Here is a 125,815-nt window from a genome sequence, read left to right as displayed (position 1 = left end):
TCCTCCTCCTCCTCCTTCTTCTTCTCTTCCCTCCTCCTCCTCCTTCTTCTTCCTCTTCTTCCTCTTCTTCTTCTTCCTCTTCCTCTCTCACTTTGAAGAACCAGAAGCATCTTCACTCCCATGGTGAGATTCATTGTGTAACATGCAACAGTGAAAGCAGGTGGCTACTGTATATGTGCAGATATACCTGGCCACTTGGTGTAGCTGTGGAGAAAGGAGCTCCAAGACCCCTCCAAGTAAAGATCCTTTGCAGGCATTTGCAGCAGCAAGAGCAGGGTCTATTCCCTCCTCTCCCAGCAGGCTGTTGCTGTGATGAAGTATCCTTTTATCCAGGTCAGGGCAAAATCCAATCCCCACTGATTTCTTCGTGACAGGTTTGTGGGGAAGGCAGTGGCTGCTGCTTCTGCTACCAGAGGACACAACACTCCATCTCTATCATTTGGAATTATACCTGGAGCTATCAATCTGTGAGTGAACACCTGGCAAATCTCTCAGCAGCACAAATCTTGTATCACTTTGTAAGTTTTAATCTATTTTCCAGGAAATCTTCATTAAAGTACCTCAGTAATTTCATTATAAGAAATGAAAAAAAATTAAACTATGCTGTATGGGAAAAAATAACCCTCTATACCCACCAGGCAATGAAAAGAAAGTCATTACTCACGTTTTCATTTTCTGGTGGCACTTTACCTTATTGTTTTATTCTTGTTTGGGGTCAGAAAAACTGTTCTTAATTAAAACTTAAGGTGGCTTCTGTATCTATTCAGAAGTATAAGGATGTATTGAAAACAAGTATAATTTTCCAGTGGTTTTCTTATGGTTTATTTGATTCAGCCATCAAACAAGCAAAGGGATTATAATTTTTAGTTAAGGGCTCATACATTCCTTGTATTAAAATTTAAGTTTGGTCACATTAACTTAATAATTATAAGTACGGTAAAGTATTTCCTTGATTGCTTATTAATTACATCACAAATGGCCGGGCATAGTGGCTTATGCCTGTAATTTCAGCATTTTGGGAGGCTGAGGCAGGAGAACCACTTGAGGCCAAGAGTTCACGTTTCAGATATCTCAAATGGTTATTTTTATAAAAAGAAATATAACACTATTTGAACAAATTCATATCCATAAGTTATAAATTCTAATTGAACTCAGAAGTTCGTGTCCGATGATATCATTTGGGAGAAGTAACAAAAATATTAATATGTAATATTTAATGAGTATATAGTTCTGCACAGTGCAATATACTCTGCATTTATTTGTTTTCCATTTATTCCTTATAACAACCCTAATGGATGGTACTGCATGTACCATTATTACAGATAAGATAAGCGAGGCCTAAAGAGTTTAAGAAACTTACCAAAATTCACAGGTTATAAAATAGAAAATTGAAGTATATTGAGTGCCTGTGTAATGTGTTAGTCATCATGTTGGACATTTAAACTTCTTCCTGCCTCCCTTCATCCCTCTCTTTCACACTCCTTTGTCCTTCCCTCCCTTTCTCCCTCCCACCAAACCTCTCTTCTTCCTTTTATTCCTTCCTTCCTTCCTTCCTTCTTTCCTTCATACAAATATTGATCAAGGGACTACTATGTGTCAGGCATGTTTTCAGGCACTGGATGCTAGAATAATGAACAAGACAAACAAGGTCCTGTTCTCACAGCATTTGTTCTCTTACAGAGGGAGTAAGATATATATTTAATTAAATGAATATGATCAAAGCAGACATGAACAAGTGCTATGAATCAAGGGATATAACAGTCATTAGATGGCTATGTTAGCTAATTAGTCAGGGTTATCCTTTCTAAAAAAGTGAGCAACATTCGAAGGACAAGAAGACATCAGTGTGGATGGTCAGGAGAAAAAGGATTTCAGGCAGGTGGAGCCATATTTAACCGTCTTAGTAACTTGGTGAGATAGGAATTATTCTTCCTGTTGTAAAAATAAATGAAGGTCCAAATATGTTAAAATATCCAAAGTTACAATGATAAAGTAAGTATGCTGTAGTGTGGGTGTCAGTCACAGGTATGTCAAATTCTAAAGTGATATATTTGCCATAATACAAATCTACTGCCCATTTAGTTGATAAGAGTATCACACACGAACATAATAAAACCTATTTAAAACAAACTGTTAGGGTCATTTCGCTTACACATTTCTTGTCTATGTGTTCTACTCAGATCCTCCCAAACTTCAGAAGTGTCAAAAAATACTAAATGCAGACTATTAAATCTTGACCTTAATTAGGTTCCATTGCAAATTTTTTAAATAAAAAGATTGTTTTAGTATTAAAAACATGCCTGCATGCACACACACATAGGTATACACATACATACCCCCTACATGTATGAGGTGTGCATAGAAAAGGGAGGCATAGGGATATATTTATGATCGTGGTTGTGTGTGCATACATGAGTGTGTGTTTATTTGTAACTACAGCAGTTACCAATTTATTTGCAGATGCTCAGGTATGTGATACCATTATTTGTAAATTTAAAAAAAACTCCTTGCAGAAAATTATATCCAAATGCTTGACTGGCCTCTAAAATCTGCCTCTTAGAGAAAATATCATGTATAGATAAACTAAAAATGTCAGTATGGCGAGAGCTATTAATACAAGACAATAAGATGTGTAAAGGAACAGCACATTATTAACAAAATAATTTGTTTATAAATATCTAGTTTTTCTTTGTAAGTAATAGGCCTTTTACATTAGAAGCAAAAAATAGTGTCATGCTAAATCACTTGCTTAAATATTATTTGTTTCCTGAGAGGAAAATGCTGAAATCATTAGTAAGAGAAGGAGTTCACTTTTCTTTGAGTAAAACAAAGCAAAAGCCCTTTTGTAAGCTCTTCAGACATTCAGGAAAGTATGGGAGGCTGGTCTTAAAGCATAGGACATAAAATTAGGCAATCTCTGGCTCGCCATTCTAGCATAAATCATCACAAAAGTATTGACAAACATAATGTATGATGAACCATTTATTTTTGTTACATTTGTGAATTTTTCCATTAGAGGATACTGGCTGCCTGCACCAATCAGGCATTTTACATGGAACTCTGCCTATTGTTCTGTTTTGTCTGGCAAAATCTTTCCCATACTTTTATTTTCCTTTCAGCTTACGCTAAAAATCTGTAAGAAGGGACAAAAGCCAAGATGTGCTTGTTATCCCTTGTGAAGAATTTTTTTAATACTAAAACAATCTTTTTATTTAAAAAATTTGCAATGGAACCTAACTAAGGTCAAGATTTAATAATCTGCATTTAGTATTTTTTGACACTTCTGAAGTTTGGGAGGATCTGAGTAGAACACGTAGAGAAGAAATGTATAAGCAAAACGACCCTAACAGTTTGTTTTAAATAGGTTTTATTATTATTCCAGTATGGTGAGGCCAACAAATCAGAAGATGACTGTCATTAACAAGACAGTTGTTATTCACAGGTCCCAAGAGGAGCGGCTACAAATGGAAGGACCAGAGTTTATAAGGAAGCACAGTGGGGAAATAGGGAAAGCAGAGGCAGACATCTTTATTGTGGTTTTCATGGGGAAGAACAGGTGAGGCAGGGTAAACAGACTAGGTAGGTGTACAATCTGCTAGAACAAGAATTTTGGTAGGCTCCAGAGTATAGGGGCTGTCTCTAGCTGTCTGGTACCTGGTCCTGAGATGATCAGAGCAGAGGAACATTGCCTCCTGGAGTGTAAGAGCCAGAGAGAGGAGGTGGTTCAAAGTGAGGCCTCTGGATTGGTTAGTTTTCATATGAAAAGCATGCTCCAGGGCAAGTCCTTTACAATCTTTGGGATAGTAAAGCCTTGGGAAGGGCGGTTTCCTCCCGTCAACAAGGCCCTAGATGCCAGAGCATCAAGAACAAAGCAAATAAGAAAATACAGTGAATATCCAATTTAGCAACAAAATAAAATGAAGGTGTATTGATTTTCTATTGCCAGATAACAAGTTACGTATAGACCTAGTGACTTAAAACAACCTAAGTTATTGAGCCAGGGCTGGAAGGTCATCTGAGGCTTAGGGTCCTCTTCCAGCTCTCTGGTTGCTGGCAGAATTCAGTTCCTTGTGATTGTAGCACTGAGGTCCCCATTTTCTTGCTGGCTCCTGGGCTGAGGCTGCTTTCAGCTCTCAGACCACTCTTTGGTTCTAGCTACTGTGGCTGCTTTCTTCTTCCAGGCCAGCAGGAACATGCCTCTCTCTGACTTCTGTCTCAGACTTTAAGACCATAAGAATTCACCTGATTAGATAAGGCCCAACCAGGGCAGTCTCCGTTTACCTTAACTCATCTGTTAAGAGACCTTAATTGCATCTGCTGAAGTCCCTTTTGCCATACATTATAACACAAAGTGAGATCCCATCATATCCACAGCTCTTGCCCCTACTCAAGAGGAAGGGATTATTCAAGGCGCAAGTCATCTTAGAATTCTGCCTACCATCGAAGAAAATTATGTCTCCAGAAACAAAATTGAAAAATAGCTGTCTGAAAAGGTTTTTCCTTTCCATCTGGGATGTCTTCTGTATTTAAAGTGGGTTTGTATTGAAAATTTGCATCAAATAACACACAATCTCCCAGCAGAGGGAATGGACACTCCCTTTGAAAGATTGACTGACTCCTGTGACTCATCCTTGAGGTGACCTCAGGACCACCAATAGTGCAAATATCCAAGAGGGCTGGTGAGGGTCCCCTGGATAGTGTGCTCAATGGCTTTAGTACATTATGAGCAGCAATACCCTGAGCAACAGCTGAAAGCTTCTCCCGTTAAAGGAGTTGGGTACCAAGAGTACACTCAATGGAGTAGACATTAGAGAGTACATGAAAGACAAAGAGGAGACTGAGGGTCTGATTGGGACTGCCCTTTCCCCCCCTCTCCATGGCTCCCAGACACGCATTTTTCAAGTTCCATAAATTATCCACACTCTGGGGCTTTAATGCGTCAGTCCATCTGAGGCTGAGAATAGTTTAAAGATGGTAGAAAAGGAAATATGGAAGAAATGAGGAGTGTCCAGTTCATGTTTGCATTTACTGTGTAGAAGATTTAGAATTTTAATTTTTCCCAGCTTTGCTTCCAGTACTCTAAGGCCTCACTGAGAACTAGTATATGCATTCAATGTGTGGAATGTTATTTTAGGCTGTTTCTGAAATCTGTAAGGAATATTGAGTAAGGTAGAGAAAAGCAATGTTCACTTATTAGACATGTCTGAATGGCTCTTCCCAAATGGCATGGTCCCCCTCACTCCACCCTTGAAACAATCTGAAAGGCCATGTTATAATTAATCTTAAATAATTTGGGATAATTAGGTCAATCCTGGGCCCAAAAATTCTTAACAAGAATTCTGTACAGAAATATAGTTATAATTAAGCATTAATCAGGCTGCACTTTTGCCCACTTCCTTGTAACAGAAAGTCAGGTAGACCTAGACACTGACTATCTGTATCCCTGTTGTTCTTATAGAGAGCATCTCTGAGGTTAGAATCACAAGGCTTTTGCTTAAAAATTGCTTAAGATGCGGCCGGGCGCAGTGGCTCACGCCTGTAATCCCAACACTTTGGGAGGCCGAGGCGGGCTGATCACGAGGTCAGGAGATCGAGACCATCCTGGCTAACATGGTGAAACCCTGTCTCTACTAAAAATACAAAAAATTAGCCGGGCGTGGTGGCATGCGCCTGTAGTCCCAGCTACTCGGGAGGCTGAGGCAGAAGAATGGCATCAACCCGGGAGGTGGAGCTTGCAGTGAGCCGAGATCGCACCACTGCACTCTAGCCTGGATGACAGAGCGAGACTCTGTCTCAAAAAAAAAAAAAAAAATTGCTTAAGATGCTTTTCAGATCCTGAATTCCAGTGGAACAGCTGACACCAACCAGTTAGAAGACCCTCACAGAGGAACCGAATCAGTATGAGAATACAGCGTCTTCATCTTCTTGTCCAATGCCTTCACCCTGCACTCTTCGATCAACCACTGATCTCCACACTTTGGTCCACTCTAAAACCCTAACCCTAAAACTCCTCAGGGAGACAAATTTGAGGTTTCCTCCCATCTTATTCAGCGGCCCTGCAATAAACCCTCTTTCTCTGCTACAACTGGCTGTCTCAGTGTACTGACTTGCTGGCTGCCCATCAGGCAGCGAACCTATTACGGTTACAGCCATTACTGGCATCTAGTGGTGGAGGGTCAGCGATGCTGCTAACATTTCACAGTGCATCCAGTAGCCCCCACGACAAAACGTCAATAGTCCTGAGGTTGAAAAACTGTGGACTAAACCAAACCTCAGAACCTGCTCAGGGTGTGTGACTTTCATTCAGGCCAAACTCATCCCTGTGATGGCAGGTCAAGAATAGACTGAGTCCCTAGGAGCTTAGGACACTGCTGCCCCTCCTCATGCCTCTTGCCCAAGGAGTGCAAATGCTCCCTGCTCTCCATAGATGCCGGCCCCGAAGCAAACTCAAGACACTGGGTCTAGAAACACAACTTCCCATAGGGGCAGGACAAAGCTGCCTTCGCCCCTGGCCTGCTGACCTCCAGGGGCTGGTGGGAAGGAAGCAGCATTCCAGAAGCATTAGCTAATTACCGCCCTCTCCAGGACTGCATTCCTTGTCACAGACGCAAAACCTAATAAATCACAGTATATGTTCCTGCTTTTCACTTTCAGGAGAAAAAAAGCAAAAATCCATCAAAAGAACTAATAGAAGGGACTCTGTACACTTCTAGGTTGGTTATGCAGAAGCAATTTAAAGTGGATAAGCTTGAATTGAATATGCCTTTCTCATGAACATTATTTTGTAGATTTATGTAGATTATGTTATGTTAGGTAAGTTCCAGAAAAAAAGAAAATAGTTTATCTTTTGGGGAAGGTGGGGGAGGAGGTTGTGAGTTGTAAAACTAAACATCCTAAGTGTTTCTGGTTATTCACATCTCTGAGTAAGGGAAATACTGCTTGGACTCCTTGCTCTGTGACCTTGGGCATGGTGCAGTGGCTTCCGAGCCTGACCAAACGGGTGTGAAGCCTTATCAGCTGTGTGTCCTTGAGCATGTTTCTTAACTTTTTCATGCCTCAGTTTCCTTATCTGTCAAGTGGAGATAATGCTAGTGCTTATATATAGGGCTGCTGTGAGAATTAAGTGAATAAATATTTATAAGGTGGTTAGAATAGTTCTTGACCTTTAGTTAACGTTGCCTCAATGTTTGTTGATTAATTCTGAAGTCCTTTATCAGCTCAGCTGTAACACCCTGTGAGTCAATGGTTCTTTTCTGTTGCCTTCAACAATATTATGTAATCAAAATTCTGACCCCAAATGCTGACCTGGGAGAAAATGCCTGATTCGGAATGAGCCAATAGCAGCCCCATTATATTTTCTTTTACTTGGCTTTCTGAGCAGCAGTCACATTTAAGGCCTTGCCATCAATAAGGGTGAAACACAGAGGTGTTTGATTTAGCTGACTTTTGTCAGAAACTTGATTCACTGGACACTGGTTGAGTAGCCTCATTTTGGCTGAGGTTTTCATCTGAGGCTTTCTCTGTTTCCACTAGATGGCATATCAGTTTCTTCCATTGTGTTTCTGCTGATTCCTGCTCCTCTTGGGTATACATCAATGCTCTTGTTCTGGTTTGGGGGAAGGCTGGTGCTGGAGAAGCTTCTAGAAGGAGCATGGAAACAGCCCCATTTAGCCCCAGGGATACAGAGATGTGGGGAGGTGAGATACAAGGCTCAGCCAACCTGGAATGGTGCAACAGTCCCCTTTACTCCCCGGCCAGTTAAACCCTGGATTGCACCAAAATGACAGGCTGAGGGTCATCAGCTGTGGTCCTGCTCCGTTCCTGATGAAAAGAAAAGTGGCCCCAAGGCAATCCTGAGGACACTAAGGCAGTGGGAAGAAAGACAACCTGCCCCCGCTACATCATGCTTGGCTCGAGGGGACTGCCAGATGCCAGCCTCCCAACCACACAAAACCAGGATCCAACCCAGCTCCCTTAGAAACAATCAGTGCCTGCCACTTCTTTCCAAGTCTTCTGGTCTCACAGCCTCCTCTGCTGGTGAGAGGCGACAGGAGTTTGTCAAACAGGGTGAATGACATATGTCCAGCATCCACCTGTTGTCTCAGTTATTAATAATGCCTCTTTTACTCTCAAAAGTGGCCCAGTTTGGAGAAGGAAGTGTGTGGTTCATCCTGCACTTAGCATCTTCTGAAATGCTGCAGTTGGGAGGTAGATTCAGTTGCCTGGAGTGTGGATGTCCCTATGCATGGGAGTGGAAGTGGGCAGAGCAGGGCTGCAGCCTGGGGACTTCTACCAGGTCAGTTGGCAGAATTAGAATCTCTGCTCAGAAAGCCCTCCATGAGCCTGGCTGTGGAAGGGCACTATGCCTGATGCCCTTCCCTGCCCTTCCCCGCCTAGTGCAAGCCTGTGGGTGCAGCCAGAGGTGGGATGTGCAAGGTAGGCATAGTGGGTGACCTGAGCACTGGTGCTCCAGTGAGTGAGGGGTGGCAGAGCTGAGCATTGTGGGGTGAACAGGAGGTGATGACTTAAATACTATGTGGAATAGAGAAAATGAAGACCTGGGGAAAGACTGAGAGTTTGCAGCCAACTCACTGACTGGCCTTGGGCAAGTTATTTTTTAGAGTCTTTCTTTCATCATCTGTTAAATGATGGTGTTGATAGATCGTGGCAGTGTTTTGGAGGAAAAGGAAGGATAAGGTGTATATCATGTCTTGTGGATTCTATTTCCCAGAACCTTAGTAGGTGTACTGCATAACAGCCTGCATTAATATTATCATATCATTACTATCATAATACCATTAATTTCATTGCATTGCAGGTACTGTGGCTGAACCTGAGCTCCAGACCTTTGAGATCCTGATGGAATTACAGAGGGTACTTACATAGGGAGCAGTACAAACCAGCTCATATAAGGTGTAATGAGTTAATCATGTAATATGGAGGATGTTACTAATGTAATATGTAATGTGAATTATTGTGATATGTAGTGTGTATCAGTATAATTTGTAGTGTGTTAGTAATGTAATATGGTTTCTGCTGCAGTAGTTTGCTGTCTACTAAGATGGAGGACTTACATGGATATCTGGGGCAATCTCCATCCAAATGAGCCATCCAGCTATGAGCATGCAAAGCAAACATTTCCTCCCAAATGTCCACTTATATTTATTGCTTTCATGAGACAGATGAGGCTTCATGGAGTGAAAAGCTTTAAGCACCTTTTATGGATTCACACAGAGCTCTCTGAAGGATGGGAAATGCACCTAGAAACCACACAGCAGGGGGAACAAATGAAAGAGAGGCCTCAAGACAGAACTCACCTGGAGGGAAAGAGGAATTGGACAAGCTTCCCCAAGCCCAGCACTCAGGTCTAAGAATTGAAACCAAATGATCTTTTTCCTCACAGCTAGATATAATAGCACATCACCCTTAATTCCAAGTTATCAATGGGTCTTACCTCTACTCCGCTCTCCTGCTAGATCCAAGCTCCAGGAGGGCGGTGACCCTGTCTTGACCTGCACCTGCATCATCTCCTTCACCCAGCCAGAGCCTGTTACTTGTGGGTGCTGATGAGCATTGAGGAATGGCTTGCTGGGCTATGTGAGTTGTCAAGCACTGACATTGCTTCACCTGTCTCCCTGGTCAGCCATGTGGGCTGTAGTAGAGCAGCTGTGGGGGTGACCCCAAAGGACCAGGACCCCACTGGGTAAGCACAGCACAAAGGGGATGTCTGTGGGCCGTGAAGCAAGCTGGGGTGAAGAACATGGAGAACTTCCCAGGCAGCCAAGGGGCCTGTGCTGGCCTGGGAGGGAGCTGCCTTTGGGGGAACTGTCAGCTCTTTGAGAAACCAGCATTGTCTAGATCAGCTGCAGGTGACAACTAGGACTGGAGGTGACCAGGAATATTAGAGTTGGGGACTCCAGAAAGAATGAGCTTCCTTCAACCAGGCATCAGGATGTACATATTAATATAATGTGCAATGTGCATTAATGTAATGTGTAATGTGTTAATCATATATTCCATATAATTACATTATATGGAATGTGTTATTAATGCAACATGTAACATAATATATAATATTTAATATGTGTGCAGTATGTATTATGCACATATAATATGTAATATGGATGTAATGTGTTATGTAACGTTGAGTGCATTATGAATGTAATATATAATGTGTATAAATATAAGATGTAATGTGTTAATCATGTAATATGGAAGGTGAGAGGCAGTGTGCATCACTGTGATATGTAGTATGTGTTAGTGTAATTTGCAATGTGTTATTAATGTAATTTGTAATGTGCTGTCAATGTAGCATGTAATGTGTATTGATGTAATATTCAATGTGTGTTAATATAAGGTGTATTAATGTCATGTGCTAACAACAGAATAGGTAACGTCTATTAATATATTACATAATGTATATTGCTGTAACATGATGGAGTGTGATATTAACATAATGTGTAATGTAAGCTGGATGTAATTAGAATTAGAATGACTATGAGAACTTGGCCTTGGCCAGATGACCTGTCCTGGCCCAGCTTTTTTCTCAAAGGCCAAGTGGAGACAAAATCACAGGTACAAGGTCTTAGGGAATGACCTGGACTTTCCACAGCCAAAGGGAAAGTCCACAGGAACTAAAGTGGGAACCACCCCCACTACACACACACACACCACTATATTTTCAAGGAACAATAACTTGTAAATCACTTTGCTCTATAACTCTTATATGAAAATTACTACTAAAAGCTTTCAAAATAGTGAATACTTTAAAGGCCCTTTCAAAAGAGTAAACCTTTTAGCTGTCTTCTGGGAGCAAGAGGAAGACATAGGTAGCTAGCTAGATAGGTGGATCAATAGAGATAGATTGATTGATTGATTTACTATTTATACATCTGTGTACATTTCTGTGTATGTGTCCGGTGTTTTCTTTTCATCAGGGTTTTTTTCAATGTCAGCATTATTGATATTTGAGGGAGGAGAGTTCTATGCTGAGGGGAGCTGCCCTGTACATTAGAGGATGTTTAGCAGCATCTCCAGCCTGGCCTCCACTCACGAGATTCCAGGAGTGCTTCTCCACCTGTGACAACCAACAATGTCTCCAGACAGTGCTAAAGTAGAGGGCCCCTGCCAAATGTAAAATCACCCCCAGCTGAGAACTCTTGCTCTACATTCTAAGGGGGACCACAGTAACATGTTTAGGAGCACAAATCCTGGAGCTCCACAGCCTTGGTTCAAACCCACACATACCAGCCTGTGACCTTGGGCAAGTTAACCTATCTGTGCCTTGATGTCCTCATATGTAAAATGGGGATGATAATAGTATATCCCTCTCCATGCCTTTGCTCTGAGGACTCAACGTGTTAAGATGTGTGAAGCCTTTGTTACGGACCCTGACACAAAGAAAGGATTTAGCTCTTGTTCTTCTAAATCCCTAAAGCCACAGAATGGAGAAGGAAGGAAAGAGAATTTTGCATCTATAAGCAACAAGAAGAAAAGTGAGGAGGAAATCTGGACATGTGCTTTGATTCTTAGCCAGTGACTCCTTGTGCCTGGAGAGCTGTAATCTGACGGAGTTCGCATGAAATGGCATCTTCTTGAATTAGAACTGGATTTATGAAAACAAAATTATTTCAATAATAAGAGGGTGGTTATCAGTTGATAGATATGCAGTGTTTGGCAAATAGCTAATTTGGGTGATACTGATCCTTCCAATCGTTCTTTATAATTAGTAGCATGAGGTTAATCCCAGCTTTGTCTTTCCCCAGACCCTCTTCCTCCTGCAGGTGCAGGGTCTGCTATTTCCCCCTGTTGTTAAGATCCATGGAAAGGAACCAGGCTCTGGGGCAGAAAGTCTTCACTATTCCACTCTCACTGGAAAATGGAAAAATCCTGATAATGTAGGAGTGTGGTTCAGTTTTAGAATCACGGCTTCTTTTTTTTTCTCTCATTGTTGCACTCTTGTGACCTTACAAGGGTCTATCACAGCATTTGGTGAACTCGGAGTAGCAAGGAAAGTATCCAAAAGCCAATGAGGGTGCCCGGAGGGGCACAGAACATGGGCCTCTGTGAGGTCCAGTCAGTGCCGATGCAATTTAACGGGCTCCAACCCGGTGTGTGTCTGAAGAGGAGAAAGCGGCACTACAGCCGTCTGGCTTCAGGGAGGGTGAGGGGGCAGGGGTGGAACAGATTGCTTTCTAACTTGGAGCTTTTGCTTTCCAGCCAGCCCAAAATTATAACACTCTGATGGTAAGAGCAAGCAGCATGTTCCAGGCTTGGGGTGTGTGTGTGTGTGTGTGTGTGTGTGTGTGTGTATGCATTTAAAATAATCCAAGTTCCCCAACCACCCTCTTAATGGTACCACTAAAGTGGTAAGAGGCTTGACTTTTCCTCGAATATACATTTCCTGGGAAGAATGAGGAACTCTGCAAAGGTCAGTGTCACCATCTGGACTCCAACTGACTTGGCAAGTAAAACATACAAAGAATGCGGGTCTTTACTACAATCGATTGCTTTTGGCATGCAGATGAATAAGAAAGAGCCAAATTTTATAATTGCTGGTAAATCTGTAGATGATCAACACTGAAACCTTTGTGACTCCTTTCTTTCATTTATCACCATTTGTCATATTCTGCTTCCCATGTTTTTGGAATGATGACCAGATGGAAAGCAGACTGCAGCCATCAGGCAGGTGAAAAACAGATGGCCCAGGAGGGAAATAAACCAGAAAGCAGGCAGGCAAGGTGGCCCAGCCTAAGGCCCAGCCAGGCCATTTCAGGCACCAGGGCCCAGGTGGAGTCCAGAGACTGTCCCAACACTGTCAGAGCTTGACTTTGTCCCCAGCATCACTATCAATGCTAGGGCACAGGTCGCCTTTATTTATCCAGGGAGAAGTGCGAGACAACATGATGAGAAAGGCAGGCTTAGAAGTCGACTGTGCTTCTGAATTCCAGTCTTCTTGGTTGTGGCTGAGTAAAGGTGGATGTGCCTGTTCTAAAACTTCTGAACCATAAGAACGGTAAGTGCTTTATACTCCTGTTCATCTGCATTTACTGATTCTCTATGGTTTTTTGTACATTACAAAGAAAGGGAGTCTTCTGTGTCTCCTCAGCCACTCACGAATCCCTTAACAATAAATGTGAAAGTGCACACACAAGCACAACAAGGCTAAAGTTGAATTTGAACTTCACGCTTCTCAGAAGTTGATCCCAGAGCTCCTTGGAAGGAGGGGCTACAGCCCAGATGTTCCCACAGTAAACTTCAGGTACTTGAGGAAGTCTTCTGGATAAGATGCCATTATTTATTATCTCCCATCAGGAAGAATTGACTCTGATAAAACCACATTAGGACACTGTCTCTGGGAGGAAATGTTTCTTATTTTTTTCTAAATATTAGTTCTGGGGGTACATGTGCAGATTTGTTATATGGATATGATGCTAAGGTTTTGGCTTCAATTGGACACGTCACCCAGGAAGTAAACATAGTACTCAACTGGTAGTTTATCAGTCCTTACTCTCCTCCCTCCCTCCCCGTGTTTGGAGTCCCCAGTGTCTGTTCTTCCTGTCATTATATCAATGGGTACCCAATGTTTAGCTCTCATTTATAAGTAAGAACACGTGGTATTTGATTTTCTGTTTCTGCACTAATTCACTTAGGAGAATGGCCTCCAGCTGCACCCATGTTGGTGCAAAGGACATAATTTTCTTTTTTTATGGCTGCATAGTATTCCATGGTGTATTGTACCACATTTTCTTTATCCAATCCACCATTGATGGGCATCTGGGTTTATTCTATGTCTTTCCTATTGTGAATAGTGCTGCAATAAACACGTATACGCATGCAAAGCTGAAGCCCAGTTTCTTCTTTTATGCCAGGTTTTCTCTTCTCTTTATTGAACAGCCTCACTGATGTTGAACAGAGCAGCTCAAAAATAATCCCATTTCACCCAATCAATAAAATGTTTTTCTTTATGTCATTTCCTTCTGTCCTGGGTAGGGCAAGAAATGTTCTCAGGTTGTCAACAATCGAGGGATCATAGGTTGTTCATCTTGGAGAGCACGATTGACATGGATCAGATAAAAGACAAGACGAAAAGGGAGAGGAGAAATAGAAGCAGATCAAAGACAAAAAGGAATAGGAGGAAGAATCAGAAAGTGGGGGCCCAGAGGCTGCTGTGGGGTCACAGAGACAAACGGGGTTGTTCCTCATACCTTCTCTTTGCAGGGAATACCTGGGAGTCTAAAAACCTTTGTTCAAATAGTAACTCTGTCATATATCTTTTTTACATGATTTTTGATAGTTATTCAGTCTCTCTGAACCTCACAGCATTATTATTATTATTATTTTTTACCACACAGCATTATTGGGAAAAGGGGTATGCCATGAAAGTCCCAAGAAGGAGACAGGTATCCTATACTTGTTGAATTTGCAGGTAACAGCTATTGAAATGGCCACCGGTACCATCAGATACTGTCCACGATTACCATGTTCTAAAATGGCCCCTAACCCCAGGAAAGGTACAAACATAAACTTCAAAATTGAATTTGAATAATATGGCCGTTTGCACTTAAAGATGACTCTATTTTTAAAAATTCTTAGAGCAATATTTTAAATTTTAAGGTTTATATTTCATTGAAAATTTGTAAACTATGGCAAACTATGACAATAAAATTGTTGTAAAAGAAGAAATCATCACATAGTTGAGTTTAAAAAAAAAGAAGCAGGAGGAAGAAGAGAAGAAAAAGACAGAGATGAAGAAGAAGGAGAAGAAGGAGAAGCAGGAGTAGAAGGAGAAGTTGGAAGACATGGAGGAGGAGAAGAGAAAGAGGAAGGAGGAGGAAAAGGAGGAGGACGAGGAGGAGGAGAACAATAATAATAACTGTAGCAATCAGTCTTGGGTTAATTATTTTGCCCTCAATGCATTAAATCTAGAGAGAACTGTGCAAAAATGCCCCAAAGAGGAAGGTTATTTGAGAGGTAAAGAGCCAGCTAAGAAACAGATAATCTACTTTCTCCCATCTCCTCATTGCTACTCTTCAGGAAAGCAGTGTCTGAATGACAAGGGAGAGAGGCTGAAGAGGATGGGTGAGCAGGGCACCATGTCTACCAAATGAACGCATGTAGGCCCAGTCCACATGATAGCCCAGTGTTTTCCAGTGGGTGCCCCAGTAAAACACGAATCCTTTAAGGAGTTCTCTGAGAAAAGATTCTGGACAAATGTATTTGGGAAATGCCACAAACCATGTTCCTCTTTTCCAGAGTTCCGGTGCTCATTAGCACATCAAAGGCTCTGATAAGTCCTGAGGATAAAAAGGATACTGGGTTTGTTTGTTATCCCTGAGGAGCTAGGATTCCCTGGTCACCTTTTGGGAATCACTGGACTGACAACAACAGTATATAAAGTTAACACATCCCATTTGTACACCACTGTAGCGTTTACAAAAAGTGTTCACCTATTATAAGTTTATTTAATCTTCCTTCCAATACAGTGAAAGAGATTTTATGATGACTTCACTTTCCATTTCACAAATAATGAATCTGAAGTCCAAATGTTTAGGATGGCCAGGCACAGTAGCTCATGCCTATAGTCCCATCACTTCGGGAGGCCAAGGTGGATGGATCACTTAAGCCCAGGAGTTTGAGACCAGTGTGGGCAATATGGCAAAGACCCATCTCCAAAAAAAAGAAAATTAGCTCGGCATGGTAGGGTGTCCCTGTAGTCCCAGCTACTTGGGAGGCTGATGTGGGAGGATCATCTGAGCTCAGGGAGGTCGAGGCTGCAGTGATCTGTGATCCTGCCACTGCACTCCAGCCTGGGTGACAGAGTGAGATCCTGTCTCAAAAATAAATACATAAATAAAAGTTTAGGTAACTTGTCAAGATCACTCAGTGAGTAGGAAAGCTAATGTTAAGGCCCCAGCGTCCTAACACTTTTTCTTGTTAGAAGAATATTGAGAGGTTAATTCAGGGTGTTGAAAACGCTCTTTTCCTGAGGGGTCCATTTACTCTTTCATTCATCTGCTCAGGACACATTTGTTCTTGGATGTGTAAGAACCTGGGATAGGCTCTGAGTCTCCAGAGGCTATAAAAGATAATCCGGTTTCTCAATGAGAAATGCCTCATAAGTGTTAGGTGCCTAGACTTGGGTTCTTCTCTTAAAGTCTTATTTAACTGACTTTCCCATATTTATGATTTAGCCATGATAATGCATTGTAAATATGAACTTTTGCATAGTACATGTAAGAGCAACTCAAGAAATACATATTTTGTTGTATTAAATTGCAGGTACCATATATTTCAAGAACAACATGCAATTTACTTAAATTGAGTACAAATTATTTGCATTTCATGACTTCATGCCAGGGTCAAGGCTAGCTGTATAAGCCAGGTGAACTCACTCACTCTTAACAACAATCCCACCAGAAAGGTTTAGCAATTCTGTTTTGTAGATGAGAGAACTCAGGCTGGGAGGGAGGATGCTATCACTTGTCTAAGATGACAGTTACTAAGTAGAAGAGCGGGATCTGATTCAAGACTGCCAATTTTAAATCCAGAGCTCTCCAAATCCTGCCATGCAGTCCTACCAGGACAAGCTGTGTAATTTGTGGAGCCCAGGACAAAATGAAAATGCAGGACCCTTGTTTACACAGTATTAAGAATTTAGGATGGCCAGCTGGGCGCGGTGGCTCACACCTGTAATCCCAGCATTTTGGGAGGCCGAGGCAGGCAGATCACTTGAGGTCAGGAGTTTGAGACCAGCCTGAGCAACATGGCAAAACCCCGTCTCCACTGAAAATACTAAAACTAGCCGGGCGTGATGATGCAGGCCTGTAGTCCCAGCAACTCGAGAGGCTGAGGCAGGAGAATTGCTTGAACCCAGGAGGCGGAGGTTGCAGTGAGCCAAGATGGCACCACTGCACTCCAGCCTGGGTGACAGAATGAGACTCTATCTCAAAAAACCAAAAAAGAAAAAAGAATTTCAGGATGGTGCCATCAGGGCATTAAACCAAGCGCAAAGCTCTTCTGAGCATGGGCCCCTGTGCAGTGGCACAAGTCGCAAACTGATGAAGCCTGCCCTGCATCCCACCAGTCCACACATCAAACATGAGTTCCTTTCCTTGAGAGGGTAGGTGAATCTTTCTAAAAGATTCACCTCACAGGTACGTTCCAGAAGACAGGTTCTTTAGTGTTCACTCACAGTTTTGTCAAATCTATGATTTCTTCTCAATGAGAAGTAACTTTGAGCATTCGGTAGATGAAATGAAAGACATTTTCTCACAGTACAGCCCTAGGAGAAGGCATCCAATGGGCCACTTCCCCAAGCTGCTGAGTGTTTCGGAGGAGGATTTGCTTTTCTGTTTCTGCTGATAGGTGAGGGTCTTGTCCAGCGAAATACAACCTTGTTGGTTTTATTGCTTGAAAATCAGAGAATGTAGAGCAAAGGGAAGATGAACTGAGTCCAAGGTTCATCTAGAAGTGGTTTCCAGAAACAGAAATGGACACAGGATGTCTGAAAACAGATTTCCAATGTAGCTCTCCATTTCCACTTCCTGATAAACTCATTGGAATTATCTTGTTTAAATCTGGCAAAACTCACCTTGTGTTTCAGTGGGGATTTCCTGGGGAGGTCATTCAATGTAGAAACAGTGCCAGCAGCACAAAGTGCCATGTCCTTTGTGCCCTTGTGTCTTTGTTCCTTCAATGCCAGAGAAAGGCTCCATGACACCGTCTTGCAAACAGATCCCCCCACCCCACCACTGCCAACCTGCACCCTCTTGGCTCCATGGAACTGTTGATTCTTGACATTGAGATACCATGTAGCAACTGCATTGCCTGCAGCTCTAGGCCCTGTTGGCACACAAACTGGGAGGTCACCGATCACAGGAATCCACTCCAGCAGGTGTCCCAGACACCATGTGCAATTCTGGGACATGAAGAGTTTCGGGATGAACAGTTCTGATCATCTGGGGCTTTATTGTTGGACTGGATTTTTTTATAGCAATAATTCCTTTCACTGATTCTAGAAAATGTCAACTTGCTGTGATGAAGGACATGCAGAGCCATCCTTACATGTATTTCCAGTGTCAGTGGAGGTAGAATTATTATCTTCTAGAGCAACTGTTCTTAAATTTTAGGAAATGTAAAACCACCTCAAAGTAGTTGCATATTTCTGAGATGTACATCAAGATAGTCTAATTCCAGAGCTCTGAGCTAGGGCTCAAAACCTGGGGGTTTGACAAACATCTCTAGTAATTCTCAAGCAGGTGATGCCTGGCATATTACTTTAATCAATGCCCAAGAAAGCCTACAGGTTCTTGGATGCACCCTCATTGGCCAGTGTACATTTTTCCCCTCTGGGGAACAGCTTTTATACCTTGGCTGTATTCTGTGTTCCACGAAAAGCAGTTCAATTCATCACACCTCACCCTGTATTCCAGTTCTTTCTCACCTGCTATGGGTTCTGGGAAGCCCGTGGTATCTCATGCTTCCTAGGATCTAGTTACTTTCAAAACAATAAGGGTTAATTCTGATAACAAATTCTCCATGGTTTCCTAGATATCTCAGGGACATTGCACTCTCTCTTTCCTCTCATGAGCCAGGTTTAAAAGGCTATGAAAAGGTATGACTCTAGATGGAAAAATCTGATCCAGACGTGGTTGGCTCAAAAAGTCAGAAACATTTTACAGTAAGGACGCTTCTTTCTTCTACATAACTCTTCTTCCTCTTCCACACAACTAAGGATATTGTCTATTTTTCCAGGAATTGGAGAATACAGAAGAAAGAGGACTGAAAGTAAATGGGGCTGAATAGAAAAAAATATTTTAAAGTATGAGTTCATAATAGCTGGAGCTGGTGAGTCACAGGGAGGAGCTAAGAAAAGTTTCTTCGTTTGATATGTAAGTGTAACCACCTTCCCAAGCAGAAATAGCACCATCTGCATCAACCATTCCCAAACTTTGCTCCAAGAAAATTAAATGAGTTACAGGATTTACATTGCAGGGCAGTGGAGCGAGTCCCCGAAATTCAATGCTTGTTTTCCATGTAGTTAGTGCCCCCTAGTGGCCAAGAGGACCTTCCCTCGTCTTGGAGGCCCCTGCAATCAGATCTGTCCCTTGAATTAATGTTGAGTCCTTAGTTGCTTGTGAGATGACCAGGGACTGAAGACCGAGGTTGGGAATGGAAGCAACTTCACTGACTTGGGGGCATACTGTGTGCTAAGCATTTCCCATGGATTGTCTCATTAAATCCTTCAAAATCCGTGACAGGGTTACAATTAGGACCCCATTCTACTGTTCAGTAGTTGAAGTGCAGTTAAGTTCCTTGTCTAAGCAACCTGAGGGGAAGGATCGCAGAAAGATCCTGGGGTCATGGGCTCTCAGCACATGCCAAGAAGGAAAGGGAGAGAAGCTGCACCTCGCATTCCTCTGGGGGTGCCTCTTTACCAAGTCAGCCCTGCTGCACAGTGTTTCCCCTTTGCTGAAGGCTCCTGATGCATCTCCAACCCTTTCTTGGGATGAGCTGCAGGTGGCACCAGGAAACCTATGGCGTGGAGAGCCCTCAGGACTGAGTTTTTCCAGGGATAATTACTCTGGCAGCATTTGTTTTTTGTGCCTGATGATTTGATTCAACAAGAGTTGTTTTTCTCTTTCTATAAAACTAAAAACACTGCACCCATAGGGAGATTTCTGTTTTTTTCTCCCCACTTTTCTAGTCACACACAATGACCTATTGTTCAGACCCTTACAGGAGCCCCCTTTATGGTCTATGTCTATATGGAAATTGCTTTTCACACTAAAACTAGACTTGCACCAAGTCTATCCTGTAGGTAGTGGAGGTCACTTGTTTAATTTGAATTGTTGATTGACAATTAGAGCGCACTGGGAATTTTAGATAAGACCCTTCACCCAATCCATCCTGATGGAAGGGTGAGGGCCACAGTGTCTCATTCAATAATGTAGAAACCGGAGGTACTTAAATGGTGACAATTACGTCCAAATGATAAATGATTTGTGTAAAACCCTAGGGTTTTGCCTAGAGTAATATTAAACCTACTGCCAGAAAAACATTTAATGTCAGAAAGAAAATGCTGGAAATGAGCCGGCTTCACTCTATTTGCATGAGGCAGGCATGCTTGAGGATGAGGACATCTTGGTCCTTGCTGCATTAAGCTCGGCCTGGATGGTGCCAAGGAAAAATGGCTGAGACCAGGATGGTGGAGGTCACTACAAAGCTGATCTGCAGGCATCTCCTGCCCAAGAGTCCCCCTGAGCAACCATAGGATACAGGGCCCTGCCTTGGGCAGCTACAGAGAAATCACACTCACCCGCAGAGCTCCTGCTGCTTTCAGCAGCACAAGGTGTAGCAGTAGTGAGAACCGTCTTCAGAAAGGTGCTGACCTCTCATGTCACAGGGCAACTGGCTTGAAAAAGCCATACCTTGGCTTCAAAGGAGGCCAAGCATATAATTTTAAGGAGGTAATGAGAGGTGTTTTTAACTCTGTGTTTTAGACAGGCAAATCTGCACATGAAAGATTTGTCTTTCATTCACTTACATTTGTTGAAAGCCCAGTGGCTGTTGGAACGTTTAAGGACCAAACTCATACTGTAACTAAACAGCATGTACAGAATGAGGTCAGAAGGGGTCAGACATTGGGTCTTAGATTACTAAGAATCCCAAACTGCAGATGATCTGGCTGATGGACCAAACATCAGACCCAAATCCTTACAAGTACATATCACTAAACCGCAAATAGCACCAGTCTTAAAGAGAAGACAAATCATCAGGAAGAAATCAACGAAACCCACCACAACCACTAATAGATTCATTAGAAGGAACCCAAACTCAAAACTCTGTGTTTTCTAAATCACCGGACATGGAATAAAATCGCATCACCAGAGCAGTCCTAGAACTGAGCTGGGCAGCAGTGTGACCTCACTTGGAGAAAGTTCCCAGGGTACAGAAGATCAGCATATTTTGCCTGACAGATCCTCAAGCTCAGTAAGACATTATTAGAGCACAGTAGCTGAGTATGCACAAGAACTGCATTCATTACAGAAGACTACCCTTTCTCTTTAAGTTAACAGAATTACCCTCCCAAAGCTCTATGCACTGGGGATTTAAGAACTCCAGTTTGCTGTAATGTTTTTTAACAAGATTGTGTGAGTCTCAGTGTGTGTGTGCATGTATGTGTGTGCCTTTTCTTTATAAGACTATTCTACCTCCTCCTTAGCACCTTTCACCTTTTCCCCTGAGCTTGCATCCATATTTCTCTGGATTGCTTAGACCCCAACCACCCCTAAAAATTTCAGTTTCTAGAAAATCCCATCCTCCAAGAAGCTTAAAGAATTTTGATTGCTTGCAAACAAACAAACAAACATAAAAGCACGTGGTGGAAGACTCATATTCCCCTACTTTACAGAAAATAAGAAAAGATGAAGCACCAATTACCTTCTCATTGACTCCTTCACCACGCTGTACAGCTATCCTTCCTCTGAAGACGCTGCTTGGTCATTACCTCACTGGGTTGGGAATCCAGCAATCCCACAGGGAGGCATGCTTCAACGTACCATGAAATGGGCTGATGCACCAGGAGCACAAGCCTAGGGGTTTCCCAGAGTGGTAGAAATTGAAATCAAAGGATTCTATACCATTGGTGAGGATTCACAAGAGAACATGGTCATTCTAATGACATTATGATGTCTTGATGGGATACTTCAGCCATTCCTTTAAGCTTACCTCCAGTCTCAACTTCAATCCTCTTAATCCTAGAAGCATTTCCCAACTACTATCCTCCCACCAATATCCCAGTTTTCTTAAAATCAGATAGAGCAGAACACTTTCTGGAAACCCAGAAGAGATAGATTGTTACCCTATAGCTGCAAAAATTACTGTAATTTCTTACAGCCTGTTTTGGTAGATAGTATGGCCAATACTGTCTTGGTTTAAATAAGATGATGCAAATCAGATACAGAATGATTCCGCTTTTGAAAATGCCTAGCACACACGAAAGATGTTTGTGCAGTGAGATACTATAAGAATTTTTATTAATGACAGCTTTGCAATTAAATGTACGTTCACTAAATATGGAAACAAATGAGAACTAACAATAAAAAGGAGTTCCAAGAAAATTGTCACAGCATGAACTGAATGGACTCATACTGGGCCAGCACTTTCGGTCTTGGCATGAACAGCTTCATCATTCCAGAACTTTCTTGATTTCCAAGGTTTGTCTGAAAAACAAAACAAGATGACTTTGTAGAAAATGATTCATGGATCCACTAATATGGGCAAATGTGTCACTGTATCAGCCCATTCCAGAACCCCATGGTTATTCCACATTAGGTGGATCCTGACTGCCCACTGAGTGAAAGCCAAGACCCTCACTCAGGTCTCCCAACTCTAACCCTCTGCTCCAGCTTCCCCTAAGTTTTCTGACATTTTCAACAGGTTTTGCTGATCCCTTGTTCTGCATTGTTATTAAACCTTGCTTCTGCCTCCCTTAAGAATATTCACCCTCACTTCTCCACAAATTTATGTTCTCAACTTTCTTTAAGATCTAATGGAAAATAGGTTTCAAAAAGCACTCCTCTACCTTCCCTGTCACAATTTTACAATTCATTCTTTACTTACTGCCACTAACACTTACAGAAATAACATAAAATAACTATTATTCTTGCTTACATTTTATGGGAAACTGCTCCTCAATTTTTGCATATGTGTGAATATTTTGACTGTCCAGTAATTTCTTTGAATGCAAAGTCAGTGCATAATTTTATTAAAAATCACAGTGCCAAGGATAGCCTGGAAGCAGGATAGAGATTCCTCTCATGTTGATCATGACCTGCCAACCAATTTGTGTCTTGACTGCTCCATTCTCAAGCTGACTTCCAAGATCACACATCGTTCTCAGTCCACAAACAAGCCTTGATATCACCTTTCTTTAAAAGGTCTCTCCCCAGATTCTACATCATTTCCAACTGCTGCTCTTTTTTTCTGCTCTCTTTATATTACATCACAATGAGTCCAAAGAATTGTGTAAATTCTCTCTTTATTTGCTCACTGCACATTCTCTATACCCACCTCCATCCACTTCATTCAAGATTTTGAAGACTACTCTGCTTAAGGTGTCCTACAGCTTCCATCTGGCCAAATACAGTGTTGAACTCTCATACTCCATCTTCTTAAAACTCTCATCACTGAGCATTAGAGACATGCAAATCAAAACCACAATGAGATACCATCTCACGCCAGTCAGAATGGCGATTATTAAAAAGTCAAGAAACAACAGATGCTGGCAAGGCTGTGGAGAAATAGGAATGCTTTTACACTGCTGATGGGAAGGTAAATTAGTTCAACCATTGTGGAAGACATGGTGGCAATTCCTCCAAGGCCTAGAACCAGAAATACCATTTGACCCAGCAATCCCATTACTGAGTATATACCCAAAGGAATAGAAATTAATCTATTATAAAGATACATGCATGCATATGTTCACTGCAGCACTATTCACAATAGCAAAGACATGGAATCAACCCAAATGCCCATCAGTGATAGACTGGATAAAGAAAGTGTGTACATATACACCATGGAATATTATGAAGCCATATAAAGGAATGAGATCATGTCCCTTGTAGGGACATGGATGGAGCTGGACGCCATCATCCTCAGCAAACTAATACAGGAACAGGAAACCAAACACCATATGTTCTCACTTACAAGTGGCAGCTAAACAATGAGAGTACATGGACGCAAGGAGGGGAAAAACACACACTGGGGTCTGTCAGCAAGGGGCTGAAATGAGGGAGAGCATCAGGATAAATAGCTAATGCATGCTGGGCTTAATACCTAGGTGATGGGTTGATAGGTGTAGCAAACCACCATGGCACACGTTTACCTATGTAACAAATCTGCACATCCTGCACATGTATCCCAGAATGTAAAATTTAATTTAATTTAATTTAAAAAACAAAAACAAAAACTCTCATCAGGCCAGGCATGGTGGAACACACCTGTAATCCCAGCTGCTCGGGAGGCTGAGGCATGAGAATTTCTTGAACCGGGAGGTGGAGGCTGCAGTGATCCGTGATTGAACCACTGCACTCCAGCCTAGGTGACAGAAAGAGACTGTCTCAAAACAAAAACAAAAGCAAAAACAAAAACAACACAAACAACTCTCATTAGTATTTGACATTTGACTTTCAGGGGACCATACTCTGTAGATTATTCTCCCACCTTGTCAGTTGCATTGACTGGCATCTCCTCTTCTTCCTGACCTCTAAGCCCTCTTGTAGTCTTGACTGCAATATGTAAGCCATTTGTCTGAGCTTCTTTCAGGTCCCAGTCCCAACTTCAGTCCTTTTTGTTCTTTTTTTTTCAGATGGAGTTTTGTTCTTTTTGCCCAGGCTGGAGTGCAATGGCACGATCTCGGCTCACTGCAACCTCCGCCTCCCGGGTTCAAGTCATTCTCCTGCCTCAGCCTCCCAAGCAACAGGGATTATAGGTATATGCCACCATGACTGGCTAATTTTGTATTTTTAGTAGAGACAGGGTTTCACCATGTTGGTCAGGCTGATCTTGAACTCCTGATCTCCAGTAATCCACCCGCCTCAGCCTCCCAAAGTGCTGGGATTACAGGTGTGAGCCACCATGCATGGCCTTCAGTCTTTTTAACCCTAGAAGTGCTTCCTAATTTCCCCAATGTCCAAGTTTTTCCAGAAGCATATGGAGCTCAGTTCTAAGACCTTTCTCTATCTACACTTATTCCTTAGGTAATACTCTCTACTTGCATGCCTTTAATTACCATTTATGTTCTAATGGCTCCCCAGTTTATATTTCCATCCTTGACCTTTCCCATGATTCCTAGACTTGTGTATTCTACTTTCTACTTGACACCTCTGCTTGAGTGTCCAATAGACACACAGATTTATGACATAACAATACAAATGTTTTATTATCTCCCCCTTAGCCTACAAGATTCTATTGCTCTCCTCTGTCCTGTGTTATATGCCTTCTTTTGCAATGTCAGCTGAAAGGCTGGAAACTTTATCTGTCAGACTCTTCTGCCTTTCAGTTTCTGGTTGCAGCTGTATTCTGCTAACGAGGTGCACTAGTGAGAGATTTCAAAGATGAAAGAGCACAGAACATATTCTTCTTCCCCATGCATCAATGTAGGACATGAAAGCTTTGGCAGACAAGAGTTTTTGCGGTAGCTTCTGGGTGATCCATTCCAGTTACTCTTCTCAGTGCTGTAGGGCAGCACTAGTTTCCTTTACTTTCCTAATCTGAGTGGTAGCAACAACTTCTGAATTCACTGGCCCAAGCAGTGACAGCAGAACTAAATACTACTGGGCACCTTCTCTAAGCTGTGTTTCCTCAGCTAATCCAATGCTTTTGAAAGCACTTGATTCCCTTTATTAAACCACTTCATACTTAATACACCTGGAGTGGTTCCTTTTTTCCTGCATGAGTCCTCACTGATACAGCACCTCATCTCCTCAGTTAACACCACCACCATTTACCCAGTCGCTAAAAACAGAAACCTAGCAGTTATCCTTGACTCCTTCTTTCCCTTTACATCCCACATAAACACAGCGAAAAGTCAGGCTGGATTTTTCTCCAAAATATGTACTGAATCCCATTATTCTATGCTACCCCTGCTGTAACTACTCTAGTGAAATGCACGGTCTTCTCTCTCCTAAACAGTTTCAGTCATCTACTAACCAGCTTCCACTCTGGTCCCATGACAGTCTGTTATCAATATATTAGTCAGAGTAATCTTGTTAATATGCAAATAAGTTGCATCATTCTCCAACTCAAAACCATTCAATAGATTACCATCTCAATTCTGATAAGATCCAAACCCCTTACTTTAGCCGACAAGGTCTTGAAACTCCAACCTTTGCCTACCTGAATGGGCTCCGTCCTTCAACCATTACCCTGTTCCAGCTGCATTGGCCAAGTTAATTGTTAGTTTCCACCCACTGTGTATTTAATATTTTCTGTGCCTCCATTGCTTTTTCTCTATCCCTCCCCATGGCTTGTTCTCCCACTTCATTCAGATCTCAAAAATCACCTCCTCAGATCGACCTTTCCAGACCACCCCATCACTTTCAGTGCCCCTTCCCCTGCTTTTATTTTTCTTCATAATACATCCCATTATCAAAAATTTTATTTCTTCTTTATTAATTTTTTGAGGGGTTATCTACATTCTCCACTAAAATGTTAGCTTCAAGAGGACTTGGTCAGCTAGTTGGCTGCTGCATCCCATTACCTAGGAACTATGTGCACCTGGCACATAGCGGGAATTCTATAAAAAGTGCTTAAATACATATCAATTGGATTTCTTGCCCCTCTAATCAGAGAGCTTGAATTTTCCAGGAGGAACTGTTAGCTGATTTTCTCAGGATGTCCCCTCCCTTGACCAGCCACAATGATAATATCCTGGGGAAATCAAAAGGAAAGCTGGAGAACCCCGCAGGAGCACCTGTCAAGGGCTGAAACAGGATGGCACAAAGGCTCCTGAAAATGTGGCACAGTTAGCTCACAACTCCTCATGCCAATAATGGTGCACAAGGCACAGAGAAACCAAAGTGATGGAGTGGCACTGATTTTTGGTAAAGTGGTTTATTTTTGGTTTTTGAAAGCCCAAGATAATTTGTGACGCAGACATGCCTCCAAAATGTGGTTGGGCTTAGGCTGATGAAAACTTGAGTTACATGCCTCCTAGTCAGAAAATAGGTGAACAAGAAGGTAGCAGAGTATTAGAAAACCTGGCTGAGTTCACTCATCTTCTGTGAATAACTCACAAAATTGATTATTCCAAGGTAGACAAATGAGAGTTGTATGCACAAATGTGCTTTGGCTGAATGTAAAAGTTTTGGAAGGATTAATTACTTAGTTAATCACACATTTTCTAAGTCATTTTCTCTCCCTCCTCTTCCTCCATCTCCTTTCTTCCTTATTCACTCCCATGATTCTTTATTCCGGGAAGCATGCTTTATGCATTATCTCATTTAATCCTTATAACAAACCTCTGAGCTATGGTCTCTATTTTACAGAAGAGAAACCGACCCTTCAAGAGTCATCTAGAGTGAACATGGCACCCCTCAACTTCACTCCCTGGTTTCTCCAACTCTAACTCTGCTGCTTCCCCACTTTATGTATCTCTTGGGTTAACTTTTCTTTTCACCACTTATGGATGGTCACTTGTCCCTACTCTTTAAATCCTTTTGTCAACAACAACAACAAAAGATTCTTAAAGATTTTGAAAGTACAAAGGAACCTAGAAACAGGATCCAGTGTCATTCTTTCATTTTACAATCTAGGAGACTGAGGCTTTGAGAGGAAAAATTGTTTGTTGAAAGTCACAGATTGAGTATGTACTCAGCTACATCTCCTGACTCCTAATATAGCATTCCTTTTTCCTATCAATAGTCAAGTACTTTTCCTCTGCATAATTGATTTCATACTATTCAAATTTCATATGAAGATGTACTAATGAGAAATGCTTTAAAATTAAAACTTGGGTTGCATTAAATATCATATTTACAAATAATAAACGCCATCCTCCTCCCACTATCACATGATTATCCCACACAACTTTCAACCAATGCTGAATATTCAGTATTCATAAGATGCACATTCTTACACTGGGTAGCTTGTATGCATCAAGAGTTGGGTGCCTAGACGTTCTTTAAGGCTCCTCACTGAGTTTTCTGACTTTCTTCACATTTATAAATGGCAATGATGAAAGCGATTATCTCTATGCTCTAGGAATCTCACAGGTATAGCACATGGGATTATCTATTTATAAAAAGTTCCCCAAGATCCATCTTATGAATCCAATAGATAACACTTGCCATGAATCCAATAGACCGCCCTTAAATGCTTAGCATGAATCTTATTCAGTACAAAAATTCCAAATTTTAAGGTTATCAAGGGCACAGATCACTTACCCATAATATACCTAGACTCTTATTGGGGATTCAGCTAAAAACAAGGAAAATCCATTTAAAGTGTCCCTGAAGTGCATTATCTGTGTGCATAGGTTTTTAAAACTTATTTATAATACCCATTATGTGTCCATATACAGCATTCTTAAATTGACAGACACAGTCCACATATTCCCAGAAGCGGTCCACATAATGGATCAACTCTTGCTAAGTGAGTGTAGATCATGTATCAAAATCGAGGTTGCCACTACACATGTAATATAATGGACAAATGAAAAGTCAGTGGAGAACAGAAAGCAACAGAAAATTACAAGTTAAGAAAGAAAATGATCTAAAGGCCAATGAAACTTCTTCGACTGCCAATTTTCTGCCTTGGTGGAATTATTTCCGAGGGGCCTAAATTAGCAAGGGTGATTTCAGAGGCATTGAGCAAAAAGTTCAGAATGAAATGCGCGAGACGTGAGCTCCAAAAACTAGTAAATACTGATACATTTGCATTTTAACTATTTCCCCCACCCCCAACCACCGAAGGTGTAATTGCTTCTATAAAGAAGCTCCTTGATAACAGCCCAAGATACTAAATGCTATCTGCTTGGGCACTGGAGGACCCAGCTCAGGGCTTTAACTACTGGAGGAGGGGAGCCATGTTTTCTCTGTTAAACAGGACAGAGAAGATGCTTTTTGATAGAAGCATCAATCCAATATTCAAAGAAATTATTTTCCCTGAGCAAGAAAACAAGGTGAAGCTAGCCACATAATACGTATTAATAATAGTAACTGGGGAAATTATTCATTCTATTTGCCAAGGATTTCATTTCTCCCTCCTTCAGGCACATAGCACAATTTTTTTTTACTTGCTTCTTTTAAGGCTCCACTCAACTACTTAAGCATTTCTAGCCAAGTTCTGAGCAGACTGATGTTTCATCACTGCAGACAAACCAGGTCTATTCTAAGTGGGACAAGCACTTACTGAGTGCCAGATAATTTGTTAAGCGCTTTACTTGCATTAAGTCATTACTTTTCACAATAATCGTATGTGGTGAGTATTCTTATTTTGCCATTTTACAGATGAGAGAATTGAGGCCTACAGTAGGTAAGTGGTTTACCCAAGGTCACAAAGCTACCAAGTGACAGAGCTCGGATTTGAACCTAGGGAGTCTGGATCCAGCACCTAGGCTCTCGACTACTCCGAAGATGAGAAGCCATTTTGCCTGTACAAGAAAGAAGGGTGAAGCTGTCTGTTTGGGGTTAAAGCACGTGTGCATATGATGGTCAAGGACTCAACCCAGGGGCCATTAGTACCTTTTTTTATTTTAAAATGAACAGGAACTTTATTATAAGTTAACAGAGACTTTTACTCTATTCATAGAATTAAACTTGTCAGGATTCTCCAGAGAAATCAAACATGCTTGTGTGTGTGTATGTGTGTGTGTGCGTGTGTGCGTGTATTTAAATAAATTTATTATAAAGAATTGGCTCATGTGATTATGGAGGCTGGCAAGTCCAAGTCTCAGTGTGGACCGGCAGGTGGAGACCCAGGAGAGCCAATGGTGCAGATGAACTCTGAAGGCAATTGCTGAAGAATTTCCTCTTGCTCGGGGAAGCTGGTCTTTTTGTTGTACTCAGGCCTTCAGCTGATTAGATGAAGCCCACCCACATTATGAAGAGCAATGCACTTTACTTAGTGTATCAATTTAAATGTTAATTTCATCCCAAAACGTCTCCAAGTTGATACATAAAATCAACCATCCTGGAATAGGGGTTGATTCGACGGTTCAGAGTACATGGCAAAGCCAACACCTGAGCTCAGACAGATCATCTGGCTCCCCAGTCAGCATGACCAAACACCATGCCAGCCCCCCACAGAGCCCTGAAAAACATCCACCACCCCCAAGGTAAAGAGCAGGGAAAGGATTAAGACTTTATGTTCTTCTAGCTCTGCTCTGCAGCCTGGCAAGGACTTAAAAGAACTTCCACTCCTTTTTGTCAATTCTTTTGTAAGTTGACACTACAACTAAAAGATTTTTTTATAGACAGCAATGTTCTCTTATTTACTGTTTAGAAGGTTGGTAACACAGGAAGCACAAAACAGCACCTAAAATTAGCTAAGGAATATGATTTTCCTTAAGCGATATCACTTTTGTTGATAAGAACTTTAGCTTGACCCCTTCAATTAAGAAAGACTGGATCTGGCCCGTGGTAAGGAAGAGGAGGCAGACTGCATTTGAGCCCATCCAAGGGTTGCATTTTAATTGCTTCTTTTATCCTGGGAGCTCCTGGCTTCTTCCTGAATGACTCCTCTGTCTCCCCACCATCTGCCACACTTCCTGACATTACCAAAGCAGGAATCAAACATTGTGCTTGGTAATACTGACAATAAACTCACTCAAATACATCATTTTGCTCAAGGCATTGTTTAAAGGCATTGTTTAAAGGCATTTGCTTAAAGGCATTGTTTCATCATCTGCACATATAAGATACTTGTACAAACAGGAACTGTATAGAAAAAAACTCAGGATGCAGATTCCATATGTGCAGAAATTATATAACCAGGATACCGTGAGAATTTAAAAGTTCAATAAGTTTATCCAAAGTCGATCATTCTTTTCCTTAGGATTCTCCATCTCCACATGACTTGTGTGCCAATAGCTGCTATGTGGAGCACTTCCTAGGAGAATGGCACTGGCACAATGCCTCCCCACTAGTGAGTGCTGGAGCCAGAAACTGAACCTCACACTACCTAGACCAGGAGTTAGCAATTTTGTTTGTTTGTTTTTTGGGTTTTTTTTTTTTGGTAAAGAGTCAGAGAGTAAATATTTTAGATTTTGCAGGAAATACAGTCTCTGTCGCAACTACTCAACTCTGCTGTCATAGAACAAAACTGGTCTTTGAAAATAGGGACAAGGAAGAAGCATGGCTATATTCCAATAACATTTTTGTGGACACTCACAGCTCGTACAAAACAAGCAGCTCACTGAGTTTGACCCATGAGCTGTAGTTTGCCAATCCCTGATCAAGGTGATCACAGGTCACGGCTTGAGAAAGAATTGTAGAATGACACTAAGAATTAGGAGTGAAACTCAATTGCACTAACAGATTACTTCTGCTACCTTTCAGAAGATTTAACCATTAATTAAAGGTTGGAAAAAAAGGCCAGATCTCCTGTTAAGTGAACTTAAATATCAAGAGAACAAGTAGCAAATGTTGGGATATGTATGGGGAACAAAGTGACTTTGACTTCGGCTCTAAAAGTCTGTTTAAGGATATTTGTGCTAAGAGTAGAAAGGAAAGGAGTGATGGAAAGCATAGCATCATTCAGAATCTAAGTGTAGGAAGATGCCCTGGGAAAGAGTCAATGTTCTTTCTTTTTTTTTTTTTTCCTTTCTCTGTTCTAGACAGGTGGACACTGGAATGTCATCTTGCCTTTTCTTAAGAGAGTAGACCCCAGTGTCTATCGTTCCCTTCTTTGTGTCCATGTGTACTTACTGTTTCACTCCCACTTATAAGTGAGAGCATGAAGTATTTATTTAGTTTCTATTCCTGCATTAATTCACTTAGCATTATGACCTCCAGCTCTAACTATGTTGCTGCAAAGGACATGATCTCATTTTGTAAAAACTGTACAGTATTCCATGGTGTATATGTACCACACTTTCTTTATCCAGTCCACCATTGAGAGTGGGAGGATGGTGAGGATTGAAAAACTACCTATCAGGTATTAGGCCGATTACCTGGGTGACAAAATTATCTGTACACAAAGCCCCCATGACACACAATTTACCCATGTAACATCTGTTACATGTGCCCTTTCAACCTAAAATAAGTTGAAAAGAAAATAAATAAATGAATAAATAAAAAGAAAGTAATGCAATCCATCCTATATATGAAGAAGAAAAATAGCATGACCCTATCAATAGACAGGAAAGCACTTGAGAAAATCGAATACCCTTTCATGGTAAAAACCAGCTCAATAAGGAATAGAGGAGAACTTCCTTAACTTGATAATGAATATTATTAAAAAATGTAGAGCTACCATCATAACCAACATGGTGAGAAACTAGAAATTACCCTGCTAACATCAAGACCAAGGCAAGGATGTTCTCTATCAGCACCCCTTCTCAACACTTTACTGGGAGTCTTAACGCAGTAATATGAGAAAAGGGGGTATATTTCTTGGGAAGAATGAAATAGGCTGCTCTTTTTCAAATGACAGTGTTGTCTATGTAGAAAATCCAAAATAACCAAAAACAATTTCTGAAACTAGTGATTATAATAAGGTGCAGGATATAAGGTTAACAAAATTAAACTGTTTTCCTATAAATTAAATTATAATTAGAAATGAATTTTAATTAAAAATAAACTGTTTTCCATTAAAATTAGCACTTTCTGAAATGAAATACTTATAAATCTAACAAAATAAGTACAAGATGAAAACAACAAAATTCTGATGAAAGAAATCAAACAGCTAAATAAATGGAGAAATATTTTATTTTTATTTCTATAAAGACTCAATATTGTCAAGATGCCATTTCTGTCCAAGTTGACCTATAGACTCAACACAATCCCAATCTAAACCCCAGGAAATTATTTTGCGGATTTTGAGAAGCTGCTTCTAAAGTTTATATGAGGAGAAAAAGACTGAAAATAATCAATACAATATTAAAGAATAATAGAGTAAAAGGACTGATATTATTCACCTTCCATACTTATTACAATGCCATAATCATCAGGAGAGTGTTGTATTGGCGAAACAATAGGCAAATAGATCAAAGGAACAAAATACAGACCTCAGATATAGATCCACACAAATATAGTTAACTGATGATTTTTTACAAAGAATCAAAGGCAGTACAATGGAGAAAAGATAATCTGCTCAAGAAACGGTGCTGTAACAACTAAACATCCACATGCAGAAAAAAAAAAATGACTACAGGCCTAGTCCTTCCTTACACCCCTTTCAAAAATTAACTCATAATGGGTCACAGACCTAAATGTAAAGATAAAACTATAAAACCCCTAGAAGAAGATAGGAGAAAATCTAATTCACCATGAATACAGTGATAATATGCTGACCTTCATTGAAATTTAAAAACGAACAAAAAAGACCCAAAATTCTGTGAGAGACCTTATTAAGAGAATGAGAAGACAAGCCATGGACTGGGAGAAAAATATTTTCATAGTATATATCTGGAAAGAAATATTATTCAAGATATTCAAAGAATACTTGCAACTCAACAACAAAAAATGAACAACCTATTAAAGAATGGGCAAAAGGCCTGAACAGACACTCTGTTAAAGAAGATATAAAGATGGCAAATAAGCATATGAAAAAACTCTCAACATCATATGTCATTAGGAAACTGCAAGTCAAAGCAACAATGAGATGGCACTACACTTTTATTAGAACAGACAAGATATAAAACCCTGACAACACCAAATGCTGGTGAGGATGTGGGGCAGCAGGAACTCTCATTCATTGCTGGTGATTATGAAAAATGTTACTAGCGCTTCAGAAGACAATTTGGCTGTTACTTACAAAACTAAACAGATTCCTACCATACAATTCATCAAGGATACTTCTTGGTATTTTCACAAGCGAGTTGAAAACTTATATCCAATCAAAACCTTCTCAGGGACATGTATAGCACATTTTTACATAATTTCCAAAACTCAGAAAGATGCCAATCTAAAAAGACTCCATACAGTGTTATTACAATGGTCTGGCATTCTGTAAAAGGGCACAACTATGGAGACAGTGAAAAGAGGTTGGTGGGAGGGAGTGATTAATGGGAGGATCCCAGAGGATTTTCAGTGCGGTGAAACTGTTCTGTATGACATTCTGTCATACAGGTATCTCTGTGGATACCTGTCATTACACATAGTCAAATCACATAAAATATATAGCACTGAGAATGACCCTAACTTAGACTATGGGCTTTGGGTGATTATAAGTTGTCAATGCAGATACATCATTTGTAACAAATGTACCACTCTGGTGTGGACTGCTGACTAGGGTGATGCTATCATGTATGGAGTCAGGGGGTGTATGGAAACTTTCTGTACTTTCTTCTCAATTTTGCTGTGAACATAAACTGCTCTAAAAATAAAATATATTGAAAAATGAAAAAGAAAGAGAATCAAGCAATTTCAAGATACTGAAGGAGCTTGCATTCAGGTGTAGCTGCCTAAGGGTGAGCACGTAGCAGCTTTACTTTCAGGGGAATGTCTAAGAAGACTGTCTGGCTCCCTGCTAGTAGCAAGGAGTCCACTCTTAGAAGGAGGGGGTAGGGAGAGATCTTTCGTTCTAGTGGCTGAGCTCTAAAGGCAGAGGCCCTCAGATCATGGCATCCTATTAGCTGAGTTTAGCTCCAAGTGAGTATCATTGGCCACTCTTAAAAAAACACAATGTCTTGGGAAAGAGCTTGGGTCAGCAGCTGCCTGGCAGCATCTTTCATGTGGAAAGGACCAGCACTCAGCTCAAGCCATGTGTCAGCGAGCACCAACTGAAGCTCAGCTTTCACTAGGGTGACAGTTTGACTAAACCTGGGTCCTTTTGGAGCACATCAGCCCTACAGGTTTGTGGACAATTTGAGGAGGAGAGAACATCAAAGGGGGGAGTACTGGACCTCCAAATAAGAGTGCCCTTGAAGGATAAACCCATTTTCAGTGGGGAGAAAAATGAAAGAGATGGGATGTGTTAGCCCCTAAGGTTTTGGAAGACTTTTTCAGGTTGTGTAAGGACTAAATGAGATTCTGGGTCTGGAGGCTCCATCACATGGCCTAACACTTCCAAAGGGTGAAAAACTGCTAATCTCCATGACCTCTTTACCCCACTTCCCCCAGGTATTCTCCTGCCCCTTGAGAGAGAGGAAGCCTCAGGGGCTGATGGAGACTCATTCACTGAGAACCTCTGGGTGTACAAAACCCAGCCACCCCATCTTTTTGTTCACAATACTCATCCCTCTCCTCTCTTCCATTTCTACTTCTCAATGCTAGAGCTTAGTGCCCCTGCTTAGAACTCTAGAATCCTCCCCTCCAAGCCCAGATATCTTGGTGCCTTATGTCTTCAACCACCAAGACTCCCAGATTCCAAACAGAAATAAAAGAGCACTTGGAAGTCTGCTCCAGAACTCAGCCAAGAGAAGGTGGGCTGGGGTCTGGGTACTGGTTGAAAGAGACCCCTAATGTGGAGCCCGAGGAACCCAGGCTTGTCCTGTGTGCTGCAGGTGAGAGGCAACACCCAGTTCTCCAGGCAGCCTCCTCTGTGTTTTTGTTTATTTGCTGGGCCAGGGAGAAAGGACTGATGTTAGGTGTCATTGGCATGAATTCTACTTATTGACATTAGGAGACTAACAAAGAGAGGAGAGAAAATCAAAAGCAATAGGCATCTGAAACTTTTAAAAAATTACTTATCATCTCTGCCTAATTGCCAAGAAGTGTCATCTTGATTACTTAAAATCACTAAGTGTCACATTTGCTTTCTGCTTCAAGTACCATTTACCCACAAGTCTACATCTTTGAGACATGTGGCTACAGCTCTGAAAAATGTGGCTGTCTCCCCAAGACACTTTGGCATCATCTTTTTATGATCATTCTTCAAGGACTCTGTATTCTTTTAACAAAGGGGAGGACACTGGTCCTAATAGGTGACTCTTTAGACCAGGCAGCAGTCCCTGTCCCTCTTGTCAGCCCAGGTCTTCCAGGTCAATGCGTTAAACATATCTTCTAATTCTGAAGCTTTGACATCTGGGGCATTGCTGACCCTGGAGAGACTGCCCCTCCCAGGGATAACCAATTCCTAAAGATAGTAAATTATTTGCCTACAAGGGTGTCTTCCAGATGCAAACCAACTAACCCAGAGCCCATGCCCCAAACACCTTCTTTATCAGACTCCCACAAGCCTCCCCCACCATTCATCTGCCCAAATCATCCCATGGCCAGGTACTAGGCAATAAGAGACAGCCCCTGCAGCCCAGAGCCCTTTGGAATTATTAAACCAGACAATCCTAAGTCTGTTTATCCTGCCTCACCTGTTCCTTCTCACAGAAACTGTAATAATGGCTCTTGTCCATGTTTTCCTCCCAGCCCCTCTGCTTCCTGACCAATCCTGGCACTTCCCCAAAGGGCCCTGTATGGTGTGGCTGCCTCCTCCTCTTGGGAACTGTGAGTAATAAACCATCCTTTCAATGGCAGTCATCTCCTGATCTGCTGAACTCACTATGCCTGAATAATAATAAAACCTACAATTTAAAACAATCATATCCCCATAAATTCCGATCTTCATGCTCATGTGAAAGTTTGAAATCATGCAAACTTTCATGCATTTTCCAGCACAAGTGTGCAGAGAAATGAAACTGAGAGGGTAAAGCACTTGCTTTAGAGTCAGATTCTGGGGAATTAAATTTGACTTCTGCCTCCTGCTGCCTGGAGACGTGGGTGAGTTACTGAATCCTTCTTGCTTCATTTTTCTCATCTGCAAAATGGAGGATCAACAAGGACCTATCTCACAGGACTGGAAAAATACGCCAAAAGTATCTGTCGTGCTATGAGTACTCAAAACTGTTGTTGTTGCTACATTATTATTTCTCAATATTTGGTTATTTGGAATTTTTTTTAACCACTAGGCTAAATCTTATTTGAATGAAGATAGCCATTTTCCATCAATTCTTTCAAAGATTTGATTTGCATATGGCATTTAGACTTACATATGGTCATTAGAAGGGGCACAGAACTTATTAATCATTAAGACCTCAAAACCTTTGGATTAGAACCTGACTTAGACCTAAAGCAGCATTTTCCTAACCTGAGCACTGGGGCACCCCAAGAACACCTCTGCAGAACCTGGTTAGATAAATCCTACATTAAAAATTAAATATTGTCCGTTGAAATGATTGCTTCATGCTGACAGAATTACAAACCCTAATACAAATGGGACCCCTATAATATCATAGTATACATGGAGCTGTTACCCAAATAATCAATCACCTCAATATAAATGCACCTATGTAAAGGTAGATAGGCTCTAAGTGAAGCCACAAGAGAAAAATCTTCTCAAAGAGACATTCACATGGATCCCTAGAGAATGCATTCATCAAGCAATTTGGATCAACTTACAGATTCCAAGAAATCTAAGGTGAAGCCATGTATTAGTCCATTCTCACATTGCTATAAAGAACTAACTGGGACTGGATAATTTATAAAGAAAAGAGGTTTAGTTGATTCACAGTTCCACAGGCTGTATAAGAAGCATGGCTGGGGAGGCCTCAGGAAACTTACAATCATGGTGGAAGGTGAAGGAGAAGCAGATATGTCTTGCATGGCCGGAGAAGGAGAAAGAGAGAGTAGGGGAGGTGCCACACACTTTTAAACAACCAGATCTCGTGAGAACTCATTACTGAGAGAAAAGCAAGGGGAAGTCCCTCCCTGTGATCCAATCACCTCTCACCAGGCCCCTCCTCCAACATTAGGGATGACAATTTGACATGATATTTGGGTAGGGACACAAATTCAAAACATATCAAGCCACCTCTACAAATAAACAGCTTTCTTCTAGATGCACTACTTTTATTAAAGTCAGCTTTCTGAGCTACAAAGTGTATCTGATTCCCAAGTTGTAAGCCTTCAGTCTCTGGCAAGACAGTTTATGTAATTGCTAGTGGGAAAGGATTTGCTTATCCCATCACTGAGACCCCCAGGGACAACTTCATGGGTGTGTGGCCTGAGGCCTGGACCCAGAAGCCCCTGTTGTTCTGATGAAAGTCTTAATTTATTTTTTACAAGGTACCTTGCATTTTCATTTTGCATGGGGCCCCTCAAATTATGTATTCAGTCCTAGAGATCCTCATTTACTGCCCAGTGGCTAAAGGGCATGAGCCAGGCTGACAGCAGCCCTGGAAAGCTGCCTTGAGGATTTGCGCAATACCATCATGGCACCCTGACAGCCAGCAGCAGACTCATTCTTCAGAGAACCACCCTGCAATAGAAATATAATGAGCAAATTTAAATCATAAAAAATTCAGCTCATATCAGGTTAGAAAAGATGAGCCATCATAATTCAATTGGAAATACAAGAACAAAAAGAAAATGAATGGCTTGCATTTTTTTTTCAAACCCTACCAGCTGGCTGCTCTCTCTTGTTTATCTTGGCCTCTCATTCTTTATTTGGTAGCAAATTAATCTGGGTAGTGATCCCTATCGTAAGTCTTCTGAGTAGCTTAAAGGGCTGATTTCATTATGAGAGTCTAATCCTTTGATGCCTGCAGAATCCAGAGTTGGCAGACAACAAATGCTGCCTGTTCTCTACGAGGTCAATGGCCCAGGGTACCTAATGTCTTGTATATAAACAAACAACATAGGTCAGTCTCAGCCCCAAATCTTTCCTCTGTCTTCAGCACTAGAAATTGTGGACTGGATCATTTTGGTAATCACAGATCAGCCTGAGAGTAGACACAAAGATGAGTTTTGTCCTTAGCACCTTCCTGTCTCTTTTTGGGATCACTGCTTTCTTGTGGGCTGCCTCTAACCTCCAGGACCTCATGTCCTGGGATAATGCTATTGTGTCTCTGTTACTTTTTTTCTCACAGGATACCTTCCTGCCCTCAAATCTCTTGCTGGTCAAACCCTACATCCTGTAGCCTCAGGGCTCTGACCTAAGCCACTTATCCTTGGGAAACATTTAGGTAAATATCACAGCTGATGTTGCAATTGTGCAAGAATGTTTGCATTTCATAAAAGAGGAGACTCCTAGACACTAACACCCTAATCCACAAGGAATGCTCCCACATGTAGACATTTGGATACCTGCAAATAACAAGGACATGATTTGGGAGTAAGACAGGCTGGGAGGAAGGCTGTAGATATTTACTTGAGGAAAAAACATGTTGTCTTTTGTTTAAATATTGCTTTGAAAACTTACGTTGTCAGAAAAAAAGCAAGATGGTTTCTGTAGCTTAGGCTGTCTCCACATTCTCCTTGCAAGAATTTTGCTAGCAATTGAGGTAAGCCAGCTGGGGCCCAACAAGAGTGTGGTCTGACTTTCCATAGACATATCTAACTGACATTGGCATATGGCTCCACCGATTTTGAGTTTTAAAGAGAAATAAGAAAACAAAAACTGTTTATTAAGCCAATCATCAGCAACATCAGAGAATAAAGAAAATTATTTCCTAATCAAGTATTTAAAAGAGATCAACATCAAAATATAATTTAAACCGTTAACAGAAATTGTGAAAGATGTTAAAATGGGCAAGCGGATGGTGGGGTGGTACCTTCTGCATGGGCTCTGCCTTTTGTTGTCTTTGAGCTACTTCACACCGCCACAAAAACTGTCATCCAACAGGTTCCTGCCGATAAAAACTCAAACAAATTGTACCCAGTGGAGATGTAGTTCACAATTGCCCTGGAAATATTGACTAATTTTGCATTTATTTATAAATTTATTTCAGCATTTCTTATTTCCTAGGTGTGTGCCTATGTGTTTTGAATTCTTCTTTGAATTGACTGTAAGATCTTGGTTCCCTCATTAATGAATGGGTTAAATCTTTAATATGTGTTTATTTAAACATTATATGAGTTGTTATTTTATCTTTTTAAAAAAATTATCTTGTATAGGATTCCTGCTCAGTAATCCAAGATGGTTGTGATGAAGGCTCAGTTTTTGTTTTTTTTTCCCAAGCTGGTGCCTATTTGTTCAGTCAAACTTACCTGGAACTTTTGTACTTAAAGTTCTAAGTTCTATAAAAGGACAAGGGCTCCTCCAGATCTATTAGCTGCCAAAGACCCTGCACTTACTCATCTGTAGCCACAGACGGAGAAATTCACAGTAGATTTATAGGTGTTTACTTGTTTTATGTTTGTTTTTATTTTTGTTTTTGGTGGATATCCTTTATCAGACGAAAAAGTCTCCATCTGTTTTTAGTTTACTTCCGGTTGTTACAAGCCATAACTATTGAATTTTATTGCCTTTTTGGCACTTTTTGAGGTGATCATATGGTGTCTCTACATTTCTCTATTAATGTAGTGAATTGCATTAGTAGATTCTTCTGTGTCAAGGCAAGCCTCGTTCCTGAGTCATGATGTATTTGGGGTTTTAAAATATTCAATTTATGAATGCTTTATTTAGAATTTTTCATAAAATTCATATAATTCAAAAAAAGAGATTTAAACTTTGGTATCTAGGTTATATTAACCATATAGAATAAGTTGAGGACTTCTCCCAGTTTTTTTTCTAGGCTTAGAATGAGTTTATATATAATATTTTGACAACTAGTAGTTTATTCACATTTTTATTTCTTCTTGAGTTAGTTTTGTAAAATTATAATTGTTAGAAAGTTATCTAAACTAAGATTTAAATTTATCGAAATTATGTTCTCTTGTGATATTAAAAATCTTTACTAATCCTGTATTAGATAACTTTTTCATTGTTAATATTATTTCTTTATGTCCTTTTTTTTTCTGGGATAATCAAACCAAGGGCTTGTGCATTTTGTTAATCTTTAAAAAAACATCTTTTTCTTGATCTTTCATCTTTTTATTTTTGTTTCTTGGATTAATCTGAGTTTATCTTTTGTGTCTTGTCTGTAACATAGAATATGAAAAAATATCTCTGTGCAACTTAAAGTATGTTCTACTTAAATCTCATTATGCAAACATGATATAAGCTCAAGGTCAACAAATATTTAGAAGAGGATTCTTTTCATTTTGATTAATATTAAAGTACAGTTTGATGAAAATTACACATTCAGCAAATGATGGTTTCAGTAGGGCAAGGCTTGCATTGGAAATGTCATATCTCACAAGATAAATAATAAAAGCAAGTGGGTATTAACTGAAATTGTGAATACATATTCAACTTAGTAACATAAATGCCCATTTTCTGAATTTATTTACTTGACATTCATTCTACATGTATTTATGGAGTGTTATCAGACCACCAGAGGCTCACTGGTAAGCAAGACCAAATGAGTCCCCACCCTCCTCAGGTATGCATTTTAGGAAGGGATGATAAACCAGAAAATTTTAAATGTGTAATATAATCTCAGATTGAGATAGCTGGCTTCAAAGAAAATACAGCTGGGTAAAAGAATGGGGGATAAGTTGCTTTAGATTCTCTCCCAATGTTGATGGATATCTAGTAATGAATATGCTTTTACATGTTTATGGAATTTTTTTTTTTTTTTTGAGACGGAGTCTCGTTCTGTTGCCCAAGCTGGAGTGCAGTGGCGCAATCTCGGCTCACTGCAAGCTCCGCCTCCTGAATTCACGCCATTCTCCTGCCTCAGCCTCCTGAGTAGCTGAGACTACAGGTTCCTGCCACCACACCTGGCTTATTTTTGTATTTTTAATAGAGACAGGGTTTCACCGTGGTCTCGATCTCTTGACCTCGTGATCCGCCTGCCTCGGCCTCCCAAAGTGCTGGGATTACAGGCGTGAGCTGTTTATGGAATTTTTAAAGCATGCCTAGGCAGAGTCAACAAATATAGCAGTGATAGAAAAGGCAGTTGAAATAATAATAAAATTCTATGAATTTTTATAGAGTTGGTTAACTTGCATTAATCTGAGTTTGTCTTTTGTATCTTGTCTATATCATAGAATATGGACCAATAGTTTTCTCCATTTGATTTTTTTTTTAGAGATGGAGTCTTGCTATATTGATCAGGCTAACCTCAAATTCCTAGGCTCAAACTATCCTCCTACCTCAGCCTCCTGAATAGCTGGACGACTGCACTTGGGTCCATTTGATTTGAGGACAAGAAAACAAAGTAGATATCATTATTAAAGAGCATTCTGCTGTATCCATTTAGTAAAATATGCTGCATTCTAGCTAAATACCCAAAGGTATTATGAGTTAAAAGGAAAAATAATGGAAATGTAATTATCATTGATGTGATGGTCATGTAATAGTCCCATTCACTGTACACACGTGAACAACAGTTAGCATTTCTCTTGCTTACTATGCACTGAGCACTTCTTCAGAAGTGGCTCATCTAGTCCTTCTAGCCACTTTGCCAAGTAAGGACTGTTATTACTCTATTTTACAAGTGGGAATGTGGAAGCTCAGAGGAGCAGCTTAGCCAAGGTAAACCAACCCCCCACCACCACTTCTTCACATCCTCCCCCTTCCTGCTTAGTAGATAGAAGGGAGGCCTGGGCCAGGTTTTTGCACTCTGGCAGTCTGACACCAGAATTTCAACTCCTACCATCATCCTAGACTATTTCCCCATTTGCTCAATTTGGATTAAAAAATAGACTCTTTTTAGTGGAATTTCTTCTTGGAAAATTGCCACAAGTGTGAATAAGCAAGAGGAGAGCCTCTAGAGGTTTGCCTAGGGCAGATGAAGAATTCTGAAAGATCTTTTTCTTGCCAAGAGCACTATAAATTGAATGATATTTAATTGCTCCATTTACATCTTTGGGACTGCTCTATCAACCATGCAGAGGCCTCAGCAAAAGGATGCTGGCTCGAGGCTCCAGTGGTTTCTGCCAATGCTAGTCCTAGGCATCCCACTCCTAGGGGCCCCACTTTTATTTGGCACAGCCTAAATTTACCCACCTAACCCCTCTCCTCCTTACCCACTCTGTTTCCTTTATTCTAATTTTGTCAGAAAGGTATTTTCTGAAGGCAGTTGTACGGTTGGTGCATGTGCTAATTAAATAATACATAAATATACATTTCTTCTTTAAACTTTATTTATTTATTTATTTATTTATTTTTTATAATTTAAGTTTCTTTTTTTTTATTATTATTACTATTATTATTATTATACTTTAGGCTCTATGGTACATGTGCGCAACGTGCAGGTAAGTTACATATGTATACATGTGCCATGCTGGTGTGCTGCACCCACCAACTCGTCATCTAGCATTAGGTATATCTCCCAATGCTATCCCTCCCCCCTCCCCCCACCCCACAACAGTCCCTGAAGTCTGATGTTCCCCTTCCTGTGTCCATGTTTATTTATTTTTTGAGACAGAGTTTCATGCTGTTGCCCGGGCTGGAGTACAGTGGTGTTATCTCAGCTCCCCGCAACCTCCGCCTCTTGGGTTCATGCGATTCTCCTGCCTCAGCCTCCCCAGTAGCTGGGATTACAGGTGCACACCACCACACCCAGCTAATTTTTTGTATTTGTAGTAGAGATGGGATTTCACTATGTTGGCCAGATTGGTCTTGAACTCCTGACCTCGTGAACTGCCCGCCTCAGCCTCCCAAAGTGCTGGGATTACAGGCGTGAGCCACTGTGCCCTGCCTAAACTTTATCTTTATAAATACTTTTTGCCTAAATTGTCCATCTTTTCCATGAGGGATACTAAGCCAGATCTCAACTGACAAAAACCAAAGTTGGAAACATAAGGTATTACTGGTAGTTTAGTTAAATAAATGAAACCAGCCTTTCCAAAATCATGTAGCTTTAGTAATTTAAGATGTCTCCTATTGTGACCCAGTTATTCAATTAGTTGTCCCAACTATATCACAAACTTTGGTTGCAAATGGCCAGTTCCCAATGAGCTGTTATCACCTCTTTCTGATCTCAACTGAGACTCAGAGGCAGAAGAACCATTCTGATATCAATATTATAAGTAAATAAAATGAGATACGTTGTCTGGAATCATGTATTTTTACTGCAGTTACTAAATTTTAGCAACTATATAAATGACTTGTGGGAAACGAGAAAATAAAACATTCTAATTTTCCACAAGTCATTTAACCTCCATGCCTCTTAGTTTAGGTCATACACCTCTCAAAAGAAGGAAAACAGTAAATATTTATTGAATTAATAATCGATGGATGGACGGATGGATGAAAAGAAGGAAGGAAGGAAGGAAGGAAGGAAGGAAAAAGGATGTAGGATGTACTAAAAGTAGATGAATGGATGATTTAATCACTTAAAATGAATGATTAGGCTGAGTGTTGTGGCTCAGGCTTGTAATCCCAGCACTTTTGGAGGCCAAGGTGAGTGGATCACTTGAGGTCAGGAGTTCAAGACCAGCCTGGCCAACATGGCAAACCCCATCTCTACTACAAATACAAAAATTGGTCAAGCTGGTGGCGGGCACCCGTAATCCCAGGTACTCAGGAGGCTGAGGCAGGAGAATCACTTGAACCTGGGAGGCGGAGGTTGCAGTGAGTGGAGATCATGCTACTGCACTCCAGCCTGGGTGACAAAATGAGGCTCTGTGTCAAAAGAATGATTAATATTTTGCTAGTTTCACAACTCCATACATCTCTAAAATTCTGAATGTATTTTCTGAGTATCACCTGAACCCTAACTATGAACTCTACACACCGAAAATAACATGAAATATTCTCTACCTTCCAGGAATCTGTATTCCCAATGGAGAGGCAAGTTAAACCTCATTACCCAAAGCATAAAAATGGAAATCAAGTGGAAAATCATGAGACATAAGACTTTGAGTTCTGTCGGCATTCAAGGAATAGTGAAATCTGTCCTATGACTCAACATACTTGCTACTTCACTCCTGCTCCAGGAGGATAAAGAGAAAATAGAGCAGGTCAGAACCAGAATACGTGGGTTAGAACCTGAAAACAGAGAGTCAACATCGGTATGGAGGTGACAGCATGCTGAGTGGGGAAACTCAGGGCTTTTGTCCCTTCTGGGTGTCATCTAGGTACTTAAGTATGCATTAGTCCACTGCAAACCCTAACATTTAAGCTTGATGCCTGTGATGATGAGTTTTATGTATCAACTTGGCTAGGCTATATAATACAGAGTTATGTCATCAAACTCATCTAGGTGCTGTGGAGGTATTTTTTAGACAATTTACTCAGCTGACTTTAAGTAAAAGAGATTCTCCTTGATAACTGGATCATGTGCATGGCCCTCATTCAGTCAGCTGAAGGCCTTCAGAGCAAAAACTGAGGTTTCCTGAAAAAAACAAACAAACAAACAAACAAGAAAAACAAATTCTGCCTCAAGACAGTAGCATTAACTTCTGCCTAAGTTTTCAGCCTGCTGACCTGACTTACAGATTTTGAACTTGCCGGCCCCTACAATCACACAAGCCAATTTCTTAAAATAAATATATTTAAAATTTTTAATAAAATTTAAAATGTGTATGTATACATATATGTATACATACATATATATGTGTGTGGGGTAATACATACATATAGATATATATATTCTGTTTCTCTGGAGAACCTTGTCTTATTTCAATATAAAAGTGTTCCTCACAGGTGTGAGATACAGGTGCAAACCTGGATGTCTGCTGTGACTTAATTTTAATGCATTTTTTTTAGGACAATGTGAGAAGTCTGGTAATGATCTGACTGGGCTCTGAAATGAGGCAGAGCAGGTAAAATGATTGGAAATGAGCTCACGTGTATCCACCCCCCAGGGATACTTTCTGGCCTTTAATGAACATAATGTTTGGCAAGTTGACAAATGCACTGGACCTCCCTGAGCTCCCAGTGTGATCATGTTCATGGGAAATGAAGGGACACATCCCCCCGGCCCCAGCTCTTTCCACTCTTCTTTTTCGATGCTGTAATTAAAGCTTTCCAATATCAGGGACTTAAACACTTGAAAGATTTTCTTAAGGGAAGGCAAGAAATGTGAAGCATCTCAATTTTAATTAAAAGGAAGGACCTTATGACAAAAGTGAATAAAGTATGGTGCTGATAATTATCAATTTAAAAGCACAAAAATGGTAATTTCTAGTTAGGAAATAAGTACCGGTTCACCCTCTTATTTAATCCATCATATTTTAATTTCCTTCTTCTTTCTATAATTGAGGAATAGCTGCCAGATTTGGGAACAGAGAACTGTATCCTTCTGCTGTGAAAGAAGGGGGCTCTTTTCTTAACAGTCACCTAAGCAATTAAAGCCTTGGAACTGGGCTCCCTTTGATAGGTTTTTCTGCTTGCCACTTCCTCATCGTGCCAAAAATAAGGAGGTTCATTAACCTCACACTGTTAGAAAACAGGGCTCATCACCGAGAAGTTGGGAATATGGTTTCTTCTGTGTGCTGCAGATGAAGGATTGCTTTTCCTAAGGTGTTCTCTAGTCAGGAGCCAACAGAATCTGAAGTCGTCTGACTTCTTCCTTCTTTTAATCATCCCCTGTGGCTCAGTTTCCCCACCCCGTATGAAAGATCCTTAATGAAGCAGCATAGAGCATCTCCAAATAATAATGCTCAATGCATAGCAGTAAAATAAGTGCAACATTTGGGTTTATTTTACAGCGGTGTGGTATCAGAGGTGTTAGGGCTTCTTTCCAGAGCAGGGGGTGGGAGTAGAAAGGGAAGCAGTTGGGACATTTGTTCATGTCTTTCTGGTTTATTATGCTGAAGTACAGTAGAATTGTCCTAAAAAATCATGTTAAGTAGCCAACCACTAGGGCTCCCAGATGCCATAACATTTGATAGCCGTGATTTTTAACACTTGCAGTCCCTTCTTAGCTGTTGAATTAATTAATGATACCTTATTAAAGCCAATCAAGCTTTGAAGATGTTTAGAATGAAAACTTAACTTTTTTCCCTCCTTCTTTTTTTCCCCCACTTCCAGCTGGTAGTATCACTCAGAGTAAAATCTGGCCATCATTTAAGCATTCTTAGGCAAACATTAGTCTCTCGAAAATATCAGATGGGTATACTAAGAGAGGGCATTTCAGACTATGAAGCATGAAATGTCAAATAACATACCACAGAGTACTAAAGTGACAAATCACACGTAGGCTGCACACAATTTCTCTATTCTGCACTGATAAGAATGAGAGATTCTTTTGAGATATACCTTTAGGTCACAACACCATGCTGTTGTGGACAAAATGGGGCTCAGAGATTAACTATGGATTATTGTAAGAAGGAAATAAAATTTCTTTTTTTTAATTTTTTTTTTTTTTTGAGCAGGGTTTCTCCATTTCAGTACTCCTGACATTTTGGACTGGATTATTCTTTGTAGATGGGAACCGTCCTGTGTGTTTTAGGCTGTCTAGCAGCAGCTCTGGCCTTTACCTACTAGAATCCTGTACTAGGGGACCCTTCCTATTGTGATAATCAAAATGTCCCTAGACACTGCCAGATGTGCCCTGGAGGGGGAGGGGCAAAGAGACTAAAATCTGTGCATTAGGACCACTGCCCTAGAATAATGTGGCCTCAAGTGGAACGTATGAGAAAACAAAGATCAGGGATCCCCTTTAATTCTAAATACAGTATGCAATTAAAGTTGAAAACATGCTATTCAAATCCCCAAGTATTCCTTTTTTGTCACTTTAAATGTATTCGCAAATAAATGAGAAGATCTATAACTATGATAAAAGTCATTCTGAAATAGCAACATTAACAGCGTTTGCTTCTGAAACAAAGACATAATGTTTGAATTTCCTTTGCAAATACACAATAGGCATGTTCACACTTACTTCTTAGGAGAATAAGAAGAAATTAGCCTCAGTAAAATGAGCATAAAATAAAATTATTCCCTCATAAAAATAAATAAATGATCTCATGTTGCCTGTTTTCTATATAATTATACCTAGAGTTGTACATGATTGCCAATTAATTGATCCCTCTTTAAGCACAAAATCTCCATTGCTCCACTCCCTTGAAATGTCCTTGGCTGTTATATTTTATGGAAACTACCAGACATTGCTACCTACAAACAAGATTGATTCTTTTCTCTCCATGTCTAGATGGTTCTCTCTGAAGTGTATAGTCAGTTGTTGCCATTTTAATGCTGTTCAGTACAGAGAAATGCTACACCAACCAAAGGAATATTCTTGCTTCTTAAGCCAGCACAAACCACCAGCATTTGGATGTACATGATTATGCTTTAAATTTCTTTAAATTTCTCTGCTTGTGTATAAAAATTCAGTTGCCCATACGTCTAATCTGCAGAGCCTGGGGTTTATAAACTTATAAACTTGCAGTGGGGAAGCCATCCACAAGTTTATACTTAGGTGAGGGGTGTTACTTCAACAAGGAGCGGTACTACAGAGCTTCAAATATTCCTCCCCCCAATGTTTCCATTACAGCCTTATTTCAGCACACACACACATGCACACGCACACTCACACAGAACCTTATTTCACCCATTTTCCCAAAAAGGCACTGTAAACAAGAATAAGAGCACTTATTTCCATCACCATTCAGAATATCACTCCCCAGACCCCTATGGACCACAGCTCCTAAGTGAATGTGATGTCGCCAAAAGCCTTTCTGGGCACATGTGGCTTGATCTGTCGGGTTGAGATCTGGCATCTCCCAACATGTATTTCAGATGGAACATCAGAGAGACTCCTGAGACACACAGACACACTGCCAGCATCACACCTGGCCTTTGTTTCCTGCAAGGAACACCAAGGTCATGCCTGCAGCCCAACCATCTGGTGAATCTGACAAGGTAAGCCTGCTGGGGCCCCAGGTGCCTGGAAATTGGGCCAGAGGAGTCCCACATTCCCTCTTCCCGGCATATGTCCCTAAGCTAAACGAGCAGTGCCCCAGCCCAACAGAGCTGAAGGAAATTGACATTCACTGGTTCAAACCCCTACTGTCAAAGAAGAGGAGACAGAGACCAGGAAGTTTAAGAAAAACATTCAATATCCTAGACTTAACAACTCCAGAACAGATGACTGTATTGAGAACCAAGACATCTGACTTCATTTTGCCTCATTTTTTGTGTGTGCAAGGAACTGTTCTGAGACCCACTAGGTATACAAAGACGTATAAATTATGGACTCTGCCCAAGGAGCTTACAACAGTGTGAAAAAAATAACTCAGAACAAAAGATGCAAAGAGACCAAGCCCATAATTGAAGAAACAACTCAGCAGGTGTTCAATTGTGCAAATTAAATTATATGCATGTCAGTTAGTCTTGCTCAGTGGGACTGATTCGTGTCTCTTCAGGCTAAGGTGCTCAGGAACATTTATACAGAGACAATTAAATTTAAACTGGACTTTGAAGGATGAGCAGCTTTTGACCAGGTGCAGAGGGAAAGAGAAGGAAATCCAGATAGGTAAATAGCAAGTCAGGGCCAAGAAAAACAAATAACCCAGTTTGTTGATTTAGAGATATAAGGGTGGTAAGGAAGAGTACTCATTATAGAGCAGAATATCTTGGGCTCTAATTCTATAGCTGAACTTTGTCAGTCCAGTCGGTCATTCTTAAGCAAGAGATAACCCCACAGAGCCTCAGCTTCCTAACTGTATGTGCAGGTAGTGGTTCCAGCCCATGCAGTGGCAGAGAGGATTCAATGAGATTTCTTATACACCATGCAGAAGGCAACAGAAGCCTCTCTGTCCTTTGAATTCCCCCATTCCATGCTCTGGGGGAAGTTCAGAGACCACCCCAAGATTTCTGCAAGTATCCAACGGCTTATATGATTACTTTCCAGTCCCAAAACCTCTCTCTCCAAGGTCTTCTTCTCTCTTATGTCTCTCCTTTCCTGAATTCTCTTGGCTCACATTGACCCAGCTTTGAGTGCCATGTGCAGGATGCCACAGTGATCAAGGATGGGAGCAGATGGAGTGTGAGTGTTGGAGGCAAGCACAACTATTTGAAAGTTATTGCACTGGCTGGGCGTACCAGTTTCCTAGGGCTGCCTTAACAAATCACCACTAACTGGGTGGCTTGAAACAGGAGAGAGTCCCTCACAGTTCTGGAGGGGCCTTCTATATGAAAGCATTTGCAGGGTTGGTTCCTTCTGGGGGATGTGAGGGAGAGTCTGTTGGGTGCCTCCCGCCTAGCTTCTGGTGATTGCTGGCATTGCTTGACTTGTAGACACTCCAACTCTGCTTCAATCATCACATGGCCTTCTCCTTCTGTGTGTCTGTGTCTAAATCTTCCTCCTCTTATAAATATACCAGTCATTGCATTAGGGCTCACTCTACTCCAGTAAGACCTCATTACTTGATGACATCTACAAAGACCCTATTTCCAAATAAGGTCCCATTCCCAGGGTTAGGACTTGAACATATCTTTTGGAAGATGCATTTCAACCCACAACACTGAAGATAATCTAATAAAAGTCTGGAGTAACAACCATCAGTTATACAGGAAAGTTGGGAGACATGACAAGGTGTCCTGAGGACAAAATCAATTTATCCTCTTGATGTGACTTTGAGTGACAAGAAGGAGAATATGATGATGGTAGATTTTGAGCTTTTTTGTGTTTATAAGTGACAAAAATCCTGTGTATTACTTGGCAAGTGCATAATACTTTCTCCAGTAGCTCGTGCAGTAGTATCTAAGTTCCATGAACAGAGAAACAATTTTGCCTTGTGTCTACCCTTAATACAGAGGCTTTCCACAAAATGTATTCAGGGGAGAGAGGAAAGGATAGAGGTAAGGGAGGACAAGGTGAGGTTAGAGAAGAAGGGATGGGCAAGGATGGAAGAAAGGTGGGAACTTAGAAGCTATGATGGTTAAAGAGATTCACATCTGAATCAGAAGATCCACCATCACCAGCGTGGACAGGCATCATCTAATTGATTGAGGGTCTGAATAGAACAAAAAAGTGGAGGGAGGAGGAATTCTCTGTCTCTCTCTTTTTGAACTGGTCCATTCATCTTCCTCGGCCCCCAGACATCAGAGCTACTGGTTCTGGGCCTTTGGACTCCGGGACTTAGACCAGCAGCTCCCTTGGTTGCCAAGCCTTCAGACTCAGACTAAATTGAACCCTCAGCTTTCCTGGTTCTCCAGCTTGCAGACAGCAGATGGTGGGACTCCTTGGTCTCCGTAATCACACAAGCCAGTCTCCTCCTACATGTATTTCTGTCCTGTCTGTTTGTGCTGCTCTAACAAAACACCTAAGACGAGGTAGTTTATAAAGAACAGAATGTTTATTTCCCACAGGTCTGGAGTCCGGAAAGTCCAAGATCAAGGCGCTGGCTGGTTCCATATCTAGTGAGAGAATGTTCCATCAGTGGTGTTTTATGGTGGTATCCTTATGTGACAGAAGGCTGAAGGGCAAAAGGGCCTAATTCATTTCTTTCCAGCCCTTTTATAAGGCACTCATCCATTCAGGATGGTGGAGCCATCACGGCTTAATCACTTCCCAAAAGGCTCCACGTTTTAATATCACCTCAATACGGATTAAGTTTCAACATGAAATTTGGAGGGGACACATTCAAACCACAGCACTATGTATATCCCATTGGTTCTGTTTCTCTGCAGAACCCTGACTCACACAGAAGGGGAAACCATCTTCAGAGTAAATAAACATTTGTTGTCAACAATGCTTTGTATATATTCTTGATTCCTAAGAGCCAGCTGGAAATATGCTACTAGATCTCAGGCAGATCTTTCATATCCTTTTGGAATCTGGAATACAAATGACATAAACAACGACAGAGCTCAGAAGTGGAGACAGGATGGTAACAAGAGGTTTGAGTCATTTTTTCTCACCCCTCTCCTCCCTGGAAGAAGGATGAAATGAGATCCTCGCACACAAAGAATTGCTGGACATTGCTGCCTTAAGTCTTGCCCATAGACAGTGTTGACAGTCCAGGTGAAATGAACTTGAGTTATGGGACTTTCAAGCCCCTGCGGATCCTACCTGTCCTGTGGATGCATGAAGAGACCCACTTCACTATTCTGCTTCTCCAAATCTGAGAAGCAGAAGTAATAAAGTCACTGTGAGTTATTTATTTTTCATTGCCTCAGATGAAATTGGACTGTGAAAATACTTAGAGACTTCAGATTTTAATTGTGACTAATTACATACAGACTCATAAAATAGCAAAACAATCCCTAAGGCCAAATTAAAGGAAGGTGGAGCTGCATTTCACAAAGTGAATTTACTAATCGTACTCACGCTTTGTGTCTGCAAGCCGCATCTGCTTATTACCTAGCAAAGACAGGTGTGTGGGGGTAAAGGGGTGCTGTAGGAGAGTGAGTGGGCTTCCATTCTAGCTTCTGAGGCATTCCAAAACAGAGGTCAGCTTGCTAATTTTTTCCTATGAAAAATACAAACTGCAGCAATGAGACCAGAATGGCCTATTCAGTGTTCTCACCTAGAGGGCGCCAAAGTGCAGACCAACAACCCCCTCACCCATCGAGGGAGCCGCCCGAGTCAGGAGCAGGTGGGGAGGTGACTTGGTTTACCTATTTCACCATCATTCTGGAGTTCTGGATGTCTAGAATCACCATTCTCCCTAGCATGGAGTTGCAACTTGTGTGTGTGTGTGTGTGTACACACAAACACAATATATGTGTATTATTTTGTATATATGTGTGTATGATATTGTACACATATATATTTTTAAATTTTTTATTTTTTAAAATTTCTGCCTTAACCATTCCAGAGCTGGGTACTAGACAACTAGGGACCATCCCTAGAACTTAGAGCCCACCAGGATGATTCAAACTAGCCCATCCTAAGCTGCTCACCTGCCTTCCCTGAGGAAACCTCAGTAAAGGCTTTGCTTGAATGCTTTCCTGAGCCCCTGCTTCCTGCCTCCTGACCACTCTGGTGTTTTTTCCCCTGTGGTCCTGCGTGGCGTGGCGTGCCTCCTCTTTGTAGGACCTGTGAGTATAATACACTGTCTTCCTGAGCCTCCCCTGTGTCTCCTCCATGGCTGCATGTGACTGACCATCTCATAAAAAGAATACAAAACAGCCATGTTCATTATTATTCAGCAAATGAAATAAATCTTTTAAATGCTTATATGCAAAATGATGCAGATAACTGTAGAAAATCAAATACGGATGAAATCCTCTCCCAAGAAACTCAAAGTCTTGTAAGAAAATAAAACAAGCACACAAATGACAAGGTCGAAAGTGGTGCGTGCCAGAGACAAGCACAAAGTAAGGGCTGTAGAAGGAGCGCCTCTCACTCATGTTTCTTCTGAGCCACGAACTAATTGCTTGAGACATAACAGTAAGTTTGGAAGGAAGCACATTTCCTAGGTAGCATATAGGAAAACAGTATCATCCCTAAAGAAGCCACTGTAATAGTGGATTTCCAAATGATTTGTAATTTTTTTAAGGTTTTGTTCACTGATGGGTCCATTCACCTGTAACAGAACCTGGTACGTAGTGGCCTTCAGAAAATATCAGTTGGGATGAATTAAATTGTTCTTTAAAATGTTCAATAGAAAAGAAATGTGTCATCTTCAAGTGTAATAAGCACTTATAAAATCCAGTAGTTACTCCCTCCCACACACAAAGTTTAAGACATTTAGCAGTGTTATTGAATTCGATATTTTACAAATGCCTTTATCCCTAGAAGAATGAATGATAGGGATGCTTTGCAGCCTCTAACTTGATGAAGACCACCATAATGGATGGATCTGTAACCATGTATAAGAATGTTCCATGTCAAAAGATAAATCAGAACAAAACAAAAAACAGAAAATAACAAGTGCTATCAAGGATGTGGAAAAACTTTTGTGCACTGCTATTGGGAATATAAAATGGTGCAGCCACCACAGAAAAGAATATGGTGGTTTCACAAAATTAAACATAGAATTACTGTATAATCCAGGATCCCATTTTTTGCATATATAGCTCAAAGAACTGCAAGCAAAGATTGAATAAATACTTGTACACCTATATTCACAGCAGTATTATTCACAACAGCCAAAAGGTAGAAGCAACCCAAGTTTGCATCAACAGATGAACAGAAAAACAATACGTGGTCTGTTCATTCAATGGAATATTATTCAGCCTTAGAAATTTTGGAAAGGAATTCCAAGACATGCTATTAATAAACATGGATGAACCTTGAAGACATTATGGTAAGTGGAATAAGCCAGTCACAAAAGGACAAATACCGCATGATTCTACCTATATGAGGTACCTAGAGTAATCAAATTCCTAGAGGCAAAGTAGAATGGTGGGTGCCAGAGGCTTACAGGAAAAGAGAACGGGGCATTATTGTGTAATGGGTACAGAGTTCCAATTTTGGAGGATAAAAAAAGGTTCTGGAGGTGGATGGTAGGGATAGCTGCACAACAATGCAAATGTACTTAATGCCATTAGGCTGTACACTTAAAAAATGGTTACAATGATACACTTTATGTTATGTATATTTTACTATAATTTTTTAAAAACCAATTTTTTTTTTTTTTTTTTTTTTAGACGGAGTCTCGCTCTGTCTCCCAGGCTGCAGTGCTGTGGCGCAATCTTGGCTCACTGCAAGCTCCGCCTCCTGAGTTCAAGCCATTCTCCTGCCTCAGCCTCCCGAGTAGCTGAAACCAATTTTTTTAAGTTCCAGGTACACAAGAAGACTTATATTCTCATGTGGATTAACAATGGAAGTAAAATAATCAGAATTTTGGTATCTGTTCCCCTCCTCCTGCGCAGTAAAATGGAAAATAAAAGCAACATTAATGTTCATACTTGGAATTATTAAGTAAATCTAAATTTTTAAGATTAAAAACAAGCGTAGACAAAAGCAGCAAATTTTGGCGAGCTCTGAGACAGAAATCTCTAAATCTTATATTAAGTGAAAAACTTCAATTTAAACAAAAGCAAAAGGAAACCCGAGTTGATGCAGAGATGTTAACAGCTCACGTTCAGTTTACAAAAACTGCCAAGTTGGAACTCATTGCTCTAATCAGCACCTACTAGGAGCCAGAGACAACCTGGGATTACACTGGTTTTCAAAAAGCACATATGTATGTTTATTAGCTTGACGGGGGGAACACATATGTGAATACTTGTATTTAATATTTCCTAACCTTCTGTATAATGTCCACTTTAAGAAATTGAGACTAGCTCTGATTTTGCCCTCTTTGACTTTTAGGGTCAATAAGATTTACTAAGGGCAATTTAGTGTCACAGGAAGAGAAAATTTATAACTCTGATCAATGAGGAATACAGAGGACAAAAAGGTACATACATGTGATGGAGACCTATATCAAAAATGCTATTATCAGTCAGAGTGCTGGCAGGAAACAGATGGTACACTCAAACCAGGCCACTGAGCTGAGGTTAATGAAGGGCTATTTACACAGGTGTGGGTGGGGCTATGGGAACCAACAAGAGACACTGAAACACCGATGGGCAGCACTCCCTGGAGAGCTATCACCTCCCCTAGGGCTGATGGGACTGTAAGGAGAGAGGTCACCAGACCCCACAGAGAGCTAGAGGAGACGACTGAGGGGTAGTGAGCTTCACACAGGAATGTAGCCCCTGCCGACTTGTGGCCTGGAGAGGAGCATTGGTACCTCAACCATTCTGTCCTCCTGCCCCAACTTCCACTGTGCCTCCATGGGCCAATGGGAAGCCAGAGGGTAACAGAGCCCAGGTGGGGCTGTTCATAGAGGTCAGTGTTCTGGAGTTCAGAACATGGTGGGGAGGGGGCCAGGGAATCTAAAGGGTCAGACACAGAATGTCAAAAACATCCTTATATGTGGTTTTCATCTAGTGCTCTTAAACCACACTCACTAACCTACTGTGTTTTAAAATACAGCTTACCAAAGTCTGTGTTAATATTATTTAACTTTGATGTGTATCTGTGATGCTTAGTTTTGTGTGTCAACTTGACTGAGCCACGGGATGCTCCTAACCAGGTGAATGTTATTTCTGGGTGTATCTGTGAAGGTGTTTCTGGAAGAGATCAGGATTTGAGTTGGTGGACTGATTAAAGCAGATGGCTCTCCTCAATGTGGCTGGGCCTCATCCAATCCATCCAGGGTCAGAATAGAAGAAAAAGGGAGAGGAAGGGAGGACTTTTTCTCTTTGCCTGATTGAGCTGGGATATTGATCTTCTGCCCTCTGTGCTTCTGGTTCTCAGGCCTTTAGACCTGGGCTGCAATCTATACCATCGGCCCTCCAGCTCTTAGGCCTTTGACCTTCATCAGCTTTCCCGGGTCTCCAGCTTGCAGAGAGCAGATCATGGGGCTTCTCAGCCTCCACAATCACATGAACCAGTACCTGATAATAAATTCGTTCTGGTTTTTCCAGAGAACCCTGATTAATACACTATCTGTGCATGCACTTAGGAGAAACAAAGTCATTAAATGTGAAAAAAAAAGAGAATTGAGTCACTCAGAAGAATCACAGTATAGTTGCCCATCATATATTATAAAGAACAAAGTATTCTAAATTGTTTAAGAATAAGAATTCTACAAAGAAAATGATTATCTGCGCTTACACAAAATATTTCATGGAAATTTTATTACCATGCTCTTTTTTTTTTTTTAATTTAACCATCATTATGTTGTGCATTCATCATCTGGAGTTTTTAGTTGTTTAGAATTCCCTGTTGGCAGCCAAATTCCTGTCTGGGAAAATGTATGAGCCAGCCTTCATTTCCCACGATGACTTTCCAAGGAACCATTACAATTAAGAGAATGTGAGTTACTCATCTCCAATAACTGTACATGAAGCAATATTCCGAGGATTTGTTAACTGTCTTTGACAGGAGATCATCTACTCACAGTAGGCGCTTAACAAATGCCATCTTGAATGAATGAAGACCCTTACTCACAGTAACAAAGTTGGGTCCAGGCTCCTTCATTTTTGCTCAGCAAGATGAAGCTAAGGAAACAGGAAATAAGTCATCAACCAAATCATTGTAACAAACCGTTCTATTCCATTCTCCATAATTCACCCTTCAGTCCAGGGGAACACTAACAATTGCCCCTCCAGATACACAGAAATTGCCTCCTCTGAAGACAGCTTCTTCACCCAAAGCCACATTTCCTTCCAGGTTGCCCCACTTCCAATGAGTCACTGATTCGCAATCCATAAAGGTCGGCCCTCTTGCCTCAACTCAGCATAGCTCTAATAGATCGTCCCATCTTCCCGTCTCCCTCGAGGTTTGATTGGGGTTGCTGCTGACCCAGTGATATAGGAGTTAAGAAGAAAGTACTTAGGCAGATAGTGAGGGTATGGGAGTCCTCAGTAAGGTTTTCCTTTTAATGAAAAGCAGCCCCCAAATCATTTTCTTTTCTAACAAAAAGCAACCTGGAAAATCGAGCTGCAGACACAGACAAGCAAGCTGAAAACTTGCACAGGCGAATGCCGGCAGTTGTGCCAATAAAAATGTACTACCTGGGGCCGGCGCTGTGGCTCACGCCTGTAATCCCAGCTACTCAGGAGGCTGAGGCAGGAGACTCGCCTGAACGCAGGAGGTGGAGGCTGTGGTGAGCCAAGATGGCGCCATTGCACTCCAGCCTGGGCAACAAGAGCAAAACTCCGACTCAAAAAGCGACAACAGCAACAACAAAAAACACTACCTGGGATTAGGCATGTTCTAAATGGCAGCTCCATCTTCTCTTTTTGCCAGCCATGTGCACAGAAACGAGTGGACAAGACGGCGACGGCCAAGTGGAAAGCCTATTTGCATAACAAGATTAGGGTGGGGTGACCAGGCTTCCCTGCGCGCTACGTAAACGTCACCCCTGGACGAACCAATCTCTGAGCCCTACATAAATCAGACACCGCCTCCTCAAGCCTGCCCGTAAAACCTGCTGCCGTCAGTCACGGGCCAGCCTTTCCCTTAAGGATGTCTGAGAGCTGGTCTCCTCACTCTTTTCTTCTGCCTGTTAAACTTTCCGCTTCTTAACTCGCCCATATGTGTCCATGTCGTTAATCATCTTGACGAGAGATGATGAACCCCGGATATTTACCCCAGACAGTGATGCCGCTTCACCAGCATTGCACTCTACTTCCCCGCTTCCTGATCCTGCCTCAGCTTCTCCTCTCCACAGGTATTGATCCCAAGAACAACCTGTAAGAAATGTCCTGCACGCTAATCTCCATCTCACAGTCAGCTTCCCAGGGAATCCAGCAATTACGAAGCATTCAGCTTAATTTTGTTGTTTACTTTATGATTTTGTGTGTGTGTTTTTTTTAATATTGAAATGTAACATATATTCAAAAGTGTGGATAAAGTCTCCACGACGATTAGTTTCCTGTGTCATCATGGGGGCCAGGCTTTAGTGCCTTTTTTTGTGTGTGTGTGGTGAGACAGAGTTTTGCTCTTGTCGCCCAGACTGGAATGCAATGGCGTCATCTCGGTTCACTCCAACCTCCTGGGTTCAAGTGATTCTCCTGCCTCAGCCTCCCAAGTAGCTGGGATTACAGGTGCCCGCCACCACGCCAGGCTAATTTTTGTATTTTTAGTACGGATGGGGTTTCACCATGTTGGCCAGGCTGGTCTTGAACTCCTGACCTCAAGTGATCTCCCTGCCTCGGCCTCCCAAAGTGCTGGGATTACAGGTGTGAGCCACTGCGCCCGGCCTTTACTGCCCATTTATTTAATCAAACACTAATCTAGGTAGTGCTGCAAAGGTATTTTGTAGATGTAGTTAACATCTACAATCAGTTGGCTTTACATAAAGATTACTTTTCATACTGTGAATGGGCCTTATACAATCAGTTAGAAGCCTTAAGAGCAAAAACCGAGTTTTCCTAGAGAAGAAAAAATTCTGCCTAAAGACTGCAACATCATTTCCTGCCTGAGTTTCAGCCTGCCAGCTTCTCCTACGGATTCTGGACTTGCCAGCCCCACAATCATGTAAGCCAATATGCTAAAATAAATTTCTTAATATAATTCTTAATGTATATATCCTTTTGATTCTGTTTTTCTGGAGAAATCTGGCTTATACAGTCTCTTAACATGATTGTTTATCTGTCAATTTTTATTTTGTGGCTATGTTATTAGGTATAAACAAATTTACGATTATTTCATATTAAACCTGAAACTTTGATTATTCTGAAACGAGCCAGTCTTTGCTTTGATTTTGTAACTTTTGCTTTGCATAGTAGTTTTACCATCCCTTACTTTCAACCTGTCGATATCTTTATATTTAAAGTAAGCAGGTTGTTTAGCTTTGCTTGATATTATTACCTTCTCTGATGAGCTTTATATTTCAATTTGAATATTTAGTCTGTTTATATTTACTGTAATTCAAGGTTAAATCTACCATCTTACTATTGATTCCTATTTTCTCTGTTCTATGATTTTTTTTGTCCTTCCTTAAAGTTTTTGGGTTTATTTAAATTTTTCTAATTACATTTCTTCTATTAGCTTGTTATTTATATATTTTTTAAAAAATTGGTGTTTTCTCTAATTGGTGCAACATGCATTCTTGACTTATTAAAGTGCTATCGGTGCGTGTTTTAAAGGCACTACTGTAATTATGTATACAAGTAATGTTTATCTAGATTTACCACATAGACATTCTTATGATTGCTCTTCGTTACTTCCTGAATTTCCGTGCTTTGCTCTATGTTATTTACTATAATAAATGCATAACATTTATTGCCTATAGCTCTAAAGGCAAACAGGCAGTGCAGTTCCAATTTTATAGATGAGGAAACCAAAGCTCAGGGAAATATAGTGAGAAAGAGTATAGCTTGATAGCTAAAAGCATAAACTCTGGAATCCAGTAGAATATTCCGCTTACTGGCCGGGTGGGGTGGCTCACACCTGTAATCTCAGCACTTTGGGAGGCCGAGGCGGGCGGATCAAGAGGTCAGGAAATCCAGGCCATCCTGGCTAACACGGTGAAATCCCGTCTCTACTAAAAATACAAAAAATTAGCCGGATGTGGTGGCGGGCACCTGTAGTCCCAGCCACTCGGGAGGCTGAGGCAGGAGAATGGCTTGAACCGGGGAGGCGGAGCTCGCAGTAAGCCGAGATGGCACCACTGCACTCCAGCCTGGGCGATAGAGCGAGACCCCGTCTCAAAAAAAGAAAAAAAAGAATATTCTGCTTACTGATCTTATCATTTGGAGAAAGTTATTTCGTGCTGTAAGCTTCTCTTTATCTATAAAATATCAAATAATAACAACAACACTTACCTCATTCTGGTTGTGAGGGTGAATTAAGAAACGTTGAATGTTTCATGAGATGTCTGGCACATTGTAAGAACAATCCACATGTTCACATTGGTTATGATGATACCCAGCAGTGCCGTAATACGCACGTCATCCACTGTTGCTGCCCTGCCCACTGTGCTCCTCTAAGGGAAACGCTGCCTTCTAAAGCATGTTGAAGGAGGGGGAATTAAGCAATCATTGAGAAAGTAGTGGCACCACTTTGACCAGGGATGACTTCTGACCCAAGGGCAGCCAGAATATCAGGCAGCCTGTGTCCTTCAAAGTGGCCTGGCTTCTACAACAAATCTCTGCTCAAAAGGGATTATGGTGACTATCTAAGACCATCAACTCTCTCCCATTAGGATCTGAACAGGGAAAGACTGGAAGAATGGGCTGGTTGGTAGCTATGGGAGAAATATCAGAACATATAAAGAGAAAGGGAACAGTACCCTGAGAGCAGTGGCTGGAGCACAGCTGGCACTGTATTCTTGCAACAAATCCTGACTACTGGGTAAGCCTACAAGACTGAAAGGGCTTGCCCAGCACATCTTCCCAGAGTTGCACAGTTGTTAAGTGGTGGAGATGATACTTACTCTCAATAGTTCACACCGTGAAGACATGGTTTTTCTGCTCTGCCATTCAGCCTTCCCATCATTATCTAGGTTGTCTAGACAACTATCTAGACTGAGATATGGGACAGAGATATGCATAAAGTGCATTTATGTTGCCTAAACTTTGTAAATAGCATGAAATAAAAGCTAAATGGACTATTAGGAAATCAGGTTTTTGTTGTTGTTGCTGTTTAGGAAAAACATTTGAATGGAAAGCATGACAGGATTAACGTGTCTAATTTTAATTTTTAGACCTAAGTCACTAATATCCTTATTGAAATATGGATTCATCTAGATTGAATTTAATTTTACTATTTTGCATATAATTACAGAGTCTTGGAAACTGTGGGGGAAAGTGTGCCCAGTCAATCTCTGCTTTCTATAAATAAGAAACCAGTAACATTTAATTCAGAGAAAGTAAATGTTGGCTCATAAAGGAGCAGAATATTCCTCCTCTGTAAAATAAGGATAATAATAGTGACTGTTACCATTCGCTGGACCATCTCACTCCCATTCCCGTCCAGAACTCAGACCTCCCTGAATTCCAAAAGCAATGCCCTGGTGATAGAGAAAGTTCTCCGGATTGGAGTTTTGGGAAATGTTATAAATGACTTAATGTATCAATGCACAATGGAAGTAGAACTATGGTATCTTAAGTCTCATTCCAAGAAGAAATCATCCTAGAGGTTGATGACACAATCACCCAATGTATAGTATAATTCCTTTTCTAATCCTGTTCCAATACAAGCCTGGAAACTTAGACCCCATGGTTAGAAACAATGGCTGTTACTGGGAAAAACTGAAAGCTGACTTTTGAAATATAAAAGGTTTTCTTTCATGTTGTCATATCAATTTTCTGTTCTATTTTGTATTACCTTTATACTTGTAAAACCCTTTTTTCACTGTGAGATACACAAATATTCTGCTGCATATTCTTGTAAGATTTTTATGGTGGCTTATTTTTGACATTTAAATATTTAATCCACCTGGTATTTCTTTGGGGGTAATGTGTCAGAATACATGTCTAGGTTTACTTCATTATATTAATGTATGTATTCTTTTCCCAGAGTTTCTATTTCATTTCATCGTTCCAATAATCTATTCTTGTGCCAAAACCACATATTTTGTCTATATTAGTGTTATGTTTCTATATATAACAGGGCAAATCTCACTGGTTAATCTTTTCTGTTTTGCATTTAAAAATTTTTTTCTGAGCTCTACTTATAAATTCATTCTTCTAGATGAATCTTAGTTTTACTTGAACACATTTAATAATAAATCTCAGTGGAAGTTTAAGTGCAATTGTGTTAACCCTGTAAATGAATTTGGAAAAAATTGACATTTTTCTCATGTCATTTTTGCTGCTACTACCATTACTGTAGTCTAGCTACCTGTAGCCTCCCAAGTAGACAGACTACAGGCACATGCCTCCATGCCTGCCTAATTTTTTTTTTTTTGTAAAAATGTGATCTTGCAATGATGCCCAGGGTAGTCTCCAACTCCTGGCCTCAAACGATCCTCCTGCCTCAGCCTCCCAAAGTTCTGAGATTACCAGCATGAGCCACTGTGCCCAGCTTTCTTAATGTAGTTATAAGTTTTTTTGTTTTTATTTTTTACTAGCCTTTATATTGTTTGCAAAATTCTATATAAAGCTATTTAGGCACTTAATAGTTTGTGTTGCCATTATAAGTGGAAAATTATCTTCATTAAATATTATGAATGGTTTTATCCTAGTTTTCAGAACAACCATTAAATTTTATACATTCATTTTACATTTAACCACTTAATTTTTAAATGGGGGAGTGATTTTCTTGGCAGAGAACCATCATATTTTGTAAATGTTAACCAAAAAAGGTAAATTTTTTCTCTTTCCTAATGTTGCATATCTTAATATGTTGGCTAAAATTTCTAGAACATTCAGTGATAATGATGGTAGCAATCCTCTGGTTATTTGGTTCTTGGTATTAGTGAGAACATGTAAATATTTCATTGCTGGGTATGGCTTTGGCTATTAATGTAATATAGAGATTCTGTCTCATATTGAGAAATAATACTTATGTTCCTGGTTATGCTGCCTGCTTCTCCTCGCCTCTGATAATAATGACTAAACTAATAGTAGTAGCAGTAATGATGGCAGTAGTAATAGTAGCAATGATAGTAGTAGTAATGGTGGTGGTGGTAGTAGTAGTAATGGTAGGAGTAAATAGTAGTAGTAGTAACGACAGCGGTAGTAGTACTGGCAGTGGGAATAGTAGTCATGGTCGTAGCACTGGCGGTGGGAATAGTAGTCATGGTCGTAGCACTGGCGGTGGGAATAGTAGTCATGGTCGTAGCACTGGCGGTGGGAATAGTAGTCATGGTCGTAGCACTGGCGGTGGGAATAGTAGTCATGGTCGTAGCACTGGCGGTGGGAATAGTAGTCATGGTCGTAGCACTGGCGGTGGGAATAGTAGTCATGGTCGTAGCACTGGCGGTGGGAATAGTCATGGTGGTAGCACTGGCGGTGGGAATAGTCATGGTGGTAGCACTGGCGGTGGGAATAGTCATGGTGGTAGCACTGGCGGTGGGAATAGTCATGGTGGTAGCACTGGCGGTGGGAATAGTCATGGTGGTAGCACTGGCGGTGGGAATAGTCATGGTGGTAGCACTGGCGGTGGGAATAGTCATGGTGGTAGCACTGGCGGTGGGAATAGTCATGGTGGTAGCACTGGCGGTGGGAATAGTCATGGTGGTAGCACTGGCGGTGGGAATAGTCATGGTGGTAGCACTGGCGGTGGGAATAGTCATGGTGGTAGTAATGGCGGTGGGAATAGTCATGGTCGTAGTAATGGCGGTGGGAATAGTAATGATGGTAGTAATGGTGGTGGGAATAGTAGTAATGATAGTAGTAGTAGTAAGGGTGGGAGTAGGAGTAGTAATTATAGTAGCAGTAGTAGTAATGATAGCAGTAGTAGTAATGGTGGAGGTGGTAGTAGTAATGATAGTCGTGGTAATGGTAATAGTAGTGGTAATGATAGTATTAGTAGTGATGGTAGTGATGATAGTGGTGGTAGTACTAACGGTAGTGGTAATAGTAATGACAGTAGTAGTTATGATATTAGTAGTAGTAATGATAGTAGTAGTCTTGATAGTAGTGGCAGCAGTAGTGATAGCAGCTAGCATTTACTGAGCACTCATTAATACTTCACAAACATTTAATAGTCATCTTAATATCTATAATGTAGCACTGTTATTAATCCTAATTACACATAAAATGCAGAGGCTTAAAGACATCAACTTTCCAATGAGTGCTAGAGCTCAGCTTTGACCCTTGGTCTGCAAGAGTCTACAGTGTGGAACGCTAATTTTTGGTTACACAAAAAGCTGTGGTCCTCGTGCTTCATGTGCCCTCTCTCACAGGGATAGCCAACTCATGTTGGCTCTGCCTGTGCCCCAGGATGATCGCCCATGCAGACAGCAGCCCCCAGACTCCCTTGCTGGCTGCCCTCTGATTGTGTTTGGCCAGCGAGGGTCACTGGCATGCTATTGAGGGTGAGGTGAGAGAAGTAAAGGTACTTCATCCTCTCCATCTGTCACAGGTGTGATAGGCTGGGGCGAGTGTTACAGGCAGTAAAGGAATTTACCAAGACAGTTGTGGGTTAAGAAAGTCAGATTTATTAGAGAAAGTACAAAGATACAAGAGAGCAACAGGCAGCACAACAGAGAAGTTTGATAAGGTTATGCTGGAGAGGCTATGTACAGATAGGGTCATGCCGCTGGGGCTACCTGTGGAACAAGGTATTTGGGAACAGGATGTTGTGCAAGTAGGTTGTTTGTGGTTAGCTGTTTCTCAGAAAAATGGCTTGTCAGCCATCTCTTAGAACAGTGGCTCTCCCCAACCCTCATTCTTGTTCCTGCCAGCTAGAGCCCTTTTCTTGTATCTATTAACTTACCAGGACTCCATGTTCCCTGCTGACAGAACAACAATGACAAATCTTTGGCATTGGTATGGAGGTCTTATCTTCCAACTGCTTCCTGCTGACTGTGGGCACAGTGTGGGCCCTACCTGTGATTGTTGGTCTGTTGGAGGACCCTGTGGGTTATTGTCCTGAGTTATGGGACTTAATCTATTAAATGCTGCTGGAGGATAGAACTCAGGAAGAAAGAGTTTGTTAATATGGAATTGATGTCCAGTGAGTCTAGAGGAGATTCATGGGGTTCTCTGAGGGTGATTGGCTGCTATCCTTGCATCATTAGGAGTTTGCTGTGGAATTGCTACATTCTGGAAGAAACAAATTTAATCAGTAAATTAAAGAGACAAAGGACTGAAGAGGAGAAGTAGAAGTATAAATGCAGCTGTCCTAGTAAAGGAAGGAACCATGTAAGGGAGGGGAGAGCAAACTTAGAAAGAGTTACACAACCTCAGATATAAGGAATCTCAAGCCATTTAGAAGAATTATGATGGAAGAGGTCAACCTATAAAATACTATTGGGGGCAAAGGTCCCATTTGGAAGCCAGTAGGATTCCTGATCTGGAAGTTTATAAAGTGGCCATGCTGTATTACACAAGAAAATTCGATGTTTCCTTTTGAGAGTCTGGGAGTCAAGTTTATCCCAATGTTTTAGAATGCAGCCCAGCGGTGAGTCTGAGAGAATGGAAGAGCTTTGTCCCATGGGGGGATTGGAAAAGAATGTCTACTGGGGACACAAACCACAATTTCTCTTGGGGCCTCCAGCCAAGGAAAGGGGGTTCCACTTATGTCCACTGAGGAGCCTTGAGAGGCACTTTCCAAGGGGGCATCCCACCTATGGGAAAGGACCTCCCAGCATGAGAGCCTTACACTGGATGGATGAACACAGGGTGAGCAGCTTCAGGTCAGTCCAGGTATGAATTATACTGGGTGCTGAATCCAGGTATAAGGGGAAAAGGTTGAGGGAAGACTCACTGTTCTGGTGCTGTTTGGGATCATCTTGCTTAAAATGTCCAGAAAAGGATGGCTGGCTTTCTTCACAGGAGAAATTTAGAGTGAGAAGGAGGGGGTCTGAGTTCCCCAAAATGTGTGTGCGTTTGCCCTGGTCAAGCTGCCGCTGCCTATTGTGTTGCATGTAGGGATTGGGGACTTTTGACCAGAAGGGTTAGGAGAGAGCCATCCTCCATTCCAAGCAAGGCAGCCAAACCTGGTTCACTCCTTGGCCTTTAGGCTACACCAGGGAGTGGCCCTGGCCAGTTGCCATCAGCTGCCAGAGGGATACTAGAGTTTGCCCACCAGAAGACGGGAAAGGAAAGTAAACTCTAAACTCTCACTCGATCGGGCAGTGACGGTCAAACGTCTTTCCACTGGGACCTTCTGGTCCACCAGGGAGTAGCTGCAGTGGGGGGCCATCAGATGTCTCCAGGCTTGGATGCTGTCCACTGAGAGGTTGGAGCTGGAGAAGAGAAAAAACGGTGAATAGGGGAGAGGTCTCCGTATGGACCATCAAAATGCTGCTGGTGTGACTGGCTGGGTCCAGCATTGCAGGCAGTGAAAGAATTTACCAAGACAGTCATGGATAAAGAAAGGCAGATTTATTGTAGAAAGTGCGAAGATACATTGCAAGAGAACAATGAGTTGCACAGCAGAGAGGAGGATGTCTCGAAGAGTCAGGGGCTGGAGGGAAGTTTTATAGGCTTGTGCTGGAGAGAGTACGTGCTGATAGGATCATGCTGCTGGGTCTATGTGCGAAACAAGGTATTTGGGAACAGGGTGTTGTGCAAGTGGGTTGTTGTTGGTTAACCAGTTCTAAGAACAATGGCTTGTCAGCCATTTCTTAGAATGATGGCTCTCCGCCATCCTTGTTCCTGTTCCTGCCAGTTAGGGCTCCTTTTTTTTTTTTTTTTTTTTCGTTTTGAGACAGAGTCTTACTCTGTCGCCCAGGCTGGAGGGCAGTGGCGCGATCTCGGCCCACTGCAAGCTCCGCCTCCCGGGTTCACGCCATTCTCCTGCCTCAGCCTCCCGAGTAGCTGGGACTACAGGCACCCGTCACCACACCTGGCGATTTTTTTTTTGTATTTTTAGTAGAGACGGGGTTTCACCGTGTTAGCCAGGATGGTCTCGATCTCCTGACCTCGTGATCCGCCAGCCTCAGCCTCCCAAAGTGCTGGGATTACAGCCGTGAGCCACCGCGCCCAGCCCCCTGTCTTATATCTATCAACTTATCAGGACTACACACTCTTCTTGCCTAGGTATGAAGCCTATGATAGTGGAGTTCACAATAATAGCTCCTTCACCATAGCCTCCACACTGGGTCCCAGCACTAGCTCCTCCCTTTTTTCCTTTTGACCTGGGTGATGACAGCTTATCATGGTTGCAAGCATTATCCCTTATATATTTCCTTAACCTTGCCACGCCCATTATAAGTTGTCCTTTCCTTACAGTTTCTATTAAAAATCCTTGTAGGGACCATGACTGATTCAGAGCGTCTATTTGTTTTTAATTAAAAATACATCTTGTAAAATGCTGAGAAGGTAAAATAGGAGAATATTTCAGTGACCTTGAATTCGGCAATGACTTCTTAAATCCAAAAGCACAATCCATAAAAAAATTGATAAGTTGGACTTTGTTAAAATTTCAAACTTCTGTTCTGCAAATGACACTGTTCAGAGAATGAAAAAATAAGCCATAGACTGGGAGGATTTTGTGAAACACATGTCAGATAAAGGCTGGCATTTAAGATATACAAAGAACTCGTAAAACTCAACAATAAGAAACAGTCCAATTAAAAAATAGGCAAAAGATCTCAACAGATACCTTACCAAAGAAGATATACAGATGGAAAATAAGCGTATGGAAAGATGCTCAACATCATTAGAGACTTTCAAATTAAAACGAGATATTACTACACACCCATTAGAATGACCAAAATCCCAAACATAAACACCACCAAATGCTGATGAGAATGTTGTGCAACAGATCCTCTTACTCATTGCTAGTGGGAATGCAAAATGGTATGGCCACTTGGAAAGTGATTTTGGCAGTTTCTTACAAAATTAGGTATACTCCTACTCAGTAGTAACACTCCCTCATATTTACCCATATGAATTAGAAACTTACATACAGAAAAAAAAAACCTGCACATGAATGTTTACAGCAGCTTTCCTCTTAGCTACCAAAATTTAGAAGCAACCCAGATGTCTTTTAATAGGTGACTGAACAAATAAACTATGGTACATCCACATCCATACAATGGAATACTATTTAGTAATGAAAAGAAATGAGTTGTCAAGCCACAAAAAGATATGGAGGAGGCTTAAACACATGTTGTTAAGTGAAAGAAGCCAATCCGAAAAGGCTACATAGATTCCTACTCTATGACATTTTGGAAAAGGCAAAACTTTGGAGACAGTAAAAAGATGAGTGGTTGCTGGGGATTGGAGGACAGGGAGAGATGAATAGGTAGTACAAGGGGGATTTTTAGGGCAGTGAAACTATTATTACATAAGATAGTTTAGTGGTGGGTACTCATCACTATACACTTGTCAAAATCCCTAGAATGTACAATACCAAGAGTGAAACCTAAAGTAAACTATTGATTTTAGTTAATAATAGTGTATCAATATTAGCTCATCAATTATAATAAATGTGCCACATCAATGCAAGATATTGATAATAGAGGAAACTGTGGTAGGGAGAGGGAGTATATGGGAACTTTGTATTTTCTACTCAATATATCTGTAAAGCTAAAACTACTCTAAAAAAAAGGCTTATTAATTTTTAAGTGTATCTTAATTATTAATGTGTTTTCAGCATGGGTAGAAATAATTGTGTAGTTTTCCCTTTGAACTGTAGCTATATCAATTCAACTGATAGATTGCCTAGTGTGAAGTGAGTCTGCATACCTAGAATAATTCTACTTAAAATGGTACGGTCTCATTTTTATTTAGCATTGAAATTGATTTATTAGAATTTCCTTTAGAATTTTTGCACCTATATTCGTAAGTGAGAGTGTCGCATGTGCTATTTTTTTTAGTTGCATGGTTGTAGTGCTTTCTCAAGCTTGGTAACAAGTTAATCTAATGTCAAAAATAAATTGAGATTCAAATATAACCAATTATTATGCATATGCCCTCTATTATATATAGCATAAAGTAATTTTATATGATACAACCTAATCTTGTAAAATCTTGCAGTAAATTTTAAAATTTCTGAATAATCCTTTTAGTAATATGCATAGTAATAGGCCTATTCAGATATTCTACTTCTTAAGTAAAATATTATAATTTATATTTGGCCAGAAATTATACTTTTCATTAAAACTATCAAATTTATTTATGGAAGGCATATTTTTACAGTTTCCCTTATTTTTGTAGTTTCCTTTGAATCTGTAGTCATGTCATTTTTTCACTCTCACATTTGTGCCTTTTAATTTGAATCAAATTTATTTAATTAAAATAATAAACATTGAAAGTAAATACATGTCTTTTGTTGGGTTTTTATTATTAAAATAACCACCTTTAAGATTTATTAATCTATCAATTTAACTGTTTTCCCTTTTTTTGATAATTTAATTTCAGCATTTATTTTTGGTAACCCAATCTCCCGTGAATCTTAGGTTTTGTTATTTTCTTAATGTCTTATGATGAATAAGTAGTTTTAAAATTTTTAAATATTTATTATTTAGTAGTACTATTTAAGGATATGAATTTGCTTCAGAAAGAAACTTGACCTCATCTGCTAAGTTTTAGCAGTTTAACTATAATGTACCTTAGTATGATTTTCTTTTTTCTTAAACCCTACTTGGGGTTTGCTGAGCTACTTAGGGTTTCTTGAATTTTTGAATTGATGTATTAATATTTTATCCATTTTGGCAAATGCTTTGCCATTATATCTTCAGTTGTTGCTTTTGGCCCATTGTCTCTCTCCCGCTTCCCCTCTTAGTTCCATTACACATACGCGGTTTTCCTAAGACTCATCCATCTCTCGTCCTTCCCTGTTTCTCAAGGAAGACCCTTCAAGGATTTGGGCTGAGAGACTAGTGGGTCACTCTCCCTCAAACATGGAAGACTGTGGCAAATCCACCTTCTAGATTTGAGCTTGGATCTTTAGCTCCCATATCCTGCAGCTTTAAATGTGGCAAAAATCTTGGAGGACCAGTTGGCAGACGCTGTCCCTCTGGGGAAATACAGTCTCTCAAGCACTTGGAGAATAAAGCAGATTTTACTCTGTCTTTTAGGAACCCTTAGCCTAACTCTCGAGTCCTCCATGTTCATCTCCAGCACACAGAGAATTTCTTGGGGAAAACACCAATTAAGTCTGTGCTTCTCAAGTTATATAATCTTTTGCGCCCGTACCAGCCCTGAGTGACCAACAAAAACATCTCTGGTTTCTCTCCCTGGTGTGGGCCATATCTGATCATGAGGCCTTACTAAACATTAGCAAAATTCCTACTGTTCTAGAAGTCTCTTCCTGTGAAATTCCAGTTCATCTAATTATTGTTTCTACAACTGTATGATGACTTGAAACAAGATTTTGGTCATTTGTCTGGCTTTTTGTCCAGTAATTGTGTTGGGAACATTGGGCAATCGCAACATCTACATTCCACTTGGAAGTTGAAGTCATAGTACAAGTTTTTTTTTTTTTTTTTTTTTTTTTTTGAGACAGAGTCTTGCTCTGTAGCCGAGGCTGGACTGCAGTGGCGCCATCTTGGCTCACTGCAAGCTTCGCCTCCCGGGTTCAAGTCATTCTCCTGCCTTAGCCTCCCAAGTAGCTGGGACTACAGGCGCCCGCCACCACACCTGGCTATATTTTTTTTTTGTATTTTTAGTAGAGATGAGGTTTCACCGTGTTAGCCAAGATGGTCTCTATCTCCTGACCTCGTGATCCACCCACCTTGGCCTCCCAAAGTGCTGGGATTACAGGCGTGAGCCACCGCACCTGGCCAACAAGTTTTTTTTTTTTTAACAGCTCTATTGAGATATAATTCATATGTGACACAATCCACCCATTTAAAGTATATGATTCAATGACTTTTAGTATATTCACAGAGTTCTGCAATTACAACAATCAATTTTAGAACATTTTCATGACACTACAAATAAACCTTGCACCCCTTAAAAATCACCCTCAGTTGCTCCAGCCCCTGTAGCCCAAGGCAAGCATTAATCTACTTCATTTTATATAAATTCCTTTATTTTGGAAATTTAATATAAACGGAATCATACCATATGGGGTTCTTTGTGACTGGCTTCTTTCACTTAGCTTCATGTCTTCAAGGTTTGTCTCAGCTGTAGCACATGTCAGCACTTCATTTCTTTTTTTTTTTTTATCACGGAAGCATGTTTCATTATAAGAATATACCACATTTTTAAATCCATTCATCAGTTCATGAATATTTGGGTAGTTTCCACTTTTTGGCTATTACGAACAATGCTACTATGACCATTTGTATACAAGGTTTTGTGTGGATGTATGTTTTCATTTCTCTTGGGTATATACCTGGGAGTGGAATTGCCAGCCTGTTTTCCAAAGTGGCTGCACCATTTTACATTCATAGCAGCAGTGTATGAGAATTCCAGTTTCTCCATCCATATTCTTGCCAACACCTGTTTTTATCCATCTTTTTTGTTATAGGCATCGTCACAGGTGTGAAGTGGTATCTCATTATGGATTTGATTTAAATTTTGCAGATGGCTGATGATGTCAAGCAACCCTTGATGTGCTTATTGGCCATTTGTATATCTTCTTAAAAGAACTGTCTATTCAAATCCTTTGCTAATTTTTAAAAGTGAGTTATTTACCCTTCTATTATTGAGTTGTAATAATTCTTTATATATTCTAGGTACGAGTCCCTTATAACAGTGGTCCGCAACATTTTTGACACCAGAGACCAGTTTCATGAAAGATATTTTTCACAAAATTGGAACAGGGGGTGGGAAGCGCAGGGGGAGGGGCACGGTTTTGGGATGAAACCGTTGCACCTCAGGTCATCAAACATTGGGGTCTCATAAAGAGTGTGCAACCTAGATGCCTCGTGATACGGTTTGGCTGTGCCCCCACCCAAAATCTCATCTTGAATTATAATTCACATAATCTCTGTAATCCCCATGTGTCAAGGGTAAGACCCGGTGGAGGTAATTGGATCATGGAGGTGGTTTCCCCCAAGCTGTTCTTGTGATAGTAAGTGAGTTCTCACAAGATCTGATGGTTTTATAAGTGTCTGGCATTTCCCCTGCTTGCACTCACTCCATCCTGCCGCCCTGTGAAGAAGGTGCCTGCTTCTCCTTTGCCTTCCACCATGATTGTAAGTTTCCTGAGGCCTCCCCAGCCATGCCGGAACTGTGAGTCAATTAAACCTCTTTACTTTATAAATTACCCAGTCTCAGGTATTTTTTCACAGCAGCATGAGAATGAACTAATACGCCTTGCAGGCACAGTTCACAATAGGGTTTGCACTCCCATGAGAATCTAATTCTGCTGCTGATCTGACAGGAGGCAGAGCCCAGGCAGTAATGCTCACTTCCCTCAACTCATCTCCTGCTGTGCAGCCTGGTTCCTAACAGGCCAGGGACCGGTACAGTCTGTGGTCTGGGGCTTGGGGACCCCTGCTTTATAAGATACATGATTTGTAAAAATTTTCTCCCATTCTGTGGATTTTCCTTTCACTTTCTTGATGGCATTCTTTGAAACGCAAAAGTTTTTAATTTTGATGATGTCCAATTTATGTATTTTTTTCTTTTGCAGCTTATACTTTCGATGTCTTATCTAAGAAACCATTGTCTATTCTAAGATCATGAGGATTTATGCTTATTTTCTTCTAACAGTTTTAGAGTTTTAGCTCCTCCATTTTGCTAATTTTTGTATGTGAGATAGGACTTCAACTCATTCTTTCTTGTGTGGGTATCTAGTTCTTCCAGCTCCACTTGCTGAAAGGCCTTTTCTTTTCCCATTTAATTGTCTTGGTAAAGAAATTTTAACATATAGTTTTACATGGTCATTACTTTCTAAATGGTTCGTAGTAGTAACTTTCATTTTCTTTTTCTTTTTAGCTAATATTTACAAGGTTTTCTTTTTATTCTAAAATTACTGGATTTTTTGATATGTTTTATTCCCATTAGTTTTTATTTTTATTACATAGTCATGATAGAGTGTGTCATATACAAATAAAATTTTTTAAAATCCTGTAGACTACATAAGATATAGTTTTTGTTAAGGTTTTCCAAAACCTTGGAAAGGTATATTGTTTAATATACACTAATTAAATCTAATTAATTACATTATTAAAGTCCTCTACCATCTTAGGTATATTTTTGGTCATCTTGTTTTATATTATTTGTTCTTCTTTTCTTTTTTTTTTTTTTTTGAGGTTGGAGCAAGAGTTTGATGAGCAATTGAAGAAAGCTCTCCACCATGGAGAGGGGGCCCAAAAGAGGGTTGCCCTATTTTGGGTCTTCTTGATTTATAAATACTGAGAGCAAAACATTAAAAATTATTTATTATCCCTTGTATTTCCAAATACTTTCATTTTAAAGATAAATGTTTCATTAATTAAATTTTATGACAATTTTATCGTCCCTGTGATTTTTAAAAATGTGTCCATATAAAATGACCGTCTTTGCATCATCTAATGCTTTTTTACTTGGAATTCTACACTGTTACTTTCTTTTGATTTGTGTTGTTTGAGATACCTTTTCACAAGCCTAAATTTTTAATTCTCTTTGTTATTTTATTTATTGTATTAATTTTTCCCTTTAATAAGAAAGGTTAAATATTTTATTTAAATTTTAACTATTTAAATTTACTTTCATAATTGATAACTGTCATATTTTATTATAAATAGTAATAATAATAATAAACATGATTTGAGCTTCGATTGTGAGCCAGACACTGACAAATACTTTTTGAACATTATCTTATTAATCTTCAAAATTAACCTATGGTTAGGTTTGTTATAACCCACATTTTATAGATGAGAAAATAATAGACTTTAGGGAGTTAGCATTTCATATCTTTATTTTCCTGCTTGTGTGCTTTTATTTTCTTGTTTCTTCTTTTTGTAAGTTGATTATTTTTAATGTCTTTGTACTTCTAATAACTAGAAAGGGGTATATTTTGTTTTTAATTATCTGATACGTTTCTTCAAATCTGAGAACATGGACTTGAACCAATATTTATCTAATCAGTGTTGCCAACATAAAACAGTTTCTACTGATGCTTCTTTATGGAAAATTAGGAAACTGGCTGCTTTTTATTCCTTGGCCTTCTTCTCCAACTAATTTTTAACTTTGGTGTAATAATCTAATATTTTAAAAGTGCATAAGTGTGTTTGCGGCTGTGTGTTTGTGAGAGAGGGAAAGACTGGAGACTCTTCTTTTTCAGGAGCATTTTCAAAATATTTACCCTATGGTTTCAAGAGTATTTTCAATAATTGCAACTTTTAAAAATGAACCTGAATGTTCTTTATTTACCACAATTTTCATATTACCAAGTTTTTTACTTTGCTCTGATGTAATACATATTCAATTATTATTTCTTTATTTTTCTCCAAAATGGCATGGAAGTGAACTACTTCCTAAAGACTTGACTATTTACTTTGACCTTTACGGATGAGTGAAAATTTGTTTAGTCTAGATTCTTGGGTTACAACCTTTCTTTTTTAAATCTCTGTAAATGTTACTTTTATTTATATCTGATGTTCACTGCTATGGAAAAGTCTGAGACAAATATTATTTTTATTAAATTGTAGGTAGATTGACTTTTCTGCTGAAATACTTGGGGAGTGAGCTTTTATAAATTTTACAAAACTGTGTCCAGGTCTATGGTTTTAGTCAACTGATAATAGATGAAGTATTTTGATTCACAGATTTAAATTATTCAGGTGAAAACATGTTCTTTTATTTTAGCTTTGATTAGTTTTCCTGTTCTATTTGTTATATTAAAACATACAGACACACACACACACACAGAATATAATTTATTAGTTCTTTCTTTTATTTTTATTGTCTCTGTGTTTTGAGTATTTTCCTCCCTTCAAAGTTTTGTTTTATCTGAGTACTATGTGGTTTCAATTTTACATTTATATCTTAGATCTTTTAGAATTTCCTCTTAAGTATAATGTGAAGTATGGGTCTACGTTTTTCTCTTACAAATGAAACCAATTGTTTCAACATTATTTACAAGAAAGTTCATAATTTCCCCAATAAATAATGAAAGTTCATAATTTCTATAGTAATTAATGAAAGCTCATTATTTTCTATAGTAATTAATGAAAGCTCATTATTTCCCCAAATTTATACATTCCCAAGTGAAAGTCTGTGTATAACAAAGGATGCATTCATCCTTTATCAAACACAAATTTTTTATATACTTGGATCTACTTTCTATTCTGTTTCATTGGTCTGTCTATTCATGGAACATTTCCAGAATCGTTTAAATGCAGCAGCTCAATGCTATATTTTAATACCTGATAGGGTTAGGGCTGCCCCCCACCCAGTTTATCTTCTTTTTCAGGAGTTTCTTAGCTATTATTCCATCTTTATATTTCATATGAATTTTAGAATCGAATGTCTAGATCGAGGGGGAAAAAACCAAACTTGTTGCTATTTTCATTGTGATTGTATTGTTTATTCATTCTTTTTGGGAAAATTGGCAAGTTTATAATGTTGACTTGTTCTGTCCATGAACAAGGGGCATTTTCTTTATGGTTCAAGTTGATCATGGGTCTTCCAGGAGAGTTTTCAAGGCTTATTCATGAGTTTTTTTCCCACATTTCTTGCAACTTTTTTTTTTTTTTTTTTTTTTTTTTTTAAAGACAGAATCTTGCTCTGTCGCCCAGACTGGAGCGCACTGGCGCAATCTCGGCTCACTGAAACTTCACCTCTTGGGTTCAAGCGATTCTTCTGCCTCAGCCTCCCGATTAGCTCGGATTACAAGCTTGCACCACCATGCCTGACTAATTTTTTTATTATTAGTAGAGACAGGATGTCACCATATTGGCTAGGCTGGTCTCAATCTCCTGACTTCATGATCTGCCCACCTTGGTCTCCCAAAGTGCTAGGATTACAGGCATGAGCCACCGCACCTGGTCACAACATTTATTTTAAGTATTTTATATTTTTTTGTTGCCCTTGTAAGTGGGGTATATTTTTTCATTGCTTTCTTCTACTGTGTGGAGGTGGCCACAGTGCTTCCTGATGTATAACATTTCTTCCTATGACTTCTAGCTTTTGCTATCTTTTCCCCTTTACCAGCAAGCCTCCACATTGCCTGCTTCTTTCCTAGAAGACTTACACCTCTGGTCCTTTGAAACATCAAGCCTCTTTCTTTCAATTCCACAGTAGTCAGTGGATCCCTGAGGCCTCATGTCCCTGTTCTCTATGTCCCATCTCAGTACACTCCTGAGATCCACCCTTATTCTCTTGGGGGGGTGCTTTCTCTTTTCCTCCCTGCTACATCCCCAAATGCAGTCACACCTCTTCCATCCTTGTCCATCAGAGAGACTTTAGTCAGGAGTCTGAAACTGATTCAGCTGGTTTGAGAGTTTCTTCCCATTACACTTATAGTCTATACTATTCTTTGTCTTCTAGTTTTGTTGTACATGAGGGTTAGGGGTGATATTTCTTAATATCCTCATTGATCAGTTTTGCTTTCAAAGGATATATGGAGAGATACAGATTCAGGTAGCTACTATTGAAGATGGGAAGTGCTACCTACAGCTTTCCAGTTTGAAGAGCGTGTCATCATTGTTTGTTTTTGTTTATGGTGATAGCAAGTTAAGTAAGTACTACATCAATACTAAGCAAGAGAAAACCAATAAGCCTCAAATAATTTGGTCAACTAGCTTAGAAATTAGATATTAATTTAATGCCATTTTTCCTTTGTAATTTAAGTTCTCTTGCAAACTCCATCTTGTAAGAACCAAGAGTGGTTCCTTTCCCTTGTCCCCTTTTCCACCCCCAGAACTCTTTAATTAATTGATATTTACTTTGCATTACCATTGAAAATTCACTAAGAAATTGCATACCTAGTTTATTAGAGATTATGAACATGTTTATGAGATAAAACACTCATTAGTACAACTCTCATTGAAATTAGTGTAGTACATCAAATGATCATCAGTCAGTAATTCCGGCTATGAGGTTGACAAAGAAACAAAGTGATAGATGTGTGTGTGTGTGTGTGTGTGTGTGTATATATATACACATACACAATAAGATAAAATATGCAGAGAACTCTTTTCCTTACATATTTGAAATCAAGAAATTTTCCCTCAGAGTAAGGCATCAAAAACTTTCCTTTTCTGTCAGCCTGTGAAGGAGATAAATTGCTTTTGAAAATTCGAAGATGGATAAATCCCATTTTCAAAACAGCTTGGTGGAATTCAGTTAGCTTTTGATATATTATTGCCTCTGATGTTTCTAGATGCCTATTTATTAAAGCAAATGCATAGACAAAGAAAGACTATTTTTACTTTGTTCAATCAAAGGTGAGCTTAAGGGAGCAAAATAGGGTTACCTCAAATAAGTTTCTACAAAGATGAAGGATTTTACGTGTGGGTGGATCATTTTTTTCCTGAGAAATTAATTACTATCTTTAGTCATATAATCATTATTTCCTTTGAATATGACCTTTTTCAGCATTCTTTTTGACAAATAAAATTTTGATTTTGAATAATCACTAAGATACCATTATTTGAATTACATTTAATATTTTAAATAAATGAACTCAACATTCTAGTTTTAAAAATTAACAAACTCAAAAAGTCTGGGATCTACTACAGTAGGATCCCTCTTGCTTCTCCCTAATTCTTTTAATTAGTGATGTCACATTGTAAATTTGCCTTTTTTTCTTATCCCTTGTGCGTATAGATGTGTAATTTCTTGGTGCTCAATTTGTATTTGCATTTTCTTGTATGTACACAGAGCTCAGGTACTAAGACTTTCCCCTCATGGCTCCCTGCTGATCCCTGGAGCTCGGAGCTCACTTTTTCTCACTGGGGCTATCTCTTCTCATAGTTGGCCCCAATCAAAAGAGATGGAGAACTTCTGCCTTGTTTCCTCTTTGGTCCATTTTCCGCAAGTCTTTTTCTCTTCCACATTCCTCCTGCTATCAGCTTGCTGCCTCCCCGGTGGGGCCGGAGTTTGGCTGAGGTTAGAACAAACAGCCTGCCTGAAATCATGTTCGACATCAATAATGTCTCCATACCTTGTAACTTTTTCCAAGTTTTTCTAATGCAAGGTCCAGTATCTTTCTGAAAAAGAGAATGTTCTGATAACTGATTTCAGTCTCACCTATCACCATTTAATGTGACACTTGCGTTCTCTAACGTCTAGTGCAACATGGTGTCTCTAAATATACTCACAACTGCCCATTTCCATGTGTATCTTAAGAGTTGGAACTGGAAATGCCTCTTTTAATATAATTCACTCCTTTCTCCAATTAATATAATTTACCACTCTAGATGAGAAAGTGATCCTTCATCTCCACAAATTGGGGGCATATTCCTGCCCTGAGTACCCCACAGGGACATGTGATCATTCACTACTTGGGGAGAAGTAAAGACATTTCTATGTCCTATATTTCAAACTACTTTAGCCTCTGTTTTATTTATAGGTCAATTTGCTGAACTCCTTAAATCACTCAGGCTAGCCATTTTGGTTCATATTGTTTGGAGATCCATGAAAATAAAAGAATAGACTGTCAAGTTTTGTCCAAGATTTCTCCTCAAAAAGACTTCATCCAATTAATACAAAATGTATACTTTGCTTAATAGCTGAATTGTCAAGCATATTTATTTTATGATGTAATTAAGACCAGTTCATGGATTTACAAGGAAATCATATTCAGTTCTACAAGAGAAAGGACTTTCTAACACTCAAACCCCTGGAACGTAAAGTAAGTGGGTTGAGGACTGGGGGTGGGTGTGGGTGGGGTTGGGTTCAGCAGAAGTCAGCTGGTCCCTGGTGATTCAGTGGATTCCAGTGCAGCACGAGGAACTTTAAACAAAGCAGGCTCTCAGGTCCCTTCCTTCTCTGACAGCTGAGACTCTGAGATAACCAAGCGCAGGACAAAAGCTACATAATGTTTCAGACAAACCAAATAAAAATACCATTTTCAAAGGTATCCTCAGATGACTCACGTTGAAGGATTTAGATTTAGTCTTGCATATTTTCCCACTGCACAGTTGGTTTTATCATTGCACTTGGGTTTATTATTCTTGCTTTGCCTCATTCTTCTTTCTGTCTGTCTCATCAAAGTCTTTCTCATCATTTGAAACAATGAGCAAGAAGAACACAAACATCTTCCTCATTTCTTTTCCTAACACGATCTCAGGTGGAATGGAAGGGTGACGGAGGTGACAGCAGATATATCAGATATATACTGTTGTGATATGCTTGCAAAATGCCTAGATGACAAGGTGGAAGGGAAATAAATAAGTGTAGCCTACCTCTTTTTCCCCATCTTCAGCACTGCTATATTTTTCTTTTTCTTTTTTTTTTGACATTTTTCGTCGTTATAAATGCCTAGGGGAGTTTAGTAATAACATAAAGGGCCAGTTTATACCCTCCTTAGGGAGCCAACATACTAACGAGAAAAGTATATATACAAGTACTTAGAAACCTTATGCTCCAAAGGGTAGAATAAAATGAAAATAAAAGTAATTTAGAGTAAAAGCAAAAGGCATTGATAAAAGTGTAGACTGCCCCCACTCCCCTGCCACCCACCCCACAATCTGTCAAGAGCTAACTGTGTGGCTTTGAACCAGACTCTCTGGGACTTAGTTTCCTCATTTGTTAAAAAAAAAAGCCCTGAGAATCTTCCAGTTTCAACATGCAAATTTTTGTGATTTTATGAGTTGCCATGATTTTGTGGACAGCATGTCAATAACTAGTCAGAAGTGGGAAATATCTGGAGGTTGTTCTAATCTCTGGAGGCCTGGATCCCTCCTAAGACACCCTTGATGGCCAAAGTCAGACTGAGCCTTCTGCTGGACAGATTGCTAGACTCCTGCATCATGGTATGCCTTAGCTTTTTATGCCTCAAAGCTATTTCAGCACTTTTCTGCTGGCTTTCCTCCTCCAGAGAGAATGGGCAGATAGAGAAGTCAATACATCAGCATTTCCTTCCTCTTTACTAATAACACAAAAATGGTTTTACTAATAGCAACAAGTAGATGGTGGCTTATTTATAGATTTTTCTTTTTCTTGCTTAGAAGCTGGTAAAGGCTCTCGGGTAAAGGAAATGACTTGGGACATCTGGCTCCTGTTCTGACATGTAAATACTTTGGAAATCATAATTTTATTCTTACAACAAAAAAGCTGGACTTTTTCTTGGAAAATCAATTATATTTCTTGGAACCATGAGAGAATTGTGGCTTTAGGGCAAACTGCCACTCCCAAATCTGGGGAAATATAGCCAAGATCTGCTTACCTGGAGCAGAAGCCACATGAGGCATAAACTCATAGGTACACTCAAATGGAAATTTTGATAAACCAAGAGTGTAGACTAGCATGAGAGTCAGAAACTTCCAGGGGTCCCCAGTCCTCAGGGACCCCATACCATCATTGGCTTTACCTTTAGGAAATTCACAGGTTCTCAAGATGAAGATCTGCAAGATCTCTTCAAGGTTCTGGCAAGAGAAGGGGGAGAGTAATCTTTGTGAAATGTGTCTGCAACAAAGGCCTATGCTCCAAGAGAAAATACTTTGCCAGAGTCATATTCCAGAGGAAAGCACCCCCCAAAACTTTCTGTCTACTTTATAGGGGACAAAAGATCCCCATAGTCAAAAAGGACCATGGCTTCCAGGAAGTAGGCTCGGGAGGCTGCAGACAGGAAAGGGAGTAGGAGGCAGGGGGAAAGGACCGTACCAAAGGAGAAAGCTTGTAACAGTTATAGCCCCAAGACACAGCCCCATTAAAAGACTGAGATGTATTAATAAAGTTAGAGAATGCTTCTCCTCCCCTGCACCTTACCATCACATCAGCAGGAATACAGTATAAACAGCAGAGCACAGCTGAAAGAGGTGACACAGACTCTCTCTAAGAAGGAGTACTTAGGGAAGCCCAAAGGCAAGAGATGAGACAAAGAAAAAGACACTAGAGAAATTTGAAACCTCTGGCTATATTTATATTTGTAACATACAACTGTAGCAAACACTAAACACAAACGTATTTCTGCCAGACGACCATTAATTCTTACACTAAATGCCTATTTACTTCACTTCCTATTACTCGATACATTGTATCTACTTTCAACAAAAAATTATAAGACATGTCAAATGACAAGAAAAAAACATTCTGAAGAGACAAAACAATATTAAGAACTAGACTCACATATGAAACATATGTTGTAATTATTATGGAATTTAAAGTAACTATGATTAATATATTAAGGTAATTAATGGAAAAAGTAGACATGAAAGAACAGATGGATAATGAAGTAGAGAGATGGAAACTCTAGAAAAGTATCAAAAGGAAATGCTAGAAATGAAAAACACTAACAGAAATGAAGAATGCTTCTGATAGGCTCATTAGTGGACTAGATACAGCCAAATAAAGAATCAGTGAGCTTGAAGATAGATCAATGAAAACTTTCCAAACTGAAATTCAAAGAGAAAAAAGAATGATAAAAGCAGAACAGAACAATTAAGAACTGTGGGACAATTTCAAAAGATGCAATATATGTGTAATTAGAATACTAGTAGGAGAAGAAACATAGGACGGAGCAGAAGAAATATGTAAAGAAACAATGACTGAGAACTTTCCAAAAGTAATGAAAAACCAAGCCACAGAGTACACCAAACAGGATAAGTGACAAACAAACAAAATACACATGTAGGCATATCATATTCAAACTTCAGAAAACCAAAAACAAAGAAAAAATCCTGAAAGAAAAAAAACTTAGATGTAGACAGAAAAAATGCAAACTTCACTGTTTTGCTTGTCGTCTGAGAGATTTTGGACTTTATTTGATTTAAACATTGTTGGTTTTCTCACTTTGCACAATGGATGGAATAATGTTAAATAATTATAGGTACTATGTTTTTCTTTATATAAGTGAAGATCAAACAAGGTCACATGTTTATGAGGAAGCACCTTTTAATTGCCACATTCTCTAAATATGAAGAGTTACAATGATTAACGAATTGCATCCTTGTCACCCCTCCAAGCACCTTAAGATAAGCTTTCTCAACAAGGAGAATCTTGAGATGTAGTTTGAATCACAAGGCATTACCTAATGGATATAAAATTGGATAGTGTTTTTGGCTTAGATGGGAGCGGATCTGATGTTTCCAAGGTAAAGGTTAATGGAGAAGGTGAGAAGAGAGTGAGATGCAAGCTCATGAAATAAATGGTTGGTGTAGGAGCAACCCAGTTGAGATGCGTTGGAATCAAGCAGTCAATGCAGATCTATATAGAAAAAAGCTTTCAGAATTCCTAGAGAGGTATCTGAAGCCAGGAATTATGAATTTTTAATTTTTTTGAACTTACTAGGGCAAAAATATACCAGCAGCAAAAAGATCAGAAAAACAGACTTTAGTAAGAGAGAAACTGAAATAAATAAATGACATTTGCATTGAGCATTAAAGTTTACAAAACACTTTCACATGCATTGTTATTATTTGGGTTTCATAACCAAGAGTGCTTAGACTCTGATAAGTTAAGAGATTTTACAACATTGCTTGACATCAATTATGGTTGAATAATTATTCTCCCTGCTTTTAAACTCTGAACCAAATGGCTCACGATAATACATTTCTATAAGGACAGGAGGTAGTGGTGACAAGCAGAGAAAATTTTCATATAGACATTTAAAATTTCAAGATTGTGCCAAAATAAATTATTTATATAACAGTTTATAAAACACTTTTGTGTAATGATCTCAGGTAGGCAGTAGTGGTTGTGCTCTTTCTTGTTTAGATTAAAAGTCAGGAAACAAATCTGTGAAGTGCCGTGCCTATCATGCCACCCACAGCTATTGAATGTCAGGGCTGAGATTCGGAGAATTTGAGAGTTCTGACTCCCAGCTTGCCTTAGTCAGGTCAGGCTGCCATAGCAAAGTGTCATAGAGATGGTGGCTTATAAACAACAGGCATGTTTTTCTCACAGTCCTAGAAGTCCAAGATCAGGGAGCCAGCAGGGTTGGGTTCTGGTGAGGACTCCCTTCCAAGTTTGCAGACAGCTGCCTTCTATTTGTGTCCTCACAGTGGGGAAACAGGGTGAGAGAGAGCTCTCGGGGGTCCCTTTTAAAAAGGCACTAATCTAATTTATGAGGGCCCCCTCTCATGACCTAATCTCTTCCTAAAGGCCCCACCTCCTATTCCCATCACATTGGTGTTAAGATTCCAATATATGAATTTTAAGGGAACATATTTAGTTCATTGCACAACCTGATGTTGGTTTTAATTTGCTTTCCTTGCTGTTGTCTTTTTCCTTTCTCACAAGCACACCCCTCATTTGACCTTCACAAGAAAAAAGTGATGTTCTACTTTCAATCATCCTAACATTTTAATTTCATGGGTTCATTTCTAATCAAATCTATTTCTTTAATAACTCATTTAAGAAAGGGATTCTTTTTAATTTTCCTTCTTACCATGTGCCTAAACCCCCCTTTAGAAAAAAAATTGTTAAGGACTCTTTGGTGGATAATTTTCTTAAATGACCCATGGCTATTTTAGACACCTGGGTTAGAGGGTTCTTCCTTATCCCTCATCTCAGAAATCTAAACGCAGAGAATCCACTCCCATCAACAATTCTTGATATGTGGCTCCATCAGCTCTATGATCAGTTCTATGGCTCAAAACCCTGTTCTTGCAATCTGATGGCATTTTACTTCAAATGGGAATCTGGGCTATAAATGGCATGCCAAAATTTCTCACATTGGCTACAATGGTGACAGAAATTTTTTTTTTAATTTATAGTATATATTGACTCTTTTCTGTTCTGAAACAAATCTTAATAGAGCTTTTTGCTACTGTCGCTGTCTGCACACAGGGCTTCCTTCTGGTTTAGATTTAGCACAGTGATGTTGAGACATAATCGTGCCGCCACACCATGGCTAATTCAACATCATTTAAGCTGCACTGAAAAGTTAGATGTTGTTTCTAACTGACTGCATCGCTGCATAGTACTGCTGGGTTGCATTCCACATTCCACCTCTGAGTCATTGGCCATCCATCTATGTTGTCTCAGGCCCATCCTACCCAGCCCTGAATTAGGAGGAAGGCATCGATGTGTATTGATAGCATATCTTAGTGTCTGAGGTGTGTGAACTTTACATGCTCACTTATTAATAAAAGGATTAGTGAACGTAGCATCAACAGGCATTTTGAATGTCACATATTTTCCATGGAGATGGGCAGAACTAATAAAAGCTTAAATGGAGTTGCCATATTTCATTTCATCTTTTAAATGATAACTAAACACTTGAAGAGCATTTCAGAGTTTACAGGCTCTCTATGTTATTTCCTTTGATTCATGTGAAGTAGATATGGGGAGAAATTAGAGATGGGGACAGTCAGATGGAGCTGAGAAGAGTGACACTGAGTGCTAAGCCTAAGGGGTAAGGGGCTTCAAGTCTGCCAGGACCTTCCTCTCCTCTCCATTGCTCACTGGGTTACTCTCACTTCTGTTTAACACCCTGTAGATAGATCTTCATTTAAGATAGTGTTTTTCGGTGCTGTTCTGTATTCCATTTTCCAACCATTTGAGAAACTGATGAAGGCTTATTCCCTAGGAAATGTATACACATGCACCTTCCATTTTACATAAATTTCAGGAAATTCAAGACCTCCAGAAGCTCAGTCATCACTCTCTGAGGTAAGACCCTTAGGTGGAGTCAGGACCCCAGACCCTGAGCTATATCCCTATCCATGATCTGTCTTATGAACTCCAGACCCACATTTCCAACCAACCAAGATGAATAATGTCTTTCTTCTGCCAAGATAACCTCCCTCTTTGGCCCCTTCTTTTCTGATGGTTTCCTTTCATCTCCATCCCCATGCCCCCGCCTTTGTTCAGGTCCGTGTATCTCCCTTGAGCCATCCCTTAATCTCTGAGCCTGTCTCCACCTTTAACTCGCACTCCAATCCACGCTTTGTCTTTCCACCCACCAGAGTCTCTTGAGGGTAGTCATCTGCTTAAAACCTTTCAGAGGCCCTGTAACCCAGGAGCTAAATGCCAAGCTCTTTAACACAGCTTATCAGGAGCTTCTCGGGGAGACAGCCAGCTCTTCCTGCCTTAAAAGCCTTTCTTACGTCCCTTCCTTTCCATCTGTACAAGTGGCCTGAGCCCCTCGCCTTGTGAAAAAACTCTCTATTGCTCGTATGCATCGAGCTCTTCCTCTCAGCCACATGTGCGTTGTTGGGAATGCTCTGTCAGTCTCATATCCCATTTCTCCACATGTTGAACTCATACCCATTCTTCAAGATCCACCTCTTCAGTGGAACCTTCCCAGCTCCTCCAGGCAGAGATAGCTGCTCTCTCCTCTGTGTTCCTGTGGAACCTGTATACACGTTGACAGGGGCCCTTGGTACATTCTGATGATGCACATTCAGACCGAATCTGCATTTGATTAGAATCTGAGGTTTTTGAGAGCTGGACCAGGCGTCACTTTGATTTTTATTCTCCTACTTTCTACCCCACTCAAAGAAAATTTTATAACACCTGGAATGTAGTAGGAACTCAGTGTATGCAAGGATGACTGGCGCTGTTGAAACACTCCAGAAAGCTGGCTATGGGGAAACAGATTTCAGTCATTTCATTTCACTTCAGTTTCTTATTTTGGTCCATTTTTCCATTTCACAGCCTCCCACTGCCTCTAAACCAGAGATAGAAGTGAAATTTAAAGAAGGAACTTAAGTCAAGAGTTAATTATACTCAGTCCTTTTAGAAAGCTCTAGTTTTAATATCCTGAACACCTACATTTAGGACCTGTTTCAACACATGTGGAAATGCTATAAAGAGAAACAAAGTACCACAAAGCAATAGAGGCGATGAACCTGATTCACCGCTGTCGGTTATCCAAACAAGCCTGGTTGACATGTCTGATTGCTGGATAATTACCTTCCCCATTCCTTTGCATATATCAGTGTGCCTAGTGTATAAAATACAATCCTGGGAACATTTCAGGCTAAAGGGAGGGATGTTGTTTGAATACCTATGAGTAAATACGATGCACATTAAACATTAAAACATACTTAGTTTCCATAGCATTGTTTTCTTTTAGGAGATCAACTTCGTGAGCCTTCTCTACCTGAGAGAGGACTACAAATACTATTTTATTCCATGATCAATCAGCTGAGTGTAGAAAGAAGTATATTACCTCTTCCTCAGGTAAATCATATTTCCTCTTCTAAAGGATGGTTCAGTTTTCCTTTCTTAAGGGGGAGATCCTGAGGAAAGATACTCAATCATGTCAACCTCAGTCTAAGTTTACCTTGTTTTCAATGAGTGGAGGCTCATCCAAAAAGAAAAAAATGAAGACTTAACATGGATTATTCAATGACTGGATTAACTGAGTCTCCATTCACTGTAAGACTGGCCACCAGGCTTTGAATCAACCATTCATATAAAGTTAGATTTTAAAACATTGTTTACAAAAGAACAACCTTATTAAGAAGGCGGATTGTCATACCAGTGTTTTCACCCTGACACTTTCAATCCCTAACTACCATGTCTTTTATTAACTTAATATGTGGAATTTATTTGGGGTTTGTTAACAAGCAAGTACATGGGAAGAGAATAGAAGACAAAAATAAATAAATAAATAGATGCGGAAGACAAATGATAGCAGCTAATGTATGAAATTAGCCCACAGACTCTGATCTTATAGTCTCACCTGCTAAGTGTAATGTACGGCTCTTAATGTGGACCAAGAAACATGTTATTTAAACGCTGCCCTAGCCATCCCCCCCAACAAAAAAAATCTAAATATGGACAGTGCACTTTCTACCTTGTTTTGAACACCTAAGACAGCAAAATAGATGAGACTCAAATCAACTGCTATATTCCAGCTATAAAGAATGACAAAAATAAGCGATCAATCCTTTGGGCACACTGAGTTTAGCTCCCTCTGCTCTGAAAACTGCTTTAATTTTTCACAACACATTTAGCAGGCAATCATCTATCCCCCAGTCTAATAACATTGGGTACATTTTATAATTAGCCATAAAATACTTCTTTTTGCCAAGCCCAAAAATTAAGTTTGAGCCTCAAGAGTGCAAAAACTCTTAGCAGCCAGAAACGGCCTTTTCTTGGTAGTTCACAGTGTGCATTTTCCGTTGCCTTGACAACTGTCTGGCTGGGGCTTCCTTGCTTGGAGAACGTGGATGCCTTTGCCTGATAGAACCGTTCAGAAATGATAATGAACACTAAGCAAAATGATGCCGGCAACAGCAAGTTTGATACATGAATGTCAGAATTCTGCCTGAATTACATCTGCAAGAAGGATAGAAGGGAGGGAGGGACAGAAGACAGAAGGGCTAGGAAAGGGTTGCAATATTGACCAATTTTAATTTTTAAAAAGTTGGGGCTAAGTTCAGCACTCAGCTGTGCTATAAAAAAGGGGCTGACTGTGAAGCAATAAGATACACCAAATTTGTAAGACTCACTCTGGTCTCTGATAGTTTTGTCAGAATACAATCAGCATAGATGCTCTGACGTTTCATCCAGTAAAGACCAGGAAAGCACAAGAGAACGTGAAAAATCCATCTTCTGTTGGGTCACAAACATCTCTGGCTCAACTCGTGATTTTTGTTTAGGTTTTTTCCCACTTTTGTCCTTCAGGGCAGTGAGTCTTTGTCATTTGGGGTTGGGACAGCCTTATCCTGTTGCAATTCATCAGCCCCTGGCTGTTCCTGATAGACAGGGATGATCACAGTTTCACTTTTCTTTTTTTTTTTTTTTTTTTCCTTATACGGATCATGCTTTTATTTAAAAAAAATTTTTAATATCTTCATGACTTTTATTTTATTTTATTATTATTATACTTTAAGTTTTAGGGTACATGTGCACAATGTGAAGGTTAGTTACATATGTATACATGTGCCATGCTGGTGTGCTGCACCCATTAACTCGTCATTTAGCATTGGGTGTATCTCCTAATGCTGTCCCTCCCCCCTCCCCTCTCCCCCCACCCCACAACAGGCCCCAGTGTGTGATGTTCCCCTTCCTGTGTCCATGTGTTCTCATTGTTCAATTCCCACCTATGAGTGAGAATATGCGGTGTTTGGTTTTTTGTTCTTGTGATAGTTTACTGAGAATGATGATTTCCAATTTCATCCATGTCCCTACAAAGGACATGAACTCATCATTTTTTATGGCTGCATAGTATTCCATGGTGTATATATGCCACATTTTCTTAATCCCGTCTATCATTGTTGGACATTTGGGTTGGTTCCAAGTCTTTGCTATTGTGAATAGTGCCGCAATAAACATACGTGTGCATGTGTCTTTATAGCAGCATGATTTATAGTCTTTGGGTATATACCCAGTAATGGGATGGCTGGGTCAAATGGTATTTCTAGTTCTAGATCCCTGAGGAATCGCCACACTTTTCAATTTAAAGTGCAGACGGTGGAATTTTGCTTTGAGGAGTTTCTGACAGCATTTGGAATCACGAAAAGGCTTTGGGGTTTCCTGACGTCTCACTTAAAAATTACTCGTTTTTAGTAGCAAGTGCAAATTCTAGATTTCAAAGTTTGCCAACTTTCCTTGAATCTTAATTTAAAATACATAATGCCAACTTCACATACGCACATCACTTAACAGTTAACAAAATCATTTTATCCTTATAATCTTTTTCCAAGCTACACAAAAAAAATCCTATGAGTATTACCATCCTCATTGTAGGGGTAATTGAAGTGTGGCTGACAACTAGACACTCTTGGGAGCACCTGTTTGACTAACTTTAAGGCCCATAAAGAGGCTTCTTTCTGGGGATGAGGCTCTGACCCATAGAGCTAGACCCCACAGGTTATGTGTACCACAAGATGTGATGCTCAGTTTCATGGGTCGACTTGCCTAGTCCACATTACCCAGAAATTTAATCAAACACCAGGCTACATGTTGCTGTGAAGATGTTTTTTTAATGGACTCTAAGTAAAACAGATTACCCTTGCTATAGTTTGGATATTTATCCCCTCTAAACCTCATGTCAAAATTTGATTACTAGTCTTTAAGGTGGGGCCTAATGGGAGGTGTTTGGGCTGGGGAGGGTTGGATCCTTCAGGAATAGATTGATGCTGTCCTTGAAGAGGACCAAGCTAAGCCTTGTCTTTTTCCCTCTTATAATTTGAAATTTGGAAAGGATAAATGAAGACCAAGAACTGTGGGATCAGAGTTAAAGTACCAGCAGAAAGTCTACAAACTTCTATGACTAAGGTTCCTAGGAATGTACTGGTCGTCCTTTCCCTAAATCTGACGTGTTTGAAGTTTTCTTCATTTACTAGAATCTTCCAGTACCTTTGCTCTCAAAATTAAAAGCACACAGTCTCTCTTTTTTTTTTCTTTTGTTATTTAAAGTTAGCCAGAATTGCTTTTTATTCTTTGCAACCAAGATAAGCTTTGCTTTTACGGCACATATACAGAATACCTCCATGTTTTGTTTGGTGTTAGAGTCTCCCTCTGGTTGGTGCGCTCCTCAGAGAAAGAGGTCGTTTTTCTTCCCAGTCGCCTTATCTTCAGCACCTGGCAGTCCCTGACACATAGAAGGTCTTTGGTATATGTTTGCTAAGCCAAAGCATTCGTTTTTTATTGCTGCCTTAACAAATTGCCACAAATTTAGCATCTTAAAACAGTGTCTATCTATTATCTCACAGTTTTGTAGGTTAGAAGTCCACACATAGTGGGGCTCAGCTTGTTCTCTGCTCTGGGTCTCATAGGCCGAAATCAAGGTATTAGTGGGGCTGTGTTCCTTCCTGGAGGTTTGGGGAATAAATCTGCTTCCAAAGTCGTTCCGGGTGCATTCCCTTGCTTGCTTCCTTGCGGGCATCATTCTTGGCTTCTAAAGCCCACCCACATTCCTCGGTGGTCCCTTCCTCCATCTTCATCTTCAAAACCAGCAATGGCAGACAAAGTTCTTCTTATGTTTCCAGTCCCGCCAGCCCTTCTGCTGCATCTCTCTGGCTTCTTCTTCTGCTTTTAAGAGCTCATGTGATTACATTGGACCTACTCAGTAACCCAAGATAATTGCCATATTTTCAGGTTAGGTGATTAGCCTCCTTAATTTGGGTTGCAAAGTCCCTTCACAGCATTACCTGGATTAGCGCTTGATTATATAACCAGGGGACGACATCTTAGAAAGACAGCTTTAGAATTCTGTCCACCATAGTGAAAGAATGAGGTCAGTTCCAGATACGTCCAAGCCAGGCAGGAACAGGGTACAGCAGCAGCACCCTGGCTTCCTCTCTTCCAGCGCCCTTTGCTTCCAGTTACCCTTATCTGTGTGGCTCCCAGGGAGGAGATTAGCTTCCAGCAGTACTCTGGCCCTGGTCTTTGGTTTTTAAAGAACATGGAGGTCTTTACTGCCAACAATAAATGCATTCTACCAATATTTTTTTCAGCAAACGATATATTAAAAATATAATACATCATGTCCAAGTGGAGTTTATTCTAAAAACTACCAGACTGATTTAACATTCAAAAAGCAGCCAGTGTAATTAACATATTAACAGACTAAAAAGGAAAAAAAATGTATATATGTTCCATTCAATAGATAACAGAAAAAGCATTTGACAAAAGTCAAGATCTATTCGTGAAAAAAAAAAAACTTGTGATCACCTAGGAACCTGCCTTTAACCAATAAAGGATATTGAAATAATTCATTATAATTATACTTATTAGTGAAAGACTTTCTGTCTTTTCCCCTAAGATCTTCAACAAGTCAAGGAGGTTCTCTCACTCCCGGTATCCAGCATTGTTCTGCGTTCCTAGTCTGTGCAATATGGAAGAAAAAAAAAAAAGCATACAGACTAGAAAAGAAGAAATAAAACTGTCTCTAGTTATAGATATTATTCTCTACATACAAAAATCCAAAAAAGAAACTAGGGAATAAAAGAGAGTTCCTAGATTTGGTAAGCAAGTTCATCCAAGTCACAGGACACAAGGTCAACATACAAATATTAATTTATATACACTAGAAAGGAACCACTGGAAACCAATTTTTAAAAAAAAAAATTTACAGTGGCACCTAAAATGAAATACTTAGGTATAAATCTTTTTTTTTTTGTAGTGTATAGAATATACATGCTGACAACTATAAAAATTCTGATAAATCAAACAAGATCTAACTAAATGGAGAGATATGCCATGGTCAAAATTAGAATACTTAATATTGTTAAGATGTCAGTTCTCCTTAATTTGATCTATAGGTTCAATGCAATCCCAATCAAAATCCAAGAAAGCTTTTTTGGTAGCTACTGAAAAACTCATTCTAAATATATATGGAAAACCACAGTATCTAGAATAACCAAAACAATTTTGAAAAAGAAGAAAAATGTTGGAAGACTCATAGCACCGAATTTCAAGACTTATGATGACTCTACAATAATTAAGATAATATAATATTTTTAAAAAGCCAGACATACATATCAATGAAACAGAAATGAGAACCCAGAAATAGATCCATGTAAGAATAGCCAATTAATTTTGGACAAAGGTACAAAATTAATTCAATGTAGAGAGAATAGTATTTTCAACAAATGGTACTGGAATTATGAAAAAAATTCATATTCATATGAATATTTCATTATATTTTTAAAAAGAATATTAAACTATGCTTCATATTTTATACAAAAAAAGTAACTCAAAGTTGATAATAGACTTATTTAAATTATAGAACTATAAAACTTATGGAAGAGAACATAGAAGCAAATTGTAATGACCTTTGGTTAGACAACAAGTATTTAAATATAATACCAAAGCACAATTTATAAAAGAAAAAATAATGGCCAGGCACAGTGGCTCATGCCTGTAATCCCAGCACTTTGGGAGGCTGAGGCAGGCAGACCACTTGAGGTCAGGAGTTCAAGACCAGACTGGCCAACATGGTGAAACCCCATGTCTACTAAAAGTACAAAAATTAGCCGGGCATGGTGGTGGCCTGTAATCCCAGCTACTCAGGAGGCTGAGGTAGGAGAATTGCTTGAACCCAGGAGGTGGAGATTGTAGTGAGCCAAGATCATACCATTGCACTCCAGCTTGGGTGACAGAGTGAGACTCTGTCTCAAGGAAAAAAAAAAAGAAAAAGAAAAAAAAGGAAAGGAAAGGGAGAAAGAAAGAGTTGGACTTTATAAAAGTTAAAAATGTTTGCTCTGAAAAGGACATGCTTAAAAAATTAAACAGACAATCCACAAACTGGGAGAAGATATTTGCAAATCACATTTCTGACAAAGGACATGTGTCTGGAATACAATAAAGAACTCTCAAAACTCAAAAATAAGAAAATTAACAACCCAATATTTTTTAAATAGGCAAGTAATCTAAACAGGTATGTAAATAAAGATGGTGCATAAGCATATGAAAAATGATTAACATCATCAGTCATTTGGGAAATGTAAATAACACCACAAGGTAATACCACTACCTGCCTATTAGAATGGCTAAGCCCCATAAATCTTGACAATACTATATGCCAGCAAGGATGCAGAGCAAATGGAACTCTCATATGTTGCTATTCACTCAAAGCAAAAATGGCCAACCACATTGATAAACAGTTGAGCATTTTCTTATAGTGTTCAACGTGCACCTACCATATGACTCAGCAATCCCATTCCTAGTTATTTACCCAAGAAAAGGAAAATATATGTTCACATAAAGACCACTATGTGGATCTATATAGAATCTTTATTCATAGTGGCCAAAAGCTGGACACAACCCATGTGACCTTCAAACAAGGATGGATAAACTATGGTACACCTGTATCATGGAATACTACTGAAGAATAAATAGAAACAAATTGTTAATTTAAACAACAACATGGATTAATCTTAAATTCTTTTCAGTATGTGAAAGAAGTTCATCCCAAAGGCTGCATACTGTTTGATTCTATTTATATAACATTCTGGAAGAGGTGAAGCTTATAGCTTCCATCTTTATGAGATGGAAAACAGATCAGTGGTTGCCATGAGTTGAGTGATGGTGGGGAGGACAAACTACAAGCAGGGATCATGAGGAAATGAGGGGAGTGGGAATGGAATTGTGCTCTAAGAAACTGTGGCAGTAAATAGATGACTATCACTTTGTCAAAATGCATAAAACTGTATGTCACAAAGAGTGACATACAAATTTGATGTACAGAATTACAATTTTGCTGTATGTAAGTTAAATTTTTAAAATCCACCAGCATGTTGGCTGAATGGAAGGGGGGGCAGTTGAGAAGAAACACAGACAGTAAGAAAGAAACCCAACTGTGTCAGAAATTAATCAATCACCAAGGCTCACTGAGACAGGTGGGGGACAAAAGAGCTGACCTAGGTATCTTTGGAAACCCTGTTTTGACTCGATACTGGAAGGCTAAAGACAACAAGAACTATACTCCATGCTGTATTTTATTTGGTAAATTTCTTTGTCTCTGGGTTATGAGTTAGCAAAATAAGAAATGTATGGTAGATGCTGTGGGTCAGGCTCTCACAGTCAGGGAAAGGCATTACAAATAAGGATGAAGGCTAGAGTGAACCATGTGGTGCTGAATTGGAGTCAGAAGTATCAATACAAACTTGTGTTTATTTAAAATATATATACAGATAAATATATGCAGAAATAAACATAGATGCATATATACATATGGGTTGGTACATATGACATGCATTTCCTAGTTCTGTCTGCTGAGAGGACCTAGAGGAAATGACATTCTAGTAGCAATGAGCACATCTATTGCCCAGATCTTGGTTCTAAATTTGACTTTGCAATAAAAGGAAACAGGACTTTTGAAGTATTGGTTAATTCCAAAGCTGGAGCAAAGAATATATAAGATGAACATAGAGGATTTGTGGTACCAGAAAGTAAAGAAGTGTTCAAACAAAAGAAATGGAAGCTTGCAACAGGGGGCACGAGCCAGCCTATAAGAGCTCCCAGCGGCCAAAGCTGAAACAATTTGATCAGGAAAATAAATTGTTATAGTATTGCATTATTGCATTCTTATCCAAAGAATAAAATAAATAATGTTGAGTTCATACTGATATAAATAAATAACTGAATAAATAAATAGATGGGGGAGAAGGAATAACACTTCCTTCTAGAGAAATTGCTATTAATAAATGTAGAAAGAATGTGGAAAATACAACCAGTAATAAAAATTTCTCCAGTCAAGATCTACACATGGATACCAAAATTAGTGAGCAAAATTAAAAAAAAAAAAGAGGTTATTTTTATAGCCTCAAAGAACCCCCTTCAACATAAATGTCTATTAATCACAAAAAGAAAAATAGGAACTTTCCAGTGGATAATTTTGACAGACACACACCACCCTAGCCTAGTAATCGAGGTTAACTCCATCCACCTTAGCCTAAAAATCGAGGTTAACACCACCAATAGTAAAACAGATAGTCATCACGTACTCTCTGACCTGATGCCCTGAGAAGGGCCCATCACCTCTGTTATTCAACCCCAAAATGTACAAGCTCAATCTCATCATGAGAAAACATAAGATACACCAAAACTGAAGGACGTTCTATGAAATAACCGACCAATGCTCTTTAAAAGTAAGAAGGTCATGAAAGTGAAGGAAACACCAAGGAGCTGTCACAGATCCAATCCAGGATATCACACTGTTTTTAATTGTCATGTCTCCTTGGAAGAAACCAATAAATAAATGGGGGAGAAGGAATAACACTTCCTTCTAGAGAAACAGCAGTTAATAAGCGTAGAAAGAATGCAGAAAATGGCCAGGCAGGATGGCTCACGCCTGTAATTCCAGCAGTTTGGGAGGCCAAGAAGGGCGGATCACCTGAGGTCAGGAGTTCAAGACCAGCCTGGCCCACATGGTGAAACCCCATCTCTACTAAAAATACAGAATTACCTGGGCATGGTGGTGCACACCTGTAATCCCAGCTATTTGGGAGGCTGAGGCAGGAGAATCACTTGAACCCGGGAGGCAGAGGTTGCAGTGAGCTGAGATCGTACTGTTGCACTCCAGCCTGGGCAAAAGGGGCGAAACTCTGTCTCAAAGAACAAAAAAGTGCAGAAAATACAACCAGTAATAAAAATGTGGACCAAACCAAGTAGATGTGACAATTAAATACAGGGTGATATCCTGGATTGGCTCTGGATCAGAAAAAGGACCGTGGTAGAAACACTGGAGAAAACTGAATAAAGTCTGCAGTTTAGTTAGTAGCATTCTATCAATGTTAATTTCTTAGTCATGATCTTGGTTCTATGGTTTTATTAGATGCTAATATTAGGATATGCTGGATTAGGGGGATACGGAACTCTGTACTATTTTTGCAACTTTACTGTAAGTCTAAAAGTACCTCAAAATTAAAAGTTTTTTTTTTTTTTTAAAGGAAATGGGTTAATTTTCACTGTGAATGTTCTAATACTTGCAAGCTATTGATCTCTGGGTGAAGTGTCTTCTCTCCACAGAAGCTACTTTGATTCTCTCCTGTCAGCCTGATACTGATTAATGTTATGGGCAAATGCGTTCTTCCCTTTTTGAGATTCTGTTGTTCACCAGCTCAGTGCCCATACTGTTCATGTCCATTACCACATAGGCAAACACACTAAATGTGCTGTCAGTTTCTGCCTCCTATTTATAGTCCTCATGTTTCGAACAATGGAACTGTTGATCCAATAGATGCTGCTATGTCTCATGAAATCCGACAGCTTGTGCAGGAGTCATTTAATTAAAACTTTCACATAGAAGTACAATTGTCTGTTGGGAAGGGGTGCACAAAGGAGGTTCAAGGCCTAATCTTAGAGGGATCAAAACAAAACCCAGTTGCTTTTGTGGTTGCTGAGTGATAAGTGCTTATGGCCTTGGCCCTGACAAACTCAGTCTCCTTCCCCAGTCAGGTGGGGAAGGCATCAGTGGGAACAGGCTGCTTGGCTGGTAGAGGGTGTCTGTAGGGAGGTGGGGAGGAAGGGGCAGCAAAACTATTCCCTGAGCCTAGACCACGGCTTGGCATCTTCTCCTAGGCTTGTGCAGCCCAAGGCATTTTGTGTTATGAGGAACTCCCAGGGATTTTCCCAAAGTCTTAGAAACTGCCTAAGTTATGGGATGTAGAGGGGGGTGTGTATGCGCTGGGGGTGGAGTGAGGGTCATTGCTCACACTGTAGGAGGTTGACTAGAAGGGAAAAAACAGGATCAAGCTGTATTGATCTCCTGAATCCTTTTGCTCTACTCCAAAAATAGAAATAGCAAATGACACTGAGGTTGGGCAACATGCTCCACCCAGATTACCCAGGATTTGTGATCTGAGTCAATGAGCAGTGCCAGCTTGGAGGGGAGGTATTGAGGAAGGGCTTAGTTTCTTCCCAAGACATGCTGCTGGGTCAGAACCTGGTCAGCACCACCTCCTTTGCTGATTCAGTTTGTCCTCATCTCTGATTGGGTTTGCCAAAGTCTCCCAACCATGGCAGGGGTGGATTCTTGCGCAGAGCAGAGTGACTTGAACATTAGAAGATGGGTTATAAATTAGAAGATGGAAAGACTGAAAACTATCAGTAATAAACTTTACAAATCTGGGATGAAGGAGCCAGTGTTTGATTTCCTCATTAGCATCCAGCTCAGAATTTGCAACAATCAATGAGTTGAATATTTGGTGAGGGAACCCCTTTCTCAATTGAGCTCATGCAGAGACACATGATCCGACTCTTTCCCTTTCTGTCCCAAAAGCAGATGCCCAGGAGGCATGTGTACATCTGCATATTCTTCTAATTGTATGTACTTGCATATATACTCATACATGAAGTTCTGCTTGTTTTCATTTGGGACACATGGGAAGTGCTCCCTCTCATTGCAAACCACGGAGGCATCTGCTAAAATCTGCTGTGTCCCCTGTGCGGGTGTTAGGGATGCATTCAGCCTAGCAGCACAGCCAGAAAAAGCAGCACGAACTGGAGTGAAAGGTGAACAGTTGACACTTTGAGAGATGCTGCTTGAGCTAGGGAAAAATCTTACAAGAGTAACCAAAATAGTCTGTAGACCTCTCCAGATGAAGTAAGCTCAAGAGAATAAATTTGACTACTATAATACAGTGTATTATTCTTGCTGTTAAAGGATGATTAGAAACATGCAAATAAAGTTATACATTTCACTTTGTTTTTCATTTCACCCTGGACCATGTCCTCCCAGCACACGGGACAAAAGATGAAGGGAGATAGCATCCTGACTGATGATGACACAAAGCAGGGAAGCCTTTGTCAGGTTCAGGCCTAAGACATCCTAAGATATGACTGAGTCTTCGTTCTCTGCAAAACAAAAGGCGGGGTGGGGGGGCGGGACGCGTTAAATCAAACTTATTTTCTGAACTCAAGGCATGTAGTCCTCAAAGCAGTATTCCAGCATGAACATCTACCTCCTGAAAATAGGGAACAGCCCACCATGGGCGCTCAGAGTGAAAGCAATGTGTTTCTACTGTCACCTCCACTTTCTAATTGTGATTCAGGGACCCATGGTCTGAACAAATTAACAACAGTAGTGTGTGTTGTGGGGAGGAAGGTGACATCAGAGGACAAGCACAAAAGGAAAAACAAAATCAATTTCTTTTTATAGACGTGGAGTCTCACCCTATCTCCCAGGCTGGAGTGCAGCGGTGCGACCTCAGCTCACCGCCAACCTCCGCTGCCCGGGTTCAAGCGATTCTCTTGCCTCAGCCTCCTGAGTAGCTGGGACTACAGGCATCCACCACCATGTCCGACTAATTTTTTTTGTATTTTTAGTAGAGACAGGGTTTCATCATGTTGGCCAGGCTGTTCTCAATCTCCTGACCTCAGGCAATCCACCTGCCTCGGCCTCCCAAAGTGCTGGGATTACAGGCGTGAGACACTGCGCCCGGCCTCAAAATCTATTTTTTAATGTTAAAAACTTGAAACAGTAACATTTAAGTCTAATGTGTGGTTATGTGACATAGGTAGTTACATCTGATACACATATGTACAGTGTCTCTCTCTCATACACACATACAATTACACAAATACACTGTCACACGCACACACTCCACTTGCAGCTGTGCACATTCTGTGGTTGCTGGGTAAGAAACATTACATTTATTCTTTCCACTCTGATAAGACTGCCCATCGTGCTGCAGGCAGATGCATGGAAAAGAGGTTGCCCCAGCCAGGGAGATCCATGGAGAGGAGACAGCCCCGTGTCTGTGGAACAGCTTTGAGAACAGGACAAGGCCAAGTGCGCATGAACAGATTCAGCTCCCCAAAACCCGGCCGCTTAAGGACATGCAAGTGCTGTTCTGGTTCCTGCTAGTGCAGAACCTCGCCCCCACTAATGAGTGTGAGTGACAGTGTGGCATGCGGTAGAGGACAGGCATGTAAACTCGTGTGTGCTTTGCTTGGAAGCACAGGGTGTTAGGGACAAAGGGTAATATCATAATAGCCTCAAGTAGGAAAGGATTCGTTCCGACTGGAGTCAGGGAAGGAAACCTCAGAGAGGGTGGCTCGGTGGAGGAGGCAGGATATGAGTTCAGTTGTGACACGTGAATCAAATTTCTACAGGTGAGGAGGAGGGGAAGAGCATTCCAAGAGAGGAAACAGCGCAATCAGATGTCACTGGTACATTTGATGTGAAGGTTTATTGGGAAAACGGTTTCTTTAACTCTCCAAAGGCCTGGCCCTTATCATTCCATATTGAATATGTTGCCGGGACTCTCCGAGGATTCTTTTAAAATCCCCATCGTTTTGTTAATAATGATAGTGGCTCAGCAAGTTGGTTCTCTGCTGCCTTCAGAAGCTCTAAAACCTGAGCTGCAGGCTGCAATCCCCTCTGAGAGTGGCTGCGACTCAGTTGTGTAGAGTCACGCTGCCGAGGACAGAAATATGAAAGTCAGTCATTGTCACCCACATGTTTAAAACTGTGGCAAATTGTACTGATCACGGAAGCAATTTCCTCCAACTGTTGGAATTAAATATTCTCAAAGTAATTCCGTTTAAATCCAGATGCAAATCCTTTAGTGTCTATAGATATTAAATAAGAACCTGCAGGCTCTGACTTAAGTTTCCTACTGTTTTCACTCTCATATTCTCAGTAGATAAGAGCCAAATGTCACTGGGTGCCCAGTAAATATGGGAAGCTCAGATACATTGCTTTTATCAACGTTAGGCTGGCTTATTCGGTTTAAAGGCTGAACCAAAATAATAACACATCTAGAGGACCTGAGTGTCCTTAAAATGAAATTATTATACTGAAGAAGGAAAATATCAGGCTATGCTTCTACCCAGTGGGACGAGAGGAATAAGTCTAGAATGCAGCTTTTGGGTAGCCAACAACTTGAAATTTCTTAAAACAGGACAAAGAAAGCCCAGCAACATGATTGAGTTATTCCCTTTATTTGAGATAAGAAAAGCCACTAGCCCTGAGCCGAGGATATTTTTACCTGTTTTCTTCTTCCATTAAAGTTGGGGTTCTCTTACAAGTCCAAGTGAATTTTAGACACATGGAACCGATCAACCTTGAATCCCTGAGAATATTTTCCTTAAGAGTGGAGGTATTACCTGTCTTTATATAAACTCTTAGGGACTTCTGCCTTGCCCTATCTCTCCCTTGTCTCTGAAGACCTAGACCTTTCTTTTTCCTTCCTTCCTATTTTACTTTCTGTGACTGTGTGTTGATGATCGTATTAGCTTCTTGTTCTCAACTTTTTTATCCTCACTACCTGGAGATAAATGTATGTCACTGAAGTTCTTAAATAAGTGGAGCCATAAGAAAAACATGGACTACTAATCTGAAACTATGATAGAGTTTGAACGTGTGGTTTGAAAAACAGAAAATTTTGAAAATGGTAAAGACCAAAATTATGGTACTGTGGTTCATAGTGAAGTCAGTGAAAGACAGTTTAGAGGATACCCACTGTCCGACGGGGTATCTGCCTGGTCCCCTAGATCCTCTCAACCATGACATCCGCTACCACTCCCTAATCCAGGCCTTCCAGGTAGCTGCTCATAAGCCCTTTCTAGAGAGTGATTGGGACTACCAAGCGTAAGCTGGAAAGAGCAATCGGACATTTATATGAATGCTATGTAGAACAAATACCAGAAGCCCTGCTTTTAATTCTGCAGATTATATTATTCAGGTCATTATGATTTGATTAATTACGTATCCTCTGAAGAACCTGCAATGTATACTAGTCATCTGTCCAAACAGAATGACAACAGGTGTGCACATAGGTATGCAAACAACTATCTAGATTGTCAGAAGCCACAGCCAAATGAAGGGAGGATGATTTACCCCGTTCCTTTTAGTCTCAGTGGGGCAGCTTTCCAGCTACCTGTTTTTTTTGTGTGTTTTTTATTTATTTATTTATTTATTTATTTATTTATTTATTATACTCCAGCTACCTGTTTTATGAATAAAGCAGTATTTGGTCTTGCACACCCTGGAGACATGACCCACAGAGAAGGGCTGTTTTCTTCTCCCAAAGGCTGTCGGGGTACCAGGCAGGGCCCTGCCTCAGTTTTTTGTTGTTTGTTTTTTAATAAAAGTTGAGGCCGGGCGCAGTGGCTCACGCCTGTAATCCCACCACTTTGGGAGGCCAAGGCGGGTGAATCATGAGGTCAGGAGTTCGAGACCAGGCTGGCCAAAATGGTGAAACCCCATCTCTACTAAAAATACAAAAATTAGCCCGGCGTGGTGGCATGCACCTGTAGTCCCAGCTACTCAGGAGGCTGGGACAGGAGAATTGCTTGAACCCTGGAGGCGGAGATTGCAGTGAGCCGAGATCGCACCACTGCATTCCAGCCTGGGCGACAAAGCAAGACTCTGTCTCAAAAAAAAAAAGTTGAAGGAGCACAGAAAATGAGAATGTGTAGGAATGTATGACGTGTTATGAGAGTGACTACAGATGGACCATGCCAGGTCAAACAGAGGGGCCAAGAGGGCAGTAGAAGTCTCCCAGCAAAACACCATTGCTTGGGAGTCAGACGTGACCTCAGGCCCGGGCTGACCAGATTCACCTTGTGTAATCCACTCTGTGTTTCATCCTTGTCGTGAAGAAAGGACTACTGTTAAGTACTTACTGGTTGATTTGAAAGCTTTTGACCTAAAGTCAGCTCCTATTTAAAATATCACACCCAAGGGCCCATTATAATCTTTGAAAACTTTGTAAATCTTCATTCCTGTCTTTGTACTGGCTTAGGACCAAGACAACAATCAAATAGAAGAAAAAAACACAGTGGGGCAACTGGTGCAAACCATCTAGTCAAATAAATGCACTTTATTTTAAGCTAACTCAATTGCAAATATTGAGTGCAACAATGTGAAACAAGAGATGAAACATATATCTTAACTTAAAAAAAAAACTGTTTGTAAATGTCTTATTTGGCTTCATGCTGCTACATGGAAATACTTCCAACAAAACGCTCCTAGTGCAGATAAAAGGAGCAAATGTGCTCACTCGCTAACCTCCTTCCTTTGGCCATTAAGGCAAAAACAAAGGTAAAAGCACCATGTTTATAACCTTTAACTATGTGACAGGATATTATTTCGTAGAAATTACCTGAGAATATTGTGCACACGTGCAAAATAAAATGGAAAGTTGAGACACAGTCCCAATAATCCAAGTGAGCAGGATAATTTTTCCCAGACATCTGCAAATCCTTAAGTCATTATGTAAATGTGGATGTCTAAACTTGTGGGCCTTTGTAAATCCGGAATCATTGTGCCTGCAGCTGCAAGCAGCTGAGAGTGCAAGAGGCAAAAATCACCATGGTTCAGACTGCAGGCTTTGGAGACAGACTAGATGAAACCAAATTTCAGTCTGCCACTCCGTAGCTGTGAGCAAATCCTGACCACATGGGCTTCTGTTTCCTTATCTTTAACATAAGTTTCTCTGCATTAGAGCACTAATGCAGAGTAGCACCTGGCACTGAGTAAACTCAGAATGGGTATTGGCTATTTCTACTAAGAAATCATGGGGTTCGGGTGGGTGGGATATTGATTGCCTCATTTCACAAATGGCCTTGCTGAGGACCAGAAAGAATGCAGGGCCCTATAAATGGTGATGTCCTCCTGAGGAACATAGCCATGCTCACCTGCCTTGAGCAGCTCCTATAGAGAGGCCACCTCTCTAGGCCCATTAGTCACTGCAGAAAGGTGCACTGCAGGCATATATAACATTCTATATGCCAATTAATATATAGTATGACTATCGTAGGGTCATCATTTTAGCTCAAACATTATGCAGAGGTGCAAATGTTTCCTCCAGAAGCCAGCACCACATGACAGCTCAGAAGCTGCAGCAAATGCTTTATGATCCAAACCCACCAGGAGAGACTCTTGAAAGGACAACCACCAATAGGAATGTCAATGAAAATCCATTGCTTTACTATCTCACAACCACCATGCATGGTCGTGTGTGTGAGTGTGTGTGTGTGTGTGTAGGCTTGTGAGACTACATTCTTCCTTCAGGATAAAGGTTTTGATCACACCACTGTATGATTATATATAGACATAAACTGTATGCATATATTATTGTATTAATGCTTTTATATACTGCAACATACAGTTTTAAAAGAATGAGATAAAAGTTACTAGCATAAAAGTTTAAATATTTTCTTTCTCCTTGTGGACTTCTGAAGACCACGCATGATATGAATCATTGCAGATGGTCCAGTTAGCCTGTCCCAGGAATACTTCTAGAATCTGAGCCATCTCCGTTAACACTATCAGCTGAATAATGAGTATCTCTGCTTACAAGTTCACTTGGAAGTCAAATTGGAAGACATTGATTTGACTCAAAAAGACCTACTACCATTCCTGGGATAACACCTTCAAGAGCTGAGTCCCCTGATGTGGGGCAGCTGGTCAACCTTGGAGGTGTGGAACAACAAAAAAACTAGAAGGAGTGCAAGGCCTGGGGGAGGAGAGAGGCAAGCATGGGGGTTATTGTTGTCAGTAAAATGTTAATGTCCTTTCCCAAAGGCATCCTTTGGCTCAGCATTCTAGACTTTCTTCTTGTAAACGTCATAAACATATTTAGCGCAATCATAAAAATGCCATTTGGATTGAAGTGATGCAGTGTCATCTCCCTCTCCACATCCGAATTTTTGGATTATTACTCCCAAGTCGTCATTACGGCAGTACTAATGTGGGAAGAATGAGCTGGCGTGCTGCCAGGAATTTTTATTCTTTTCCATCCACCTCCCACTGACGAATCTACAGATCCATCTCCTCTGCTTCCCTTCCTACTACAGGGAACGCCATGGACAGATTCCTCCGCGTGTGCCTTGGGGCCCATCTCCTATATTCTCCCCACATATTCTCTCCCCAAATATTCTTTCTGTCTCTCCTCTGTCCTTTCATTCCCGCGTCCCCCCTTAGCTGTCTCTCTCATTCCTGTCTCTCTCCCTTCTCTCTCCATCTCTCTGTCTCTCTCATTCCTCCTCTCTCCTTTCTCTGTCTCTCATTTCTCCTCTCCCTCTCCCTTCTCTCTCTCTTTCTATCTCTCTGTCTCTCTCATTCCTCTTCTCTCTCTTCCTTCTCTCTATCTCTCTCTGTCTTTCTCATTTCTCCTCTCTCTCTCCCCTTCTCTCTTTCTATCTCCCTGTTCCTCTCTCTCTCTCTCCAGGTCCACTTATCCTCCCCGACAAGATCATTCACATCAGTATACAAACTTGACTCATCTTTTTTAAAAATTTAGGTAAAATATACATATATAATTTACCATCTTTACCTTTTCTTTTCTTTTTTTTTCTTTTTTTTTTTTTGAGACAGAGTCTCATCACTCTGTCGCCCAGGCAAGAGTGCAGTGGTGCAGTCTCGGCTCTCTGCAACCTCCGCCTCCCAGGTTCAAGTGATTCTCCTCCCTCAGCCTCCTGAGTAGCTGGGACTACAGGCACGCGACCACCACGTCCCGCTAATTTTTTGTATTTTTAGTAGAGAATGGAGTTTCAACATATTGGCCAGGCTGGTCTCAAACTCCTGAACCTTGGCCTCCCAAAGTGCTGGGATTACAGGCATGAGCCACCAAGCCCGGCCTATCTTTACCATTTTTAAGTGTACAGTTTAAAGACGTTTATTGATTTTTTTCCCACTTTACCCTTTTGTACTCCTCCCATTCCCAGCCTCTGGTAACCGCCAATCTATTCTCTATTTTCATGAGATCCACTTTTTAGCTCCCACAGATGAGAACATGTGATATTTGTCTTTCTGTGCCTGGCTTATCTCACATAACATAATGGCCCCCAGTTCCATCCATGTGGCTGCAAATGACAGGGGTTTTATTTTGTTAATGGCCTAATAATGTTACACTGTGTATGTATACCACATTTTCTTTATCCATTCATCTCTTGTGGACACTTAGGTTGATTCCGTATTTTGGCTATTGTGAATGGTGCTGAGATAAACATGAGAGTGTAGATATCTATTCAATATATTGATTTCCTGTCTTATAGATATATATCCAGTACTGGAATTGCGGGGTCATAAGAAAGTTCTATTTTCTATTTTTTAAGGAACCTCCATACTCTTCTTCATAGTGGCTGTACTAATTTACATTCCCACCAGCAACGTATGAGAATTCCCCTTTCTTCATTCTCACCAGCATCCATCATTGCCTTTTTTTTTTTTTTTGAATAGTGCATATTGTTTTTTATCTTCATTTTTTTTTCTTTCAGTTTTTATTTTTAGTTCCAGGGTACATGTGCAGGGTATGCAGGTTTGTTACATAAGTAAATGTGTGCCATGGTGGTATGCTGCACCTATCAGCCTATCACCTAGGTATTAAGCCCAGCATGCATTAGCTATTTTTCCTAATGTTGTTGCCTGTCTTTTTTTTATACAAACCAGTTCAACTTGAGTGAGATGATACCACGTTATGGTTTTGATTTGCATTTATCTGATGATTAGCAATGTCAAACATTTAAAAAATAAAACTGTAGGCCATTTGTATGTCTTCTTTTTGAAAAATGTTTGTTCCGATTTTTTGCCCATTTTTAAAAATGAAATTATTTGTTTCTTTGCTAGTTGTTTGAGTTCTTTATATATTCAGGTTATTAGTCCCTTGTCAGATAGATTGCAAAGATTTTCTCTCTATCTGTGGTTTGTCTATTCATTTTGTTGTTTCCTGTGTGGTGCAGAAGCTTTTTAGCATTATGTAATTCCAATTGCCTGTGCTTTTGAGAATTTACACAAGAAATATTTGCTCAGACCAATGTTGCAGGGTGGTTCCCCAGTGTTTTCTTCTAGTAGTTTCATAGTTTCAGGTCTAAGATTCAAGTCTATAATCTATTTTGATTTGGTTTCTGTGTATGATGAGAGATAGGGGGCTATTTTCATTCTTTTGTATATGGATATCTAGTTTTCCCAGCACCACTTATGGGAGAGACTGTCTTTTCCCCATTGTAAGTTCTTGGTGCCTTTGTTGAAGATGAGTTGGTTGCAATGGGTAGATTTATATCTGGGTTCTCTATTCTGCTCCACTGGTCCATGTGTCTGTTTTTGCACCAGCACCATACTGTTTTCGTTACTACAGCTTTGTAATAAATTTGAAAGGTAATGTGACACCCCAGCTTTGTTCCTTGATCCGTCTTTAAAGGCCATCTCTTCACTCTTACCCATTCTAGATCCACTCTCCACTTCTGTTTCTAGTGAACAAGTTGTCTGAATTTAATTGTCTCACCCCTGTCTCCTCATCCTATTCCCATCTGGCTTCCATCCTTGCCACCCTACTAATGCAGACTTACCAAGGACCAGGATCCACTCAACATTGCCAAATTCGTGGCACCTCTCTGTCATTCTTCCACTAGTCCTCTCAGCTGCCCACATCCTCCTTTGCAGCCCATGCCTGGCTCCTGGCCCTTCTGATGCTGTGCTCTCATGGTTTTCTCCTTGCCCTACTGGGAGTCCTTATCTGACACCTTTGCCATGTCCTCCTCCTTTCCCACCCAACCTCACATACTGTGGTGTCTTTGATTTGGACTTAGTCTTGCTTTTCCAGCCACACTCACTTCTTACATCCACTCAGTTCCATGTTGCATGTTGTCACTTGTCTTCTTTCTTTCTTTTTTAGGGACAATCTCACTCTGTCACCCAGGCTGGAGTGCAGTGGTGCGATCACAGCTCACTGCAGCCTCAAACTCCTGAACTCAAGCGATCCTCCCACCTCAGCCTCCTGACGAACTGGGACTACAAGTGCACACCACTACACACGGCTTCTTCTTCTTCTCCTTCTCCTTCTCCTTCTCCTTCTCCTCCTCCTCCTTCTCCTTCTTCTTTCTTCTTGTTTCTTCTTCTTCCTCTTCTCATTATTATTATTTTGGTAGAGATGGGGTCTCATCATGTTGCCCAAGCTGGTATTGAATTCCTGGGCTCAAGTGATCCTCCTGCCTTGGATCTGTATTCTTCTAGTCCAGAAAGTCATCACTAGCTCAGACTCCTCTTCTGAACCCTAGACTTACATAGTCAATTGCCTGCTAGTACCTCCACTTAAATGTCTTATAGACATTTCAAATTTAATATGACCAAAACGTCAGTCTGGTTTCCACCCTCCATAGTCCATTTCTCCCTGAGTTCTCTCACCTTGGTATGTGGACTCATTGCCCTCTGGCCGATCTAGGAGTCCACCCTGTGGTCCTCCCCCTCCTCCATATCCACTCAGCCACCAAGCCCAGTGTATTAGCTTCCTGTTGCTGCTGTAACAAATTGGCACAAACTTGCAGCTTAAACAACAGAAATGTGTTATAAGTCTGGCATGAGTCTCACTGGGCTAAAGCCAAGGCATTGGCAGTGCCATGCTCCCTTCTGAAGGCTCTAAAGCAAAGTCCGTATCCTTGCTTATTCAGGTTAGTGTTAGAATCATCTTCTTGAAGCTGTAGGACTGAGATCTCACTTCCTCAATGGCTGCCAGCTGAGATAATTTCCCAGTGTCCAGGGGTCGCCCACATTCCATGGCTCACAGCGTCTTTCCTCCATCTTCAAAGCCATGAAGGGCAGGGCAAGTCACTATCATGCTTTGAATCTCTTCTTGTGTCTCATCTCTCCGATTCAGCTGGGAAAGATGATTCTCTACCTTTACGGGATTGTGTGTTTAGACTGGACCCACTAAATTAATCTAGGATAATCTCAAATCTCAAGGTGTGTTCCCCTTAATCACATCTATAAAGTCCTTTTTGTCATGTAAAATAACATATTCATGAGTTCTGAGGATTAGGCTTGGACATCTTCGGGGGTCATCCTTCTTCCTAGTACATCCCATCTGTTCTGCACCCAACACGCATCTCAACTCAGTTTCTCTCTCCACTCCCACTGCCCTCCACCATGTTCCCATCCACTCACTGGGTTACTCCAATGACCTCGTCACCATTGCATGGATCACCAAAGAGTGGTCTTTCTGTCCCCACTCTTCTCCTTCCACATAACAGGCAAAGTGCTAATCTAGAAACTTCTATCTCCACCCTATACCTGTCAGCATCTTTTCTTTATTGCTGGGACTAAAACTCAAATGCAACAAGGCCTTTGTGATCCAGCACTTCCCTCTCTCCCTAGTCTCCTTCCCCACCACTCAGCCCCATGCTCCCCAGACTATTGTCCTTTCTGCTCTCGGGAGATTCTCAACCTTCCTCCAGCTCTTTATCTCATAGGCTGGACCTCACCCTTCAGGTAGAAGACCCAGTGTTGTCTCCTTAGCTCTTCCTCTTGACCATCTTAGCTAAATCAGACCTCCAGTCTCACTGCATCCCAATGCCTATCACAGGACTTCACTTTTTTCTGCCAATGATTATAATTTGTATTTATTTTGTCTTTCAAATTTACATTTGACTTTTTTATTATCTCTACCCGCAAGTTGAACAAAACTTGTTCAAATGAAAAATGGCAGCCAACTGTTTTGTCTAGAGCATGGACCTGTCTCACCTGTGAGAGCACAGTGCTAACAGGTAACAGAGTTGCAGCCATTGTTTGTTGACTGGCTAAGTGAACCACACACCAAATCCTGAGTCACAGCCGCACACTCTGTAAGAGAGGAAAATTCTCGCTGGATGGTTTGTGCATGCTATCACCTTATTAGATTAAGCAAAAGAAAAGGGGAAAATAAGTCTGCTAAGGGCCAGGAATGTCCTCCAGATTCTAGAAAGCAGAAAAACAAACCAAATGAGGAACAAAAGGGAGAAAGGGGGAAAAATATTACTCTACCTTTAAAACTAGGACCACCTGAATTTTTGCTCTGTGGAAGGCAGAGATGAGGTAGAGAACAAATTATATGACTCTGAGCTGGTATTGTCATCAACTACTGAAGACCAAAGGGCACTATGGTCAGAGAGGTGGAGGGTCCTGCTCACCACATGCCCACAACAAACCGCCATCACCATGAGCTCTTGCTTCCTCATGTTTAGTTTATGAAGGTGTGTGTATGTGACTAGGAGCAATCTTTTATTATTGACTTTTACAGTTTTGTGTTGACCTTCTAGAGACAATTTCTTCATTGCTTCAGGGGAAATAAACTTTGCTTAAATAATTAAGGTCCGAGTTACTTGGTTATTTGGTTTTCATCACCATACACACTTTTCTTAGCCAGCTTTCTGGCTGAGACAGTTTCCATCTAAAATCTGCTTGTTCTGCACCTCTATCCTGATGAGCATTTCAAAATAAGCAGCTTGAGCTCCCTGGCTACATATCTAGAACAATGACTCATGCCTGGGGCAGTTTTCCCCCCAGGGAACATTTGGTGCTGCTGGGAGAAATTTTTGGATGTCACAACTTTGGGGCAGTAGTTTGGTGGTCCTGGCCCCCAAAGACTAGGGATGCAGCTAAACCTCCTACAATGCACAGGGCATACCCTACCACAAAGAAATATTGGGTCTCAAATATCAGCTGTGCCATGGTTGAGAAATCCTGTGCTCAGAAGGAAAAAAGAGCATATCTCAATCATATACTTAATTATATTCTGGCTGCATAACAGAGAGGTGAGGGAGCAGGAGGTGCTGCCATGGCAAAGGCACATTTGGCCATTCAGATGAGACACAGAGTTTTATTCCTTTTTCCAACCACTGACCTCAAGTTTGGCATCTTCAGCCCAAATAACTCATTATAGCTTACTCAGCCCTCCTTATTCCAAAGCAACAAATATAGCAATATAGCAATTGACTGTCACTTGACCCTCACTGTGGCATGTGATGCTTCTGACTGTTTCTTCCTTGGTGAACTCCCTCTTCCCTTGGTCTACAAGACCACACTTTCTCCTGGTGTCCTTTTCCATCATTTCCTCCATCTTCTTTGTGAGCTGGTCTGCCCATCCAAAGACAGTGGTGTCTTCTCTTCATTCCACATTATCTCCCAAGACATGTTCATTCACTTTACATTTCCAACTCGACCTACATGATAATAACTCCCAAATGTACTATATACCTTCTTGGATGGCAAACAGCCATGTGTACACAATATGCCAGGAACAAAACTAGCACATAATTATTTACTGAGTTAAGTAACTGAATAAACATCTACTTTGCTCCAAACACCTTGGCAAGTTATGTCTCAGTCAACCTTTGGGTCTTAAAAGAGCAACAACTCTGTTTTCAAATCCAATTTGCCACAATCCTTTTTTGTGTCATTTAATGTTCACTAAGGACTTGGCAATTAAAAAAAATAAGTAATATACCAATATCCCTTCTGCATGGAAATCAAAGGCCATAATAAAACATCTGTGTAAATCAATTTTCTTCTTAAATCACCTTTTTTTTTCCAATTACATAGTGTCAGTGAAAGCCAACACAAGTTTTTTTTCAAATTTTTGACCATAAAGTAATTGTAGATTCCTACTCATTTCTGCGAATCATTATTAGTTTTACAACATATAGCAAAGCTGAAAGCATCTAACGCCTATTAGTGCTAACCTTATGCATAAGCATGCTCACATACCAAGGGCATGGGTCTGCCTGGATGGCCAGACATAAACAATTAAATTAGTGAGTGAACTAAGTGTTTGAGGTCATGATGCAATTATGGAAGACCATGAAACATTGATATATTCAATTGGATTGAGTATAAGCATTTATAAAGCCAAGGATAATTTTAAAGAAAACAAAACCAGATGTATGCATAAATCTTTAAAAATGCAAGTTGTTGAACTAAGCATGATCATTCCCCCTTCCCTGAAAGATTTTTAGCATTTTTTCCCCTCCTGTTAGTAGTTTCCCTAACAGAGAAGCAATGACCAAGTACCAAAAGTTAAGGAAATATTAACGGGATATGGGGGGAGGGAGCAAAAACTGAACACTGACACAATTTTACATATTATGCTAATTAAGATTTCAGCTTGGTGGAAACGCAAACATATGGATTCCTTTCAGCAGCAGAGCACCTGGGCTTGAGCAAGCACCATCAGAGGGTCTTAGTGAGTGGGCTGACACTGCCAAGCACTCATTCTAGGTCAGGCCGCTGCTGGATTTTTGTTGTTGTTGTTGCTGTTGTTTACAGGTACTCATTTATGACAGCCACATCAGCTCATTACTATAGCTATTCCCATTTTACAAATCCCTTATATGTGCAACATCGAATGGTTCACTCTAGTAAAATCACACCCCACATAATAACAAGCATGTGCAGGTTGAAGGGTTGAAGGATAAGGAAGCTGGGATGACCCAGGGGCCATGTGTCTGATTTACAGAAGACACAGCAGTGAATGGAACAGACAAGACCCCTTGCCCTTGTGGAGCTCATGTCCTAAGGAGGAGGAAGTAATCAAGAAGATTCATGAGTAAATATATAGTATATTTGAAAATGATTATGTTTAGGAGGAAAATAAAGCACAGAAGTGGTATGGAGATTTCAGGGGGAGAGGAAGGTGGCAATCTTAAACAAGATAGACAACAGCAGCATTCTTGTTGAAAATTTACCTGTCAATATTTTACAAGGGCAAAAAAAGACCCAGGGAACCATCCCCCAAAAGACCACATCCATGAACCTCCAGGTTTCATGGGAAACGCTAATCTGGTGGAAAGCCTGAAGACAATCAGACCTCATCTTTCCCCTCCAAACACACACTTCCACACATGGCAGGAATAATAATTGTCTTTCTACCAGTCATTGCCTGGCTTGCCCAGGCTTACTGTCTAGACTCCTCTGTATACTTATGCCACTTTCGTAGCTCCAACTAAAGCCCTTGGTTCCACCAACAGAACGCAGCTCAAGAGTCCATCTTTGCTCTGGTACTGACATTCTGTATTTCTGCTTGAGCAGTGACACAGCAACATCAGGGTTACAGCAAGATGGGGGTTTCAGGCTCTTGAACATTGACAGAGGGTGGGGACAATCCTATCCCTTCTGCCTCTTCCCACAGACCTCGACTACATTGTCTAATTAAAAGGTTTCCTGGGCTGGGTGTGGTGGCTCACGCCTGTAGACCCAACACTTTGAGAGGCCGAGGTGGGTAGATCATGAGGTCAGGAGTTCAAGACCAGCCTGGCCAACATGGTGGAACCCTGTCTCTACTAAAAATACAAAAATTAGCCAGGCGTGGTGGTGCGCACCTGTAATCCCAGCTACTTGGGAGGCTGAGGCAGGAGAATCACTTGAACCCAGGAGGCAGAAGTTGCAGTGAGCTGAGATCATGCCATTGTACTCCAGCCTGGGCAACAGAGTGAGACTCTGTCTCAAATAAATAAATAAATTTTAAGAAGGTTTTTGGGCCCTGCGTTTTTCTTTCCTCAGTTGGTTTTTTCACTCCCTGCTCTTAGGCGATGCCCGCAAGTTCTTACTATCTGTTACCTTCAGGTAAAAGACATGGCCTTTGCAGATATAATCAAAATGAGGTCAGACTAAATTAGGGTGAGCCCTAAATCCGATGAATTATGAGAGGGAGATCTGGAGACACACAGGGAAGAAGCCCATGTGATAATGCAGGCAGAAGTTGAAGGATGCAGCTCCCCAAAGGATATTCTTCGCAAATAAATTAAAAGCCAAAATGATGGCGTCTGAAAGATAAGCCATCCCAACTGCAAATCTCTAGAGCTATTAATGTAGCATGGCTTTGTCGTCTGAAGTCCAGTTTTATGGAAGCCTCAGATTCCCCTAAGGACTGCCAGCATTTAAGCACTTAGAGGAAAATATCTTCTGCAATTACCAGGTGCTCCCAGGCAATGAGCAGCAAATGAATACCACCAAGAAGATCCAAAGAGTCGGATCTCATGCTCAGTGAATTGGGTGAGCATCTTTATCATAAAGGAAAGTGCATCATGATTAGCTTCTGGTGGTAAAATCGGGCAGACGAGGAGAATTGATGGGAAAATAAAGAAGAAAGAGGAGGAAAAGACACAAAAAGACACAGGAGGCTGAAATACATGATGAAGACAAGCAAATGGCAACCCTGCCACCAGCATTCTGACTCAGCAACAACATTGCCACCGCCAGAGACAGATGGTGCGTGATTGACAGGGACAAAAGGACTTCTGTGGTGTGGGGAAGTAAAGTGCCTCATACTTACTGGCTACTGACTGCTGTGGGTGGAATGGTGTCACCCAGAAAGATATGTCCGAGTTCTAATCTCCATGGAGTACCTATAAATGTGAACTTATTTGGAAATATGGCCTTTGCAGATACAATATGATGAGGTCAGACTAAATGAGAATAAGTCCTAAATCCAATGACTTACAAGAGAGAGATTTGGAAATGCACAGGGAAGAAGTCCAAATAGTAACACAGGCAGAGGCTGGAGTGATGTAGCAACAAGCCCATGAATGCCCAGGATGGCTGGCAACACCAGCAGCTGAAGAGGCAAGAAAGGACTCTCCCTAGAGCATTCAGAGGGAGTATGGCCCTGATGACCCCTTGAATTTTTTACTTCTGGCCTCTAGAAGTGTGAGAGAGTACATTTCTATTGGTTTTGTTTGTTTGCTTGTTTTGTTTTGTTTTGTTTTTGAGATGGAGTCTCGCTCTGTCACCAGGCTGGAATGCAGTGGCACTATCTCGACGCACTGCAACCTCTGACTCCCTGGTTCAAGCGATTCTCCTGCCTCAGCCTCCCAAGTAGCTGGGATTATAGGCATGCACCACCACGCCCAGCTAATTTTTGTATTTTTAGTAGAGACAGGGTTTCACCATGTTGGCCAGGATGGTCTCAATCTCTTGACCTTGTGATCCGCCCGCCCTGGCCTCCCAAAGTGCTGGGATTACAGGCGTGAGCCACTGCGCCCAGCCTTTCTATTGTTTTTAAGCTGCTCAAGTTGTCTCCATGTTTACAGCAACCCTGGGAAACTAATGCAGATACCAGCCTGACACCTGAAAAAAGTTGTCTCAAGCAGCGCAAGACAGTATCTGAGTTCTCCTTCCAGGTGCAGAGTTAACATTGCATGTATTTATTTTAACTGGCATCCTACCTTCACTTCCTGCCTTTACTAGATTCGACCTGTGGATTATCATGCTTTTTGAAGCATGTGTTAGAGAAGAAACTATATGAAAAGGTTTATCCATCAGGGAGGCATTTTATAGGAATTTTAATGTTAAGATGCAATTGCTAACAGAGGTTAATGCTCTGAATTATCACAGATAAAGAGAGCTTGAAAGAGATTGTAGCTCAGGTTATGTTGCCAAAGTGTTATTTTCTTTAGAATAAGGTTTCTCAAATGCAACTCTCTTGACACTTTGAACTGGATAATGCTTTGTTGTGGGGGCCTGCCTTGTGCATTGTACAATGTTGAGCAGCATCCTGGACCTCCACTTACTCCCTAGGTGGGTTAGGGTTAGGGTTAGCACCTCACCTCCTCATCATGACAATCAAAATGTCTCCAGACATTGCTCAATATCCCCAAGGAAGAGGACAAAATCACCCCCAGTGAGAACCTCTGATCTAGAGTCAGTCTGTACCCTCTTCTAGCACAAATTACTGTAGTGGGGAGAAAAAAATCCTCCTGAACCTTTCATAAAGAACTAGAGATGGGAAAGTAGATCCAAGCCATAGCTGAGTCCAAGATACCAAAGGTAACTGGGCTAATCAGAAGACGAGTCTCTTTTAGGAAGGTAAGAAAAACACTCTGTGGAAGATGGACTCAGGGCTTGATTCTCTAAGTCTGCAGAGAGGATGGGGAATGACCTCAACCAAGTGGCCTTTGTGTGCCTCACTTCATCTTGATGAGAAGAAAAATGATCTAAAATTAATATCAACAGATTCCCATGAAAGCAAGCTCTATACAGATGTGCAACATGCTCTGTGCCCTCACACCTTCTACATGCAAGTTTACATCTGTTAATACAACTGGAGCCACAAGAAAACATGACAAAATAACTGGAGTGCCCGGGGACCACGATAAACCATTAAGAAATTGGTTTGATTGATTGATGTCAGCTATTTTAAAAGAAAGCCCATGCTTCCAGCAAAAACAAAATATGATACAAGTGAAACTTAGATTTTAATGTTCTGGGGAAGAGTAAGTTTAGCATTTAAGTGTTTGGTCAATTTGGTCATCCAGAAGATATCACTGATTTCCAGGAGACACTGAACAGTTGAGATTTCACCATAGCTAAATTCTGTATTTGGGCGCCTAGGTATTTATTTTAAGCAACCTTTCCTCAGAAATCATATGCCAAGATTAGTAAATGTCATAGCCACTGAAGTTGTAGAAGGAATTCTAAAATACTACTGCCGTAGGGATGGTAGTCTAAATAATTCAGACCAAAGTTTTACATAGTCAAAAGTGACCCAAATTCTTTATAGAGCAGAGGTAAACATTTGAAAATAGCACAGATGACTGTACAGGAGACCTTATAGAACCGCCACCTATGAAAACATCACACTCACCCACTAGCACCCTATGGCTCCAGACAGAGAATAGGTAGATTCCAGTCCATGAGGCCCTAATCAAAAATTGTAGAAAAATAGAAGACTCCACTGAGAACCTCCTGTCAAAAATCATACCTCATTTAAACCTGCAAGGATTGGGTTTTAAATCCCTGGACACATCCCACCCATTTCCCACCCCAGTGACTCCTTTTGTCAGCTGGCATTGGCTTGGCTGTGTGATTGCATCTTCAATCAAAGCTCCTTGTCTGACAAGTTGGATATTTTAGACACCATTTTTTTCTAGGTGGTGTAAGATATTAAAAGTGATATCAGCAGAGAATTCCATTTCCTTACCTATCCTGGGCTCAAAAATGCCGTTAGGACAATGTGCTCACAAACACGCCCCAAATCTTGTTCCAAAACACAGTTCCCCAGATGCTGTAAGCCCACCTGGCTGGGTTTCTGGGTCCCTTGTTCCTCCTGCATCTTTCTTCAGGACTTGCTGTTCCTCCATGAGTCAAGAAGCAGGTAACAGTTTATTAAGGGGACAGAGACACTCCCTTTCTGAATAAATGGGGGCTCAGAGTCCAATCCCTGGTCTGGGATTTAGGCAGCCTGGGCTCTGGGCAAGAGAGGCGTCAAGGGAAGATTAGAAGGTAGCGTTCAGGGACAAGGCAGACAGCCCAACCAAAATGGCGGTGTGCGGGTGAGGCCCGAGATGGAATAAGGCACAACAAAGCCAGGAGGAGGAGGTGAGATGAGGGACTGGGATGCAGGGCTGAGAGGGGGCTGCTCCCTGAGGTGCCCAAGCATCACTGCAAGGGGTAGGATCGGTTATATCAGATTCCCCCAAAATTCATTTTGTTAAAGTCCCAATGCCCAGAAAATAACCTTATTTGAAAACAGGGTCACTGAAGATGTAACTTAGGTAAGATGAGGTTCTACTGGAGTAGGATAGGCGCTTAATCCAGTGTGACTGGAGTTCTTATGAAAATCGGACATTTGGGCCCAGACGAACATACAGGGAGGAGGCCATGTGATGACAAGGCAGAGATTGGAGTGATGTTGCTACAATCCAAGGAACCCCCAGAAGCTGGAGAGGGGCCTGGAGCAGATCCCCACTCACAGCCTCAAAAGGAACTAACCCTGCCAACCCCTCCATCTAGGACTTCCAGCCTTCCGAGCTGTGGGACAATACATCTCAGATACTTCAACTATCTGATGTGGGGTACTTTGGAAAATTGCCTTAAGAAACTGATACTTATGGATATCTTATTGTGGTATCACTGTGATATGGTTTGGCTCTGTGTCCCCACCCAAATCTCATGTTGAATTGTAATCCCCATGTGTCGGGGAGGGACCTGGTGGGAGGTGACTGGGTCATAGGGGTGGTTACCCCCATGCCGTTCTCATGATAGTGAATGAGTTCCCAGGAGATCTGATGGTTTAAAAGTGTGTGACAGTTCCCCACCTTGCTCTCTCTCCTGACACCATGTAAGACGTGCCTTGCCTCCCCTTCGCCTTCTGCCATGATCGTAAGTTTCCTGAGGCCTCCCTGGCCATGCAGAACTATGAGTCAATTAAACCTCTTTTCTTTATAAATTACCCAGTCTCAGGTAGTTCTTTATAGCGGTGTGAAAACAGGCTAATACACACTGCCACAAACCCCTTGGTATGATCAAAGGATAATTTTATTTTATTTATTATGCTTTCTGGAACAACACCTGAAAACATTACTTACCTAAGGCCCAAAAGGAACCTTATTGTAGTCAACTGTTTTAATATTTGCAGTCTTTTTATGCAACTTCAAATTGTGATCACTTTATACACAGTAGTTTAAAGAGCATAGAAATATATTTGTGTGCCTATTTAACTTATAGGTTTTTAACAGAAGAAAACTTTGCAGCCAGAAACTGATATTATCCTGTTTTCATCTTTGAAATCTGCTTTAAAATCACATTGTAACTGCTCTTCATTTTACAAGTTTTTCCAGCAGCTTTTAGGCCAAAACTAATAAAATTTTGACCTGAATTGGCCCAACTATCTGTATAGATTGGAGCCTGGTAGTGCTCAGCCTTCTGCTGTTTGATAGATTAATAGTATGTGTCAGGGTGATATAGAAGGCAAGATAATCGCTGTGCTGAGAGTATGGAGAAATTTAGATGAACTAAATTAAAGCACATTTTCCCCCACTGAAAGCTTTTACCCTGACAAGGTGCATCACTTATTAAAACTTCCACCTTGTAGAGGACTCAGTTTGTATTTCAAATAACAGCGCTGGACAGTCATGAAGACTCACTCCTGTAATCCCAGCACTTTGGGAGGCTGAAGCATTCAGACCGCTTGAGCTTAGGAGTTTGAGACCAGCCTAGGCAATATGGTGAAACCCCATCTCTACAAATAATATAAAAATTAATCGAGCATGGTGGTGAGTGCCTGTAGTCCCAGCTACCCAGGAGGTTCAGGTGGGAGGATTGCTTGAGTCTAAGAGTTTGAGACCAGCCTGGGCAACATAGCTAGACCCTGTAACTACCAAAAAAAAAAAAAAAAGTTGCTGGTTGCAGTGGTGTGCACTTGTAGTCAGTCCTAAGAGTGCTGAGACGGGAGGATGGCTTGAGCCCAGGAGGCGGAGGCTACAGTGAGCCATGATCATCACACCACCGTACTCTCCCATCAAAAAACATGAAACAAAACAAAACCAAAAACAAATAATAGCACCAAAGCAAGGTGCAAGTGTGTGGACATTTCCAACTCACAGTTTGAAGCCGATGATAATCATACTCTTCAGCTGATCTCGTTTGGCAGTGAAACATTTATGTAACAAAACATCGTTTTCTCAGAGATGTGAATTATATGATGATCCGAAGGCTAAGCATGTAAATAGGTATTTGGTAGGTGAAATCACAGCCTCCAAGAGCCCAAGCCTGGGAGTGAGGTACATGCAGACACACGCTCCTAATGTCTCTTTGTGCTGTTAGATCAGCAACACTTTCCAATTTTCCCTTAGTCAGAGTTTATATTATTGCTGTTGGTATCAAATTAGCTTTATGTGTCCTGTATTTATTTATAAGCTTCCTGACGACAGTTCAGAGAGCAAGACATCCCTGCAGTGACAGCATAGTTATAGCCATTTGTAGATTTGGGGATATCATGTTTGTCTAACACATGATAGAGGAATAATGAGGAATTTAAAATACTGGGAATTGATTTTAAAGAAAATGTAGAGCCACAAAGATTTGTATCTGCAAACTGATCTAGTGTGTGCCTCTTAATGCTGGGTGTGAGGGTTTTTGAGAGTCCTTTGCTATCTCAACCCTGCAAAGGCATGCAAAACAGCCATTAAATCCAGCCATGCAAAAAATAATATGCTGTCCTCTAAACATCTCATGAGGTCTAAACCTGCGCTCAGCAGTTTCTCCCTCAAAACAAAAAATGTCTTTCGAATATCTCTATTTCCATTTATGAATGCTGTTATAACCCAAGTTACCCAGGCTTAGAACCTTAGAGTCATTCATTAAAAACCTTTACAAATCTCTCGGTATTGAGCTACGCAGTGGGGTGCTCCCAGCCTGATGGGAGGTCAGAAACCAATCCTGCTGAATGTGCCACAAGCCATGGCAGCCGAATGCAGAAAAGCCCATTGGTCCACAGACTGAGATGCTTTGAAGCAGCCTGAGAGGCGGCGAGACCTCCCTCTGACTTTCTCTGCACATCCAGTCACTTCCCAAAGAGGATTGCATTTGACCTCTCTGAATGACTAGGGGGAAGTGCATGCACTTCCTTCCTCCTGAGAAGGAAGCTCCGGGAGCCTGTCTTTTTTTTTTTTTTTTTTTTTAATTTTTTTTGAGGTGGAGTTTTGCTCTTGTTGCCCAGGCTGGAGTGCAATGACGCGATCTCGGCTCACCGCAACCTCCACCTCCCAGGTTCAAGGGATTCTCCTGCCTCAGCCTCCCGAGTAGTTAGGACTACAGGCGCCTGCCAGCAAGCCCAGTAATTTTTGTGTTTTTAGTAGAGACGGGGTTTCACTATGTTGACCAGGCTGGTCTAGAACTCCTGACCTTGTGATCCACCCACCTCGGCCTCCCAAAGAGTATGTCTTTTTATCACTCTCCTCACAGGTTAAAAAGTGAGTTTCAGCTGGGCACATTCAGCAAAAGGCAATCAAACAAAGAGGACTTGTGTCTCCGCTGAAACGTAAGCATCAGAAAAACAATTATTTTCTGTCTTGTCCAGGCTCGGCAGTTACTAGGTGCTCAATAAAGTTTGTTGAGTGAAAGAATGTAAAAAATAAAGGAAGAAATTTCCCTTTCTTCCAATGGCCAGGCATGCCAGCAACCAGGGTAAGTGAATCTGTTAGGGAGACACAAGCCTGGGGTAAGATGTGCCAAGGTCTAGACAGCTGGGGAGAGGAGAGTTGGGGGAGAAGGAAGCACCCAGCCCATCTGACTGCCCACCTAAGTCGTGTCCTCCAAGTCAGCACTTATCAGGGATAAACTGGTATTTTCATCCCTGCATGCCCAGCTCTCTCCATTCAAATACCTCAGAAATGACATCAGAGAGGTGTTGCTTAAATCCCCCCTAAAACTCCCACATTTCGTGTATGGAATGTATGTATAGAGGGCTTTTGCTGTACACCTTTAGTACATGAGCTGAGAACCCCAAGAAAAACAAGAATTGGTGAGATTGAAAAGGTTGATGGTGGAGTCTGGTCAAATGGCTGCCGGGAACTGCTGCAAATAGGCACTACTGTCACCACCATAAACCCATGCCCTCTGAACTAGTGCAGCTAGTGCAGAACAGAGCCAGTAGCTAGTGCAGAGCAGAGCTGGTTTTAATAAGAAAGAACCTTAGCAAAACTGCTTCCATTCTGGCTTGCAGCACACGCCTGGTGCCGTGGGAGCCACTGCAGCTCGATCCTGGACTCCAGGAGAGCAGCCAGCCTGGTGCTGTCTTGGCATTTGTGATGAAAACATATTTGCTCCTTTCTGGATTACCTCAGTGGGGCCTCTAGGCAAGGCCCCTAAATAATAGTCAGTGAGCTCTGTGTGGTTCAGGAGGCAATGGTGAGTTCATATTCTGTTTTGAATCGGTAGGACCAGGCCAAGAGAGCAGCATCTGTCCCACACTCCCCGCTTCACTGTCCCAAATTCCAGTAGGTGTATTCAGGCATTGAGAGGAATTTGAGGGATGAATCCCTCCTTACTATGTGCCTTGTCCAGAGGCTGTGTCACAACCATTCCCCTCCCATCACCAGCCTCCTCAACACCTCCAATGCTGCCACTCCCATTACCTCCATCACCACCATCACCATTAGCACCACCACCACCACCATGATCATCACCACCACGCCATCACAGGCAACACCATCACCACCACCGTTACTATCACCACCACCATCAACAACAACAACAATACCATCACAACCACCATCATCACTATCACCACCATCACCATCACTGCCACCACCACCACCATCACCATCACTATCACCAACAACAACACCATCACCACCAACACCAACACCGCCAACACCATCGCCACCACCATCAACATCACCACCACACTATCACAGCCAACACCATCACCACCACCACCATCACTATCACCACCACCATCACCATCACCACCAACACCAACACCAATACCATCACTATCATCACAGCCATCACTAACACCAATACCATCACAGCCAACACCATTACTATCACCACCACCACCATCACCATCACCACCAACACCATCAGTATCACCACCACCATCACCACCACCATCATTATCATCACCACCACCATCATTACTATCACCACTATCATCACTGTCATCACCACCACCATCACCATCACTATCACTACCATCACCACTACAACCATTATCACTACCATTGTCACCGCCACCACCACTATCACCATCACCACTACAACCACCAACATCACCACCATCACTATCAACACCATTATCACTACCATCATCGTCATCACCACCACCATCACCACCACCACTATCACCATCACCATCACCATCACTATCATCCCACTATCACCACCATCACCACCACCAACCACCACCACCACCATCACCATCACTATTACCATTACCATCACAGCCCCCACCCCTACCTCCATCACAACTTTTACCTCCTGCTCCATTTCCACCATCATGGTTACTGTCACCTCCATGAGCATCTTCCTGCCACCACCATATTCCAATCATACCATCTCTACCACCATCATCCCACTACTGCTATGATCACCATATCACTCCACCATTACCCCCATCACCACCACCATGTGATCTCAAGTTGGCTTTGCAATTTTTAGCTGCATAAACTGTAATCCTGAATTTAGATTTTAGAGTGCCAGACCAGTTTTAATTTTAAAAGTATGGTAGATTTGAATCATCAACAAATCAAGAAGAATAAAGCCATGTATTAGCTTTATAGTCAAAATATAGACAAAGAAATTAGATCATTTCAGTGAATCGTCCATGAAAATGAAATGAAGGAATGGCAGCGCTTTTTTAATGTCTTTTTTTGGTGGAGTGGCAAAAAAAAAACTTAATTCAGTGTTTCTGAACCCAAAGGTTAGAAGTGCACTGACAAGTCTTGCATCTGGATTACTTTATAGATGTCATATTTGCTAGAAGAATCAAGGAGGAGCTAGAAGGCTATGAAAGTATACTTCACTTTACTAGAAGAAAAGGAGCTGTAGAAGAGTTGTTTATTTTTATAATTTTTTTGAGACAACGTCTTGCCCTGTTGCTCCTGGAGTGCAGTGACAGGATCATGGGTCACTCACTGCAGCCCCAATCTCCTGGGCTCAAGCGATCCTCCCACCTCAGCCTCCTGAGTAGCTGGGATAACAGGCATGCACCACTGTGCCCAGCTAATTTTTTAATTTTTTTAGTTTTTGTAGAGACAGGGTCTTGCTATGCAGCCCAGACTGGTCTTGAACTCCTAGCCTCAAGTGATCTTCCTGCGTCGCCTTATGAGCATGAGCTACTGCAGCTGGCCTATTTGTTTTTTTAGGCAGTCAGGCTAATTAAACTGGAGGAAAGGAGAGTGATTTCAGTGGAAGGAAAGCTGACCTTTCAAAGGGGAGGCAGGGCATGCAGGAAGGGAGATGAGATTGGGCAGATGTGAAAGGGAGGAGGAGCTGCAGATGGACCCTGACAGAACAGTGGAGCTGTGGATGCAGTACTTCAGGACATCATCCCTCAGTAGGTGCAATATCTAGGCTTGTCTTTCACGCTCTAGGTAAGGCTGATGCTGTTAGTTTGTGGAGCAAGGCATGGAAGAGCAAGGCATTTGATACAGAAAGGGAATAATCTCAGAAGCAGGTCCAACTGTTAGAAATGCCACTGCACTTTCTGGAAGTAGCAGGGGCAGGAGAGGGTCATGATCCATGGAGACAACCCCTACAATTGTCAAACAAACAAATAACAAAAGATGAGGCAGAGAAAAAGGGGGATGGTCCTTTTTAGATCCCCTAGGAAGGGGCTGTCCACCTGCTGCACATTGTAGTCACCAGGAAAGCTCTAAACACTACCTGTGCCTGGAAGATCACCACCTGGATTCACCAGGGTTCTCCAAGAAACAGAAGCAACAGGAAGTGGATAGAGATGAGATAGAGGAGATAGAGATAGAGAGATAGGGATAAAGAAAGAGATGGAGATGGAGATAGGGATATAGATGAAGACAGAGGTAGAGATACATAGACAAAGAGATAGGGATAGAGCTAGTTATAGAGATAGAAGAGATAGACATAGAGATAGAGGTAGGTAGAGACAGGGATAGAGACAGATAGGGATAGTGATAGAGAGAGATCGAGATAGAGAAAGACAGGGATAGAGACAGAGATACAGATGGGGATACAGATAGAGGGACAGGGATAGAAATTGAGATAGAGATACAGAGACAGGGATAGATATAGGGATAGAGATACAGACACAGATACAGATAGGGATAGAGAGAGATAGACATAGGGATAGGGATAGAGAGAGATATAGGGATAGAGATAGAGGGAGATAGGGATAGAGACGGAGACAGAGGAGATAGAATAGAAAGAGATAGAGATAGAGGTAACTAGGGATAGAGATAGAGATAGAGACAGAGGTAGAGACAGAGACAAAGACTGAGATGGAGATAGGGATAGAGACAGAGATAAAGATAGAGAGATATAGAGATAGACATAGGAATGGGGATAGAGACAGACAGAAATAGAAATAGAGATAAACAGAGACAGAGATAGAGATAAAGAGATAGATAGTGATAGAGATAGAGACAGATTTATTTATTTTAAGGAATTGGCTCACAAGACTGGAGGCTGGCAAGTTTGAAATCTGCAGGGTAGGCTGACAGGCTGGATGTTCAGGGCAGAGTTAATGCTGCGGCTCAAGCTGAAGCTTGTATGGAGGCAGAATACCCTCTTATTTGGGGGGAATCTCAGCCTTTTCTCATAAAGCCTTCAACTGATTGCATGAGGTCCACCCACATTATGGAGGGTAATATGCTTTACTCAGTATTCACTGAAATGTTAATTTCACCTAAAAAATTCTTTCACAGCAACATCTAGACTGGCTTTTAGCCAAAAATCTGGGTACCGTGGCCTAGCCAAGTTGACACATACAATTAGTCATCACACACCCCCAAAGACTGGGACTCAATTGGTTGGGTGCAGTATGGACCTCAGGATTCTTAAAGTCCCCCAAGGGATTCCAAGCTGCAGCCAAAGGTGAGGAGTGGTGCTCCAGGAGCAAAGACTCTCAAAGCAATAACAGCAGCTTTGGTTTGGAAATGTTCTAAGGATGGTTCTTGATTGAAAACCAACATGAAGACTAGAGGGAAATTGTCCCCTGGAACCAGGCTTCCCAGGCCTTAGCAATTTCAAAACAAGAGGCAATAGAAACAGTTCACTATGTCACAGCACTGCACACATGCCCGTAAGATTCAGTGGCAGTTGTGACACTATAGAGGGCCAACTCTCAGAGAAGCCTGAGGGGACTCCACACACTGTGCTAGAGGGGAAATAACACCCAAGGTGCAAAAGAAAGTGTGCCACCTCTGTATATTTCTATACTTTGAAGGAAGATAGCAATGTCTCAAATATGTCTCAACAAATACCTCCTCTGAGGAAGGAGACAATATGTACAGGTTAAGTAGGGCCATTATTGGTTTGATGAAAGGACAGTTCTTGCAATGGAGTTAACTGCCCCAGTCACAGTGCTCTGGCACCAAAGGTATCCTGCAGAGATAAAAACAAGGACGATTTCTTCTTTGTACATCAACCTACACTCAGATCCCATGGAGCTTCCATGGCGTATTTGGCATCAGTAACACGGGCCAAGATTTTACCAAGTGTGATGTCCCGAGAGCATGTTTGGATTGGGTAGTTCCTCTAGACACTGAAGTTAGCTGGTGATGGAATGTCAGTGCTGTGAGAATCTTGGCGGTGCAAAGATCATTTTCTTCTCTTTCAAGTGGGAAATGAGAGATTGACTTAACCTAATGCATCCTCTGAAGTCCTGAAGGCATTAACCACATCACGTTGAAGGGTAGCCCAGTTCACATCTGATTGTTGAAGAGATCCTGAGAACAGAGAAACAGATCCAGAGAACAGAGATCCAATAAACAGAGAAAGAAATGGAGGAAGGCCTTAATTTCATTGAACATTAATATAAGACTGGGAATTATAGACTTTGGATTTGACTTCACAAGAGCAAGAGTATTTAATTTTAGACTTTACTTAAGACACAGAATTATTTGAACTTTAACTTCCAAGCGTATTTAGTAGTTGCCTCTTTTAATTTCTTTCTGAGAATCTCTGCTGGTGCTTAAAGCGGTGCAAGCTACTTCAGCTCTTATCCTCCAGGCACGAGGGAGGATTGGACTTGTGTGCTCTCTTGAACTCAGGTGGTGCAATGTATCTTTCTTTGGCCCATGAAATGTGAGCAGTAGGGACATGGTCCCTGCAGGAAAAGCTGTAGGCACCAGTGTGTGCCTAGCTAAGCTCAGTTTCCTTCTGGCACACAGCCAGCAGCATTCCTCATGGCTGCTGTGCTCTCAGCTGGGCACCAGAGTGAAGACCAGGCAGGCACAGGGCAGAGTCCAGGCTGGCCAGTGAAGTCCATGGAAACAAACCTTCCTAGTGTTAAGCCATGAGATCTGGGAATTGTTTGCTGCTATTTAAGAGTTCCAAGGTCCAGAATACAGCCAGCCAACCTAACCCAACCTATTAAATGAGAATTTAATAAAAGAAGAGGTTTATATTCAACTTTGGGTTGTTGACATTTTATTCCCAGATCATATTAATGTTGACATTTAATCACATTGCAGAATCTCAGATAAGCTACATTGGGCAATATTGTTGGAAAAGAATGCAAAGAAAAAGTAAATTTCCAACTTTGACTTCAGTGTGGCTCAAACTTAATTTGAATATTTTACTATTCTGAACCAAGTGACAGCTTCTGAGAACAAAACACATACTCCCTGGCAGTAGTCCCCGGAAGACACTCAAGACACAGTGGCTGATATTGGGGAGTGGGTGGCTGAAGGCAGGGGCAGCTTTTGCCAAGTGAGTAGCCGCAAGAGCAAGATGGTGCCTCCCTGGCCAACCAGGGACTTAACACTTCAATCTAAAGGTTAAGCATTCAGGGAGCAAAAAGGCAGGGCCCTCTTCTTCCCTATGCCTCATAATTGCATGAGGAGGGAATGCCACTTGAGCAACTCTCTTGGTATTCCAGTCTCACTAGCCCCTCACCATGGGGGATGGAGGTCGCAGTCTGTGGGAGACTATATTGGCTCATGGCCCATGATTGGTGAGGCTGATCTACTGGAAAACTATAAGTAACTGAGATTTGATTTCTTTTCTTCCCTTTCCACTCAGAACCAGTGAGGGGCAGCAATTTTGGGCAAAATGTCTGATTTGGAAATAACAACTTTACCTCCATGGGCTCCACAAGAAATCAGGTGGGAGAAGGGACAAGCAGATAAGTGCAAGCCCATCAACCTGAAGGCATCAACCACATCCAGCCACCTCCTTCTGATCAGCAGCAAAACTGACGTTTTGATCTCCATCTGTCTGATTCTTGTGTCTACTTCTCAGTTTACAACTCCAGTGGGAAAGAAAGAGCTTTATTTACAGACCCATAAAAATCCCATCAGTGTCATCCCCTGCTGAGAGGCCATGTGAGACCACATGGAAAAACAACAGCCATAATGGCAGCATGGCAGTGGAAGGCCTTGTGCCCTTGTGCCCAGGCCTTGTGGTCATGCAAGTTTCTTGTGGATCCTGTTGGGACCAGCCACTCACCAAGGCTGAGTAGGTCCCAAAATAAGGGGGACTTTCTACCAGACTCACAGAAAACTGCTGGGTTTTTGGGAAGGGTGTGCGTGTCTTTGGGGCATGGAAGTTGGGGTTAAAGTGGAGACCCAGAAGATGAGAAAACCTCTCTGCCTCCGCAGAAGAGTGGCAGCTGAGAGAGAGGCAAGAAACTTGCAGCCACTGTGGACTGGGGCAGAGAGATTTTGAGGAGAGTGAAATCCAGAAACTCTGTGTGGTATTAGTTTGTATCCAGAGGGTGACCCTCTTCTCAAGGAAATGTGTGTCATCAATTTTCTACACTATTAAAGGTATAAAGTTCTTGGCATTACTACGTAAAATTTTTAATGTAAAAAGATTACATCATAGAGTTTCTAGCATCTATTC

At 40.9% G+C, this 125,815-nt stretch overlaps 1 protein-coding gene and 1 pseudogene across 1 annotated transcript; one reads left to right on the top strand and one right to left on the bottom strand.

Moving 5' to 3' along the window:
• Window positions 1-22,014: 22,014 nt before the first annotated feature.
• Window positions 22,015-57,209, bottom strand: LOC129022559 (Down syndrome critical region protein 8). The gene is made up of 4 exons (XM_054468805.1): window positions 57,090-57,209; window positions 56,289-56,388; window positions 24,006-24,120; window positions 22,015-22,226 (listed from the first exon to the last, which is right to left on the bottom strand). The coding sequence occupies exons 2-4, from the start codon at window positions 56,366-56,368 to the stop codon at window positions 22,128-22,130; spliced, it is 294 nt and encodes a 97-aa protein (XP_054324780.1). The 5' UTR covers window positions 56,369-56,388; window positions 57,090-57,209; the 3' UTR covers window positions 22,015-22,127.
• Window positions 57,210-57,435: 226 nt separating this feature from the next.
• LOC129022557 (Down syndrome critical region protein 4-like) lies at window positions 57,436-125,120 on the top strand (annotated as a pseudogene).
• Window positions 125,121-125,815: the final 695 nt, after the last annotated feature.

Source organism: Pongo pygmaeus, chromosome 22 (genome assembly GCF_028885625.2).
Source record: "Pongo pygmaeus isolate AG05252 chromosome 22, NHGRI_mPonPyg2-v2.0_pri, whole genome shotgun sequence".
In the NCBI taxonomy this organism is placed as follows: Eukaryota; Metazoa; Chordata; class Mammalia; order Primates; family Hominidae; genus Pongo; species Pongo pygmaeus.
Note: the sequence above shows the minus strand (reverse complement) of the source record. Positions and strands in the feature narration are given on the sequence as shown.

Excerpts from the sequence above, each read along its gene's own strand:
- LOC129022559 (XM_054468805.1), bottom strand. The coding sequence starts at position 56,368 with ATGAAGGAGCCTGGACCCAACTTTGTTACTGTGAGTAAGGGTCTTCAT. Across the intron at positions 24,121-56,288 it reads GCATTTGTTAAGCGCCTACT|TCTCTTTCTGTCACCTAGGC; the intron begins GTGAGTAGATGA and ends GTTTTGAGACAG. Across the intron at positions 22,227-24,005 it reads CCGAGCAGCTGGGATTACAG|ACAAACCTTGGAAATCAAGA; the intron begins GTGTGTTCCACC and ends TTTGTTTTTCAG.